Raw genomic sequence first — 144,179 nt, 5'->3', positions numbered from 1 at the left:
ATTTTAAGCAGACTTTTTAAATGTCGCAAAAAGGGGAAAAAAGTAAATGCAAAATATGTGCATTTCCATCAGCTGGTTTGGAGCGAATAAACCAGGCTACGGTAAGCGTAGTGACGTCAGTAGTTGAAATTATACATGGCTGTAATAAACAAGATGTATGAGTTCCAAACCAGAAACAAAACCAGTCACATGAACCTTCAGGCCATTGATCTTAGAAAAATGGAGAGAGGTCCTCAGGAATGTGTTTCAAGCGGGCAAAATCCTTTTTGTAACCAGATTGCGGCAAAAATGACTATTTGTATGGTTTTGCTTTCAGCCAAACACGCAAGCAACACACAGAAAGAAAGAGAAGCGCACGCCTTGTTTTCTTATATGCCTGCACCATACTGTATGAGAAAAGGCCTGCACGTGCCGAGCCCATGCTAGCTCCGTTCCATCACATCAGCAGCGATCAGCTGATTTTACTGACGGAGCCTCCGGCTGCAGCTGCGGCTGCTTCAGGTGTAGTTAGTTTGATCGGCTGGATGTGCAGACTCTCTTTTCCTCTGGCTCCTTACTCGTTTTATAGCTGTGACTGTTGTTCTTAGAGGTTTGCGACTCACCTCTGTGTGATAGTAACCATTTGCACTGCTGATAATGCTGCTGCTGTCAAACTGGAAGCCTATTTGATTCTGACAAAGCTGACATTTAACTGTCTCGTGTGTTTAGTGGGTTCATTTCTGAATGTTCATTGAACTTCCGTCACTACAGGGCTAACCTGATCTCTTACCAAAAGTCTAATTGTATCCGCTGAAGCGAAGACATGGATAAGCTTTCAGCTTCTCCTCATCTTCCTATCTTTGAAGGTCATGTGGTCTTTGTTAGGACATAAATGTTGAAGCACACACAAAATCTCTCTCTCTCTCTGCACTATCTTCATGGTGACCCATCATTTAAATAATGCAATGCCTAGCACCTTATCCTAACCTCAACCTACTTCTAACCTGAACCCTAAAGCCAAGCCCTTTAAGTCTTTTAAACTTGTGGGGTCCAGCATTTTGGTCCCCACAAACCTGTCAGACCCCACAAGTATAGTAGAATCCCAATTTTTTGACCCCATGATTATAGTAAAACAAGTCCACATTCACACACACACAGACAAACACACACACACAGTATGACAGGTATGCAGCCTTTCCCAGGGCAGTTGTTCAGCCCCGCAATCAATATGTGTCTGAGAACCTCAGCACTGGCCAGAGGGGCCTCATTCATTTTCACTCACATCCACACATCCTCACAGGCTGTCTTTCTGTCTCCCTAAAAATCTATTGTAAGGTTGCTTTAAGACAGGTATTCTCATATTAATTCAGCTTGCACACCAATATTACATTAAGCATTTTACATACAACGACTGATAATGATGAAACCTATGGATCAGCTGATTTGTCAAGAGCTGCTAATTATGTGAGCGTAAAATCTGCCTCTGTGTTTAGTGTTAGACACCATTGTCCAATATTCTGCTACAATGTATTTTTCCAGATTTATTATCCTAGGTCAAAAAAATCTGTTTTTTTTACTTGAGATTTTGTAGTATTATTGACACAAAGACTAAAAGCCCTGAGATGAACTCGAATGAACACGTCTTGGTTTGCACCGCCTCAGTTGAATTTACACTTGATTGCACCGTCTCTAAAATTTGCCTTGTGTTGTCTGCACTCACCTTAAGACTCTCCAGCCACACTGGAGCCTCATTGATCCTGTAGATAGGCACAGCATGCCAACACTCACACTTGTTTAAGAGATATAATGTTTCAGCATGCTTAATTTACTTTTGAACCATGAATGTTTGGACAAACTGTTGCCAATCCATCTTGTAGATGTTGAGGTATTTCACTGGATAAGTGAAAACTTTGACCTCTTGGTGACACTAGATGAAACAACAGTAGATTTATCCTCTGGGCACCATTAATGTCTTCCTAGTTATTTTCTAGTTTTACCTTGAATGCACTGTTTGAGTTCCCCTTTAGGCTTCTGGTTGCTATGTAGTGGCAATAGATTCAATAACCCGAGATATTTTGAGTCACACCATAATCTGGATGTCAATATGTATTGACTTTTTGATGACACTGAAGGCACTTTGTGCTTTACTCCCTTCATTAACAGCTAAATAAAATATTCAGTTGGAAGAGATCTGCCCTGGTGCACTGTTTGAGTTGTTCCGTGGGTGAAACAACTTCTTTCTATGACATCTGGACCTTTGGAATATTAATATTTCAGGTTTTTTTAGGTTAATGTTCAGGGCACAAGTTTTGTAGGTAACAGGCAGGTTTTGCTGTAGCCCTTCTGCAGGAGGGAGCATATAAAGGTCATTGTGACTCAGGAATGAGACTGGCTGAAGACAATCCAATGTTTTTCTTTGGCTTGGGTTACATGACAGATATCCATATCCTGCAGTTTACATACATGTCTTGTTGTATATTAATAATAACAAAGCTTCGTTTTAGGTTGAGGGTCTATTAATAAATGACTCAGTGACTCCACTCAATATGGTGAAAGCATGTTTGGGGTATATTTGAGCATATTAGTCTCTTAATCTCTTCGATTATTTGTTTTATGTCTAACCTTTTATTTCTAATACATAGTTAATGTATTTTTAACCATTTATTAGTTTGTTACAACTTCTTCCATTCTCTTTTGATCATTTACCTGTACATTTGAGTGAAAAATAAGCAGTATGACCAAAATTGCCCCACATGTAAACAAACAGCAGCTGTCAACAATTACTATTGTTACTATTACAAATACTCAAAATGCAACGTGACATTATGTACCCCTGTAGGCTACAGCATACATAAGTGTGCTGTGGAGATGAATCATTTCATTCTAATTTACTTTAATGTCAGCACAGTATTTATTTACCACAAGTAGTTTGGATGCTGCACATCAAACTGCAGCTGACTGACTAACAATATTACTAATGTTAAGCTAAGTGTTACAAACACAATTATCTACCGAGTTACAATAACTTAAGCAGAGTTTGGGGTTTTAAGCTTTTCCCAAACCAAAACCACAAGAACAAAAGTGTGAGGGATAGATTGATCAGTTTGTCTGCTCTGATGGCAGCTGCAAACATAACATAAATTGAACCTCTGTCTTGCTTATTCAAATTTAAACATGGTTATGCTAGAATGAAACAGTCTAATCTTACTTTTTTTTTTCCTATTACACATAGACTTAACACTAACTAGTTCTACATCACAATATAAGAGCACTGCTGTTTCTGAATTTCTTCTACATGTATCATCAAGTTGTGAGGATGCTGATTTTTGCCGGTGACATGCAGTTTTAGCCTTTCATTAGGCACAATGGGCCTTCAAGTGCTTATTTAAAACTTATTTTACAGGGTTTTTGTTTTACAGTCAGCCGAAAATATTCATAATGTCAGCCAGAGAAAGTATTTTCAATTTGCTTTTAAAAATACCTGAGTTGAAACTGAGACTGTAACATTTCTCACATTGATAAATTGAGTAAATATAATAAAGGTCATATTTCCATCACATTTCCCACATGGTTTTCCATCATATGAGGTTTGGCTGTCGTTCTTTTAATGTTGCTCTCCCTCTTGTCCCGCAGTGGTTAAATGGCACAAGACTGATGAGTTCTCAGCTCAAACATGCAACAGTGCTGTTTTAAGAGACTAAAGGTAAAGCGACCTCATCCTCCAACTGATAATGCATTATACCTGAAGAAAAGAACCTGACTGCCATGTTTGCTCAGGTTTTGAAAATGATGTAATATTCTGGCCGTGGCCCCAGCAAGGTAACTCTGCCAAAACTGTAAAGATGTCTGGGAAGGACATATCTGCGCATCCTTTGCCAGAGGAGACTTCAAGAAGTTTCTTTTCCCTCCTCCACCATTTGGAGAATTTTCAGCACAGTGACACCAACATTAATTTTCAGATCACAGAAAAGAAAGAGTGGATTCAGCAGGTTTGGATCCACATCAAGTCCAAGTAAATGTCATGATATACTGGATCCAAGTTTGACTGTAGAAACCAGCTAAAGAAAATGTTCTTTTCAATGTAAGGTATTAACTAAAAGCATATTGATCTTATTTCATATTATCTAGATCTGCCTAGAAAGCACATACGTATACTGTATAATATTACATAGCGTATGTTTTGTGTTCCTTTCTGCAGGTCAGTTTGTTCCTCAGGGACAATAAAGCCTTAAACATTGAAAGCCTGTTTTGTTGCTTTGTTATTAGGGCACCTAGGCAACAACTCATAACACATATTTGCAAAGACACTATGCTTCCATGTACTCTTAAAAAATAGCCCTAATTTTGTCTGGATCTGCAGTGGTGATTTCATAAGTGCTAAACCATTTACAGACGTCACATGCAAAGAACAAAAGCAGCAGCTCAGCTAACAAAGTATCGTGTTGCAGGCATCCATTGTATGCACCACAAAATCGTGAAAAAGATTGTATTAATGTTTTTTCAAAGGCGCCAAAACCAAAAGGTTTTTATGGTGATTTAAAAGGATAGGTTCAGTTTGACAGCAGCATGTTTGCAGTGGTGAAAACCGCAAAAGTACACTGCTCAAACAAAAAAGGGAACACTAAATCATCACAGTATAACTTCATGTTAACTTTATGTAACTTCATGTCTAAGCGACTGTAATTCAATGTCACTTGTTTTGGTGCAAATGAAAGTTAACCGGTGCACTGGAGAGGCAACAGCAAGACAACCCCCAAAAAGGGAATGGTTTGGCAGGTGGTGGCTACAGACAATTTCCATTGTCACTAGTGGTAGCATGAGGCGGTTCCTGCAGCCCATTCAGGTTGCACAGGTAGTCCAGCTCCTCCAAAATGGCACATCCACACATGCCGTCACAAGAAGGTTTGCTGTGTCTCCTAGCACAGTATGAAGAGCATGGAGGAGATGACAGGAGATGGGCTGTTACATAAGGAGAGGTGGACAGGGGCATCAACGCAGCAGCAGGACCGTTGTCTGCTCTTTTGTGTGAGGAGAAACAGGAGGAGCACTGCCAGAGCCTTGAACAAACTGACCTCCAGTGGGCTATACTGGTGTGCATGTTTCTGACCAAACTCAGAAATAGACTCCATAAGGGTGGCATGAGGGTCTGACGTCTGGTTGGATCTGTGCTCACAGCCCAGCACCGTGCAGCTTGATTGGCATTCGCCAGACAACACCAAAATTAGCAGGTCCACTATTGGCGTCCCGTTCTCTTCACAGATGAGAGCAGGTTAACACTGAAAACATGTGACAGATGTAAAAGAGTCTGGAGATGCTGTGGCGAACGTTATGCAGTGTGCTCAGGTGTGTTGGCAGTTCCTGGATGACTAAGGCAATAATGCCATTGACTGACCCTCATGTTCCCCAGAACCTTTGGGACATTATGTATTGGTGCACCCATCAGGAGTGATTTTGAATCCAATCATTGTAATTTAACATCTATATTGTTGAAGTATGGTATTGTTGTCTTTTTGGAACTACTGTTGGGTCATATGTTTTGTTTATTATGCTATTTCCTCTTTTTGAAGTCCATTGATGTATAAGGTATCAGCAAGATTTGAGAGCATGTCTGGTCATGAATGCACTTTATTATATTGTTTTGATGCACATTCACTACACAGGAATCCATATCCATTAACCACATGGAAATATGAATGAATGTTTGTAATGGTTGCCTTATTTTATGAAGTAGGTGATTGGTGTAGACAATCAAGTCACCTCCTACAAAAGATGGCTTCTCACTACGTAACACCATTTGCGTGATGAAGGTGTAGCACTGAAACATTGTGTCAATACATATATATTTTTTGCAAGCTAGACAGTGTGCGGGAGTTTTCTTTGCTTTTCAGCAACTAACATTACTATTTGTGTGTCTTTCACCATAAGCTCAGCAATGTGAGCACAGCTAAATGTATTGGATGATGATGATGATGATTAATGAGCTAGACTGAAAATTATTAATGAGATTGTTGCCACACTTTATAATGGTTAGACAGCAGTAAATAACATTACTGTAGTGGATGGATCTTCCTCTGTGTTTTTGTCCGGCACCGTTATGTTGAAGTATTGCATGTTATGTGGATCACGTAAGTTACAGTGACTGAGTAAAAGAGAAGCTGTCTGCCTGAGTATCAGTAAAACAATATTTGAACGATACGAAGCAAAGAGCAGCAGATCCGTTCTAAAGTATGTTAGCTGGCTCCTCCTGCCTTGCCTCAAGGCTAGAAACAAAACCCTCCACATTTGCTTTGTAGCATTACATCATTTCTTGCAGGCTAAATCAACACTTTGACATAATACTGGTGGTACACAGGATAGTAATGTGGATCGCATTAGCTGGTGAAGTAATGTGGGAAGACATTATGTTACATATTATATATTGCACCAGATAACGTTAGCAACTGCTTGGCATTAGCCAGCGAGCTAACACAACTCTCTCGTGAGCCTTTCTGATATTCACTGTTTTCAGAAGACGACATCTGGTTCTTGTTTGTCCTGACAGGCCTCATCTCATAAACCTTTATTGTTGTTTTGTATCCTTACGTGGAGTTTATGTTGGAGTCGGTGTTGTGCTGGGAGCCGCTTGTTTTGTGGTGTTAGTGGACTGCATTACGTTAGCTGCAGTGTTGTCACTAGTTGAAGAGAGGTTCTGGAGCGCGCATTGGGCTACATCCCGACTCAGTGCCTTCACATTAAAAGCAGTAGTGGCTGTTCAAAGCTGATTTCTAAGTGAGGCTACAGCCCATTGACCATAAGGAAGTGAAAATTTGATTTATTAATTAGTGATTTAATTGAAAAACTACATATAGCCCCTTTAATATAAATATTGGTGCCACTTAATCCTAATCTCCAACAGTATATAAAACACAATATTTTTTGCCTTGTTGAAAAAGTATTTAGTTGGGGGGTCCTTGTCATGTTTCAAATGTCAAGAGATGTGTTAGTAGTTCTGAGTTATTTTCCCTCTAAACTTCTCAGATGGTTTCATTTTAATAATTCTTTGATTAGGTAAAATTATCCAATATTTTACAATAAGCAAGCAAACAGAGAAAAGCCCAACGGAGAAATTTACATTTGTGATGCAGAACTTTTTCTCTGCTTTCCTCTCCCATTAAATCATCTCATGACCCCCAGAAGCCACCAAACTCCCTTGACAAAAACAGTAATTTTACCATGCTGAACACCAGAGTTGCTGGTCTACCACTGCCTTGATTGATTTGTTTGTGTTATTGTATGACTTTGGTGTTTATAAGGGTTAAAAACTCAGAGCAATATAGCCACTGTTTTTGGTTAAACAAGGGTCTTACTCTTTAAAGACAGTTCTATCTCTGTAGGGATCCTTTCCATAATGTTGTCAGATACTTAAAATAATCTGAACATGTCAGTTGCAAAAACAAGCACTTTAGTGGCCCTTTGATGAAGCCCAATTTCCTGCAAGGATTAAGTTGTGGCCCTGTTTCACTGCTGCCAACGGCATTAAGCTCGCTTAAAACTGGACCAATTTCAATAAATGTTGTCCTTATTAGTCACTTAGACATAAAAACATGGGAAAATAGGTTCCAAGTTGAAAAATACACAAGTTACCCTTTAATACATTTTGCGGTACTAATGTACTAATGTACTATACTATTTATAAATTGTTTTTATAAGCAATAGCCTTTCAACATACTTACATTTTCACAATTACCTCAATTTACTCAAAAACGTTACTTCAGTACAAGTAACGGAGTAAATGTACCTCGTTACTACCCACCTCTGCAGTCGTGGTAAATGTTTTGCACAGGTAACCCACCTATTTTGCCCCAGTATGGACCCAATGCTTCATTCAGGACTTGCATGGGGGGGACACAGGAAATGGGGCATTCTGTTGTATTTTTGACAGAGAAACTCTTCAAGGGGTGAATCCTAAGTCTCTTAATTGCATATATATTTCCCTCACTAACATTTTTCCTTGCATCTTAGATGGATGGAGAGATGCAAGAAAACATGCGAGGAAAGAAGGAATGAGGAAATGTGTTTTTAGAGAAATGAGATGTCCTTTCCTCCAAAGCGTGAAGCAATGTCCTTTTTCTAATGACAGCAATAGCTGATCACAGCTGGATCAGCTGATCAAAGCTGTCATTCGGCTATAACTGCTGGAGACTTTTGATGGAGGTTGTGTTTGCACACATGTGCGCTGTGCTGATACTAATAAAGGCTCACAGTCATCTCTGCCAGAGCAGCATGATGTCTCTCTGTAGCTTTTACCTGACACGTACAGAGGGGGGTGTGCTGGGTGCTTGAGCACCTGCCCTTTTGCCCTTTGATGCCCAAAGTGCATTTTTCAACGCAAAATTTCCTTTATTTATTTATTTTTAAATTTGTAAAGGCCCTTTTGTAAAGGCCTGCCCAATCAAACTATTAGTAAAATTAATGAATAATAATTTCGCAGTAAATAAAATGACCCACATGATGACCTTTCATCTAATGACCTCATCCATGACGAGCCCTCCTGTTAGTGATTCAGCAGCCCTGCCTACAGGACACCTTCAATTCCGCCGGTATGAGGGGTTTGCCACAATGTGCTTGTTGGGTTGTTGGATGTATTTTACAAGAAAGACGCAAAGAGAGCATGCACAGTTGTTGTGTAGGCCATTATTGCTGTATGTGGTCTGTAGAAGTAACGTTAGCTCCCGGCTAACTATGCCGACAGCTAACGTTACTTCTACACAGATAAATAAAGCTGCTCTGTTCACTTCGCTCTTGCTGTTTGAGGGAGAAAAGTTTCACGGGCGTCAAGAGGTGTGGTCTTTATGTATTTTGACTAAAAACTTTTCACTTGAACTAAGATTATTACAGCAAATTAATAAAAGCCTTGTACATTCAAATAATTATAACAACATTGGTAAAACAGTCTTATACTGATACTTAACTCCTCTGACTTATAGCCTACTTATCAGCCCTGTTTAAAAATTATCTTTAAATTCCGAACAGTATTGGAATAGATTTACATTAACAGTAACAGTAGTGTTTACAACAGCACAACTACAATAAAAACACAATAACTGGAAATACAGATAAAAATGCCAGTGCCAATGTAAAATAAATAATATTCCTGACATCAAAGTAAAGAGTGAAGAAGAAAGGGCCCTATTAGATTTCAGGAAAACGTATGAAATGTTAAAGATTAATGCTAGTTTATTTAGATTTATGATAAGACATATAGTCAATAAAAATCCAAATATATCTCAGATTCACAATGCAATATACAAAATCATTATCACAACATTGCATACCTTAGACACACAAGCAAACAACACAAAGACACACACACACCTCTGTCTATAGATTTGTTTGTCTCACTCCCTGTCTCACTCTTACCCCTGCCACCCTCACCCTTTCCCCCTTTAATATTTCCTTCTCAGATTATTTCCCACACTTTTTTTGATTCTGGTATCTTATTTCTTCTACCTGCAGCTCTTGGTGGCAGAAGTCCCTGTGAGCATCTCCCTAGCAGTCATCCTTGGCAGCGGCTGCAGAACTACAGCAGGTACAGTCAAATACTGTCTGCAATCTTTACATCTTTTCATGGTCCCATAATTGTTTAATCAGCTAATATATATCCTATGTTTGTTTTAATATCTCTAGTCACAGATCACCTCCAGTAGTATCAGCAGCAACGACAGTAGCAGCAGCTGCATCCCTAGCAACCCCCTTAACAGGAACTGTTCCCTGTAAATTATGTCAGCTAGAGCTGGGTATTCCCTGTTTGTTTTTGCGTCACAGCATTTGCTGATGTATTGATACAGAAGCATCTGTATACGCGCATCAGCAAGGAATACACAACGATATATTTATGTATCGATATTTTGAGAACAGGCCTATTTAAATCCTTGTTCCATGTGCCCCTTTTATACTTTGAGCACCTGCCCTTACAGTGGTCTCTGCACGGCCCTGTACCTAGGACAACTTGTATTCTGCTCAGACACACAGGATCATTTCTAATGGCAGAATGTGTTTATAATATTTATTCATTATCTGCATCACCATCTTTTGAATCATGATGCTAAATGTTTCAGGGAAATTGAAATGATGTAACTGATATTAAAGCACCGCTTAGTTTTGGTCTTTCCATTTATTTCATTTTCTGATACCCTTAACACTACTCCATTTTGTTTGCAAGTCACATCACTCGTCACAGTTCGATCACTGTGTTGCATCATATCAATCCAATTCTTTTGTAGAGCAGTTGCAACTTCATTCATACATTTCATCAGCTGATTTTACTCAAGCAGTGGCTGGCTGCTTTCATCAGATGCAGTCGATTAGATCGACTGGATGTGCAGGCCATGTTCAGGGTCTTAGTGCAATTTAATGACTTGTGTAGTCCGACTCATTTACTACATTTTCTTGTCATCTATTTACAGTAAACACTCAGGAATGAGCAGTCTCACATGTGACTGAATAGAAATGACAATAAATGATGTAAAACGTTTTTTTTGATGACTGACACACTCTATAACTCTCTTTGAATTTCTCTTGATAATAAAAGTTAATGGAAGAAATAACAGAAAAGAATAATCTTTCTGATAAATTGAAAAAGTTGGTTTTGGTGCTTTTGTTGTTCAGACTTGCAGTCACTGACTTTTAACTACATGGTGAATCATAAAACAAATCAAATATAAAAACTTGGCAGTGACTTGAGTTTAATGTTTTATCTGTCTTTGTCCCACTGCCTGTCTGATCGGCCCGGTTTGGTTTGGGTCTCTGTGAGTTTTGTTTATTGGTCTGTTCAGTATCTGCTATTTGGTATGTGTTTTGAGTTCCAATTAGATTTTTACCTTGTGTTTTGAAACTTGTTAGTATCTGTCTGTTTTCCCCTGCTGTTTCTCTGCCTGTCTGCTGTCTTTATTAGTATCACCTGTTTGTGCTCCCTCCCTCCTCGTTAGCCAGTGCTTAAATGTGTGTGACTTCTGTTCAGCTGTTGCTGGTTCGTTGTATGTTCGTCCACTGCCGTGGCTTGCTTGCTTGCTTGCTTGCTTGCCTGCCTGCCTGCCTGCCTGCCTGCCTGCCTGCCTGCCTGCCTGTTTCTGCCTTGTTTTTGGATTATCCTTTGTTGAACTCTAGACTCTGCCGTAAATTCTGTGGGCTTAAATAAATACCCAGAAACTGTACCTGTTCTGCCTCTGTTTGCTGCGTTTGGGTCCTAAAACCTGTTCCTGCCAGCACACACAACAAATCCTGACAGTCTTCAGCTGCAGCGTCCAATCAATAACGGATATCCAATAAGGGGGTGTGTCATCAGTAATAGACTAAAAGTGCATTCAAAGTCAAGAAAATCAGTTTGATGTAAAACTGTTGCGTTACAAGAATGTGAAAATACATAATTACAAAGACCACAAACCCAAATTTCACGTAGCCTATGTGACGTTGTAACTTTTTCTCTCAATGATCAAAGCTAATGTTACTCAAGCTAATGTCAAAGATCTTTCATGTGCAGATGATGTGAGAAAAGGGCCAGGAGTCGTTGGGTTAAACACTTCAGGTGAGATGTACTTCTGCGTGGAACATAGCTGAGTTACCTAGCTAGCAGCAACCAGGCAATGACTGTTAGCTAGCATTACCGCATTAGCATGTGCTTCATTGAATGGTTTTCACACAAAACTAAATGTAACTTTACTGTTTTACGACAAACTACTACTTTCGTGACGAACAAAATTGTCTTTTAGATTGACAAAATCATTCAGTTCAAACAAGATTAAAAAATAAGTTGTCTCGCGCCACCGACTACAGTACATATTTTTTACTAAATAAGGTCCCATGGGCCTGCAACGGAAGTGTCGGCCCAAGTAACTTAGGCTCTCTATAAGAGCTTTGGGACAGTCTGCAAGATGCCGGAGCAGAACAACTTCTGGTTCAAGTGAGGATCGAAAATTAGTGTGGATCGATACAGTATCGATATTTCAGATTCCAACGTTTCCTGCTCTAGGATCGATCGACTCCTATAAAAAGATCGATATCTAAACTCAGTAATTTGGAGTGAGCGTGTGTTTTATCATAAGTATCTTACTGTCAGGATGATCTAATTATACCCGTTGATAGGAACTACTTCTCCTTCTGCCTGTCAAAGTCATGCTTGCGCTACCTCTCTGTGAGAGAGCTTTAAAGTGAGCCGCTGCAGCCCTATTCATTTTCCGCTATGGCTTGACTCAGGGTACCCGCAGGGTCTTAAAAGTTTTAAAAAATTCTTAAATTTCATTTTCCAAAAATAAGGCCTTTTTTCATTACCAAAGTATTAAATTTAGTTTACCAAGGTCTTCAATTTGTCACTTCACGGTGAACTGGAAGAAGAGTGCTCCTCTCCCCTCCCAGAGACTCACCTACCTTACCTACGTTACTGTTTACGTAAGTATTTAGCTTTACGCTCTGGAATGTGGAGTGTTCGCAGTGCCCGAGCTCCGGCATCCAAGCTCTGGGCGAATCAGTCAGTTAGGAAAGAAAACAAAACGTCTCTGACCGGCTACTAACAAGCTAACGCTAGCTTGTCGCCTGAGAATGGGAAAGTATCTGAAATTCAGAAAGCCAGAGACATGGACAAGTGGCGGTTGAGGCCGAGGACAGTGACGCTCACACTATGGTGAGCACTAATGAAACAGCGGAGCTTACAACAGCAATGGAGAGACAGTATGAGGACTGTGTCTGTGCGTCGGCGTTGTGTAACGTTATGTGAATAGAAACATCCGAAATGCTAACGCACATTAAACTTAGATCACCCAGATGCCCTGATCACCGGGACGAGGGAAAAACTATTCGGAGCCCAACTCCTTATCCCTGCTGCTTTCAAGCCAATACTATATAACAACTATATTCAAACAGCCTAAATTAAATTATATTACCTTATCTAGCCAAGGTGTAACTAATTGTAACAACTCATACTGCACAATTTGTTAGTATTTTTGATTTCACCCCTTAAGAGTTCTTAGTGCACAAATATTGTATTCATTTCATTGGTGTAATTTATGTAATGGGGATACTGGGGACCATTACTTTTTTGAAGCATTTGTTAAATATTTTCTGAAAAATGGCTTGCAACAAGAAATGTTTAAAAACAAACAAATGGAAATACTTGAGAAAGGTTTATTTGCACAGTAAGAAAATATGCAATGCCATTTAAATATAGAAGAAACATATGTGCATTGTCCAAAAAAAGTTTAAGCTAAAAAAAAAGCTGTTTGAATTGTCATCTGAATCACTTTATATAAATAAGACAATTCTACCATAAATTGGTGCAGAAAATGTCTCCAGAATGCAAGAAATTAAGTGTTTAGTGCTCAAAATTTTCTATGAGCCATTTATATATTTCAGCATTTAATATTTCATCAAAATAGTGTTAAAATATCTTCTTGTCTTGTTCTCGTGAACCCAATATTGTAAATCGTGCAGGTGAGCTAAGTGTATCGTCACACCCCTAATTTGAACCCCTATGTCCCCACCACTTTTCAACACAAAGTGACATCCTTGATTCATCTCAAAGTACAAACACACCCCAAAAAGCTATAGTGTGTTAAATATTAATGTATTATAATAGAATATTTTATTAAATTCATGTAACTTTGTAAATCATTTTCTAGGGCTTAAAATTCATACAGATTTTTCATTATACGGCAGTGAAGTTGGTATTAAATTTCATCGTAGGTGGTATTAAAAAAGGTCGTAAAAAGACTTTGAGAATCCTGGGGATACCCTGTGACTCACGTCACGTCTGGCTGTATTTTAGCTGTGAAGGTAATAATAATGCTGTGTGTGAAGACAGTGAAATACTGTGGCAACACCACAAACCTCGCTAAACATCTGAGATTAAGTCACAGTAATACAATCATATAATAATTACAAAGTGGCAGTGCTGGGCAGGAGATTTTTATTATAATTAAAGAACGTGACAGTAGTTGGATGTCTTATCATTATGCATCTATTTTTTGGAATTGGTAAGCCTACAGCCTACTCTTTATTTCCCTCATAAATACAGAAGGGGGAGGGGGTCACATTAAACTAGAAATAAAATATGTAAAAAGTATTGGTATACGGTATTACTTGGTGTGGATCGTAAAGGAAGTAAGTGGTATCACACATCGCTACTACAAATAAGAGACTTTAGATGCACCTAAGGAGTGTTTTATGCCCAAAGAAATCTGGGCCCTGTAGTATTAAACCACACTTACTGTTATACCCAGTAACCACAGGTGTCACAAAATCAGCCAGGACATAAATCAAAAATCGTTAGGATTATAACTTTTAAATAGGATATTGACCACCACTGCATATTTGTGTTTCAAACTGAGCTGAATCTTATGTGCCACATTTACTTTGAATTACAGATCTCACTTCACACTGCATCTGCTGCATCATGAGATCAATTCTGATTCTTCCAAAAGGTGAATCAGCAAAGAAGAAATACAATTCCTGGATTTACTGTGCTTTTTTCAGTAACATAAATTCCTACTCTTTAAAGTAGACAGAATATTTGAAACACCTAGGAGTGTTAAATGACCCAAACGTACACAGAACAAGCAAAACGCCTATCCTGCACCATTCCTTGCCCCATCATTTCACCTCAGCTCACCCACACACAAATGTATAGACACAATAAAACCTCCACACAATATTCATCATTCAAATTCCCTTTAAATGAAAAAACACACAGACTTGTCAGCAATTGACTCACATATAGACAAAAATACTTCATTTCACTATCAAAATGTAAGCACTCACATACCACTGGCAGTGCTTCACCATAAAAAACACGCGCGCACACACATACACATACTCTGGGCAGCTGTTCAGTCAGTCAGTGGGTTTGCTGGTCCGTGGTAATAACAGTGGGGCTGATGGGAAGGCAGCTGAATGTTTAGCGGCTGCAGCAGAGGGCAATCCCAGCATGGCTGCTGCTGCCAGTAGCCCTCCACACATACACACACACACACACACACACACACACATATTCACTGCCACCCTTTTAGCCAACCCCTCAGTCCACCCACCCCTCACAGTCTGCAGCGACTGGAACATGACTGTCAATTCTCATCAGGGAGGGGGGAAGAGGGGTGAGGACGGAGGAGATGAGGAGAGACAACAGCTTGATATTCCCAGAGGGAACATTCAATAGCAAGATGGAGGAACAAGAGGAAATTGAAGACGTTGCTGGAAGAAAACAGGAAATATGATACAGTATGAGACTTCATTCATACATCTGGGATTAATATTGTATTAGAGCAATTCATTCTTCATGAGGTCAGTACAAGCAATAGACTAACTAAAAGATACACAAAACACAATAAGAGTCCACACACAATAAGACAATGGAACTGTGCACAATACAAAAGCACCAGCAAACAATTAAGTTATATAAAAGGTATATAAGATTATAACGTTTTTTAAATAAAGGTACAGTTAATGATATTTATTTGGCCAGTGATGAAACTTGAATGGATATGAAGCAGGCAGTCCAAGGAACAAACAATCCAATGATCTATAAACTAACAATGAATAAACAGACAATTCAAGGAGCATGGGAAGGGGACACCTCCCCGCATCACGTCTTCCCTGCCACCCGAGATGCAAGCAGGGGAGTTGAGGAGAGTCGAGGAGGCACAAAACAGAGAAATGAAAAAGGCCTAGAGACTTAAGAACACAAGAGGGAGGTGACAAAACGAGGCACAGGTAAAAAAACCAATCAGCAACAACACGGACATTAATAAACAAAGCTAGGCAAAATGCAAGAGACAGGATGTAAAGCACAAGGACGGAATAAACAAAATTAAACAGAGAGTGACAAACATAGACACATGATCGTGGAATATTCAAAATAAAACCAGAAATACAACATAACAAAACCATATCAGTCCCGCCCTAACAGGTGCCACCTAACTAACTGGAGAGTGACGGAGTTGTCAAAAGAACAATGCGTACAGGTCCACAGAGTCCTGAGAAGAGCTGAGGCAAAGTGAAAACACCTGGCGTATAGTGATTTTAATAATGTTACTGTAAGGTGTTGCCTTGTTCTTTAGGTATTTTTGAAGTCTGAAGTATAATAACACTTTTACCTTGAACTTTACAGACATCATCACTTGCAGAATATTAGGTGTAGTACTAAACCATCAGTCTGCTGACACAAATCACACAAATGAATAATTAAATCATTAAACTGAGGGGACTGCCAGGTTCTATACAGACCCTGTCTGGAAATAGCATTTTGGAGGCTCTGGAAAAAAATCGAAGCACTTGTTCACAGTAATCTTGCTGATTGCAATGTCAAATAAGAAAACACTTATATGTGTTGTTCTAAAGGGCAGTTCTATACAACATATTCTGTCTTTTAACCTGGAGTACTTGTTGACTAAACCACCTATTGCACCTAACACACAGAAGCACATTTTTCCTCCTCACTGCTTGATTGAACAGGAAATAGGCCAATTTGTCAAACACTTAAATTAACAACACCATGAGTAGGCCTACCTACAATTTTTAGAAAGAAGCAGTACTGAGGACTCAGATCGACAGGAATCTCACATGCTGGTACTCAGTATGGATGAGTGAACGAAGTCAACGAAGCACTGATTAGGCCTACATCATATGCATTGTGATGAATGGTTAAATTAATGAACAGAAATGTTACTAATGTTGACCACAATGCTGGCATAGTTTAAATTCCTCCTGTTTCAGTAGGGTTTTGGGGTTTTGACTAAATGAATGACAATTTTTGTTTAACTGTCAAAAAAGTGTTATGAAATCGATCCAGCCTGGATGGGCTTAAAGAGGCTGTCCTCACCAGACGTTACAGCACTTGTCATCCATTCAAAGTCTGAAGTCGTGTGATGTTGTCATACTGCCAAATAGAGTCTTAGAGAGAAGATCAGGGTGGATTGTTGGGCATACAAAGCACTTGACATGTTTTTCATCTCCTACCTGGTTTGTGTTAGTCTGTTTGTTACCCAACCTTGATAGCTTGCCGGATAGGAAGTAGAAGGTGAAATACCAATTGGCCACAATATTATTATTATTATACTATATACGTTAACATAACATCAGGGCAACTAGATACCTTCAGACAAAAGTGAGCTACTACTCTTGTTAAATTTTACACAAATTTGCCTGGGAAATTCTAATTTCCCAGACTTGGGTTTGTTCACGTTGACTCTTGAATACTTAAACAACTTATATAAGCTTTTCAAGCCTGAGACTGAAAATGGAAGTGGTGACAATGTTTTACAGTCACAAGTCTCTGTATCAAAAGTTCAGACCGAAGAAATGTTTTTAGTATCATAAACCAGTGTAATCAAATCCAAAAATAAGAGTTTATCCAGCGAGTATCAGAGATTAATACAGCCTGAAAGAAACAGTAACCTGACTATGGAAATAAGGATCTCCTTCAAAGCAGGGAAATGTGGATGAGATTTTTTTTTTTAAAGGCATAAAGTAAAATGAGTTTAAATAAAGGAGAAGGAAGAGGAAAGAAAAAAAGTATATAGAGAGTATGGAATAATTTAGAGTAATAAATGAAACCACTGAGTAACCGTGTGTATGTGTGCGTATGGATGTGTGGGCAAGAGTGTAGATGTGCGTGTGTGGGTGTGTAATGAATGGCCATGCAACATCAACTGCATCCTTCAGGCAAAAGTTGTATTGACAGGTGTCGTCAACAGGGGGCCTAATCTTGTTTGGGTTTTTTGCCTGTGGGGTTTGTACCTGTGTGTTTGCGTGGCAAGACAGCTGAGTTTATGGATGAATTCATGTACGTGTGTTGTACATGTGTGGCTGTGCAGATGTTTGTGTGTGAAGTTGCCTGTGGCGTTTCTCCCTGGCTGTGCTGGCCCACCGAGCGCTGTATCTGGATCCGTCTGCGTGCAGCACCAGAGCCCCGCACTTCAGGTAATTCCCCATCCCCCTTTCCAAATAACAGGAACGCTTCAACATCGAAACACTCTTTATAACATGTCTTTTTCAACTTTTACTTTTCATTTTGATTAAACACCTAATTAGTCATCAAGAACATTCAAACAATACCTGATCTGAATTATTGACAAGAGGATGATCAGACAATTAAAACACAATAGGGGAGCAAAGTTATTAATTATTGGTATTTTGGGATTAATTAAAGTCTGTGAGGGAGATTTTCATCAGCTCTGAGAGTTTGGGTGCTGTGCATTCCCGCCTACTGATGCCCAGCATGAAGCCATGGAGGAAAGACGGCAGCTTTGATCGCCTCTTTTCATTTGATCGCACTGAACTGAGCTGATATAAATGACAGACACAGAGGAGCTGACAACACAGGGAAAACACTGTCTGATTGAGGCGAATTTTAATGAGATGGGGATTTATTTTTATGAAATTGGTACCAACTCTTATACTTAGATTATATGTTGTTGAAGATAAATTGTGTATGGATTGTGTTTGTACACCTTCAAAGGATTGCATGGGCATAGTACAATTGGCTTTGGTTAAGTTTAGGAAACAACTCCAATCTACTTTTTGCTCTATTGGAGCCTGTTATGGGTTTGGCCTTCTAACAACATCTGACATGAGGACTGGCTACAGAATCATCTGTGTGCCTGCAATAAATAGCTCTGTCTGATGTGCATATTCAGTATTCTTCAAACAAACTGCTCGTCAGTGACTGGACATCTTTCTGACTACCAAATTGGGAGAGATCTGACAATTTTTGGAACTGTCTGAGACCGACAATCTGAAAAGCATGGTCACTTTTTTTCAGACTATCAGGCATATGCAGTATTACTCCCCAACACCTGTAAACAGACTTGACGTGTTCCCCTTTAAGTAGGCTTGATGGAAAAATAAATGTAATATATTTATTCATCTAAACCTTCACCACTTGTATTCAGATTGGGAAAATATCTTTACCAGTAGAGGTGAGACGTTACTCACAAATATTCTCTATGAGAAATGTACTGTATAATATCCCGCTGAGTGTCCCTATGAATTGGGTCCCTATTGGTCAATTTCAGAATTACACAGTTTAAGTCAACCTTAACCAAATGTTTTATTTGCCTAACCATCCTTAAAACCTCTTTAACCTTGGCCCTATCCCCAGGACAAAATGCCTAAAATAACATACCCAAAATGAATCAGGTATAACTCCTCAACCATTAGCCCTAGATGCATATTTCTGGTCTTGTTTGATAGGCCAGAAGTTAAGGAAAATATATATTTTCATCCTCACCTAGTATAAAATCTAAATTTCAAAGGCAATATCACCTTTATAACCCGGATGCTGTAGATAATAATGCAACTGGATGTGCTCTCCTACTTCCTGACTACAACTGTAAAGTTGATGAAAAGGCACAAAGAAAACACTCAGATGGTCTCCAGTTTTGACCATGTTTACTATTTACATGTTGACCGGAGTTTTGCTTCAAAACATAAATACATTTCCATTTAGCCATGTTACAAATAACATAAATCTCCCCCAAACATTTAAATAATAAAAACAATGAATGTTGATCAGTATTCCTGTGACAGAAGAAATCCATGCTATACAGGCAGATAAATGCAGAATAAATGGCCCCCCAAGAGTCATCGGTGTCAGTACTACGAGTCAGCAACAAAATGACGACAAATACCATGTAACTGGAACATTGGGGTAATGCCTACTGTAGTCCCTTCCTGATGTAATGCAAATTTAAAAAGCCAGTGGAAATTATTCCAAGATGTTTTGTTTAGGTAAAATAGTTAGAATGAGCTTTAGCTGAGCTTTGTTCTCTTTTGTAGGTGTGCAGCATGAAGAAGTTGCACTCCTACTAAACACGACAGCACCCGGCACCAGGGGCGCTTGGGCTCAAGAGGCCACAGTTTATTTTCCATAACCACGATCTTTCCTTAGTCATACTGTAGTTGCCATGAGAATTTTAAAACTCTGGAATTTGAGATTTTAAAAAAGAAAACTGCCACTTCAACAATCGGCCCATAAAACATGGACAGCAGCCCAGTGGGTAATTTGCCATACTGACACTGGGCCAGCCCAATCACATCTCTAAGGCTACGTTTCGACTGCAGGCCTCAATGCTCACTCCCGATCTTTTTCCCAGATCCGTTTTTTTTTGTTTGACAGTTCACATTGTTGTTTTAATGTGGCCCATATCAGACTCCAGTGTGAACTGTCCGCGACCTGAAAGTGACCCGCATGCGCAGAAGAATAACACAATGTCACACGCAGAAGTAAACAAGGAGCAACAGAGGTTAGCTCCGGTTAGCTCACGGGAGACTCCCGTTTTTTATTGTCCACGGGTCAAGTGTTCACAACTTTCTGTTCTTTTCTTTACGGTTTCTGGCGCTGTACAACGCATCTGCCCCACAACTCACTCCCTCCGTCTCTCTCTTTCTCCCCACGGTGTCTGCTCGACATATAGTATGCACATATCTCAGAAGAGAGCTCACGGTCCGGTGGATTTTAGGTGTCAGAAAGGGAATTTGTAAGCAGATGATAGCAAGGTAGAGGAGGAACATGTATAATAATGTATACAAGTATAATACTGGCTTTTGTGGAGCTTTTTCGTTCACCGCTGCTCCATCTACAGCAGGACTGTGACAACAGCTGCTCAAGAGTGACGTCCAAGTCGCACCAATTTCCGACCTGAGTGTCCAGACTGAGGTCGTATTTAAAAATATCTGTATCGGATTTCGACCACATATGGAAGTTGCCCAATTCCGAACTGGAAAAGATCAGATTCCATGTGACTTGGCCTGTTCACACTGTCATAAAAAGATCAGATCTGAGTCACATATGAGCCAAAAAATCGGAATTGAGTCACATTGGCCTGCAGTCTGAACGTAGCCTTACTAACCCCCACCCCCTCTGCTCTGTTTCTTGCGTTATACCCCTCCCCAAAAAAATCTTCAGACGGCTGCCGCCAAACTGGGCTGCAGTAGCTTCAACATCAGCTGTAGTAACCGACACAGAGCAGGCACAGGCACTTGAAGGAGTAAAGGAGAGCCGTGGCCCCTTCCAGGCAGAGGAGGAGGCGTGTGTTAAGCGAGTGACAAAGTGACAGGGCCGAGGGAGAGAGCAGGAGGAGAGTGTAGGTGAAAAGGGAAGCATGAGTAGCTCAACCTGTAGGGAAGGAGCAGGGAGGGAGGGTCATTTACAGTGGGACGCTGGGGACATGTAGGCTACCTACCACTTTTTGAAAGCATTTGTTAAAAATGTTCTGAAAAATAGCTTGCACCAAGAAATGTTAATTAACAAATAAAAATGCTATGAAAAAGGTTTATTTGCTCAATAAGCCTGCATTGCAATGTAAATATAGAAGAAAACAAAAAAGTAAATTAGGCTAAAAACAATAATAAGCTACTGATTACTGCATAATATTCGATTATATTTTTATATTCTGAATTGTCACCTGCCACGTGAATTTTGTGCTTCCCTGGTGCTGAAAATGTCTCCAGAATGCAAGAAATTAAGTGTTTAATGTTCATCTTGTGCAACGTTACGTCTCGTGTTTCATCACACCCCTAATCTGAGCCCTTAAATGGAATGATTGTGTATTGGTGAGGGGTGTCTGACCGATTTTGGTGGGCTGCCTGGGCCAAAAATGCCAGGGCCAGTTTTTTGTCCCAGTCCAGCCCTGACCATGGTAATCATTTAAGATTACTTATGCACATGTTCATTCATTTTCATGCATCCTTTAATTCATTTTCATACATGCTTTATAGGAAATACACGATGTCGGAGTCCCTTGCCACACTCATGTCATGCTGGCAGGGGGAGGTGTTATTGCAGGTGATGGGGAATTAGAGAAGCGAGAAAATTGAATATGAGACTTGAAGGCGGCTCCTCATTATCGAAAAGGCAATTCCAATCCAACATAATTAAGGCACAACAATGTAATAACTGTCAGCTCATTATGGAGAATAATAAAATTCACATCACAGTGTCACTCTCACAAATGCCAACTTCAGGCGCCAACTGTGATCACGCAGCTAATCCTTTCCTCTTTAACGGAGAAATTACAACGGAGCTTTGGGTGGAGGCCCATCTGCTTCATTTCTTATCACCCAGTCCTCAGTCACTGTGCGAAGATTAGGTTAGATGAGAGGATGAGGAGGCGTTAAGTTGGTATCCTGATGGTAATTAAAAGCATCCACCAAAATATGGATACAGGTGGGAAACTTGGAAATGTTAACAATGTATGCATCTCTTTGTGAGACAATGTCAGCTGTAAAAGACCTTATAAAAAGATGTGGCAGCCTGTGTGACTTTTGGATGTATCATCGCACTGTTTATGTGTCTATCTTAAACCTGAGTTTCTGTGTGTGCTCAATCATACAGCACACAAATACACTTAAAGCTGATAATTTTTGCCAATTTTAATTACCCAAAACTATTTAACATATACTATAAAATTGACATGTTCCTCCACTGTGAAGAATATACACACACGTTTATTTTCCTGGTCCTGTAAATACTCAGAGCACCAAATGTGTATTCATCTGCAGCTGAAAATAGTCCTCAACAAATACTGTATTTACTCCTGTTTTGGCAATGTTTGGTAAACACTACAGTGTCCAGCTGTTTTAGGAAATTACTGAGGTTTTTTTTTAAAGTATGTAAAGTACATGTTTGCAACCTGTTTTTAAAGTTTTACATCTTCAGCAGGAACAAATGGGCTTAAGGTTGAGTGGCACAGACAGAGTGGGGTAGTTGGAAAGTAGTGAGAAATGGACTGACACATTATTAGTTATGGTTTTTTCATGTGATTTGTTCAAAATAAGAAAATAGAACAGATTTAAGATTCTGGTCCACAACAAGGTCTTCTTGCAGTGAGCACAGCTTTAAATAAGCATCTAGTAAGAGAAAGTGTTTAGAAAATCAATAAATTGTTAAATGGTAAGAGATTGAAAGCTTGTTTGTGCAAATGGTATTGCTATAATTCAATGTTCAACTAGATTTGTGATTTAGTTTTTTTATTGAATTTTCTTTTTTAAATTAAAACTGAAATGATCCCTAATTATTCTGTTTGTAAATGACACCATGTAGCACAACTTAGAGGCTACAGTAGAGTCAAAATGAGTCTGTGGGGGCAAAGAGAAGAAATCTGCACTCTTAAAGGCAATATGGCCATCTCCTAATTAACGTAAAGAGAGAGAGAGAGGTAGAATGAGGGGTGGAGAGAGAGAGACATGGTCTCTAGGGGCACATACAATTTAATTATAGCTGCAATCAATCTGATTTACACACACACAAACACACACATGCAACCAAGTCTTTTTTTTAACATATGATTAGGCTTTCTCACTTTGCCTTTTGTCTCTTTGGAGTCTGTGCACACAAAAAGACAGCAGAATGTTTTCCTCTGATTTCATATAATAAAAGCAGACTGAAGATATACACTCACACACACACACACACACACACACACACTTCCCAAGGGATGAAAAGCAAATAAAATTTGTTGGATTGATTGACTGACACATACACACACAACACACACACACACAAAAGTATTGTTCTCAGCAGTAATGTAATCTTGCCTCAGCTGCTAGCTTCATCAGACTGATGTAATAGGAAACTGGTATTTATGTTTTTCTGAAAAGATGGATTGAGTGGCGGGAGAGAGGAGGGTGTGAGGAGGTTACAGCCCTGAACTGGCTCCACTCAACCTATCAGGCCCGAGGAGGCAGTAGAGATGGGGAGATTGGATCAGAAAGTGGAGGATGGGTGAAGAGTTGGCGAATGGATGGGAGGAGAGGGGGAGAAGATGGAAAAGGGAGATTGGGGGAGGTATAGATTAAACATATCTGAGAGCAAAGGATTGTGTTTTCTTTTCGTTTCATGTTGGTTTTACTTGTCGAGAGTGAGAGAGAGTGTGAGGTGTTTGTGTGTGGTGTGTGCGGCCATGAGTGCAGTGTAGCATCGTAGTGTAGTGTGATATGGAGCAAGGCTATTACATGCAGGAAATCCCGCCCGCAGGGAATTGTAATGTGTAAAGGAATGTAATACTATGTCAATAGGAGGAGAGTGAATGGGACTTTGTGCTGCAAACACATAATAATGATAATTAATACAGGCAGTGTATACTGTCATGATGGTCCAGCTGTGTGTGTAAGTTCATGCTTGTGTAAAACTATGCATCAGGGGGTTGATGAAGGGTTCTTGGGTTTAGGTGGCTGGCCAGTGCACAGATGGGATGATTCCAAGAGATCTTTAATTTGTTCCAATAAAATAATCTGGCAAAGCATGATGAAATTAGTGTAGTTAGTAAGTTATTTTATTACTGCTGATTTGGACCACATGGTACTGCATTAAATGGTCATTATTACAGTGTAAAACAATCTAAGGGTTCTTTGTTGCATTAAAGGATAGCTGTGGATGCTTTGATGTCTAACTTAATGTAATACTCACATGCCAAATGTACTTTTAAAGAGTTGTTGGTCATTGTAATAAGTACCCCTGTCCATGGAGAGATATGTCTTAGATGTCACTGGACTTGAAACGAACGTATCGTCCAACCACATCTGAAGGCAAAAGTGATAAGTGATATACCTTTGCCAAACAGCCGCACTCCAAGGTGGAGTGAAAAGACATTTGCTAAGCTGAATGTTTGTGTGTTTTGATTTTGTCGTTTTGTAGTATTTGCATGCATTTTGAGTTATCTTTCGCACTTATGATTTGCTTTGCATGTTAGTCTGCTTTGCATTTTTCCTGCATGTTCAAGTTCAGATTAACCACACCTGTGCACTTGTGATTAAACTTGAAAGGACCAATCCCTGCAGAGCCAGGGAAGCAGCAGGCCAATGAGGCAACCAGCCAGCCCACACCAAAGCTTGAGTTGTGGATATTTTCAGTATTTGCACACATGTGCATGAGTACTGTGGCCTCAACTGGCTCAAGCAAACATGTTTTACAAGCAGTGCATTTGTTTTAATAATTATATGATTGAAGACAATTACAATGGGCGGTACAGTGGTTATCACTGTTGCCTCACTGCAAGAAGGTAATGGGTTCAAACCCTGGTTGCCCCGGCCTTTCTGTGTGGAGTTTGCATGATCTCCCTGTGTCTGCATGGAGGGTTCTCTCTGGGTGCTCCGGCTTTCTCCCACCGTCGTGGTTGTGGCCCTGCAATGGACTGGCGACCTGTCCTGGGAGGACCCCACCATTCGCCTGATGTCAGCTGGGATTGGTTCCAGCTCCCCACGACCCTATACGCAGGATAAGTGGTTGACGATGGATGGATGTTAAAGCATTTTTTGTCCTGTTCAACATTTAATCAAATACAACATAAAGGCAAATGTGTTCATTTACACATTTAACAAAACAGTTCAAAAGTTTAAAATCAAATGAAATAAAACATTCATAGCTATTGTTTTCATTTATAGCTCTTTCAGTGAAGTTGATGTAAATTCCTGGATATTAAGTGTTCATCTGCAATCTTCTGTTGTGGTCCCAGTAATACATACTGAATATTCTGCTCGCAAAATATTATTTACACAGATGTGGATCTCCTCATGTTTTTTAAGTATTTGTATTTTAAGTAATCCCCTCACACTTTTAGAAGACACCTTATCATTTTTAATAACTTTTTACCTAATGTAAATGATTTGTTTTTATCAGTATATGTGACAGTCATGCTCTCAGATGGGGGTATTGTAATGAACTAATATGTTCTACAGATGTCTGTTTGTATTTGATAAAGTGGGAAAAAAGTTTATTAAAAATATGCAACAGATTTTTTAAATGCCTGCTGGCCATATAAAACTATATAAACATCGAACGGCAGGGAAAAGCAGTTTTGTTTTCTTTAGTGATTATTTTTTCTTTGTGGCAAAGATGTTACCAGCGGAAACACTGTCGCCTGTTCAGTTTGAAAGAGCAGCAGCCCCCACCCTGCAGGCCAGCCAAACAGACGGCTCTTTTCTTTCTTCCCCTCTGGAAGTTTTGGTAGCGTCTTTCCTGGTGCACTGTGCTAATTAGGATACATCATCACCACATCATGCCGCAACTGCAGTTACAAATGACAGAAATCTACAGATTGCAATGCTTGGTAGAAAATAGTATTTACCATGAAGACACTCGTAAACAACCCCGGGCATTGTCGAGAGCTGGAGGCAGAAAGACAGTTGATGGAGGTGGCCGCCTCGTAATTCTCTGTGGAGTTAAAAGCCTGAATGGTGAAGCAGGTAAGGGTCAAAACCAGAGAATGGAGTCCAAACAGGCATCATAACATAGGCTTACAACAAGATGAAAAAGAGTGAGTGGAAAAGGGCTAGGTAAAGCAACATTATGGAAGATTTGGTGTGATTAGAGTGAAACTCATCACTGTTGTAAATAAGGAAAGCTGAACACGTGCATTTGTTATAACTACATTACTTGTGATCAAAAACTAGCAAGTCAACAACTTTACGAACACAGCTGAACATCAAGCAAGTGCGACAACACAAGACATAGCAATATTACTTATAGTGCAACAGAAAGAAGGCCAGCTCGTCTATTTCAAAAAGCCCTCGCAAACGTGCGGCAGCCTCTTCCATGGTCACTCTTTTTTTCTCTCTTCACCTCTGCCATTAGCTAACGTTCTGTCCTGGTTATGTTTCCCGCTCTCCACAAGCTGTTATATTTTGGTAGAAAAGTTACATAATGTGGTCCAGTCACTCGCCACTTGCTATAAATCTTGAGTTGATGTTAGCAAACTTACTGGATAACACACTTGGATATTTGTTAAGTCACATGCTCTTGCGAAGTTCCTGTTTAGCTTCGTTGGCTAGCTTGCTACCCATCTTGCTCACTCTTTCATTCTCTTCCTCGATATCGATATTTCTGATACCAACGTTTCCTGCTCTAGGATCGATACTCATATAAAAGGATTGATATCTTACCCCAGTAATTTGGAGTGAGCATGTGTTTTATCATAAGTATCTTACTGTCACCAGGATGGTCTAATTATAGGCTGCTTGGTTGATAGAAACTACTTTTCCTTCCGCCTGTCAAAGTCATGCTTTAGCTAAGGCTCTGTGAGCTTCTTTGAAGTGAGCCACTGTAGCCCTTTCCATTTCCCGCGATTGAATACTGACTAAGACTGACTGTAAAAGCAGTTACGTCTGGCTGTATTTTAGCTGTGAAGGTAATGAGGCTGTGTGTGATGTGAGTGCAAACACAGCAAAATACTTTGGCAACACTGCAAACTTCGCTAAACATCTGAGACTAAGTCAAAATAATATGATGATGTTATGAAGTAGCAGTTCTGAGCAGGATATTTTCATTATAATTAAAGAATATAATTGTTAAAACATTTTGTCATATTTTAGTAGTTTGATGTCTTGTCATTATGCAGCTATTATTTTGAATTGGAAAGGCTACATCCTACTCCTTATTTCTCTCATAAATACAGAAAGGTCACATTAAACTATAAATAAAATATGTAAAAAGTATTGGTATTGGTATTGGTATCGGCAATACCAGCCTGGGTATTACTTGGTATTGGATTAAGTGGTATCGCACATCACTACCCGGAATGGCAATGAAAGATAAGAAACCATTGATTCTATTACAAGTCAGTGTTCCATAAAAAAATATTTTTGAAGTTGTTATTTTAAGAAAAAAATACTACATAATGTTACTTTAAGTACTGCAGGGCTGAACAGGTAAAGTGGAGACAGGTGAGCAGGGAAGGTCAGGTAACTGCAGGGCTGATAAGAGACGTGGGAATAGGTGTGTAAATGGGTTGGGAAGTCAAGTGATGTAGATAGGAGGGAAGTCAGAGGGAACTACAGATGGAAGATGGTAATGAAAGGGCCTTGGAAACCAGGAAAGTGGCTGAAGAGGAGGGACAGAGAGATAGACTGTGACATAATCTGTGTTTAAGAAAAATCCTGGAGATTCTAGACTAACTACTTAAATATGGTGGCACAGTCAGTTAGTTTATCTGGTTTTAAATCTACTCAGTATTTTTTTATTTTAATCCATTCTCCTGTCCCTCGCCACAAGAGATAATCATTCAACTGGGGAGCATACTTTTGGCCCAAAATTTAGCTCTTTTGGTTCACTCTCACATCGTTTCCAGTCATAGCAGGCAGTGGTGTTCACTTTTTAAAAAAAGGATCATTTCCCTCAGGAGTTGGTCAAGACCAAAAAACAGAGCTAAAAGAGAGTGATTACTGGACTTGCATTCCCAGGTGGACACAAACATGACTACAAATTAATGATAATGTCTCCGTAGCTGCTGAATGTGTAGAGGCAAATGTTTGCTAACAGGCTTGCCATATCAAATTAAAAGGTGACTTATTCAAAATCTTGTTTCCGCTGCCCAAAAATGGTACAAATCTAAAGTTAGGGAAAGATTGTGGGCTCAGTTAAATTTGTTCCATGAGACACGGGCTGTGTTCACAACAGGCTAAACTGCTGTCTCAAAAGGTGTCTAACAGGATATTAAGGCATCAAGTGCTGTTCCAAACGGCTTAAGATGATAGGTGTCATTTACACTGGGGACGCTTGGGACATGTCCCCACCACTTTTTGAAATAGATGATCACTTTTTGAAAGCATTTGTAAAAAATGTTCTGATAACCACGACGGCGGCAGTGGCAGCTTACGAAAAATGGCAAGTTGGCAGACAACCAGAAGAGACGTAAGACGGCGTACGGACATCACACGTTGCCAAAGTGTATAGGTAGCCTGTCAAAGTCTTGCAATTTGCGTGGTGAAAATTTATTCTGACTGCCTCCTTATGACTACATCAGATGAACGTAATCCAGATGGCTATTCCATTTCCTCTCAAAAAATGCATTTGGCAAATCAAATTAGTTAAATATAATTTTAACTTCAAGAAGACATGGTTCAGGTATGGACAGGATCAATGATTTCCAATAACTCGTTCACTTTACACAAGACACATGGGTATTGTATTAAGACAGACTTTAAAAAATCAGACACAATCCTTTAAAACAGGTTCTGCTGTGCTGGCAATAGCCGATCTTCCTCCCAGTGGCATCCACATTCTCCCTTTCCCTTTTCACCATCAGTATTTTCCCTTAAATAAATCAAAGTAATGCTGAACAGAGCCAGTTGGGTTAATTTGCTTCTCTTTCTCATTGCTTCCTTCTCAGCAGCTGGGCTCCAGGGCTATTTCCGCTTTAAATAGTTGTATCTTTGTTCAACACAGTCAGCATTTTCTCCTTTCATGCCTTTATCTTTGGAGTGGCGTCGCCCCTGGTCTTGTTTCATACAGTCTGTTCATTACACCATGTACTGCTATCGACTGGCTGCCTAACACGCCACTGGCAGGAGGAAACCCATTCAGCAAAACGTGGCAGCAAAAGCCAGGTAGGTTGCCATGGACACTGCAGCATCCACACTTAGTTGCGCTTGTGCTAAAATAATAAAAGTAATTTTCCAGACACTTTTTTGGAAGCGGGGCTGGTGCTAAATCTGTTTTTTGAGATAAAGAGTCTTTAGGGTTTTACAAACGCATTATCTCATTTTCAATGTTTGTTGTTTGACCAGCTTCACTCCCCCTCCCCCACCCCTCCCTCTGCTACAGTCACGAGAAACAAAAATTACATGTCGAAACTGTGATTTATAACACTGAGGACACGAGATGCTTTTGTGTGCCTACAAGATAGATTTTTTACTGAGGTTTTAATTGAAACAACAACTGACACGACTGCAATGTGTTGTTTTGTTAGGTTGAATCAGGCTTCAAATAAATTAAGTTTTACCTGCAGTAAAAACTCAGTGGATGAGTTATCTTCAGTACAAGTCATTACTGTAACAAAGGAGAATATAAGTAGGCTTCCATGCTGTATTTATTACATAAAAGCAAAGAGAATATAATGGAATATCACAAAAAGGTAGGAAAAAAGGGAACTATTAATTCTTTTCTTTTTCTTTTTTTGTTGCTGAGGTCATAAAGCGAAGATACGGTAAATCAATCTTACTGGACACATTTTTTTGTGTCGGGAGGAAAACCAGGGTTGTGCAAAAGAAAAGGCCACTTGAACACACAGATGGAATACACTCTTTTTAATGTTATTAGTTACACCTGTGTTTAACAAGTCAAACTGTCTGCAGTGAGAAAGGTCAGACAAGACTGATGGAACGTTTATTATTATTTAATTTTTTTAATTAGCATAAATGCCATATTAGATGGGAAGCAGCAATAAAATGCCATTACACTCTTTTAACTCTGAGAATATTCACAGAAGAGTAGGTAAAAGAGACACACACACAATGATTTAGCAATAGCCTTTGTCAACTTTTTGGAAATTAGCTTACAAATCGTGCACCATTTAGATATAAAGGACATTAAATGGGTTCCACTGGTGTCCAGATCGATCAAATTACTATGTAATGTGAAGTAACAAACCTGTTGGTTAGGTTAGGTAAACTTTATTGACCCCAAATTCTGCTTGGGCGCAGTGGTTGAGTTTTTTCAGTCAGCCAAAAAGCTCTATGGCTTTTATTGCTCTTCGTTTTATTTTTAGGCCCGTAAACCCAGCTCTCGTCAACCTCATTTCCAGCAGCAGCAGGCAGCTGTAACAAAGCTCTGATAAACCCTCTGTATACTACCTGCTCAGCACCAAAAAAAAAAGTTAGAAACTAGCTGGTAAACATGGTGGAACATTTAGCAGCCAAAGAGCCAGATATTTTTCTGAGGAGCTCAAAGTAGAATGAATATTGAACATTTGTCAGGTGGCCCAAACCATGACTCCAACTGCCTGTACTGCTGCTCCAGCTTGATAACTAGAATAAATTGCCATTTTGTTGCACTTTAATACTTGTCTGACGTTCTGTTCATATTATCCATTTTCTCATTGGGGGTTGTTGCTGCTAAGCAGCAATGACTAAATTATCCATCCTAAATAGTAATGTTCATCCAACAAGGAAGGTTGCTAGGAGCACAGACATTTTTTTTGTTGCTGTTTTTCAGGGACGTAGCTAGGCAGCTAGCAGGTTTTTGAAGAAGTTGACATCCTCATTGTTTATCCTTCATACAAAGCTTGGTGAATTTTCTCTCTAACCAAGGGAAACAGTCGTCACTGAGCACAACAGCAGATCTAATATAATCACTGAACAAATCAAAGATGTGGATGACTGGACCCCGCTAGCGCTGCCCCAAAGTGGCCAAAAAATCAGTTAGTGCAGCTTTAAAGTTTTCCTCTGAAGCGTTGTGATAGATAGATAAGGTTTTTACACAGGTGTACTGAGTCTGTGCTGTATATGAACTCATAATAAACACACTGTTATGCCACTTACGGCCACTTTCTTCCTACTAAGCTACAGATGTGTGACTGTGGCGCAGAGTGGAGGTGGAGTCGGGGGGAGCAGAGCAGGCTAAGCCCTCGCTCCAGTTCCTCTACTTGTCCCACCGGACTCTTTAAGAAGCTCAAGGCTTACACAGCCACGAGCCAGAGAGGAAAACTCACACACACACTCGCACAAATGCGCACATGTACACACACAGTCAAGGTGGTGATAAGGAGCTACTTAAGGGTACTTGAGCTTTCCCACTCGAACACTTGTTTATAGGCTGTAAGCACACCTAGTCCTGCAGCTGGGCTCACTGTGTACTCTTCAGTGCAAACAAAACCAACATGGGAGGAAACATAGAGGTGTAAATAAATACACATGTGACTGATTCTTATATACACATATGCTTACAGGGATTTTCTTATAGAGAGAAATTCCCTTCCTGGCAGACCTTCTACCTCTTCATTGTCTTCGTCCCTTAATGAGGCTGTGAGCAGCGATCTGGTTGGGCTTTTGTCAGCGGGTGGCGGGAGCTCTGCCGACAAATTAAAACTCAATTATGTTTTCATTTCACGCTCTTTTATTGGGCCTGATAGTAAAAAAAAAAATTTGGAATTGCAACTCAAGAGGGAGAGGGAATGAAAAGGACAGAGGACCGATGGAGGAGGCCGAAGGGAGGAGAATACAGAAAAAGCAGTAACTGTTAACTCCTCCCTCAGAATTTTCTACTATATGTGTGTCTCTATCTGTGTGTTTCTGTGTGTGTGTGTGTGTGTGTTTTTTTCATGTTCTTATATCTCAGTGGGAACTGCACACAAACCCTGTGGGGACAAAATTTGAGGTCCCCACCATTAGACTGTTTTTGAAGGTTACGAGTTGGTTTTAGGGTTGAGGTTACCGTTAGGTTAAGGTTAGGCATTGTGATGGTTAAGGTTAGTGTAAGGGGCTAGGGAATGCATCATGTCAATGACGTCCCCGCAGGGATAGCGGAACAAACGTGTGTGTTTGTGTGTGTGTGCATGTGAAAAATAGCCATAATGCCAGTAAGGACATTAAAATGAGATATTAAGGCCATACAGTCCTACACGCCTATAATAAAAATAATGCATAGTTGTAGTTTTATGTGGCCTGCATTGAATGTTATCATTCATATACAGTATATACTCTGCAACCTCTGTCTGAAATACCCCCACAGCCCTATAAGATGAAGTACTCCTACACCACCTGTCACAATTTAAAATGTGTTCATTTGCATTGATTTAAACTAAATTTAACACTGCTGATCAATTAAAAGTGTACAATAATTTTTCACACAATTGAACAGTCAGTGCAGTTGGTAGGTTTCTGTTATTGATCAGTTCAAACAGTGTTTATGCTAGTCTGGTCCAGTCTGCATTTGTAGTTCCGCACATACTCTCTGGCCAAATACCCCAGGTGGTCAGTGATACATAAGAATGAATATATACAGAAACACACCCACTGTATAACACATACTGTACTTCCATTGTCATGCATTGTTATGGATTGGTGTCCCATGATATCTGATGATGATGATCTCATGATGATAGTTTACATGTTATAGCACGAGCGAATACACAACATGTTGGTGATGCTTCCTGGTCAGCTTTACCTCATTGGCTGTTGGCATCTTGATATTTACAGTTCAAAATCTTGGACGCTCTGATCCAGTCGGAGACCTTGAGATTATGTCTGGAACCCCCCTCATACTACAGGATCATATTATCTATTCCAACAAGCCTCGGATCGGGAATGCACCCGCGATTGTCGGGAGAGGCAAATTGCTCCAAAAAGTGGCCCAATAATCCTGTGTGGCCAGCATTGTGAGATATAGCCGTCACAGACACACACACATGCTCCTGTTGCCCTACAGTACACAGTAGTCTGTGGTAATTGATTGATCGTACAAGAGAACACAACAGACACAATTAGTTCACCCTGGTCATCTCATTAGTAATGCCCTGGGGACCCTGTTGACATGTTAGACACCCACTTGTTCACACACGCGCACACACACACACAATTTCCTTCCTTTGCCCTGCTGTTGGCCCATTTTTATCCTCCTCTTCATTCCTCTTTCCAATCAAACTCAAGGCTCTGACTTCTGCCCTTCCCCTGCTTTCGTCACACGCACTCTCCACCCCCAACCTCACCCCACCCCACCTTCGCCCTTTCCGTCAATCAATCATCCTACACCTTCTTCATCCAACACCTACCCATCCTCACCTCCCTCCCACTGCTGTAACACTTTTAATTACGGCGAGTTAAAAATTACGATCCCGGAACACCGAGTCACTGGCAGGTTGGCTTTAATTGCCTTGTGTTGTAATTCCGGACAGAGGAGAGGGGATGGCGGGGAGGGCTGGGGGTGGGTCATACTTGGGTGGCAGAGAGAGAGAGAGAGAGAGAGAAAGAGAGAGATTGACTTTCAGATGACCTCCTTAATCAATCGACAGCCAGTAGTGAAGTAGAGCGCTGCGGCTGTTTCCTCCCTCTCACTCAGTCTTCCCCACCCTTTGTCCACTAATATCCCCCAACACACACTCCTTCTGACACACACACTCACACACACATCTGAATATTGGCAATATGAGGCCTGCATAGATTCTGGTTGATTTTTTTTCTCCTGCTGATGTGAATAACTGTCACAGATTTCCCCAGGTAAGCTCCTACCCCCGTCTCGTTGTTGGTTGACGGTGCCTCACAGCTTGAACCTAGTATTATTAAAAAATCTTTTCAGTATTTGCTTATTGGCACCTCTTTTGGTGGCCTGCTCTGTAATTAAAATGAAATCTCGATGGCACCTTCCCTTTTTGATTCAAAACACAGACAAGCAACACACACACACACACACACACACACACACAGCAGCCTCTACTCCCAACCATGAATTCATAATGATTTAAAATGATTTATGGCTCCATCCTCCCTTATGTGGACAGACAACAGTGGAACCACTCTGATATATTAAAATGGAGCACACCCCTCCACCATGGCCTTAAGTGGCGTGGTTAGCCAACCTAAACAAGCCATAAAGCTCTTCTAGCTTCAGTAGATCTCAGACCATGGACTATCTGCAGCTGGGTGACCACTCCACTCTGGCCTGTCCTCTGCTGACTCAACCTATCTAATGATACAGATATATTTGTGTCCTTTGCACCAAATGTGCATTAAGATGTAGGTCACTGCGGGGGCTAAGTGAATGTGTGTGTGCAGATGGTGACAGTGACAGAGATGTAAGCAGCAGTGGCATCTGACCAAAAGATCCATATAGGGATGACATCACCCTCGGAAGAAAAAAGAGGAGGAGGAGGTTTTTTTTTAGCAAACTATGAGCTCAGAATATCAATGTAGGAGGACAGCTCTAAGCATTCCTGGCACTGAAGCTCCTCCCCTCTCCTCCCTACACCTCCCTACACCCTCCCACCCCTTCATGTCTATAACTCCTCTGTTGCCAGCCTTTTATCATGGGGCCCTGACACCTGTCCTTTTCCCGCCCCTACCTCATGTTCACGCGTCTTTCTCTCAGAATTCAGGTTGCTGGCTGTTGCTTCACAGCAGTGCCACTTTGCCTTCAGCTCCAGTCCTTGTTTTCTTTTTATTACCTTTTCTCAGAAAGAGAGGACACTGACATAGGCGGTTCTAGTCACACCAAGTCAACAGTGTTGGACTTTTGACACAAAAAATAGTTCATTAGTTATTTCAAACATAACTTTGACTTATTCCTCACTTCCACACCCTGTGACCTCACCTAAGAATATTATAAAAGCCAAATTGAATGTATGCCCAATGTTCTTGTCATCTTTTTGCCAATAAAATCAAAGTGGGAAAGCTTCCATGGGGATAAACTTTTTAAAAACATTTTATAGTGTGACCCTTCCTATCTCTCCCAGCGTGAGCAGACACTGATAAACACTAGATTAAAGTTTTTAGCCATGCATCCTCTCATTCTCTCACAGTGATTTAACTTTGTCTTGTTCATGGCCAATGTTGGAGTAATGAAGCTTAAAAGAAGATTTTGGGTATTTTTAATCTGGGCCCTATTTTGGAAAAGTGGATGGCTTTAGCTGGCAGCCCCAAAACTGCTGCAGTGGTTGCAACGTATTCCTTCGGGTCATTTGTGTCAAAATTATGTCCACAAAAACTGCTTCTTTTTGTCACCGACAGGCTCAGACTGTTACATGAGGTGTCTGACAACTTCATGGAAAGGATCCCTCTGAGTGACTCCCGGTGACACCCTTTGTTTTAACAAGAGAGTTCTTGCTCTGAAATCTCATGAGAGGTAAGTTATTGCAGATTTGCCAGACGTTGGAGTGAGGTTGCAAATAGGTTTGTAGGTGTGGTATCACGTAAATATACCTAGTATCATAGAATAATGGAGAAAAACGGAACAAAATGCTTACTTAACATAATTTTCGCAAACATTTTTGATTGATTGTCCACACTCCATTACTGCTTTAAACAACTAGCAGAGCAGATGTCTTAATTACATGTTTTATGTGCGTTGCGACTATTGGCAGTTTTTCTCCCTACTGACCAAATGGTCTTACTGATCATCTACTGATGTAGTTTTAGGACCCTATATAAATTGTTCAAAGCGCAACAAGTGCAAAATGGTAGTTCTTTGGACATGCAAAGTGGATGTCTCCAAGTGCACCTGCTATTTTGGTTCATGTATGTGCAGCAATGCAAAGTGCAAAATGACTGGGAAAAGTATACTCTAGATTAGAGGGTGTGGTTATTAGTAAATACATTCTCAGCCAGTCACAACCAAATTGCTCTGAAATAGCTGAGGCAATCACAGTGACAACTCAACAAATGAAGCACATGCTTCTGTGGGAAGTCTTGCTGTTGTCTCAATGGTGCAGTGGCACGATGTGAGCACACAGCACCACACATGTTGTTTTGTAATGTACAATGACGATAGAAAGAAATGGTTTGGTGAAACTGTTTATGCCACTTGCTCTTGTTGATAAAATCCCCAGACTGGCAGCAAAGCACGGTTGTTCCAGAAACATACGTTGTTTTGAGACATCTCTTTTCAGTACAAAGTTTAGGACCTTATTTACACCAAAATACCAACAAATCACACTGCTCTGCCATTTGAATGAACCTCCCACTGGTTCGTGTCTCTTTTCCCACCTGTGCACCTTGCACTCTTACCAACTTACCACACAGACGAGCAAAGAGAATTTCAAAGAAATTCAAGAAAATATCAAAAACTGGTCGAACACGAAAACACGAAAATAGGAGCCTTAGTGTTATATTTAAAAGGCTACAAAACTGAAGGAACAGCTATTTTTGTGTTCAGAACTGCAATATTTTTTACTGAAAAAAGTAAATTGCCACACTTTCTTATTCTTGGAAAACGAGTAATGTCTTTGTTAGACATTACTACACATCAACAGTCACAGTGCAGGAGGGTTGTTAGGTACCCGTCTTGGTTAAGGGCTCATTGACCAGCAGCTGCTTCCAGAAAGAAGACAGGAAAAAAATCTAGTACTGCTGTGAAAAGGTGTGAAAGATCATGCTTGACTGTGGAAATAGTAGTTTGACAAAATAATATTCGCTTAAGGTCCACGTTCAGTTTTGTGTTTGTTTGTCAAACAGAGTACGGTTGCCTGTAAAATCATTAAATGAAACATTATTCCTTTTGGTTTGTTCCTTCATGCTTATCCACATTCTGTTTGTTGCTCTTTGAGCTGTGTGTGCTCTCTTTCTTTCATGAACTCCCTTTGCTGTCCTCCGTCATTATTTCTTTTTACACTTTTCACTTGACATGAAGATGTGGCGCTTTTTACAACATTAAAATAGAATTATCAAATTATTTATAATGCCTTTGTATGATTACTCGTAAACAAAAGTCGACCATGATGGGTAGCTTTTATTACTTTAGAAATTAGGAGCAACACCACAGAAGAATGAGGAATGGTGCCTTCTTGTTTTGTGCTAAAAAGCCATCGAGCAATCAGTGGTGTTAACTGTAAGAGTCTAGAGGCTGGTGGAGGCTGCCAGTCATCTGGAAAATGGTCTCATTTGTTTATAGTAATTACAACAACATCCCAAAGTTAATGTTCTGCAGATTTAAGTAAAAAAGCTACATGTACACCTTAAAGTTGCTTCCTGTGTTTTGTATCCTCTTTTTCCTGTGTTGTGCTGCCTCTTCCTCCACACTCTCATTCACCACTTCATCTCTCCTTCTCTCCATCATCTCTCTCTGAAGCCTCTTTCCATCCATCTCTTTCCTTCCAACCATATCTCTACCCCTCCATGCCTTCCTCCCTCCTCGGCTGGTTGAAGGAGAGCTCTTTGAGGGTCCGAGGACTTAATTACTGTAATGGGGTTTCTGACACTTGAGACTAAAGAACTAAAAAAGACAGAGAAGAGGGACTGGGTAGGGGGCAAACGAAGGGACATTATTATTAGTTTTGTATAAAGGCCTTGGTGAGCATAACAGAAAGTACTCCGGGGCTCCACAGAGAGACATTCTTTTGCAGCACTTTGTTGCGCTTTTCATCAGTCCTTCGTTATTGTGAAAGTTTAATTGCATGTTTGTGCGCGCGCATGTGTATATGTGTGTGCGGGAAAAGAATGCACAGCTGTGTGTGTAGCTCTGTTTTTGTTTTTTTTACACATTTGCATAGCAGTCCGCAATGTTCAGAAGTGTTCAGAAGAGTCTCTCAGAAAATTTCTTAATTAAGCAATTATTGAACATTGCAGCTTTGGGAGACGTGCGGGCGTGTTATTTGAGGTTCTTGTTTTGCAGGTTGTTTATGGCAGCAGTTCTTAAACTGCAGTTCAAGGATTTCCAGAGATCCTTGAGGGGATCAACTGGGATTTTTACAAACAAGTTTTCTAATTTGAGTTATTTTAGTAAAAGTTAGTTTTGGGGGTTCTCTGAGGGAAAAACTCACAGACGTCGATCCCTTGGTTAATGACTTAGTTGATGTCCTTTGCAGGAAGAGGTATGAGACACCTCTGCTTGACAAAAATTGATCAAAGACACTGACGTCCCCCAGAAATCCGGTTTCCTGTGTTTGACAGGAAAATAGAATTGACCTACGTTGTCACCAGCTACACAAGCTGGGGCCTGGACTCAAATGAGAGTAGGAGAAAATGGAAAGGAAGAGAAAGGAAAGGATTCACACAAGAAAAAAGACGATAGGAAGAAGAAAGCTGAGGAGGAGAAGGAGGAGGAGGAAGGTGGATGGAATGAGAGCCAAGTTCTTGTCCATCTTCATTATGGTTCATTTCATTTTCTATCAGTACCAGAGACATTTCAGACGTCTGGCTCGATATACTGGCACACACACAAACATGGACATGCACATGGATATTTAGATGAGGCTCAAGTCAGTTTCAATTTAATTAAATCAGAAAGTGAATTTTACTCAGGAATTTAAAAATGTGTAAAACTTTCACCACAAAAGAAGTCTTATTGTAATCTATAATTATACAACTAAAAATGTATTATCTGCCAGTATTAGAAAATGACATTCTTTTGTACTTGTTAAATTCAGTGAGCTGACGGAGACCCAGCTGGTCATACCAACACATACAGATATTTACAGTCACATTACATTTCAGTTCTGTTGAGTATGAATATGCCGACACATGGGCAAGTTAGATCTTATTGCAGTTTTTCTCAATTGCTTAAACACATTTCTTGGGATTATGCCTCTTTTTTTCGAAACTCTTAACACAAATCCACAACTTCTCACCCAATTCTCCAAACGTCCTATTTTCAGGTCAAAATGAAGTTCTCCACTCAAAACCATTAAACCTCGCTGAAAAACCAAAGTTTGCCCTCAGACATAACACACAAGCCCTCAAAAACACACACACACTACAATACAGTCTTACACACTGGTGAGAGAAATTCAAAACAATACCACAAAAACTGGTTATTAGTAATGTTGCTTGTGGTTCTCCCCCTCAGAAACAGTTTCACATGATGAACACAAAAGAAAAAACAAATGTAAACATTTGCACATTTCTTATTGTGCTGTACAGTACAACACACCAAACAACTAATTATTCTGCCCCAGCATCCTGTCTTTGGTCTGGGACAGGCCAGAGATTCTAGTTCTCCACCTCCTCCTCCTCCCTATTCCTCCTCCACCTCCTTCTTCACCACCTCCTCCTCCACCCTAGTCCTGCTCTGCCTCCTCCTACTCCTCCACCTCCACCTCCTACTGTTCCTCTTCCTTCAGCCCTTACTCCTCTCCATACTGCGTTTCCTTCTCCTCCTCTTCTTCCTCTTCCTCCTCACCGGTGTCCTACATGTCTTCCTTTAGATTTCTCTGGATCCGTTATTCCAAAACTTAATGAACTGACTCTGGTCCTTTTATCTTTCTATTGAAGCTTCTGATTGGTGTGTTATCAATTTTGACTCCTTGTGTTTACACCTGGGTAGCTGTGGGCTAATTTAGCTCACCCTGTGCTGATCGAGTGAACAATATTGAATGTTAGTGTTTTCTCAGTGACCACATGGTGAAGACAATGAGAAATGAAGGGATTTGTGTGTAGAGTTTAGGGAAATGGTGTGCTTAGCTTGGAGTTATAGTTTTTAAATTGTAGTTCAAAAGCCTGCTTATAGTGTTTAAGCAATGGAGAAAAACTCTAAAACCCCTTGGGTGCATGGATGCACTCAGCAGAGCTATTGTAATATGCTTATTAGATTAAGTGATATGTTGTGTGAAAAATTGACATTTTGGTCTTGCAGAGGTGGCAGAAAGCTCACGGAGTATCCAAAACATTAAGGGTTAATCTTCTGTGGAGCATAGATTTCATGGCAGTCTGGCCCCATAGATTTCTTGTCTCATAGTGGTACCAGAGGAAAAGTCCAAGTGTTACAGTTTTTCTCCATTGCTTAAACACTATAAGCAGGCTATTGAAAAAGCACACCCATTTCCCTAAACTCTACACAGAAATCCCTTCGTTTCTCGTTGCTAACACCATTTGACCATTGAGAAAACACATTCGATATTGTTCACTCAATCAGAACAGGTTGAGCTCACAGCTACCCAGGTGGAAACACAAAGAGTCAACACACCAATCAGAAGCTTCAATAGATAGATAAAACGACCAGAGTCAGTTCAGTCAATTTTGGAACAATGGCTCCAGAGAAATCTGAAAGAAGAGGTAGAGGACACCTTAGAGAAGAAGGAGTAGGAGGAAGAGGTGAATGAAGAGGAACAGGAGGAGATGGGGAGGAGATGGGATAGGTGGAAGATGAGGAGGCGGAGCAGGAGTAGGGAGGAGGAGGAGGTGGTGAAGGAGGTGGAGAACAAGAATCTCTGGCCTGTCCCAGATCAAAGACAGGATGCTGGGGCAGAATAATTAGTTGTTTGGTTGTTTTTTTTTTTGTGTTCATCATGTGAAACTGTTTCTGAAGGGGGAGAACCACAAGCAACATTACTAATAACCAGTTTTTGTGGTATTGTTTTGAGTTTCTCTCACCGGTGTGTAAGACTGTTGTAGTGTGTGTGTTTTTGAGGGCTTGTGTTTCATGTCTGAGGGCAAAGTTTGGTTTTTCAGCGAGATTGAATGGTTTTGAGTGGAGAGCTTCATTTTGGGATGTTTGGAGTATTGGGTGAGAAGTTGTGGATTTGTGTTTAGAGTTTCGAGAAAAAGAGGCATCATTTCAAGAAATGTGTTTAAGCAATCGAGAAATACTGTAAACATTCATCCCCTGGGGAAAGATTGACAGCAGTCATCATGAAAATTATGTTTTCCGTAAGATACCTTGCCATGGACCAAAGGATTGGTAGAGAGTAATTTCTGATGGTGGTGTCTCAGTTCTGGGCATGCCTGTCAACATTGGGATGTGAAAATAAGGGAAATAAGAAGGCTAAATTAGGCAACCCCTAGGTTGTTTTTATTCATTAAATTCCTGGGCAAGAAGTACAGTCTTGGACTCTAATTTATTAATACTAAATACTAACTTGTCAGTAACTATTCATGCAGAAGAAATAGTTTTTCCTGTTTGCACGTCTCTGTTTTCAGGGCAATTTGCGAGGGAAATTCTCACCATCCATCCTGAACCGCTGCTCTTCTTCTTCTTCTTGTTTTATTGGCGGTTGCTGTTGACTTCCCATCACTGTTGGAGCTAATGTTCTACATACTGCCACCTGCTTTACCGAAGTGGTTGTGGTTAGTCTGCCCCTAGTGTCATTGTCTTGCTTAACTTCCTTTCCTTGTGTTTATAGGTTGATTGTTTGCACCTGCCCTAATGTGTTTCACCCTTGTCTCATTACCTCCGTTCCCTCAGGTATTTGAGTTTCTGTCTCACTAGCGTCTAGTGGGCAGTTCATTGTTTCACTACTGTGTTCACCATCGTCTCTACTCATGTTCATGGCTCTCCCTACCAGTGTTTTGTCATTCGTCTAGTGTTTCTGGATTATACAACTTGTTTTTTGTCTTTTGGATTTATACTGTTGTGTTGGATTAATAGATTACTCATCTGTTAATGTTATCGTGCTTTGTTTTTTGGATTGTCAACCTCATCCTCACCTGTCAGTTTAAACCTCCGTCTTAAGTGTCTGCATCTGGATTCAAAATTCTGTGTTCTGTGTTCTTGGTGGCCCTAGATGACAGGTTATACTGTCTCGAAAGTCTTTAGAAATCATCCTCTAGGGGCCATGGATCTTAAGATCGCATTTCATGTACACTTGGACTGTATAGCATACATTGGACCAAAGTGTTGGACGAACCAACAGACCAGGTGAACGAGCAGACCAACAAAAACAGACCAGAACAGACCAACATAAACCATGCAGAATAAATATTCATATAAATGTATCAACACCAGTGCCAATACCACTGGCATGAGACAGACGCTACCAGTGTAATATATGGTAATTAAATTAAATTAATGTTATAATGATGCATTGTTATTAAAAAATGTTACATATTAAAGTGTTTACCCTAAACTAAGACCTCACACAAAACTTGTTTCCCATAAGAACAAAAGTACAAGAACATACACACAAGCACACACCTATTTAACCTCTCCGGGGGGTAGAACCGGCATCTCAGACAGCTGAGGTAGGGTGCCGGTGGGTGGGCAAGGAATATAAATGGGGCTCCCAGTTCCCCATTAGTCTGTCTGAGTGGAAGATGGAGGGGGGTGGCCACGTGGGGTGGGGTCAGGCTCAGGTGCTGAGCAGACATGAGAAAAAAACATCCCCTCGTCCTCCTCCCTTCTCCTCTTATCTAAGTTGTTGCACCTTTTAGGCAAGCCAACTCCATCCATCTTCAGTTTGGCTACACCTGAGAGCTACCTGCAGGCCACAGAACCTCTGTAATTCTATCACACCCATCCCCAAGGAAGGTGGAGTATATATCACTGGTCATGCCGGCAGCATAATAATGTTCTTGTGAAATCAGCACACTTTCCACTGTATATAATTGAAGTATTATCCTCTCTGTCTCTGACTTAACTTCCTTTGTGAGACGTCTGCTTCATCGGGGACCTTGATGAATCAAGTGAACCAGGACAAAAAGGATAATTTTAGATGCTCAAAAATAGACTTGTAGTCTGCAGCTCATATAGACTCTTCGATTATTGTCAAGAGGAAGTGTGTGGGGAGGTTAGCGCAGATGTGTGTGTTTGCTTGCAGTGTTGTTGTTTGCATATGTGTGTGTGTGCATGGGAGCCAGACAGAGATAGAGCGAACGCTTTTCCGTGCCTGTCCCCGTGGCAGCAGGTGTGTAAATAACACCCAAATAAAAATGAGGATGAATCAAAGTGCTGAGGGACCGGAACGCCACTCATCCATACACTCCCTCCCCTTCTCTTCGTCAAACCCCGACATTGATCCCAGCTCATCTGCTCATCATAAACGTCCCCCGGCTGCATGAGGCTCTCCACCTCCTCTCTGCTCTGCTGGGGCGCTCGTTATAATTCTGGGTCTGTAGGCCGCGTGTGTTGTGGCATAATTTTGCTAAGTGTCCTGCTTCTGTGCGGGCTGACAGCTGAACCCAAATCCACTGCTTCACTGAGCCGGATTATAGGCCAGTGTGCCTGGTTTGCCTCGTTTCCTTCACTGTTGTTACCTGTTAGCAAAATGAGCCCAGGAACTGCTGGGGAGAGTGGGATAAAATGCCCCCAAGGCCAAAGGCAAATTAGCTGAGGAAATCGGATCCATAAGAGGAAAGAATGAAACACCCAGTACACAGTCATTTGCAGTCGAGGTAAATGAAAAGATGGGCAGTCATGAAGTCATGAAGCAATCGGTGATGTGTGAAAGTTCAAACAACTAACTTCACTTGGATTATAAATGTGCATGGTAGAGAATATACTGAAAACAGTGACTGCCTTCAAAGGTGGGAAACTGTAATCTGTAAATCAAAGGGCCACAGGTTGAATTTGAACCCAGGATACATATATATACATATATTTGTGGTTACATTCTCCAGAGTCAATAAACAATCTTCCCCTCATATGCTCTTTCCTCTCACTAAACAATCTGAGTAATGAAATGGCCAGTTAGTTAATCAGCTCATTTGCATATTAGTCAGCCTTTTGGTTTGATTAGTTTATTTTCAGGCAACATGGAGATGAATGTTCCCATAGTTAATGTTTAGTGGTTGTTTGAAGATTTATTAAAATAGACTTTGTGATTTGGTAGTAGCGTAAAATGTTGCAGCCATGTTGTATTAATCTGTGAAATAGACTCATTCATCTGAGAATGAGTTGATGCTCTCTCTCTGAGCTGGTGGGCTTGTACAGCCTACATTCAAATCTGCTTCTCTGATACATTAACAGAAGACTAACACCTAATACAAGTGTTACTGGCTATTCATCTGTTCCTTTTTACAATGGGATACAGTGGGATTTTATTTTACTGTGGATGGAATATGTGTGAACGTGCAAGAGTTGCTAATAGGCCAGATTTTGTTTATGAAGGGATGTTTTGATGCAGAATTGAGCATCAAAAGTCTGAATTTCAAGCCAAAAACAGAATAGAACTAATACCTTTAAAAGTATTTGCTCCAAAAATATAATATAAAATGCACATTTGGCTTGATAATCACACAAATGCTACCTATTTTAAAAAAAAACAACAAAAAACAATGAGAGAAAAATAAAAATCAACTTGTGTGACTGTGGGTGGGTGTGCGTGTCTGTGCCTTACCTTGTTAATGAAGGACCCCCCCCCCCGCCCCGCCTTCTCGCTCTCCCCCATACATCGGAGGCTGTGAGCTGCAGCGGCGGCAGAAAGCGGTGCGGACCCCGGTGTTTGCCGATCTCCGGAGGGGGACCGGATAATCCAGTCGGACCTTCAGTGGAGTGGATCTCCTCTATCTACACACTCGGAGCGAAGGCACTTTTACATTGCGCACAGGGGATTTTGATTTACTCACTACAGGTAAGGTCTTCTTACACAAGTTTTCATCGCTCTGGGGCTAGGTGTGGGTAGTGGGTCTCCCACCAGCTTGTGTAGGCTATACTGTAAGGGTATGGTACGGCAGACCAAGGGCTCTCTAAAGGTTATTTTTTATTATGGAGAGCGAGGATGAAGGAAAACTGCCACAGATTAACTTGGAAGTCACGTCTTAGCAGCCGACACGTAGATGAGAGGTATCTACTTATGTATTACGCACATGGTCCCTCAGTTATTTTCTTCACGGTGTCCATGAACGGGTCTATAAGTTTTGATGGTAAGTTATGAGATGCTTCGGTCGGCAAGTTGTCAAAACAAACAGACAAAAATGTAGATATGGTTTTGTTTTTTACCATGTGTGGATGCTGAGCAGCTCGGGCTGGAAATGACTGCAGTTGACAGACTGGTTGCACTTTTTACAGAAGGATAATGTGTCAGAAATTGGAGTAGGCTATCTGTAACTTATGCGTTTGTGTGTTTTATCATTAGATAGGTCTATTTCGTTTCTCCTAGTTGTTGCCGTTTTCATGTAGCTTGTTTGCGTCCTTGTTGATGATTCACCACATTAAACGTATCTACCGCCCTGTGAATTCATCCTAAGCAAAAACTGACTATAATGAGCTTAAGTGTGCGTAAAAGTACCACTAACCGCCACTTGTGCTCACAATTCGGATTTCCTTTTCTTTTCTGCGCGCCACCAGCAGTCTGGTCCGCGTCTTAACGCACCACGAGTTCTTGCATCCAAAAGTTTGAAATCATTGTACGCTCTTTAGCTGTGTTGTCCTTGGCACCTCATTAGTTTTAACTTGTCGCCGCTGGTGAGGCGACTTTTCCCACTAATACAGAATCCCGTTCAAACCCAGTGCAACTGAACACTTATTCACTTACTGGGAAACTGATACACCTCATAGAACATCACTCAAGACCTTATGTATACAAAAATGTTTCATTAGGCATATCCCACAACCTATACAAGCAGCTTTGATTTGAATAATAAATTAAAAAAACGTTTAGAATTTCTTTGCCAAGTCTCCCTCCACAGAACTAGCCCAACAGGAAACCAGGTAAAGTACTTAGGCTATAGGCTGGGTAGAGACTCTAATATCAGGAGGACCAAGATATTCAATATATACAGTATAAATACAGTTCAATATATACAACATTACAAATTTTTGAATTGTAGTTTGGCATACTGCTCTATCCAGAAAAGGGGTTTGGAAAGTCATTAATGATAATAGAGTATGAGAGCACTTCTATTAGTCACATCTGTTAGCGTGTGTGCATGTGAGTATAATAGAGAGAAGAGGAAGTGAGGAAGGGAGACTTCTTCAAGTCTAAATGTTGAATGACTCAAACTCTTTTGTTTTAATAATGTAATTAAAATAAAGAGCCCCATTTTCCCAAGATCTTTTAATATTGCCAATGTGTTATACATACACGCACACTTAAATAGTTTTCAATAGCGCCACAAAGGGGGTTCTGCTCTGGTACAAGCCTAAGAAGTATCTCCTGGTACTACTGAGGACCCTTGAGCTGTGTGTCCAAATCTGTAGCCCATACAAACGCACCGTAGCACTCTACTGCAGCCTCTGGCGACCAGTGATAAGACTCGAGGGGGCTGACTCCCACGCTGAACCCTCTGAGTGCCGTGAAGCTTTTGGGGCAGGCTCTGTGACCACTTTGATTAGGGGATAATAAACCCATTTATAGAGGGCTTTCAGGTGACGTAACTTGCCTGAGAGGAGATAAAAGCAGAGAGTTTCACGTTAAGCCCTTATTTCTGGCTACCACAAAATATCATCAAAAACTGCAGTGGAGAAAAAAAGTATGCTCTCAGTGTATTTATGGTAATGGTTAAGAGTTAGGTTAGGCTGAGTGTAATATACATAGTTGTGATACATTTTGAGGAGGACGCCTAACAGATCAGGTGCTAAAGGCGTATGCTTATGCTTGCTGTGTAGTTAAACTGCAGGAGATGCTTGGTGAGAGTTAGCAGGTTATGTCTTTGGTTACAGACCCAAAGGTTAAACAGTTTTTTGTTACTATTGATTTGCCAGTAAACAGAGTTGTTATTAACAGCTGTCTTTTGTAGTATATTTAATGTGTCCTCTAGCAATTGTTGGCAACATTTTTAAAGACAATATTGACCCCAGGTGACTTTACGTGTCACATGCAACACATGTTAACTCCTCAACCACTGAAAGTCTGTGGCAATAATTCAGTACAGCTCATGTTGACACACATAGCTTTCCTTTGCAATGAGCATTTCATTTGCTCATTTCAGGAACTTTCAAGTAATTGGATTTTTTTTTTGGGGGGGGGCAAATCTACACCAGTAAAACATTCACTTTCACTTGAAACATAACATCATCAATCTCACACCACAAATACAGTGTATTGAACCATCTCCCACATTTATGCTAGGAGAACTGTAATCCATCTGCAGAATCTTCATACCCACGATGTGAACCTGCCCCGTCAGAGACCCCCACTTATTTATTACCATTGATCTTCTCTGAGGATTTACAAGTAGTGGTTAGAGAAGCAAGAAAAAGGTCCATCCAGTCCTCAAAGTGTGCAGTCTGCTCCAGGACTCCTGAAGGTCCCAGGACCACACTTTGAGAACCCCTGCTATAATTGAATAAGTGATTGTCTGTTGCTGGAAAGATGTATGGGAAACGCTTGACAACAGACAAGGCGCTATGAATCATCAGTGGTGTGTTTTTGATGCATTTTAAGTGTCCATGCATGTACCGTGTGTGTGTGTGTGTGTGTGTGTGTGTGTGTGTGTGTGTGTTTGCAGCAGTATTAGTAGAGCTCTCAGATATTAAGCCTTGTCATGTTCAGTAAATAGCCATTCATCACACATGCCTTTCCCTGTGATGGTACCCACAAGATCCAATCCATTAGCCATAAGCTGGATGTCCACTCAGAGTGGGTGTGTGTGTGTGTGTGTGTGTGTGTGTACATCCCTGAATCATAATATATTATAATGGTTAGGGAGTTGTGACATGAGAAAGTGCACGTGCATTTGAAAGAGAGGGAGAAAAGTTGTGAAGAGCGAATGCATGAGTTTTGAGCAGCAATTCAATAATATTTATGATCACTTACGGGAGCACTGAGTATGTGCTCATGCATGAAGTGCAAGATAGATACAGCATGTTTAGAATTGTGTGTGTGTAACAAGGCAGAGGATTGATGGATGATAAGTTGTATTGATGATGACACCTCACAGAGACCCACCCACCCCTATTTTCTCCCACTTTGGGATGCCCCTTCAGTCCCCTCTGCACTGGACTCGTCATCACTGCTGCTGTTGGCATGGGGAGAGTGTAGGCAGACATGTGCTACATGTTGTCTCCAGCTGCTTCTTTTCACCTGCCAGCGACGAGCTTCACCAGTACGGTTCAATCTGTCCCCTCCCGTTCCCCCGTCCACTGTTCACCCGGCACCCAGACCAAAAAATAGGGGTCTGTAGAGCCGTGACAAGGCAACTCTATCAACAGACAGAACGTTGATGATTGGATGATTCTGTAAAACCGAGAATTAAATACAATGACAATGTAATTTATGTGAACATTGAATGCCATGTTTTTACAACTTCCAGGACACTACATGATGGTTATGTAATTAAAACACATATAGGTTAAATATTGGCGTTATGGGTAGCAATTTTGCTCATTAGTCAGATGCACTACACGGCGCCAGTCAGCCTCTGGCTTCCATTAATTTTCATAAAGTATGGAAATCAACTAACAGGCTCTCAGAAAGTAAAAGGGATAAATGTATATTTTATGTTTTTTCATGATGGCTCCCTTTATATTTATATATATCTGTCTACAGAGATCAAGAATTTATATCCATGCAACCAAAAAACTCTCTTCATTTTTACCTATATTTGTATAAAGCAATAACGTCAGCACTGCATCATACAGGCAGACACTCCCACTAACAGCCAGACAGCAGCCTGCTACACAACACATGTAGCCATGAGCCACAGATTTTGAACAACAACCCACATTAGCTTTCCTGTTCCTCTCCTTCTTACCTGACTCAACATGGACATAACATAACACTGGTCTTGTCTTGCACCTTAGCTTGTTAAATGAGCGACCAAACAAACATTCACTGGGGAAAAGTCCTCTGCTAATGTCAGATTGCAGGCTAAATATCTAGTTAGCCGCTCAAATGCAGCACATTAAACAGCATGTACACTTCTCTGCAAATGTAACTTGGGTCATTTATAACACACCGTCTGCCCATGACATGTAGGCTACAGCGTAAGTTTGTCTCTCATTCCTCTGCCTTGGCTCAGCCTGTCAGCTGCTGTCAATCAATCACAAACACCTTCAAGACTTCAAGAGTCCACTAATAGTGGATTTTAATAGTGGTTGAAAAAGCCAATGGGTGTCAGGAGTGGTAGAGAAAATACATTGTAAAACACTGCAGTGTGGTTTGTAAAATGGCTAGCTGTAGTTTTAAGTATGCAATTTGAAGTAAATGGGCTAAAAAAAAACAGTGGTATGGTCCTTAAAGCTTATAATGTACAACGGATGCAGACATGAACACAGGGTCCAAAACTAGCACCAGCCACCAGCCAAATGCTGGTAAAATATGCAAATGGCTGCTAGATTTATTTCACTCACCAGCCAAAAAACAATGGTAATCTATTGAGTGGCTGGTACACTTTGAATATTCACTAGCCATTGGCTGGTGGACAAACTTAATTTTGCACCCTGCATGCACAGCAACAGTATTCTCTACATCAGTGCTATCATACATTTTGGGCAGTGCGGCCCCTTGCAGACATGACCAGATGATGAAATCTATGTCATGGCTCCATAGAAATTTAAATGCTATGTGAAGGGTTCACTTTTGAAGGGTTCACTGAATGTAAATCATACCCAAAATGATTCCCAGGGCTGTAATAAGCATAGGTGTCATTTACACTGGGGACGCTGGGGACATGTCCCCTCCACTTTTTGAAATGGCTGATTTTGTCCCCATCGATTTTTAAAGCATAATTTGTTAAAAAAAAAAAAACATTCTGAAATGTAGCTTGCAGTTAAATAACAAGTGAAAATGTATTTAGGAAAGTTTATTTGCACATTAAGAAAACATGAAATGCAATTAAGATATAGAAGAAACAAATGTGCATTGTCCAAAAAAGGAACTTAAGCTAAAAAAAACAAGCTGCTGATTATAAATTGAAGCAAATATGTGAACTTTAACAACTTCTTGACAAATTTCCGTTCTCTCACTTTGAACATGACAAAAGAGGAGGGAAGACTAAATCAGGCCTACATATGTGCTGCCTCAGGGATGATATAACATGAGAAAAGTTGATCTACAGGAGAAACAGATCTCAAAGCAACATAGAATGCCTGAGAGCTGCACTGACTTATCTTCTATTATATTTATATATTTTGAAATGTAATGTGCTACCTGAATACTGTTTAAGGATCTTTACGTCTCGTTCTCATGAACGAGATGAAACGAATGAGTTTGCGTATCATGATGTCTTGTGAGCTAAGTGTCTCTTCACACATCTAATCTGAGCCCCTATGTCCCCACCACTTTTCAACACAAAGTGACGCCCTTGCTTATAAGGAGTAACCGAGGTTGGAGCTAGACTCTCAGCACAGTGGGGGCGGAGCTTCATCATGGGGCCCACCTGCTACAAAGTCATTTATACCAAGTTAGAAAGTCCACTGAGGCTGTCTTCGTCGCGGCTGCCGAAGCTCATCACAGCCGCTCTAGTCAATGCTTGTGCTCACACCAAGGTCAAGTTCAGCGGCTACAAAACGTAGCAAAATGTTTTGAGATTGAACTCACCCCGGAAGTGTCCCTCCGCTCTTCTCTGGAGAGAATACGGAGCCATTTTCAAAATAAAATATCCTGTGTAGACCGCTGATCGTATATCAACAATAAACACAGTTTAAAGAGACAGAAAAGACAAACTATTTAACTACGTAGCCTACTTAATCTAAGTAGAAGAAAAGCAAGCACTTATCACTAAATCAACAACATTTAAACATGTCAGCAGAATCAGGCAGGCAAAACGCTCTTATTCTGAAAAGCTCCCTGTGGACTCTGCAGATCTTATATACAGTCTATGATCAGAACGAAAGCGGGTCACAGGAGTACAAAAAGGACATATTAAAAACAAGTCATTAACATGGGCAGGCTACACGCTCCGCTGCTGAAACACTAGGCTTCCAGTGGAAGTTGAGGACGGAACTAAACTGCGGTGCACAGCTGCCTGTCCGTCCAATGATGCATGGCGGTTAAGGGAGTTTTGTTAAAATTAGCTCATAAGTCTCCTATTTGTTTGAAAAAACTGGCTGATGAACGCAATTCTCTTGTATGGTCGTGTCTACAAGCAAATGACAATGCATTTGGGTCCTGGGTCGGCCGCCCCCATACATCCACGCTATCTCCGCTAAGATCTTTGCAGTGGTAGACAAGAATCACTCATGGCCCCATTTCCCCATATTCAGTCTTCCATTTTCCCTCTAAAACATATCATAGTGAAACAACAGTTCAACCCACTCACCACCCATCTGCCATTCCCTCATGCTTTGTCACCATCTGACCAGCTACTCATCTTTCATTTTACCTGTAAACACTAAACTTCTTATTTGTTTAATTCTTCTTTCCTTCTTATCTACATAAAGCACTCCCATAAGGCGAGGGAAAGCTTGTTAAAGACATCAGTGCTGAAGTTTGCTATTCCCAGAGGAGATAACAGGGATCAATTTTCACAGATCGCCTTCACAGCTCTCAGCAAGTTCACTGCGACTAGCCACTGCACACACACGCACACATATTGGGGAAGCATCCAAAAAACAGTCAGTCTGTCTAAAGGCGTGTGATATTGCCTACAGGCTACATGTAGAATTCATCAGCAGAAGCAAAGGAGAATGCAAACAGCTAAAGAAATATTTTGTGTGTCTGTGTTCGTCTGGGTGTTTTTGCTGCATGAAATTAATGCATGTAGGAGCTGTGAAGCCAGTGTTTCATAGGTCTTTGTGTTAAGTTTGAGTTATCACCAGTATAAATGAGCACACTATTTTTGCAGCTGCTTGTAATGTGATAGCTTGTTATTCCTTTGAAATCTCTGTAGCATCAGCTGATGCCCTTTGTGCTGTAGGTGTGTTTATTCAGTTTGGTGAGACGCGTGACATAAATTCTCCATGTCCTTCTGTAATAATATAAAGTTCTACATCAATTTGGACTGACACATTCTAAGTTATGGTTATTGCCACACCTTTCCATGCCCAGCTGATGCTCAGCTCTCTACTCCTCCATTGATCCATCCAAAGCGAGTGAGTCACCCAGGGACATCGCTGAGGGATGACTATCACCAATCAATCGAACAGCTTGAGCCGACGAACAACAGAACGAGACAAAGTGGGGAAATGTGCCATTTTGCGCTGTTTTTGTCATTCTCTGCTATTGTAATCGAGGATTCAATTTCCTATCTCTCTCGACTTACAGCCCTCCCCTATCTCATTTTTATTTTTATCGACAGGTGACCTGTAACTGGTTGGAGAGAGGGAGGAGAGGAGAGGAGAACAAATGGAAAGGGAGCAGAGAGAAAGAGGATGAGAGTGAGAGAGAGCAGGACCCATGAGATTCCTCGTTCTCAATGAGAGCCCCTCGCTCTGCCGGCTTCTGATTTGAAAAGAATAAAGTGGACTTTGCCTAAAGAGGGCTTTTGACATCCCTACTGCTCTGTAGTGGGAGTCCTCCCTTTTGTCTCAGTAGAAGTAGTAATGACTCTACTCTAAACATAGAAATAACTTCTTTTCAACATTTCTCTACGCCCTTCTTCTTCTTACCTTGTGACAGTCCATTGCCATGGAGAAGACATACTCACTAACTGCCCACTATGATGAGTTCCAGGAAGTGAAATATGGTGGTCGCTACAGCAGTGACATCCTCAGCAACGGCATGACCCTTCACCTGGGGGGCAGCCTGGACCGTCATATGGGACGTGGCCGGGGCGGGACCTTGTCAAATGGTCGAAACAGAGATCTAAGCAGCACCAGCAGCAGCGGAGGGCTTCCTCGATGGAGCCGGAGGGAGATCTGCCTCCTCTCTGCACTGGTGTTTGCAGCAGGCATGTGCGTCATCTTGGGCAGCATGCTTGCACTGAAGTACATTTCCCTGGACGCCCAGCAGGATCCACAGTGCCGGCAGGACTGCCAACGCAAACGCTCCCTGCTGCGGGCGGCACGCTTCGTTCAGGCCAATATTGACCCAACCATCCAGCCGTGCCAGGACTTCTACTCCTTCGCCTGTGGTGGCTGGCTGAGGCGCCACGGCATCCCTGAGGACAAGCTCAGCTACGGCATCATCACCGCCATAGGAGAGCATAATGAGGAGAAGCTACAGAGTCTCCTGCTGGAGCCGATCCGGAGGCGTGGGCCCGGCTCAGCAGAGCGCAAGGTCAAGGAGTTCTATCGATCCTGCGTCAATATCCAGGAGATCGACAAGCTGGGCTCTGACCCCATGACTGAGGTGATAGACAGCTGTGGGGGGTGGGACCTGGTGGGGGCTCCTCCCGGTGCTGCTGGGTGGGAGAGAGAGGGCGCCCCACAGAGGCCGGACTTCAATGAGCTGCTGTACAGGACCCAGGGTGTGTACAGCACTGCGGTCTTCTTCTCCCTCACCGTCAATGTGGACGATAAAAACTCCTCCAGGAATGCAATCAGGGTGAGAAAAATGTTGTTACAGAACTGAGTGTACATTTGTAGAAAGCATGTGTGTGTGTGTGTGTGTGTGTTATTCTAGAAATGTTATCTTGTCTGTTGGAAAATCCTCAGAGACAGCACAGTAACAGGACGCACCATGACGTTCTTTCTTGGTGCATTATCAGCTCCTTAAATTAGAGTGAGTGAACATGAGTATGGAGGAACTTGTGACCATGTGTGGTAAAATATTCTCTTGCTAGCTTTTTTCACCCCTGAGCATTCGAGTGCATCTCCCAAACCTTCAACAAATGGATCTTGCTCAGTTGTCCCCCACCCCAATCTACAACAACCAATTTTAACATGGCCGAAATTGTATTAGGTCATGTGATGACACCTAAATAAGTTAACTCTTACCAGGGAAAACATCCAATATTGTTGCTGGCTTTTGAAAACTATGTATATCCAAGATGTCAGCTTTTTATGAACCAGGAAAAACAGTCCTATTTACAACTTTGTGACGATGCATTTTCAGATAATCAAATTAAAAAGTAGAAGAATTTTCTTTATTTGAAAATGTGAATCACCAAATTTGGAGATGCATGGTTTGCACTGGACAGCGACAGTATTAAAGTTGAATAACATTAGTTTGCCAGTATCTGAGATTTAATAGATTGAATATCAGCCCGACACACAGAATGACTCTACGAGTGGGCTTTACTTATTCAATGTTATAAATAATTCAAATGTTTTACATACAGTGTGCTGAATGGCTTGTAAATGTTAGCATTATTACACATTATTAAAATAACTACTGCCTTGAATATGCATCTGTTGAGGTCTTAGCAACACAGTCACGTATGTGTACGCCAGAAAACGTGTAATTATTGCATGACCTTTGACTGTGTATGTATGTGCAGATTGATCAGGAGGGGCTTACACTGCCTGAGAGAAGCCTGTACCTGGGACAGGATGAGGACAGTGTGAAGGTAAACACGCTTCCTTAACTCCCTCTTTAACGCTGCCCGATCATCTCCCCCTCTCTGCTATCATCCCCTTTTCTTCCTCCCTTGCATCAACGCTTTTTTTTTCCCTTTTAGGCCACCTATTTTTCAATTCCCTGTCCCTCCCTCCGTCCATCACCTCGTTTCACAACAATTTTCTCTCTGTATTTCCTGTTTACCTCCATCCATGCTCTTCCTCTGCTTTTCCCTCCACCTTCATCTTTTCCTTCCTTTATCTCATACTTGACTTCAATTAGGCTCCTTCTCTCCTTCCTAACCTCCCCTCCTACTGCCCTCCTTTCCTCCATCCTTACCTTAATCCTTCTTTTCTCTCCTTCACCCCTCCCCTCTTCCATCTGTCCTATTGACTCATCTCTCTCTCTCTTCTTCATCAATCCACCTGTTTTCCACTGTCGCCCCGCTGTGCTTTTGTTATCCTGTCCACTTTGCCACATGTCACCCATGTCACCAGCCATTACAGATGATGTCGCAGCTCCTCCTGTCTATTAGTGCTGATGACATTGTGCTTCTCAGATCCTGGCGGCATACAAGGCCCTGATGGAGCGCTTACTGAGCATGCTGGGAGCCCACAACGCCACGCAGAAGTCCAAGGAGATTATACAGCTGGAGACCCGTCTGGCCAATGTGAGCTGATTGCACGTGCATGTGTGTGTTCGTGTGCATGCATGCATGCACTTGTGTGCAGTGTGAGTAAAATCTCCTCTCTTTCCAGATCACTGTGTCAGAATATGATGACCAAAGAAAGGACATCAGCACCATGTATAACCGCATCACCCTCAGGCAGCTACAGCGCATCGCTCCCAGTGTGAGTACTGCACACACGCACGCACACACACACACACACACACACACACACACACACACACACACACACACACACACACACACACACAGCACATACAAATACCCATCATTTACAAGTAGGTGTGTGTGTGCATGCATTTTGGGTAGAAGCAGACGTGATGGATTAAGATTTGAACTCCAACTGAGCATTTTAAGTAGTGTGGCGAGTGCACAGGAGGAGGGTGTGTGTGTGTGGTGTAGCGCTTCAATACCCCCAAGCACACTCACACACACACATAGAGGCCTAAGTGACTCACAAAAGCTGTCCGGCCTGCAGGGGTAGACGGAGAGATTGAGGGACGAAAGAGGTAGGTAGGAAGAAAAGGAGAAAATGAGGAGACACTGGGGGGTGTTGGAAAAGATGGAGGGAGGGGAGAGGAGAGGAAAAGCCACTGGAGACACAGGAAGGGAGGGAGAGAAGAAGGAGGAGGCTCTCATCTGAAGCAGCAGGAACACTGACAAAGAATCTTCATGATGTTTCATTGGAGGGGGGATGAGGAATGAAGGAAAGAAGGAGAGATAGAAACTGGTCTTGTTCCGAGAGGAGGTTAAAGAGTTAGATTTTTAGCTTTTCAGCCAAAAAATTTGCACAAGTGAAAAACAGACCGCGTGAACATGAGAAGAAAAACATGGGAATCAAAGGGGTGTAACCACCAAAAAACATTTCTTCCAAGAAGCAAAGTAAATACAAAAAGAAAAATGATTAAATTGAAATCACTGCTGATGATCTAAGGCAGTTGGCCCCAACCCTTTAAAGTAAGTAGCCTAATTTCTAAGTAATGTAAGTAAGCAGTGATGAAACTAGTGTGTGAAATCTTGGGGCTCTCAGATCCCTGAATTAAGACTAATGGTGCTTTCAGACCAAAAGCGAAGTGAGCGTTCGGGGCGGTGAGTTTATCAGTCAATGCAAGGACGCATAGAGCCGCGATTTCCTGTCGGGCGTCGTGAAGCGCCGAAAGTCGCATGACGCTGAGTCGCGATAACCTATCAGTGTGGAGATTCTCCGTACATCACCGACGGCTTCAGAGCAATGTATGAGAGGGCCGGGCAGAGCAGGGGATCGAAAATCTGCTGAGAGCTGCTAAACTTGGGGGAGAGGAGCAGGGAGCAGCGCTGCAACCTTTGGACAAATAAACACCCGTAGTTGGTCGGATTATGCTCTGACAACTACGCTGTTTACTCGCGGGAGGAGCTCGGAGTAAACTGCTTTTATTAAATTAGCTTTTTACTATTTCAACGTATATAAAAACCTGACAAAACTAGACATTACTTGGAGAAAAGAAAGCAAGGAGGTTGAACTACCTGGTGAGTTCTGGAAAAATGTGTATGTAACTTTATTCCAGCCATCATTGTACTTTACTGTGACCAAGTTAGCATAGCCCTGATCGATCCGAACTCCATTCAGAAAACAAACATTTTAGAAGTTGTTGTCCTGCCTGACAAAGCATGAATTCATATGTTTAACAAATCTGCATCATGTTGCAGTTTTTCGGCATCAGTTTAATCCGTTTATTGCTATTTAATCACAGCAAAATGTTTACTTTGGGTCCATACAGTTGTAGTAATGGGGAGTTGTGTTTATTCACGTTATCGCGTTAAAATCGCCTTCTCGCGTTGCACTTGCAGCGAATGTACTCACGCGAGGAAAGCGTGGCGAGGAGAAAATTCGTGGTTGGTCTGAATGACGCATTAGGACCAGTGCTTAATTTTTAAATTATTAGGTGCATTAATAATTTCATCCATCCATCCATCGTCATTCACTTATCCTGAGAACAGGGTCTCAGGGGGCTGGAGCCAATCCCAGCTGACATCGGGTGAAAAGCGGGGTACACCCTGGACAGGTCCCCAGTGCATTAATAATTTATGATCAAATAATTAGTTAGGCTATTTAAAACGCATGGTGTTTTAAACGGCGAAGTGCCAGAGTGCAAAAGGCTTAAAACTCAGAGCTAGCCGAAGCGGCTCTCCAGCTAGCTCTGGCAGAAATTAAGCACTGCTTAGGACCCTCTGACAACCAAAATCAAATTCATATGTGGGGTCTCAAAATTAAGCCAATTATTTTCTACATATCCATACTGTAAAGTTAACTTGCAAGATTGTGCAAATGACAGTGAGCAGGCAGCTTAAAGAATCTGCATGGATACCACCCTCCCCAAAACCTATGTACAAACTTTGTGCTTTGTATAGCATCATTGCTCCTGCTCCTCTTCTGCCACATGTATGTCTTCAAGACCTAATAAACATGTAACCACACAATTAGAGGTTTAAGTGTTAACTAAAGTTACCTATTGACAATGTGGATCACGCTTTATTGCTTTCATTCAGCTATCATTGCTTTATTCTGCACATATCAGTGTGTTTACATCTTATTCATCATTTAATCCCAGAGCTGTTGTGTGCCCCTATAAGATACTGTCCGTAGCAAGCCAGATTGATTAAACATCGGGTCACAGGTCTTACCTGAATGGGTCAAGTCTAGAACTGACTTAGAGAAAGGCCTTATTGTGGCAGGTCAGTTCTGCTACAGAACCTTGGGGGTACAGGTTAACTGGATTTCTGCAGATTTTCAGTAATTGAATGTTTTTTTCTTTTATAGTATGTAGGCAGTACATTTATGTGGGCCTATACTCACCGTTATGCAGAACCAGAACTTCTACATTTTACTCTTTGGTGTACTGGGACCATGCACCGGCACTTCTCACATCAGATTCTCTGGGCAGTTCATATGGCCCTAAATAAAGTGCATTACCCAAAGGGCACTATGTGACGCTCACCTGTTCCCGTTATTGCCAGCATGCTAAGCAGATGGGGCGGGACATTAAAAAAAGTTTCACGTGCTACTGCAAACTTTCAAAATGTTGACTTCAATGTTATGCATGAATGGTTATGAATATTGACAAGTTGTTAGTTATCGTTAGCAAATTAGAGACTAAGCACCTTGTAGAGCATTTTTCTTGCACATGGATTTAATGAGGGAATACAACACATAAAATGGAACTGCTGTAACTGGAATTAATATTATACTAGAGATAAGCTAAATATCACATAGAAATGATAATGAATACATTAACATTAGCCCTAATTAAACCTTCTAAGCCAGGCCTATTAAGCGCTGTCCATAGAATGGGACCCTTCATGGTATCAAAGAGTATGTCACACACAGGCAAAACTATCCTGCATTTTACAATAAAAAGGTAATCCTGGCAAGGAAAAAACTAATCCAGATCTACATTTTTCATCATTTTTTGTGCATCTGTTCCATGTCAAAAAAATATTGTTTAAAAAAGATTTGCTTTATGATTCTTAAGTTAGGTTGGGAATCAACTTATAAGTCAATACAATATTTAAAAAAGGGGGGAATTTATGACGGTTTAAAAAGTAAATCCCTATCATTCCTCCTCTCACCACAGCTTCACTGGAAACGCTTGCTGGACAGAATCTTCCACGACAACTTCTCAGAAGACGAAGAGATTGTGGTGCTCGCCACCGATTACATACAGAAAGTCTCCGACATCATCAAGACCACTTCAAAGAGGTAAAGACAGAGAGAACAGGGGGGCTGGGTGGGGGTGGGGAGAGAAAGATGAGGCCGCTGAGGTGTATGGAAAAATCAATTAAATTAGACGCATGCATTTTTGAGTCTGTACTTTTTGAGCGTGAGTAAGCGCTTTTGTTTGAGGTTTTTTTGTGTGTGTGCGTGTGTGTGTTTGTATTGCCTTTAGTTTAGGGCTGTCACTGTAGTTCGGGCTACAACGCAGTGTCACGAGGGGTATGGATTGGTTTTTGAGTGCTGCTGCGCATGTATTTGTGTGTGTTTGAGGTGAGTCACTGTTGGGTGAACTACTGCAGCTGATTATTATTGATCTGCACCCACGCCTTTCTACCACCTGCAGACTCAGGCAAATGCACATGGACCAACACACACACACACACACACACACACACACTTTCTTTCCCCTTCTACTTGACAGACTCTAGGGGAGGCCTTAAAGGGCTGCTGCACGTCAGGATGTGTGTCACAGCAACTGACAGCTCGCCAATAGTCACTGTGCTCTACACAAATACACAACAGCACTGAGCCCTCATGCATGGCTGACTGGCTGGATGACTGGCGGGTGGATTACTTGCTTGTCATTTATGTCTGAGACTGGATACATGTCTGTCCGTCTGTCTGTCTGCCTGTATAGCAGCATAATTGATAATTTCATGACTCGTCAGCTCATGATATTACGGCACCTTTAGTGTTTCAGTAACTGTATTACATCTCACCATTTAAAGATTTACCAACTCACCATGTTGTATGCTACAACCTGTGATTGATTTAGCACAAGTCTGGGATTTTACACTGTCATACACAAGATAACTTATTACTTAATCAATCAAAATGCAATATATTCACTATTTCAGAGGTGGATGATAACGCCAAATTGCCAAAAATGGAACTTTAAATACAAGGTCATATCACTGGTTCTTGGTGAAGCGTGCGTCTGTGAAATCAGTTACTTACTATGAACAAATGAGAATATTGTGGTGGAGATGATTGGTTGCTTTTATTTTACCAAGACAGCTCTCCGACTATCTATGCATGCATTAATACATTACTTGACGGGGATGATCGATGGCAGCAGATTTCTACAAGTGTCGAGCTATCCGATGTCAGTGAGACACGGTATGAGTCAGTACAAGTGTTTCTCAAAATGATGACCAACTTTCCCAGAAACCCCACTGTTACCTAACCTGATAATCAGACTTAATGGCAACTTTGTTTGTTCATAACCTGACATGCCCAGCCCCCTGACTGCTAAGTAAAAAAACCCTTCTACAGATCTTACTATCTCCCCGACATTTTGCCCCAGTGCTAAGGACAGAATCAGAGATTCAGACCTATCCAGCAGGTAGAACCAGACTTTTCACAAAACAGTGCTGGGTACAGCTGTTTGAGGGTTTGGTGTCCTGCCTACAAAAAAGAACTGGATTAGAGCAAAGCTGTGCTTGGATGTGGGTTTACCAGCAATGCTTTCTGCATTGGTGTGACTTCATCACCTAGATATTGTCTAACATCCCGGTCTAAATGTCCGCTGTGACATGCAACATGCAGATTGGCTTGAGGACATTTTCTACAAATGCTTTTACTCAATGTGGTGCCTGCAATTTGCACTTTTTTTCTTTCTCTGTTCACATTACATACAAATAAATGTTATTCTTTACTGTTTTATACTGCTTACTTTTATTAGCCACAACAAAAGATGTTTCTTAATGCAGTGACTTAGCTCAGCTCCAATCAGTGTAAACTTCTCTTCATTATCAAATGTCTGTTTTGTGCACCATTGTTCTCCATTCTTTGTGAAATGTATTTTTCAATCACAACACTCCAACATGCATACACATTAGGCTTAGTCAGATCAGATTAGTCAGATAAAAATAGATTTATAATCCCCTTTGTAAAAGTACAGTTGCCATTGTCACTGTCAAATCCATTTGCCCAGCTTCACTTCTCCTCAGGTTGCAGAAGCCCAGGTTGATGCTCTGTCTATTCCCTTGTTGTTTACCAGTCTTCTCTTTGAGTTGTCTGTCCATCCATCCCCCCTGATGGCTTTAGAAATAGATTCTACACTTAGTTTCAATCATCCTCTCTCCCTGTCTTTGGTTCCCTGCACCTGTGTCTATCTGACATCCTGTCTTCCCCCCCTTTTATCACATGTTCACTCAGTCAGCTATGACATTCAGCCGATACGGGCTTCAGTGTCACTCTAAAAGTTTAAATTGACTTCTCGTTTCTGAGTAGTATTTAGTGCTACTGAGTTGTGGAATCAAATGTCAGTCACATCTTAGGCATGTGACTACAAAAGATGCTGTATTTATCTTAGTAAAAATGCCTTAGTTCACCATCTGTTGGTAATAATGAACAGCTGGTGTTGAACAATATTGTTACAACAAAACAAAAACATTTAGCCTGGCTAATGTTGCACATTGGTGATCTCAAAAGTATGCATTTCTGCCTGAAAAGAAGTTTTGAAAAAGATAACATGGTAAAGTCAAATTTTGAAAGACAAAGAATCATTTAAGACGTTTTGAATTTTAAAAAAACTAAATTATGACATATTAAGTCCTAATCTTGGTTTACTAGCTAGTACTCACTACTGCACTTTCATTAAGTTGAAGGATTCACAAGAGACAGGTTTTAAAGGGTTAGGGTATTTCGCTGGACCCTCCCTGCCTGGGTAATGCCCACATCTTTTCAGCGTAACACAGGCTTTCTGTTAAACATTTGAAGTCTCAGGCCCAATCTAAAATAACCCTCATAATGACCTGAAAGGACACAGCTGTTTTCACATGCTGAGTTGTATTCCTGACAAGTAACTCTCTGCGTAAATTGGTAGAGAGCTCTTTTAAGAAATCGTTTTGATTTATAAATGGGACTTCATATCTCATAATTTGAGAAAGACATGAATATTTTTACTTTTATTATTTTTAAATCTGTCTTTTTTTCTGGCAGAAATGGGCTTCCGTACAAGGACAGTGGGAGGTAGCAGTTTGAACCGTTGTGATTTCTTCTCACTGACTCAGTGGCTGTCCTTCTTTCTCATCCTCCCTTTACCAGACTCTTTTCTCTTCAGTCCCCAGCTCTCTCCATATGTCTGCCTCTTCTCCTCCCTCACTGAATCTCTCCTTCCCAACTTTGCATGATAACCCTCTCTTCCCCACAATTCTGCCTCGATCCCCCAACACCATTCTCACTTCTCTCCATCTGCGCCTCCTCAATTGTTATCTGCCTCTGTCACTTCTCTACCTCCTGTCATCCTCCTCCTCACCTGTTCCTGCTCTCGCTCCCCTCTCGCCATTCTTTCACTTTTTAGACTTTTTTCTTTTTCTCATTCTCCATCTCCCTCCCACCTCCAGGTTCTGCCTCCCAGGAAGTTCATTATTAGGGTTTAAACAAAGGTTGGCATTGCTAGTTCACATACACGCGCACACATAGTCATACACATTAAATTGGAGGAATGGCTATTCCATTTCCCGGGGGGATGTTGCTCATTAGTGTAGCTTATGAGGACTCTGTTAAAAATGCCCGGTTCCTCACATCATGGGGTCTTTCCACTGCTGCCTTTTATTCGCCAGTCACACAGCTTGTTGCAAGCAACAACACTGATGCACCAAATAAATACAGATACCAGGAAACTGAAGTTAGCACTCACACTGGGATAACACAGGGAATTTTAACCTGATGGTGCAAATCCTGTCAGACAAAAAAAAATCTTCTGAAAGTGTTAAATAGGTCTTATTATGCTCATTTTTTTATTTAGGGGTTGTACCAGAACAGGTTTACATGGTTCACTTTATATGGTTTAATTGCTGCAGCACGTCTTTTCACCATGTGAGTTAAAATCTCTGTTTTAGCTACGGTATAAAGCATCTCACTACTAGCCAATCAGAAGCAGAGTAGGGCGGGGCTTCGGTTCAGCTGGTACATCACAATAACAGCTTTATGTCCATTGACTGCCTAACGTTAGGTAGGGAGGGTGGGGTTGAGGGGAGCCAGCAGGTGGACATCTTCACTGTGTGTGCTGCAGCTGGTGTGTTTCTCCACCGCTGTTGTTGAAGGCGTGCCACACTAGGTGTATGGCACGTGCTACAAAGTGATGCAGATAGGTTACAGAAGTAAAGCTTGGACTATAATCAAGCTGTTTTCAGGCAGTCCAGAGCAGTGTAAAAAAAAAAATACAGAAGAAAGATATATAACACTATAAAGGAGACGGAAAAATCTGTGTGGCTGTACTTACAGCGATATAGGGGCAAAATCAAACTTTTATCCCAAAATCCTTCGGCAATCCAGTCGGGAGAAACTTTTGACTATTCAGTAATGTCACTCCAAAGAAGCGCAGCGATCTGATCATCTGGTTTTGACAGTTTATTAACATCCAAATTCAAGTTTTCAAATTTCATCTACAGGGTAAAAAAGGGAATATTTGAAAACATTCAACCCATTCTTTTATGTTGGATACATTATGTTTGTTCCACTCCAAACTGATACTCAGTCATTTTCATTCTACTAGCGCTGTGGGTTATCTTACTAACTGCGTATGTGCAGTAACAAACTCTTAATATACATATAACATTTATTTAAATCAAATAAATCATTTCCATTTTATAATTATATGCACGTAACAACAAATTCAAAATTTGGGTAAATGCTGTGACAATGCTAATATGCTGATGTTTAACAGGGATAATGTTTACTATGTTCATCCTCTTAGTTTTCATGGTAACCCATCTAGTATTTGTTGAAATTTTTAACTCAAGTCAAAACCATAATTATCAAACTCATGGTGGTGCAATATAAAATCTGAGAGGAGAAAGTTATTAGGATTCACCATCTGGGGATCAGGAATGTCTTTACAAAATGTCGTGGTGATCCATCTTATAGTTGTTAAGATATTTCAGTCTGGACCAAGTGGTGGACAGATTGACTGGCATACCAACATTGCCATCCTTAGAACCACTCTGCTAGCATGGCTAAAAATAAAATAACATAATAGCAACTAAAGCAAGTGCTCATATTTGACAGTTGTGTTCAGGATCAATCACCATGTGAAATTTGAGTTTCCTTAAATCCACCTCTGTCTTCTCTGAAAGCAGTTTGAACTTCTGTCCAGTTTATTAGATTTTTCATGATGTGGGATATGGAGAGTTGGGTTTTCTCACAGTACTAGTGTATGCGTTTGATAAAACAATAATGATTTACCCACTCACATGGTTGGCTCACTTATGCAGCGAGGCAAGGCATAAAGTTGTCATGAGACATGCAACAAAAACTAAGAATACCAGAGAACTGCACGCCCATGTTTATACGAATGTGGCTCAGGTGGTGGAGCAGTTTGCACGTTAATCGGAAGGCCGGCGGTTCAATCCCCGGCTCCTACAGGCTGTATGTTTAAGTGTCCTTGGGCAAGATTGAATGCAGATGTAGTGTAAAAACACTTTGAGTGGTTGAAAAGACTAGAAGGCGCTATACAAATATGAAGCCTTTACATACAGTATAAATCTCCTGCACATCTAACCACAGAAAGTACGAGTCCTGTAAACACACATACAGACTGCCATTGTTTGGCTTCATGCAGTGGGAGTCAGGGTCATGGCAGAGGTTTTTGGTTCGTTGTATCATTTTCCAGTAGACATATGGAAAGGATGTTTTTTCCTCTCAAGGCCGCTAATGGACTACAGAAAAACTCTTTCTCACACACACACACACACCAAAATACAGTCTGAGATTACACAGATATAACAGTTGAAGAGGTTGGTATACAGGCAGACACTTGTATTAATATAGAAAACCAGTGAAGGAAAGTTTGGATTCTTTTTAAATTGGAGGAACGGAGGGAAGTTGTCTGCCATCTCTTCACTCTGAGAGGTGAAAGGGTGACAGACAAGTAAATACAACACACACACGGGCTTCTTCATCAGTCTGTTAGAGAGTTGCGTGTTTCAGGATGACAGGACGGACAGTTAAAAAAGAATGGATCATCATCATTCCTTCTACCATCCTGCTTTCCAACTTTTGACTTGCTTCAGTTTTTTGTCCTGTCCTCTATAGCCTCATCTTCCTCATCACCCTAAATCCCTCATCTTTGTCTTTCACTCGTTTTACCTCCCTTCCTGTTCCTGTTTTTCTTCATCCATCCAGCCATCCATGCATCTTTCAAACTTCATCCCCCTCCTTTCCTTTTATGATCCATCTTTGTCCTTCTACGGATCATTTCTTTTCACCTCCTCTCTTTTATTCTCATTGGTTTGAGGTTGCTATTGACAACTCACTCCCTCCATCTATTTCTCTCCATCCATTTCTCAACGAATACACACTCTCCATCTTCATAAGCATCTATTGAAAAAGTCCTTTTCTTTAATGTTCTCTCCCTCTACCCCTCCCATGTTCTCACATTTATGGCTTTCTCATCATACAAGTCTACTGACAAGAGCAGTCACACCTCCATCTCCTCATCCTCCATCCATCTTTCTTTCTCCCTCCAGTGTGTGTGTGTGTGTGCGCGCGTGTGTGTGCGTGCGCGTGTGTGTGTGCAGTCCCCACGCACTGCAATGACTGCAGCCAATCCCATTAGCCAGATGAGCAGGCCTCCAATGAAGGGGAAAGCATAATGACAACACCAGCGTCTCTCTCAAACACTCCTCCCTTGCCACAGCTCTCCGTCTGCTCCCTCTATTCATCCGTCACTCTCGAGGGTGTGTGTGTATGCGAGTGTGGGAATCCTACGAAGCGTAATGCATTTGCTGTTTTTCTGAATTAACGAGATTATTATCTCAGAATTCATTATACTTCTTTAGAATCCGGTGCGTGTTATTTTTTCCTGAGTATTTGGGCTGTGCAATTTAGTGTAGTGTTGTATTTCAGTGTACAATATATGTGTGTTCACGAGTAATCCATAGAAGTGAAACAGTCACAGTCGCGGATTCATTTCCTGCTGGGTCCACTGCCTTTAAAGTTGTACGCTCAAGGTAGCTGGAAAACATTTTCAGATGAAGCTGTTCGCCAAATGGTGGATTCCACGGTGCTACAACTTTCAGCAGTCAAGGTTTGATTCCCAGCAGGGCCTCCTGAGCTGAAAATACAGGCAGTCATGCTATTATAATGTGATTTCCTGTCTCTGTGGTGTTTGTGTTTGCAGTTTGAAAGCTTATGTGTGTAGTTTTTCTGTTTGTATGTCCCATTATTCCACTTTCATTTTTATATTTAACACAGAAAATGATCAAACTTTCTCCTTACCATTAGTCTGAAATTACAGTGTTACTCTAGTGAGGTTTGGAATGGAGGAGTCCCTCCCTCCTCCATTACCTACAGGGTCATTACCTGTGGTAATGTGTTGATGCAGTGCACAGGGACAGTGTCTTTTCATCTCCCTAACTAGCCCCATTAAAATCCATTCAGCTAATGAGCCTTCACTCAGTCCTCCAGTGATTAAGACCTACTGCTTGATCTGTACTGCACTCTTACCGACAGGCCTTCTGCTTTTATTTATCTCCACTGTTCCTCCATTACGGCACAAAGCACACACTGGCATATACACTCACCGGCCACTTTATTAGGTACACCTTGCTAGTACCGGATTGGATCCCCTTTTGCCTTCAGAACTGCCCTAATTCTTCGTTCATACTTTCAACTAGGTGTTGGAAATATTCCTCAGACATGATTTGAGCTTTGTGACATGCTGCACTATCCTGCTGGAAGTAGCCATCAGCAGTACACTGTGGTCATAAAGGGAAGGACATGGTCAGCAACAATACTCAGGTAGGCTGTCGTGTTTAAACGATGCTCAATTGGTACAAAAGGGCCCAGTGTGCCAAGAAAATATCCCCCACACCATTACACCACCACCACCACCAGCCTGAACCATTGATCCAAGGCAGGATGGATCCATGGATCCATGTTGTCACTCCAAAATCTGACCCTACCATCTGAATCGAGACTCATCAGACCAGGCAACATTTTTCCAATCTTCTATTGTCCAATGTTGGTGAGACTGTGTGAACTGTAGCCTGGCACCCGGTGTGGTCTTCTGCCCATCTGCTTCAAGGTTCGACATTCGTTCAGAGATGGTATTCTGGTATGGTATGGTATATGGTATGGTATACTGTTGCTTTTCTGTCATCTTGAACCAGTCTGCCCATTCTCCTCTGACCTCTGACATCAACAAGGCATTGAAGTCCACACAACTGTCGCTCACTGGATATTTTCTTTGTTTTGGACCATTCTCTGTAAACCCTAGAGATGGGTGAAAATCCCAGTAGATAAGCATTTTCTGAAATATTCAGATTAGCTATTTGTGTTAACAAGCAATTGAACAGCTGTTCTAACGTAATACTAATCTCGAGGTATCTCATTTCAGCTGTTACTAAGCTACAGCTACTACAATACAAAGGTTGACATTATAAAGTATAATGCCTCAAATTATGAATAAACATCACTTTTAATCTGAGGGCAAGTTTAAACAGAATAATACAACAAGTTTTCCACCCTAAATGTACTGTAGGATACTCGTCATGCCTTCCACAACAACACATGTTAGCAGGTTGTTTCCTTGGACCTTCCAAAAAGGTTGTTTGGTTGGTGGTCAGTTGGTACAGTCTTGAATAGTCCACTCTGTGTGGTTAAAAAATATTACACTCTGCTGAGGTAAATCACAGGTAAAAAAGTAACTAGCAGTCAACATTTTGTTTTTAACCACACACACAGTACAGATGTTCCCCAGAGGATGATGTGTAATGGCTTAACATCATCTAGCGTCATCATCAGGACCAATAGTTTGTATTAAGATCAAATATCTGCAAAACTAATGACATTTCCATCAGCCTCAGCTGATGTTAGCAAGTCAACACACTAAACAAACACCTGGTTAATATCAGTATGTTAGAATTGTCACTGTGAGCGCATTAGCATGCTATAGTTAGCATGTAGCTCAAAGCACTGATGTGCTTAAATACAGCATCACAGAACTGCAAGCATAGTTGTACAATGTTAGAGTCTTGTTAACCACACAGCTTATTGTTGATTATTTCTTTTTAAACTGTATTTATAGCACTAAGGGCCTACTGTGTATCTGCACTGTAGGTTATGCCGTAGTCTGGGCCATTGCTGAAGAGCACCCCTTTAAAAATGTAGCTATACGGTGATACCATGTGGCAATGCTAGAAATATGACTTTTTCATTTCTGTGACATATTCTTCAGATATAGACATTTAAACTGGTGACATTAAAAGGTGTAATGTTGCTATTATGATGTCAATATGACTATCAACAAATCCTTTTGACTGTTTATTTTTTTTGAGAACTGCATGCACGTCACGCCATTCTCCAGATGAGGCATCTGAGCCTCGCTGCTCACGCGGACTGTGTGGCTGCTTTAACCTCTGAACATGGGTGCCAAAAAGGAAACCAAGAGGTTCCGGGATGTACAAGCGCTGCTCGGGTAACAGTGTGACAGTGTGGCAGTGTGACTAAAGATAAAGAGATAAAGAGCAGTTTATCGCAGTGAGTGGATGAAATACACTGATTGCACAGAAGAGGTCTCCTATTCAGTGATGACACAATGTGAAGTAGAAGTTACCTGGATGTAACTCCAGTTATAGGTAGGTCGTAGTCCACTTATATCACATATTGCATGAAAGAATGTAAAAAAACCCTGTTAACCCCTGGTGTCAAGTATGAATCCAACTTTACTCTGAAAGATTATTGTCATTACTTTTCCTCAAAGATGCCTCAAGTAAAATGTGGGTCATCTCTCCCACACATTCAGTAGAGAAATGCTGTGAATTTTTACCATTATCATATAGATGGCTTTCATACATGTAGGTGCACTACTGTGCACACACTCCTGCAAACATGTACACACATGCATTTATAAACCCACGCCTGTCCGAGTATGATGATACAAACTATCCCCAACAACCAGGCGGCAACAAAGTTACCCTGACCAGCAGTTCAAGCACAGCAGCCACACCTGTAACACATGTTGATTAGCTGATGGTACTGATGATCAAGGACACCACCTGAGTCTCTCATTTACTTACCCTCCCTTCCTCCACTTCCTGCCTTCTTCTCCCTTTTCCCGTCAATTAAATTCACTTCACAAGTGCTTTGCTGGCGGGACCTCGGGGTGCTGTTGCCAAGGCGCTTTTGATTTAATATCTGTCATGCATAGGAAAAATAAAAAGAACTGGGGAAAACAACAACAACATGCCTTAGGTTCGCATGGAGCCTCGCAATGGGAGAGGGGGGCATTTGTCCCCGCAGGGCAGATTAGATGTGTGCACCCAGTGGGGGCACGAGGACACACCAGCGCTCCATCGTCTGGGGGAGAAGACACAGCATGAATACATAAATGAATGATCCATTTTCTCTCCTCCCGCTCGACATTTTCCTCGCCCCTCTGCTGCCTCTCTGCTGTGAGTCTCTCTGGATTAGAGGGAGCTGTTCTTAAACTGCTTGGCCCTCTTGACTCCTTACCACTCGCTCTCGATCACTGACTGCCTCTTGTTTTCTGTCTAACTTTTCTGACTCTTTCTCAGAGGGCAGATTTAAAAAACAGAACTTTGGACGAGATGGAACAAGATTACAGTTAAGACACAGATGTCACTTTGCAAAGAGAGACGAATTGTGCTACAGTCTTACATTAAAGCCAGACTATGTAACTTTTGAAACAAGAACACACATTTGTACGATACATTCAGTGGTTTTGCCGCAACAGCCTTACTTGGTCTGCTATGACCAGTATCTTATGGAAGGTAAAGTTAGCGAACTTTCTTGATATAGACATTTTTAGTGAGTTTTTGAGTTAGTGCATTTTTACTTTCACTTTATGACTCTTCTCTACTTGTGTAACTGTTACACTGTGATGTAGCATTTACCACTTTCTGGTAATACATACATATACATTATATACATTTAGCTGATGCTTTTATCCAAAGCGACTTACAATATATGTCAAGAGGTCGCACGCCCCTGGAGCAACTAGGTGCTCAGGAACACATAGGTGTCTCACAGTGCATTCAAACCCGGGTCTCACACCAAAGTCATGTGTTATCCACTGTTCCATCATCACCTGCCAGTGGCTGCCATTCAGCTAAAAGTAAATAGGCACACTGTAAGGGTTCTATATTGTGTGAGTATGGGTTCTTTTTGTCCATATCATAGCAGACACTGTTTCTGCTGCTTCAATTATTTGTTGGAGAAACGTTTCTGTAGGGAACACTTAAAGAATTGTTGAAAGAGAACACAGTATTTTCACTGCTTCTAGTTTTTGAATCATAAACATCTATTTGCAGAGCAAAGTTACAGTGTGTTCAAGGATTAATTAAATCCAAACCAGCTCTATGATTTATTCAATTCAATTCAAATTAGCTTTATTGGCATGAATGTGGCAACAACAACATTGCGAAAGCATCATACATACAACATAAGAACAATCAACGCCATACATTTCATTAAACAAGTAATCAAAGCTATGTGTGTTTGTGTTGAAAAAAAAAGAAATATTAAAAATTATAATAAAATAAATAAATAAAACAGTAAGCATGTGTGTGTTAAAAAATATCTATATATAAAATAAATAAATAAAACAGTAAGTGTGTGTGTGTTGTGTTAAAAAATATATATTAAAAATAAAATAAATAAATAATACAGTGTGTTAAAAAAATAAAAATATATTAAAAATGAAATAAGCAATTATTTCACATTTGGGCATTTCTCCCAGTAAATTAGGGAGTTTCTGTGTGTCTGATATGAATTCGAATTCGGGGTATATTTGGGAAATGTTTGCAAAGTGTTTTTTTCTTAGTGTTTTATATTTGGGGCATGAGATAGAAAGTACACCTCTGTCTCTACCTGTCCCCTGTCACACTGGGAGCAGAGTCTCTCCTCTTTTCTATGGCCAGGCTGTGTTCACTCAGTCTGTGTGTTGTCAACATTTTTCTTAGTTTGGGACATTTTATTGTACTCAGGTAATTTGCCAGTGTGAATTCTCTTTTTAGGGTCAGATAACATTGTAATTTACTTTGTGTTTAGGTCGTTTCTTGCCAGTATTCAATATATTTTCTTTCTGCTCGCTGATAATTTGGTTTGGTCTGCTTGAGTTGGTATTGCTGTCCTGAGGATGTTGGGGACTTGTTACTGCAGAGAGCCTCAGGACCAGATGGCTGAGGGGACTCTTCTCTGGTTTCAGCTCCTGGTATGTTAGGGCTTTGTGATGATGATGTCTGGGGGTTAACTGATTTTAAGTGATTGTAAAATTTAAGTGATCTTTTCTGTATTTTTAGTAGGAGGGGGTATTGGCCAAGCTCTGCTCTGCACAGGTTATTTGGTGTCTTTCTCTGCACCTGCAGGATGCTCTTACAGAACTCAGTATGGAAAGATTCTATGATTGTTTTGTCCCATTTGTCAAATTCATTAAGTTTTGGCCCCCAGATTTCGCTACCATAAAGAATTATTGGTTCTAGTATAAATTGGAAAATTTTAAGCCAGATTTAAATTGGAATATATATTTTAATGTTTCTTTTTATTGCATAGAAAGCTCTCCTTGCTTTGTCCCTCAGATCTTTCACAGCCATGTTGAAGTTCCCTGTGTATGTAATGTTAAGGCCAAGCTAAGTGTAGTTTTTTGTGTGTTGTAATTTAGTGGTGTCTAAATAGAAATTGTGAGTAACCTGATTTCTTTATTGTATCTGAAAGATCATTATCTTAGTCTTTGCTGTGTTTACTGTTAGGGCCCAGGTCTGACAGAATCTCTGAAGGAGGTTAAGGTGCTGATTTAACTGACCCATCCTTTTTGTTTCCTACGTCCTAGGGTTCTCCATAACTACATGCTGTGGCGAATTGTGGCAGCGCTAAGTGAACACCTGTCCACCGCCTTCCGCAGCACCATCCATGAGTTTTCTCGGGAGATTGATGGCACGGAGCAGCAGCTGGAGCTGGGCAGGCTCTGCCTCACTCAGGCCAACAAACACTTTGGCATGGCCCTGGGGGCCCTGTTCGTCCAGCAACACTTCTCCTCGCAGAGCAAGGCCAAGGTATGGGGGTGGACTAATGGATAGTTGGTGGGCAGTGTTGGGGAGTAACGCGTTACTGTAACAATATTACTTTTCATCTAATGTATTGAAGCATCTGCTGAAGCAGCAAAGCAATGTGAAACTCATGGAAAGAACTATCGGCCACTACTGCCACTGATGCTTGAATTCGTCGGAAGAGAGTGGCGTTAAGCACTGTTTTACATTTTGTAAAAGCACTGAATACTGCTCTTATAAATTCATGTTCAGAAAAACAGTAATTCAAAAGTTGGGATTGACATGTTTTTGGTTTTATTTCAGCTGTTGGCGTTAAGATATGTTTTGTGAAAACCATACGTCTTGCTGCTGTAATGAGTATGATTAAAGCCGGGGAGTCAGGAGACACTGCTTTCTTTGGGGGGGGGGGGGGGGTTACTTTTAGCACCCAGTAATAAGTAAAGTAATATTATTATTTTTTAAGGAGTAATAAGTAACTAGCAACATTACATTGCCCAACCATGTTGGTGGGACAGTCAAGTGATGGCCCATAAACAAAACGAATAGATGGATGAATTCAGATGGATTTCATTTTGTCCCGCTTACAGAGGAGATACATTTTTTTGCCTATGTTCATTTAATCTAGGAAGTAGCCAGATTCCAGCCAACTGACCCATAAATTAGAATTAAACTTTTGAAATAAAAAAAAATTAAATGTGAATTCCATGTTGAGTTCTGCATGGGTCTAAAACTGAGACATGAGCCAGCTGAAAACCTGAACACACTGTAGCTCCGCTTTAATCTTGAGAAGCTGCAGAACACCATTTCTCTCTCTCTCTCTCTCTCTCGCCTGTCATTCACCGGTCTTGTGTAGAGTTTTGCAAACTATATGCACGTCGCGGTTCCCCGCGAGTCTATTTCAAGTAGACGGCTAATTAAAAACGATAAAATATTCTTTATGTGGTTCATCAATGGTGATAAATTATCCGAAAGTCCCGCGAGGTGCGAATAACTCGGCACAACACCAGTGAAGCTGGGGCTCGGTCTCTTCAGCAAGTGTTCCTCCACTGCCACTGCACACATACACGCTAAGCCTACACATGCGCACTGACAACCCAGGGTTAGGGTTATAATTTTGGATTTATTCACGCACTTCAAAAACATTTATTGAAAGTTTTTTTCTTTTTACATGTTTATTTACAGCATTAAACGTTGAAATGTGTATTGTAATAGGCTGTATATTAACTTACTGGGAGAAAACTGGTAGTTCTATGTAAAACCAGACGTCGAGCACCCCTATATCGCCAAAATGGCATGATCCATGTTTCACTACGATGCTTCGACTGTGAGATTGACAGTCGAATCAGGCTACGCCCATTGAAGCATCAAATCTTCGACTATTCGGGGTCAGCCCTAATATCATTACTTATTTAATGAAGGCATTTCCATCACTACTTAGACAAAAAATGTATGTAGTAATGAGCAATTTATCTGTTTCCACTGACTGCATAAAAAAATAGTTGGACAGCAATCTGTGTGAAACCACACGGCCTTCAAAGACAGAAAAAGGAAAAACCACAAAACTGACATTGGCCTTGAATTAAATTTTTTATGACTGTACTTATTACTGAAAACATTTAATAATATTTTACAATCATCTGAGACAATTCCAATCTTGGAAAACACATTTTCAAATTTCATAAGTTTTCATGACAGTGTACACACTGGAACATTTTCTGACATTGTTTCTTATGAAATTGTCCTTTCTTTTCTAGTTCATCATTTTCTTTGGCTCCACGGGTCAGTGTAGTGGATCAAGCTGTGGGTGTTTTTTGACTTGGCTAGATGATTTTGATTGATTCCTGTCGTGGGATCTGGAAATCCATGCCAATCAGAACTGCCTTGAGTCTCTGCCTCTCACTCACTGATTTGTTGTTCCTATTTTACTCTTTGCCTAGGTCAGCCACTACTAACCCCCACCACTGCCCTTTGGTCCCATTTTCTTTCACCTTATCTCAGTCTCATGTCCATTCTGGGACATGGGGATATGGTTCCCAATGGGATTTCTAACCTCTGTGACCCCATGCTGTTTCTTTAAGCCCTCCATCATCTCCCTTTCATGGTCTTCTTATACTCTCACAGTCCACCCTACATGCTTTATCTTACATCGAGCTGCCTTTCTTCTTCTCTCAAACTTTTAAATCTCTGTCAAAGCTGGGGACTATAAAGCATAAAGCAAATCTGACACAACTGGATACGTTCTGGGCGCTAATTACTTTCTATGTACTGTACCTTAACTGAAATTAAAAGTTCCTATGTTCCTAATCTTCCATTTAAGATTCTAATAAGATACTGAGTGTAAATTTCAATAATGCTTCAAGCTAGTGGAGCCTTTCTGATTAATAAAATAAGAGAATAAATAGAGAAGAAGGATTTTTAGGATGAAGCCTACAGTTTGGCAGGTTTTTACCAGATGAAGTGGGTGCTAATCCCATAAGGATCTAAATGTCATTCAACTGTATTTGTCCTCCCTGAATGTATGGTGGAGTGTTTAATGTGGGCGGGATAGAAAGTCTCATGCTGGGTCATATTTCTGTCATTTTTGGTATTTTCCTTGTTAACACTGATCATTTCACAATGCTCGTGGACATCAGTCTGTACTACGTTGGCATGTCCACACAGGTTGGAGACCTCATTATCAACACAAGAGGTACTGGACTCGAAGCCAGTGGTCATGGGTGAAGCCTTGACTGACTCACTGATGCTGCTTACCTCAGCATGAACAGGAATTAATGAGTCTCAGGAGCTGAAGCTGAGCGACGGGAGACAGAGTGGGAAATGCTTTCTTGTTATCCTGAATCACCAATGTAGAGGTAGCTGAAGGACAGTGTCTTTTAGGAGTAGCATTCCTGTTTACAGTAGTTTGTGAAAGCACCAGTATAATTCTTTAAAAGTCTCTCAACGCTGGCACTGGATGTAAATCTCACATTAGATTTGTACAATATACACTGGAGCTGAACTCCATTGTGTTTTGTCCACCTCAGCCTGCTTGTTGCAGTGCGGCTGTCATAAATGAGAGCAGCGCTGCAGCACTAGCAGGCTGGGGTTAACAGAACACACTCAAAAGTATTCTCAGTAACCCAAGTTTCATTGGTGGCTTATAAGCTTACTCACATTATAATTTCTCTGCATGTTTGCACTGTAATTGCAAGCCTTATGTCATTACAGACTGCAAGTCAAAGCGTCCCATTTTAGACACTTTGACTTGCTTGTGCTTGCAGCTGGAAAATAGAACTGTGTCCCAGGCTGTTTTTGAAATTAAATCGAAATTCAGTGATGGCTGAATGCTTCAACTTGTGCTGTGTGGTGTGTTTCAGCTACACATAGGGTCAGTGGTAATTACGTATTGGACACTGGGAATTCACATTACACACAACTGACATCAAAAACTGGAACAATGAGACTCAAAGGTGGAAGAAAATCCACCACTGTTGGCAATCTGTTACAACGGAAATCTATATCATCAGTTAGTAACACAAGCAACACTTGTCAGGAAAAACACAAGCACTATGTGCTATGGTTTGTTTATGCTTGATTGCTTATGCCTGCTTGTTTATAGGCTTTAATTACAACTTTAACTTTGGATTTGGGGAACAAATTAAAACCCCTGAAACTTTGGCTTCAAATCTCCAGTATTTCTTTACATACATTAAATATACATGACTCAATATGCAACATTTAAAGTAAAAAAACACTAAATGTAGTTTGACATATATAGTCTCTTTTTGACAAATGCTGCTAAATCCTGATTGGTGCATGGAAGTACATGACAAATATATTTGGCCCACTTTAAAGAAAGGGATTGACAAAAACACAAATACAGAAATCTTTCATGTGAACCTGCGTTCATGTAGGACCCCATGCACTGTAAGAAGCTGAGTGAGAAAATGTGTTTTCAGGGCCTTTAAAACTTCCTCCAATATGATATGATCTCCCTCCAGGTACAGGAGCTGGTAGAGGACATAAAGCATTCCCTGGATCTCCGGCTGCATGAGCTGGACTGGATGGATGAAGCCACCAAGGAGGCTGCCAGGGCAAAGGTTCAGATCCTAGCACAGTTTCTGAATTATAAACAGAACTCCCTGCCAGATCCGATTAGTATTTGAAAAGGATTTAATTATTTCTTTGCAATTCCTTTCTTTCCGGGGGTTTGATTGATTGCTTGGTTAGATGGAAGTGTGTGATAGAATACATCAAGGGCTTGACATTGAGAAGTGAGGATCGCATAATCCGGATCTCTCTGTGGTGCTGATTTAGGGTCTGCACTGCAAGATATCCCTTCTAATTCTTTTACAATCTGAAGTTATAATCCTTTTAGAGGGCCATGCTGAATATAAAGAGCTTCCCTGTAATCCTATTACATTGGGTTTGCTTGATTAGTTGATGCGTGTGGGTGTGTGTGTGCGTACACGTGTGCGCTTGGATGGTGGTGTGCCTGGATCCAAAAAACAAGTTGGTGTGAGTGGTTATTAGTTAGTGCAAGTGGATGTGGGGCGATGTTGGACCAGTTGTTTCTCCTCCACTTTCTCCTTCCCTCCATCACATTCTCTTCTTCTTCTCTCCCAGCTGAAGCACATGATGGTGATGACAGGATACCCAGACTTCCTGCTCAAACCTGAGCTCATAGATCAAGAATATGGGGTGAGTCATGGGCCTCCTATTTCATTCTGCACTGTCCAGTCATCCTCGCCGCACACAAGCGCCCACACATCATATGAACAAATTCCATTTCCCAGCATCCCTTTCTCCCTCTGTCTCTAGAAAACGATTTTCCGTCAGACATTACCATGCATCCTGGATGATTCAGTTGGAACAAAAAATGCATCATGCACAGGAGTAAATGAACCTGAAATACACTGATTTTCAGGTTTTGCCTGCAAAATAAAAGCCCGAGAAGCTTGTTTACTGCAATGCTGTAATTGGAGTTGAACTGAGCTTTTACTTTTTTGAATGACATTAAAAGAGTCTGTAGCCTGCTTGACACACCTTTAAAATAGCCGCTAGAAAATGTGATTCCGCTAAATGTCGTCTGCCTGGAGATACTGGGGAAACGAAAAACCGTCCGTAGGTTGATGGATGCGGTTAAAACACACACTGCGGCACATGCTTTATTGTCAGCATGTAAAACAGTGGCTTCATAATCAGTTTGTTGAAAAGAAAAAGAAAATTTACCTGGACAAGGCAAAGAACATGCTTTTGAGTCATGCGCTTTACCAACTGAGCTAACCAAACCATGTAGCATTCAGTTTAAATATTATGTCTGATGTTCTCACCCACCATCTAATGGATAAAAAAATTGCTCTGATGCAAAACTTATTTGCAGACCCCTGCTGTATATTATTACTTCTTCTTCTTCTTCTTCTTTGATGTACGACGTCAATGTAAGGGGGACCCGCGGTATATGTAGATAGAAATAGCTCATTCTAAGATAATAAAAACATAACTGTTCATTTTGTAAGGTCTTAAACAGTCTTACCAGGTACTAGATGGTGGGTTGAAATCTGTTGGTCTGTGCTAGCTTCGTGCAGGAGCCCAAGAGTCCCTGTTTATCTGGAATTGTCTGAGTTTCAAGCTGGGTATCCAGAGTCCTGAAAAATATTTGTAAAACACTACAATGTTTTCAACATTAACTTCTAAATTAGTAGTCATAGGCAAGCATAATGATGCTTGTGGCTCTTTCTGACAGAACCTGTCAACATGCTAACGGTTAGCTGTAATGCTGAAGAGACTTGTGCGAGGGGGTCTGCCTTTTCTAGAGCTCCCACAGGCTAAAGTTCCCGGCAATGAAAATGCTGCGTTCATGGTGTTGACAGGTGCTCCCGGGAGGTGTGCTAAGTGCTGAAATAAGTGTCCCCCATCCTGATAAAGAGACCAGTGCGTGCATAAGCACATACTTGTGTGCACGCATGAACATGCATTACACTTAAGGGTCCCGTGTTGGGGTTTGAAAATATGATCACCCTAGGTTAGCCTAGTTAAAAGTGGACCTGCTCATTAAAGCATTGCTCCATAGCAATATTAGTGGTCAAAAACCCCACAAGGTAACTTTAAATAAAATATATTTTTCTACAGTACAGCTGCATTAAATGTGATGTGGAGAGATATTGGCAGCTTCTGAAGCATTTATCACAAGCATAGAGTTACTTAACTCTGCTCTGTGGAAAATTGTCCTCCATCTGCTACTTCAGTTTTAAATACTGCTCTGCACAAATATGTATTTTTGTCACAAACTGACAGGAGTACATCTGGCCCTGTAAGACTAAACAAGCAAAAGTACAAACAAGGAAGATGATGTTTTACTGTCAGTTTAAAGGATGGTGATGTTACAAAAGCAAGTTACATTAAATTCCTTTTGCAAGTGAACAAAACCAGTTTTCAAACTAAAAATAAACTACTACCATGTCTCGGTGTTAAATATGATACTACAGCTCTCAGCTCCGATTAGTTTAGCACAAAGACTGGAGACAAAGGGAAACGGTAACAAAATCCAAAAGTTCACTATTTACCATGTTAATCCAGGTAAAAAACAGGGGATTATGTGACTGTTTCCTGGCTGGGACCTTCCTGGAGTCTGGCACGTAAAACTTGAATTTGAAATTTGAAAACTTGAAAAAACTTGAAGTTTTTGCACAGATAAAACAAACAAGAAATAACACGTAAATTATTGCGTTTTGTAGGTGTCTTTATGGTAAGCTAAACTAACAAACATGAGAGTGGTATCTATACTCTCTTTCCCAAAGTCTCAAACTATTCCTTTAATACACAATAACTACACAATAACTCCATGTCTGTGTTTTGCAGTTCGATGTGAACGAGAAGACCTATTTCAAGAATATCCTCAACAGCATCAAGTTCAACATCAAGCTGTCAGTCAAGAAGATCCATGAAGAAGTGGACAAGACAACGTGAGTGTCATATCTTATTACAAAAAGCTACACTAGCCAGCCACATTAGCTTACTGACATGCGGTGCAAAGCAATTAAAAAAGGTTAATACATTTGAAATCCATTCTGAGCTCATGCAGCTGAGGCTCACACTGGACGCTGCAGTTACACCACTGGGAGTGTGTGTCGCTCAAATATGTTTGACATGCCTAACATGTGTCCCTGTGAGTCCTTTTTTGTTTGACATATTTGTTGATGCGCCTCTAAATTAAACCAACATGATACCAAATCAACATACACAGCTGGAGAAAATCCATTTGATTTACTTATCTATAGCAGCCAGGCAGCAGCAAAGTGCTGTGGGACATGCGGCTCATTTTTATAAAATACAGCCATGTACGCCTGGATTGAGTGCCTCTCCGCTATGACAACACATTACAGTCACATTAGCATTCCAAGGTGCTCAAAACAAATGTATCATTAGCCCACACTCAATGCCCTGAAGAGTTAAATCACACCCTCCAACTTTATCACCAAAAAGTGAACCTTTCATCGCTCACTCTGTCTTGTCGCTGGGAAATAAATAAATAAATACTTCTGCATGCGTTTGTCTCCCCTCTATCTTCCGCAGTCCATGCAGAGCCATCACTCTTTCACTCCTGGAACAAGGGCATCTCACACTTTCAGAGTTAGTCATTTGGGGGATTTTGTGCCAATCAATTGGTCGGGCTTTAAGTGGATTACCATAAAGGAACTGTCCGCGGTTTCATATGCAGAGAGGAACTTCGGCCGTGTGACAGCACACACTGATTATTTCTCACCAGGGCATTTAGAGAAGTGTACAGAGGTGTTTGGGATTCTGTTCAGGATTGGGGTGTATTTTGAGTAGGTAGATTGGTGATTTGAGTTGTTGTGTGATTGATCTCATTGTAAAATCCCGGTTTGTTTGACACTGTTTTTCTCCTCAGGTGGCTTCTCCCCCCTCAGGCCCTTAATGCCTACTACCTCCCTAACAAGAACCAAATGGGTGAGTGCGTGACTCTTCATTGTGCTGTACATACTGATATTTGTGTTCTCTCTGGCATCTGTCTCCACACACAAACACACACGCATCCTTTCCCCCATTGCACCATGACATGGACCGTGCATTAGTTACACGCAATTACACCATGTTGCCACCTGTGTTCAACTAGTCAAACACAGCGGCTGCTCCGAAAAAAAAAAGCATCCACCTCCTCATATCATATTCCTTCTCATCGCTCACTTTCTTCTTCCATCTCAACCTCCCATGCTTAATACCCCCCTGGAGGAAAAACAAGCAGTAACGTCATCCCAAGTTTTAACAAATCTAGCCTTTCGAAGTCAACCCTCCTTCCCTCCCTCCTCTCTTCGTCTTCTCCCAGGATCGGCCCGCTGTCTGTGTCTGCCTGCCTGCCTGCTGGATTAAATCTCTCACAGAAAAATCAATAGTGTGCGCGCAAGCTGATGCTAGAGGACAGGAGGAGTCAGACAAACACAGTCATCAGAGCCTCCTGGGTCATATTTTTTTTTTTTTTACCTACGCACATTATTTCTCTCACTTAACCCAGCTGCTTCAGTTCTCAGCTCTGTATTCACTTTCATACTCATTTTTAAAAAATCAAATTAATGTTGCCCACTTTAGTTGTACCTCTTTGGCTTCTTTTATTTCATGTCTAGAATCAAGTCCTGTTTGAAGATAAACAGACAAGGACAGAGGTTTAATTAAAAGTTGCTCCGTAACAGTGAATTTCTTTCTCTTCACAGGTCAGTTTTCAATTTGATTTAATTGGCTCACAGTCAGTGAATGACTGCGATCTCACTGAAACCGATAATATTAAATCCTGGCTACCTACGTTTAAACCAACATACTGTACTGTTAAAGCTGCAACTATAATTATTTTAATTACTAATTCAATTATTATTTTTTAAATAAACCAATTCATCTTTAAAATGTTCAAGCATGACTAGGGCTGCACAGTGGTGCTTTAAGCTAAATGCTAATGTGCACATAATGACAATGCTAACAGGCTGATGATTAGCAGAAAAAGCATATATATAAAGTGCAAATAAAGTATATACTGTTAACCATCTTAGTTTAGCATGTTAGCATGCTAATATTTGTTAATTAATACAAAGCACAGCTGAAACTGAAAGGAATGTCATTAGTGTTCCCCAAAGTTATCAGAAACACAATAGCAAAATATTATTGTATATATATATTATAATATATTATTTCACAGGATATGTGAAACCTCTGACATGTTGGTAGCACTAGATGAAAAGTTAGTGAACCACTAGATTCATCCTCTGGGGAATGTCTGGACAAAATTTTTTTCAAACCATCTACAGTTGTTGACATATTTCAGTCTGGATCAAATGGTTGGACCAACCATTTGATCAACCAACATTGTTATTCTCATCCCTAATGTGGCATTAATGTCCACCACAAGTTGCCAAGTGATCTCTGAAAAAGCTTTGTTCAATCAACAGTCCAGCCCCAAAGATAATTTATTTACAATGATATAAAACTGAAAATCCTCAAATTTGAGGCTCTCTCAATGTAGTCAATGTCTTGATACTGTAAATACCTTAAATTATTAACTAATTTAAAAATGTAGAAAATAAATTATGTGTCCATTAACTAATTCTTTCAGCACTAAATTATTTTCCATATTTTGCCATGAGACACATATTTATTTTATTACTCTTTTTCAATTAACGGTTATGAGCCACACGCAGCATGCTGACGTCCTGTGACTAGTTAAATGATAATAAACTGTATATGGTCATTTAAAGCTTCACCAGGAAACCTCAAATACTGGCATCGGCAAATGGTGCCAAGAGATTTTGAAATGTCTTATGTGAGATTTCAGGAGATAGAAATGAATGAATCCAATAAACTAAATGTCTTCTTCAGAGGGTATGATGGTGTTATTGATGGGTGTTACAAGTTAGCATCAGCTATAAACACTATGATACTTGCATCTGATAGCTGTTTTCAGTTTGCTATATCTGCCCCTATCCAATAAACCATAAATAAATAAACCCAGCTTCCTGTGGATGAAGTGAGAGCTTGCTGCAGTGCTGAAACTGATTCGTATTTTGCTCTTGCTGTGTGCTGAAAGAAATCCATTTGGGCAAATAGAGACTTTCTGCTACTGTCCTCTATGTATTGTACATTGTCCCTAACTTCCCTTATGTTGTTTCTTCTCTATCTCTCTTCCAGTGTTTCCTGCCGGCATCCTTCAGCCCACTCTCTACAACCCTGAGTTCCCACAGTAAGTAGCCCTCCTCCTGTCCCTGCCTTTCCCCGCTGCTGTCCATAGGGAAGTAACAACACCACCACGGCCACAACAACAAAGGTCGTTAAGCCAACTTAGTCTGGCAAGCCTCTGCTACCCTGAAGTCCCAACACACTTGATTAAACCAATTTAACTACCCACCAAGAGCTCAATTACTGAACAAGGTCCTGCTAATGGAACAGGTGTCATTGAGCGGTCGCCTCCCTAAATTTGAGTCCATTGAGTAATTTGATGCTACATAGAAGTAGAAGGGAGTAGGGAGAAGCCTCCCTGTCTGTCTATTTATCTCCATTGTTGCCACGGTGGCTCAAATGTGTGATAAGAAATGAATGTATTAGAGCAGTGGTTCCCAAACGTTTTCTGTCATGCCCCCCCCCCTTCAGAAGGTTAGTGAGTTAGCGAAGTTAAAGTTAAAGTTGTCCACTTTAACTAAGGCCTGACAGATATGTGGCTTTTCATGGTCAATAATGTTTTTTTAATACAGCTGCTGGCAATACAGCATTTTGTGTATCCTTAAAAAACTTTTGCCAAGGCAAAATGTTTTTCTCATAGTTTTATTCTTGTCATGGGTAAAAAGGCTTTCGAGTGAACATTAAATCATTATACCATTAAGGCTGAAATCCAAACTTATGAACATTTCTGAAGTAACAGGGCTGGGCTGAAATGTTTTATAGTAGAGCAAAGTGTCAATACAGATACCAAAACAATACCTAAATTTGAAAACTTTATTGCCATAGTTATTTGAATATTAACGGCAACGGAATGCTTAATTTTACAATTTCACGTCTTGAATTTAGTGTCTGAATTTGACCAGGCCATTTTAGCCACTGGATATTTTGACATTCCTTGAATTTGAAAAATACAGTATGCATACCTTAAAAAAAGTTTTTGAAATTGCACAGCTTGAAACTGACTATTAACAATTACAAAGAGGGGAATTCATACCTAATAAATTCAGACTGATATGAAATATTTTATTTAAATTTCAACATTAGATATTGTAATATTGGTATTCAGTTGCTGCTAGGAAATATAAACATGATTCATAAAAAAAAAATCACTAACTTTTTTTTATGTAACAAAGAAGTCAAACTTCAAAAGCCAAAAAATGTAAAATGTGGTCTTGAAGATTACAAATCTGGGCAGACATTCAATACCAGCTCTTAGTAATTGACAATTTTCAGTGCTTTTTATATACTATGTACACAGTACAGTCTGTAACCAAAAATGCACTGAGGTTCGAAACACAGCCAGTACGGTATATAACGAGATTAATGGCATAAGTGATCATAATAATGTCTACTGATAAAAATGTCTAACTAGAATATGTTCAGGCCTGGGCCTCCTATAGACAATCAGTGTAATAAGGTTTGCTCAATATTAAGTGCAACATGATCCAGAAGTGGAGAACACTGACTGATATCTCATGGTATTCACAGCAGCATTTTGACTTGTCATAGTAGGAAAAGCACAGGTGTTACCGCTGACGTTAATGATTGCTCTGTACTATTCATGTGTCCCAGTAAGCAGTGTGACAGTGAGCCTACAGTGAGTGAGGACTCTGAAACTGAAGCAGCTAAATGGAATTTAGCCATGATTAATTTTACGATTTACACCTGTGCTTTTTCTACTGTGACATGTTAACATGGCCTTAATGAAAATTACCTTTAAAAGGCATGTGCATCTGCAAAACCACTGCATTTCTAACCTTTTCCAATCTTTGCTTCAAAAGACCATGCGGCAGTTTTACATGTTTCCCTCCATTAATCATTTACAACTGGTAATTATAAATAATCATTTATAATACTACTGACCATTTATCAAAGACCACTGTTTTCATAGCTTGAATTCCTACTTATCAGGCGCCTGCTGTTTTGCTTTCATTCATTCATTCATCCATTCACAGTGGCATTCACTGGCAATGCAGCTGTTCTGAAAACATTTTACTTGGTTGTGCACTGAAAATTAAAAATTTATCTAAAAGACTGTGTTCAAAAATGGACATTGTAAAAAAAAAACAATACAACATTCACAACAATTTTTTTTCCAATTTAAATAATCGGCAGCTAAGAGCTCCATAACTGAACAAAGTCCTGCTAATGGAACAGGTGGCACTGAGTCCATCGAGTAATTTGATGGTACATAGACGTAGAAAGCCTCCCTATTTGACTCTATCCAGTCTATATATCTCACTTGTTGGCTCGCAAATAAACTAATTGTGATGAGAAATTAAAACATTAAAGCAGTGGTTTCCAAAGGTTTTCCTATTCGGAAGCTGACATAAAAAAGGTGTATGCCCCTCCACTACACGTAAACATATTGAATTCTTACCAGTCATTAACAATAATTGGGGGAGCAACAAAAATAAATTTGATTGAAATAAAAGAAATGATTCAGGTAAACACGATAGCATCAGCAAACTTGGTCAGGATCTTATGTTAATTTGTGTCCTGTGTTCTTCTACATGTCCAGGTTGATACAGTGTTTGCACTGATGTGACCACAACAGGTTCATCATAGTTTATAATAATGCAGCGCAGTGAGGAACCAGACGTTTCCTAGAGGAGACAAGGTCTGTCTGTCTGTCTCCAGAGTTCAGACATTTCACTGATAAACCACAGAGCTGTAGAGTAACATTAGGCTTCATGATCAGAGACAGTTTTTATATCACATCCACGCTTCTGTCTATTGACTGAGGAGCAAACCTACAGCTGCCAGCATTAAGTATTATTCTAAGCCAAAACATACAATACAGTTCAAATAACTGCACCTCCTGCATTCATACCAACTCCCCTAGTAACCACACACACACTTCCAATTTGCAGTTTGTGTACCCAATATTAGCTTACACTTCTATGTCTTCATTATAGGTGATCACCACTACTTCCACAACCTGCTGCCAAGCATGTTAATCAATGTTAATTAATGATGTAGTGAAGTCTGTGTGTGTGTGTGTGTGTGTGTGTCCCCTTGAAGTTATTACTGCAGTAGCCCTAACCTCCCATAAACACATGCTCTCTCACCGCACACCCACACACCCACACCTCTCCACTACCACGTCGAGTATAATGAAGCTTCAATCAGCCAGTTAGTTTAGCAGGGGAATCGGGCCGGTGTGAGGCGGAGTATCGACTAGCTGTCAGAAAGTCATTTTCCGACGTAGCCATGTGAATAGCCCCGGGTCTGCCCTCTCATCGCTCTCTATATCTGCATGTGCCGCAAAGACAGCATTTCACCTCGGCCCTGGGTCAAGGAGAGGGGGAGTGACCCGCTGCTGTTTTTCTGTACAGGGTGCTGGATTTTGTATCAACAATTTGGGACATTAAAATGTATGTTCACACTGCAGCTGGAAGGTGCAGCTGGAAGAGATCTCTCATATTTCCTAATAGGTGTGAAAAGAAAAATGTGGCATCGAGCTTCTTTTTATTCAGCATCAATCTGAAACACATGGATCCAAAATTAGATCCCAAATGCAACTTGTATTTTATCTGGCTTGGCTGAGCAGAATTAACAATGAGGGCAATGAGACAAAACAATGGAATGAAACTGTAATGACTCTAATGAGACACCTCAAATCACCTCAGTAAAGGCATATTGCTTTGTTTTACAGTGAGTGGATATGCACACAGACTTAACTTTGCGTATCTGCATGTAATGCAAACACTTTTAATAGTGAAACACACATGATACAGCATTTACTTTCTGATTAGACATTACTATTCTGTCAATAACTTTAACAGCCTGACTGCTTAAACATTGAAAGAATATTTAGATAAATACAACTCTTGTGCCCATCAGTGAAATATGAAGCTAGAGCCAGGAGATCTGCTTAGCTTAGTATAACATATAGACTGGAAGCAGGGGGAAACAGCTAGCCTGGCTCTGTTTAAAGGAAACAAAACCCTCCTAGCAGCATCTTTAAATCTCAGTAATTAACATGTTATATGTAATTTGTCATTTTTCACGCATTAACCATGAGACACGCATTTCAGCGAGTTCACACGCTCACACGCTACACCTTGTATTTCTTACGCTGAGAAGTTAGTTAAGAGATAACGTCCTCGAAGTTGTCAATTAATGGACGATCATTTCTGTGCTGAGTTCATAGCCATCTCTGTAGCCTACTAAATGCCAGAGCCGTTTAGCTGATCAGAAATTAGAATGTGTTGTTTCCGGGTAAACTCTGTGATCCCGCTGCAAGCACATTCGTTACCAGGCAACATGTATGCACGTGCACCATGGCGTGCATACACGGAGTGGAAGTTGGAAGCGCAAGACCCATGAATGCAGTAACTGTATTTCTTTTTTTAGCATTTTGATTTTGCGATTCCTGGACAAATTCACTTGTCTGTGATAAAAGATAGTGTAGTGAACAACGGTGTGGATTTGTGCATTTTACATTGAATAAATTTGGAGCTACCCTAAATTCCTTTCTCCTCCCCAGAGAAGATGGGGAGAGGTCAAAGTTGCTTTCTCTAAGTGCTATCCCGACCATAAAACTGGCACCTTTTTGATTCCGAAGCTGATAATGCGGGGCCTGACTGTTAAACTGACAAAGGTACATGAACCAGCCATTGGCATTTCCCTGAACAGCCTATCAAAACTGGCCCCCCCACACACGTTTCCGTGGCAACTGACCTTATTCTTTGTTTTATTACCACATCAAAAAGGAAAACCCCTGTCTCACCCAAGTGTGACATGGTCCAGACACTGAACTTTCAATGTAAAAAGACTGCAGTCTCCAAAGACTCAAAGCATTTAATTGAGTTAATTAAATCTTTAGTTACCTGGTTACGTTTGCCTCTATTTGAGTAGTTATGTTAACTGTTGTTGATATTAGTGCTGAAAAGAAGTTACTTGTGCAGGGTTTTTATTTTCAGCAAGACACTCCTTCATCTAATGTAATCAATGCTTGTTCATAATACTCTCCTACAAAATTCCTTTAGAAATGATGACAAAGGAATGTTTTACTATACTCTTAATCGCCAGCTTGAATTTAAGGATGGATCAACAAAAATTCCCCGGTTCCTAAAGAGAGACGATCTTTGATTTGATCCAAGCTTTCCTCATGTAACCTGAGCTCCCCCAAGTGGACGAAATAAGTATTACATGCCCTCATTGGAAATGCCGTTAAATGTATAAATATCCTGACCAATAATGTGACAATTGTTTCCTGTTACCAAATGCCTAGAACAGTACAACCGTTCAACCATTGAGGTTCGATTGTGGAAAATATTTGATTATAAGACGTGCAAATAGATTTCTTTTCCTTAGACATTAAATTTAGAAAGGCAGTCCCTTGGGAAACCTGAGACGCCCCCTGGGGAACCACGCCCCAGACAACAAAAGAACGACACGCAACCTCGCTTCGCCCTCTCTTCTCTTCGCTGTTGGCTCTCTTCCACTCTGCTCTGCTCTCTGGACGCCAGGCAGCGCCCTCAGAGTCGACCAGCAAGACCGGCCTTTTGTTTCGCCTGAAGCTACACACGTGAAGTGCCGCGACATCGATCTACCTTCAGTTTGTTTTATTTTCTTTATTTCTTTTGTTTTGTTAAAGTTATGAGTCCGTTAAGTTACACTGGACTAATTAAGGAATGACCAAGTTCCATTTTAAGCCTTTTTCGTCGAAGCCAACTTCACCGAGGTCAGACCAAGCCACGTGGTCTCGCCAGCTACAACGAAGGAAACCTGAAAACAGCCGAATGGCCAGACGGAGGAGGCGTTTTCAATCAGACACGGAGAACCCCGGAGAATCCCTAGCAAAAAGCCAGGATCGGCAGCTAGCGTGGGACCCGTGCAACAGGCCAAAAGCAGGCTGTCGACAAGCAGTAAGACTTAACACACGTTCTGTGATCAGATGTCCATTTTAACTCCTAAAATTATAGCATTAGTTTACTTTCATTAGCTCTTCTATGCTGTATGAGTCAAATGCTTCCCACAATCGAACCTCCAGGCTCATTGTTCAGCAAATGTTTATGTTCCCTGTATCCAACCATCTTTTTATCACCTTAGTTAGTGAATAAATTCACTGTAATATAATCAAGAGCTGTGTGTATTGCCTATTTCTAGTTCCTGCCAAGAGAATTGACCCTTTAGATATGAGACTGACTGACTGATTTAAGATAATTGAGCGATTATTAACTAACTGATCACTAGTAATAATTGTATAATTATTCAAAACTACCTAGCGGTCCGGAGACTCCAGGATTATAACAACTCCGGTGGTGCCCTTAACGAGGAAAACATTGATTTTATGAATCTTCAATTATGAATTCATAATTGGGTATCAATTCTCATAAATTTATTGAAATGCATAACTAAAATTTTTTAGGTCTGCTACAATAGTGAGAGCGGCTGATGTTGGGGAGTACAGCCAAATGCATTCTAAATTATTATGGATGCAGTCAAAACCTCTCCAACCTCTTTGCAACCTGCAGCTTAGGCTTTTTTATCCAGTGGCGAGCAAAGTAACTTAGGCCTATTTAGATCAGAAAAGAACCAATAAAAAAAAGTACCAATATTTCACTGTAAAAAATGCTCTGCAAGTACTGCATTGAAAAAGTATAAGTAAAAGTATGTAAGTTAGCTATAAGCAGGAAAACGTAGAAGTAGACAATTAAAGATAAAAGTATGGCCAACTCAAAACAGAAAGAGAAATGTCCCCTATGACCTATGATTATTATTCCTCATGCATTAATGTAGTTGGTTGAGGTTGAACTATTTTGTATCAGACTGCAATTAATTATTTTTATGTATTATATTATTTCCCTTTGAGACGTGGTAAAGGAAAGTGGCATGAAAAGAAAATACTCAAGTTCAGTACATATACCTTGTGTACTTAAGTACCCACCACTGGGCTTAGCTTTGGCTACGTGAAACTAAGGAAAGGACTAGAGATAATTTTCTATATTTAGGCTCTGGACGGAAAGCTATCATCCATCATGATGGTGAAAATGGCTGGCCTTGAGCCACAGTGCTTTAAGTGGGAGCCCCCTAACCCCATCATCAAGACATTTAAATGTGCAACAAACAATTACAACACAAAACACCATTCATAAGCTTGGCACACAGCTTGGCGTACATGCGTAGGTTCTGCCATCCTACTGTAAACCTATGTGTACAGCACTGCTGTTCATTGGGCTCGTTTGGGGCCAAATTTCGTTTTAGTTTTGATACATTTGTATTTTTGAAATACAAGTTTATATATAAATAGTCTTTTATCAGATTTACCTATTGTTCTAATTTCTATTTGTTCGGGTCAGTTATTAACTATAGGTAAAATCTAACTGCTAGTAAAGAATTGAGAGAATTGACTGGGGCTGCTGCTGCAAATAATTGAGTGGCTCCTCTAACACGTGTTATCTCACTCCAAACGTTTGATAAAACTTGAGAGCCCTGTACTCTGTATCAGTTAGGTCTCCACAGAATATCTAAAGTTTGCTAACACTAGCTAACATCAGCTAACATGCTGATCTAGAGGACACACCAGACCAAGTACGACTGTATCAGCAAAATTCCTGAGTGTATTCAATTAATCAAGGGTGCGTTTTATTTCTTATGAATTCAACTTTTCATAAGGAACATTCGCGTGCTTGTATGTCTTCTTTCGTGTAGGCAAGTCAATACTTTTTAAGAACCTTTAAATGCCATGAACATTTTTGTTTTGTGTAATGTTCCATGTCTCTCCTTCCTTCTGCCAGGTCTCTTAACTATGGCGGAATAGGAGCTATCATTGGTCATGAGCTAACACATGGATATGATGATTGGGGTAAGAATTACCACTTCACACATAATCCATTGCAGCAATGCTCATACACTCACACGTTTTCACCATTTTGAGTTGTACTCCCGCAATTGCACTTAACTATTCTATTTCACAGAAAGAGCATGGGTTCCCTGATGATTTGAGTAATTTTATGACATTTGTAGGATTCCCGCAACTGAACAGCAGAGACAATTTTAAGCCACAATCTCAAACTTTCATTTGCAGCGTAAAGTGTTGCCCTTTAAGATACATTAAGACTTGAATCAGGGTGTGAAGTCTCTGCCAGTGCTACTGGATACATCAGCCAAGGTCAACCCAACAATGCTTTGCCTCCTGATGGTTTGACTCCCGCTGCTACAAAAAGTGTAAAAGATGACATGCTGGGCAGCTCTTTCTACTGTAAAAGAAAGTTGCAGGTTGTGTTGTCCCCATGCTAACACTGCCCCTCACCCTACCCTTTTGCCCTTCATCTTAGTGATGCAATGGTTCATGTCCCTAGGGGGCCAGTACGACCGCCATGGCAACCTCAAACAGTGGTGGACAGAAGAGTCCTACAGAAAGTTCCAGACGAAGGCTGAATGTATCGTCAAGCTCTATGATAACTTCACTGTTTATAACCAGAGGGTGGGTCCGCACACACACAGTCCTTACTTGTGCTATGAAGGTATTTTTATGTATTTTTAATGCAAGCAAAAAAAATGTTTTGAGAGAATATTTATCGCATTGCAATCAAAAACCAAGTTTGCAATTAAAAATAAATAGGCCTTTTTGTGTCACAAAAAGTTTTAATTGCTATTATGTCATATTATTTGATTGCAAGTCAAAAAGTTTTCCATGCGAGTCAGAAAGTTTTGCAGGTTAAACCGTTTTGCAAATGAGAGAGTTTTGCGAGTTGAAAAGTTTTGCGAGTCAAAAATTGTCAAAATAAGAGATTCTATTGGTGGGTTTGACTGACCAATCATGGGTTTGCATTTACCGCATGGCCACGCCCACAATCCCCTCACTCCGATGGCTTCGACCACCACTCAGCTCTACTGGAGATGGCGTTGTAACACGTACAGGCTAGATGCAGGTAAGTTGACTTTATGTCGCTCATTTCAATAGAAATGCTTTTAAATGTAGTATGGCATGATTTAATGCTTATTTATTTTTACCGTTGGCAAGGTCACAGAGTCTATCACTGTCAACAGTTAGCTAACCGTTAGCCATCTTAGCATGAAGCTTGACTGGCTGTGCATTGACATGACTATAGCTAGGTTAAGGTTAGCTACTCAAGCTTAACACATTGTACATGATATCCAGCAAAACTAGTTTTCTGTGACTGTGGTAACTGAAGTTAATGGTCACACAGTATAAACTAGACTTTAGACCGCTGATAATACATTGTAAATATAGACTGATATCTAGATATTTTGCTGCCTTGTTACGTTTCCAGAGAGCGGAAGAGAACTTAGGAAGCATCTTCACCCTGCAGGACGTCTCTTGGCGAGTTATGTAAAGCTAGATAAGCTTAGAGATATCAGGTGTGTGACAGGTGCTTCTTATTTTGTGTCTACGCTCTCCGACTGCACCTAACACATTGTCTGTCTCTCATGTAGGACGTCTGACTGCCCCTGCTTAGTCTACTTCTACTTGATGTGGAGGGCCTGGGCCCAGTGCGCTACAGGATATGAAAGTACCACCTTCCATCGTGGCTGGCTCTCTTCCCTGACAGCACCTGCACCTGCTGAACCATTGTTTTTATTTTTACTCCACAACCTTATCCTACAGTATATGAACACTATTTATTTAAAATTTTAAATGATGACACTAGCTTCAGTGTTTCCCACAAGATTTTAAGAGACTATGGTGGGTGGGCCTCGGACACTCTTGGGGGTTCCGGGCGCATGCACCCCCGGAAGAAAATTTTGTACATTTTAAAGTTAAACGCATTAATTTGGTGCAGTATCTATAAAGAACTTTGTACGGTTGTAAACAATGTTGTGCTCTAATAAACTATTTGATCATAAACCTATTGTAAAGCTATAAATGGTGATGAAACAGCAACAAAAGTCAATAAATGTTTTTCCAAAAACCCTAAATCAAAGAATAGAAATTAGAATAAGTTATTTTTTTTGTAATGTAATATGTTTTATACTTTCCGTGAATTTAATCCAATTAATTTTATTTCCATACTGTTTAGATACCTTATTTTGAAAACCAGGCCTTGTCACATTTGTATCCTCGCGCTAAATTCATTAAGTACGACCAGAGTCCGACCCAATTTGATAAATAATGTTGCATGTGTTTCTGTTACAGTGGATTTACCATGAAGGCTTTTAATACGTGTGCACTCCAAATTTATGCGCGGCTAGCTTAATCGCCTTCTCACAAACGAGTGGCAGAAACAGGCCGTTAACGTTACCGTAGTTACCTAAGAATAAAAGTGGTTGTCTCGAGTCGAATGCGAGGGTGCGAGCTTACAGTAGCTCACAACTTTAGAGGTCTGAAATGTAATTATGAGATGTGTAAAAAATATTTTCACTTAATTTTGAAACTATGGCGGAGCAAATTAGACTATGGCGGGCTACCGTGGTCTCGTTAATTAATGGGAAACACTGTAGCTTCCTATCCATAGGTTCCATTATTATGATTACTGTTACAACTGTCACACATTATGTTTTTTATTTAAGTGTCTTAACTGTACATTATTTCAAGTCATACAAAACAACTTTAACATCCTTTAACTTCCTATGTTAATTGGAAATATAATAGTTATCTAAACTTTTGAGAAAAAATGATGGTTAAATGTTGTAAATGATAATAATGAGGTGGTATTTATAGGTTAACGTTTTGCATCTCTTTTTGCAGAAAGTAAAAAACAAAAAGAAGGTAAGAGACCAGTCTGAAATTCACTGAGACATTATACTCAAAGAATTATCTGCACAATGAATAGTTTTGAAGTTGCGACCTCTGAGATGTCTTGTAGGTATTGCACATGTATTGTGAAGCTATAACTGTTTAGGGAGGCAAAAGGAAAAAAACTAAATCAGCTGAAAGAAAGCACCTATTAATCAGAGGTGCATAACATCAGCTGGTTGTTTCTTTTTACCTCACTGTATATCCTTCACAATACCTGTGTATTTGCCTGGGAAGACCTCAGAGTTTTAAATATTGCAATAAATGAAACTGCCTAGTGGGATTCAAAATTACACAGTGTGCAGGTCATTCTTATTTTTTTCACTCTAAGCATTTTCATTCAGCACTACGCCCACAGGTTTATTGGATGTGCACATCTTCTTGTGTGTTTGAACTAGACTGACAGTATATCATAACATTTCCAGTCAGTATTAAAGACAAAAAGGTGTGCAAATAGGCTATGACGGTCAGCTATGTTTAGGCGCAAAAAATTGGATCCTAAAGGCCAAATTCAAAAGCAGTGACACTGCCAACTGAAAGCGGTTCACTACATTGGGAAGTGGCCTTTAAGGTAATTAGCTACTATACTTCAAAACATAATTACGCTAGGTGTGAAATGAACTCCAATTTTCAAATATAGCCCAGGATTGCCATGTCTGATGCGAGGGTTTTTAATCATGGTATCATTTAAGCTACAAACAAATACAGCCATACCAGCATGCTGCTGCCGCCACAGTGGATGATGAGGACATCTGATGGTGCACTTCTTCACAGGGAGGGGGAAAAAAAGGAGAAGCCAGCCAGACCAAAAGACATCCGGCAGGGTGAAGATGCTTCCTAAGCTCTCTGGCAACCATGCCATACATAGCTGTCACCAATGATCCAGACTGCAACTATGGATAGGAAAATGAATGAGTGTAATAAATGCCTCTATGTCACATCTAAAGGAAAAAACCTAACAAGGCAGCAACTCATAATATCTAGATAAGTCTATATTTCCAATGTAATATCAGCAGTCTAAAGTCTAGTTTATACTGTGTGACCATAAACTTTAGTTACCACAGTCACAGAAAACTAGTTTTCCTCAATACCACGTACAATGTGTTAAACAGGAGTAGCTAACCTTGGCCTAGCTCGTCATGTCCGAGTGCACAAATGCACTGCCAGTCAGGCTTCATGATAACACGGCTAACAGTAAGCTAACTGTTATACATGTCATTCTAAAAAAGGAGACAGTGATAGACTCTGTGACCTTGCCTATGGTAAATATAAATAAGCATCAAATCATGCCATACTACATTTAAAAAAAATAATATTGAAATGAGCGACATAATGTCAACTTACCTCCATCTATTCTGTACATGTTACAACGCCGGAGCGAGGGCATTGTGGGCGTGCCCATGCGTTAAATGCAAACCCATGATTGGTCAGTCAAACCCACCAATAGAATCTCTTATTTTGAATTTTTGACTCGCAAAACTTTTCAACTCGCAAAACTCTCATTTGCAAAACGGTTTAACCTGCAAAACTTTCTGACTCGCAAGGAAAACTTTTTGACTTCCAATCAAATAATATGACATAATAGCAATTAAAACTTTTTTGTGACACAAAAAAGGCCTATTTATTTTTAATTAAAAACTTGTTTTTTGATTGCAGTGCCATAAATATTCTCTCAAAACATTGTTTTTGTTTGCATTAAAAAGTCACAAAAATACCTTCCTATTGTGCATACAATTTTTATGATAGCATTACAGACATATGGGTTTGCTGATATTCTGGACTGATATTAGTTTTATATTGAAAACCATATGTCAGCAAGTCAGTGTCCTCTAATATGATGCAGCTTGATTTATTATTATTTCTGATTAGATCCCTACTACTGTGGTTATCTGTGGAAGACTTTCGCAATATTTTGTCCAGATTACAAACAGCATGATTACATGTATGGTCCTTTAAAAGGAGTACTCATTTGTATGTCTTCAGTGGCCCTGAAACAGCTTGTTCAAGTCTAAAAATTGCAGTCATAAATGACCTTGATGATGTCATAGTGATGTCATCAGGGTTAACTCAAATTGTGCTTGAACATTACAAATGTAGAACAGAAAGCCTGTATTACAAACTGGAGAAATGGAGTTTGAAAAAATATGGTCATTTACCCTGGCAGGGTGGCTCTTACAAAAGACCCATTTGAGTTGTATTATGGGAAATGTAGGATCCATGATTTTTGGACCTTGACTACTACTAGGGCTAAAAAGTCCGAATATTTCAGCTTCTGCTGCTTCAATTTTGACCATTCTGTTTTAAATCTCTCTCTCCCACGTCCCTCGACCTTAAAGAAGTGTAATACTAAATAGCTGGAGTCCAATTTTAATAGATTGAGTGGAGAGCTTTGTGGTCTGTTGGTATAACATCCTTTACCTTTACCACCCTCTTTACATTTGAATTAAAATATTGAGACATTTCGGGAAATACACTTATTTGCTATCTTTTCAAGAGCAACTGGGGGCAGTGGTAGCCTGAAGGTTAGCAAAGCAAGCTTGTGACCAGAAGGTTATTGTTTCAATCCCCTGGAAAGGCAGGCTATAGAAGAAATAGTCAAGGCCCTGTCAAATCAAAAATTGTGGTTTTTGTTTGGACTAAACTAACAAAATTTAACGTGTTAATCATCAAGCTTTAGAGGTGCTGACTGGCAGATTTTCCACCATCGAACAGAGCAGGTGAGCTGTTTGCTGTAAGTCTCGTCTTCCAGGGAACCAGGTTACTGTGCCCGCTGCCTAGCCAAGGGACAGTCTGGCACAACAAACAGACATGAGAGTGGAAATGATCTTTTCATCGAGAAAGCAATTAAACACATTTCCCAAAATGTAGAACTTTTCTTTTAAAATGATTGAATCATAAGATAAGATCAGCGAGAAGCAACTTCCTGAAATAAAAACTGGCATTTGATATTGGCCTTTTAATCACATGCCAGATGTTAGATTAAAGTACATCCTTGAAGTGCATGTACATACCAGCACAAAAGCGTGGAGGCAGAGATGTTAAGAGCTTCAAGTGTTTCAAAAGTTTCATTCCTGTCTAGGTGAATGGTCGTCTGACACTGGGGGAGAACATAGCAGACATGGGAGGGCTCAAGCTGTCATACTATGTAAGTAATATTTGATTCAATCATTGTTCAAATAGTGTGACTATATGATTCACAAAATCGAAATAGTAGCGTTCACTCTATCAGTATACCTGTCTATTTTCCACTCTGCTTTATTTGCATGAAAGTAAAGAGCAGACGTTCCCCAGAATCAACAAACATTTTTACTTGATTCACCTTTCTCTGCCAATCAGTTAGAATGAGTAAGTTTCAGGGATTTCTACATGTGGACATTGTAAATGTCCAATTTGTTTTCAGATCTTAATTTAGAGAGAATATTCCACTTTGGACATTAGGTGAGGGATCAGAATTTAATTTGTATCTCCTATATTTCATTATTCACTCCCTCCACACACTTCTCTCTCACTGTCCAGGCCTATCAGAAGTGGGTAAGGGAACATGGTCCAGAGAGGCCCCTGCCTGGCCTCAGGTACACACATGAACAGCTGCTCTTCATCGCCTTTGCACAGGTACAGAAGCCTCCCTACACTACAGTCTTTCATCACATTTACATGTTAAATCAGTTTAGCTGCCACTCTCTGCGGGAGTGACTGTTGATAGAGAGCAGGTACAGGTTCTATATTATGCCAACATACGCTGATGGATGCATTAACCATTGGAGGGTTTAAAAAAGCAGTGTTGATGATAGTACAATGGCTCTAAGCACTAGACCACCCCTGCTCCTCCTAACTATTACCACTATCATTGAAATTCATGGCTTATGTAACAGTGGCAAAATCTAGACACACTTTTTAATGTAATTTTCAGTGTTTTAGCACATTTTTTAAAACTCTTGCCACAGGGAAGTGTTTGATATGAAAATCATGCATGCGTACATTCATTTGAAATGTCATATGGGCATGTCCAGGCTGAATGAAAAGCATACTAGCTGTGAGGCAATTCAACCACCTTTGTGTTTACATAATTAATGTGGTTAAATATGCAAATCTTCACAGCAGGCCAACAGACATGCTTTTTCAACATAATGACTCATTAAACGTCTGACTAATAACAAATGTAGGGCTGCAACTAACGATTATTTATCTATTTATCTGATTATTTTCTTGAAAATCTTTTGGTCAATAAAATGAAAATAGCTGAAACATGCCCATCACAACATGATGTCCTGTTTTATCCGATCCACAGTCCAAAGTTTTTAGCAAATACTCACATCTGAGAATACAAAACTGAAAAATGACTTTTTAAATGATGAATGATCAATTTTTGCATTTTATTTTTCTGTTGATAGTTGATATGTGTTGATATTGGTTAAACAAGAAATAGCATAATGTTCTTATCAGACAAAAAATGTAGTGCAATGTAAAAATAGTGTCTTATGAGACATGAGACATTTACATTAACATGTCTCCAGAGTGTCCAGGTTTGGCTGATCATATCAAATTCTGGCCGAGATTTGTTTTGTTTTTATGGCCATTTTTACCCAATCATGGAGTAAGCAGTAGTGAAAGAAGTATTCAGATCCTTTACTTAAGTAAAAGATGAATGTAAACTCCTACAAAAGTATCATGCACAAAATTACTTAAAGTATCAAAAAGTACTTTTTTTTATGTTTTTCAGAAAAATGGCCCTTGATTGACGAAGTATTATATATTACATTAAAAAATTGTTAATACTAATTAATCAGTGCATAAGTAGCATTTTACTGTTGTACGTATGTGGTCAAGGGTTTAAACTACTTATACAGTTACATAGTTTAGTTTTAGTAGTTTATTATTTTCCTATTATTATCTGATTAATGGGTTAGAAATGGGAGGGTTATACTACACAATTGTGTCTTTTGGTACTTTTCTTTAGTCTTTGCTTTTTGTGAAATATTCGATAATTGTACCTCGTTGGGACTTGATGGTCATTTAAATGAGACCATCTGAGAAGGTTAGACAGGAAATCACTCCTTGGTAGGGTCAGAATCATCACAAGGGGCTCCAACTCTTCTTTTGTAAGGAGGCTGCCAAAAAGATTGGGAACTAGTGATTTGATGTTGAAACAATACATTTTATTTGTTGTTAAGTTTATCTGTTTTTATGTGAAATCTTATCTATCTATCTTATCTAAGTATCTACTAACTATAGCTCTTAAAACAAATGTAGTGCAGTAAAAAGTACAGCATTTGCCTCTGAGTTTAAGTATTAAGTATCACAAAGTACCCAAATACAGTACAAGTACCTTATAATTGTAAATGAGTAAATGTACTGTTACTTACCAACAGTAGTGTGCTGCTTTGGCCAAAGTGTATCCAGGTTGGGTCACTGTTGTGTTAATGTTGTCTTTTCAGAACTGGTGTATGAAGAGAAGATCTCAGTCCATCTACTTGCAGCTGCTGACTGACAAACATGCACCAGAGCACTACAGGTACAGTACAGTAGTAGTATACACACTCACATAAAAGCACCCACCAACCACAGATTTGTCAGGATGTTACACCTTTGCACAAAGATTTCAACTGTAGAATTATCTTCTATTCCATTATGCAATAAAAAGTACACTACACTTGAATTACTGCATGCAGTTGCACAAAATATGATACACGCATACGCAGGCACAAATGTTTTATGATTTCCACATCACTATTGGATGTTCCCGTGTTTCCTCCCCCTGCAGAGTTATTGGCAGTGTTTCCCAGTTTGATGAGTTTTCCCGTGTTTTTCACTGTCCGAAGGGTTCCCCAATGAACCCTGTGGACAAATGCTCCGTATGGTGACCTCTCCGCCCGGCTGTTGACCATGGGATGAACTTCATCTTCACAGCTCCCACCAATACACACAACCTGTCCTACATCCCACATTCATCAGAGCCAACATGATGATAGCATAAAGCCTATTCTTGCCTATAAAGGATACAGAATTGAGATGTATCTTTTCAACATCATCAGTACACGTTTTCAATTCAAGTTTCAAGTTTATACAATTGTCCATTGTCTGTACTAACCAGCCTAAAGCAGGGGTCACATGACCACTGATCATGTACATATATATCATTTGATTATATATTTTTCTATGTTTACATTTATTTCAAAATCATCTATTTTTCTATTTTATCACATATATCACATACATTATGCGTAGGATTCATAAGCTCTTTGTTTTTTAATTAAGCAACACATTTCCTCAATTGTTTCTGTTCTTTGTAGCATCAACTAGAAAAACTTAAGCATATCAGAAGATCGGCAGCAACAATGCTTTCAGTCCCAAATGAAACTAGACAAGGACCAATTTAATCAATAGCATCCTTGTGCCTGGCAAAAATGTTGGTGTTTTTTTTGAGTTGGGATTGGAGTTTGATTTGTGTCGCAATGCCGCGCTCTTGTGGCTGCAGAGAGAAATGGTCATTGTTCTACCACCATAACTGTTGTATTGTTTGCCTGCATTGGTCTCTTGTTACTGTGAGTGTTTGTACGGTTTTTAAGATTTGTCAACTTTTTTAGAAAAAGAAAGTGGACTGGATGTTTTTCTCAGGATTTGTAGCAAAGTGCAGTGACAAATGGAGGATCTCTGTGTCTCTATCTACATTCAACTCTTCAGCCTACAGTACAATCACAAAGGAGATGGTACTCTTATCAAAGGAAGGGAAAAAAGAAGAGAAGAATGATTTTCCTCACTGGAATTCACAGCATGGGAAACAACTCGATCCTATCAGATGAGCTGATTTGAGAGTCAGAAGAACCGCTGCTAATGGATTATTCAGATCTCTGTGTTTCTGATGAACTGTGAAGAATGATCTTCAACTCGGCATTCAAGTGAGAGGGAGAGCGGTCACATCATATATTCACAGTTCAACTTACCAAATACATAAGAAGTGCAAGTACATAAGAAAGTGCATATATGGTAAATGGAGAATCATACATTTGTACGCAGTGTTTAAAAAATATTACTTTTGTATAAAGAAAAAAAATAAGAATCTTTGTACAGTGGAGAAGTATCAGATGAATCAGATGTTATGGTTGTACAGTTTGTTTTGATGAGACTGCATGTTTCCTCTCTGAACATCAATAAATTCTGATCAATATATATGGAAGACATCACACGCACGCGCGTTCGCACACACACACGTCAGACTCTACAGCTGCTATTCCACATGTGGCTGCTATCTCTTCCTCTCTGTTGGTCACTGTTTAATGTTTGAATAAATACAAAGGATCACTGTGTCATGTTGCTTTTAAAAGTACAGTATGTCCCTCTGAAATATGGAGAAGTAGAAGTTTAAAGTAGCATAAAATTGAAATACTCAAGTAAACTAAAAGCACCTCAGATTTGTACTTAAGTACAGTACTTGAGTAAATGTACTTGTGTACTCAGTGTGATTGTGTTATCAGCTGTGTTCTCACAGGCATGGATCCTCCTGCGATGCTTGCAGGAGGTCTACATTTACAATACAAAATCAACAAACCAGAGGGGTTTCAATTTGCCAAACTGAAACACTGTGTTTTTACCAAGGTTCCTCTTTACTGCTGCATTGTAAACAGGAATTGGTTTGTACCATGGGCTGCACTTCCTCATGCTTTGAAGGAGACGGTAAGGTGAGCGGTATTCAGTTGGTTGCAATCTGCAACCTCACCATTGGATACCACTAAATCCTACACAAGACACTTCACATGTTATCACAATGCCTTTTTTCTATTTCACGTCATTCCACGTTATTTAGTCTTAATTGAATTATATTGTGAAAATACCAACAAAATAATCCGCTGACCGTAACATGACTGCCATGTACGTTGTAGATGGGTACTACAGATGCTGCCGAAGCTCTGAAGCTTGACTCCGGTGAAGTGCACTGTTTCCGTACATTGTATTAAATGAAGAACATGACGAGACTGATGACGTCAAACGCTTTAAATGTCACTGGTGCTTCAAAAAGCGCTTCAGTTTGACGGTTTAGAAGGTTTTACAGCTAAACTCTGTGACTGGCACATAAAGATAAGGATAACAGAGAAATATGGCAATGAACATTAGAAAGACATAATGAAGTATGAGGACATTTCCTGCTGATACCAAGTAATAGGCCAAAATTGAATATCAATCTCCAATCACATCACGTTGCGACTTAAAAGCTGTCACATTAATATGAAACAGGAAATTTAAAAAGGTGCCCACAGTGGCACTAAAAGCTTCATTCATGTTTTGTGTCAGCAAAATTATTTTATCTATCTTTGGACTTTAAGGAACTATTTTATTGTAAAATATTGCACACTTCTGAACAAAGGTATACAGGTTCACTAATAACATCTAGTATCCTGGACTTCTCCTGGAATATCCTTGGAAAACAAACTATACTGGTCCTTCACGTGGTGTAGTACGCGGCAGGCTTTTGCATTGACTCCCCTGACCAGCCAGGCACAAGACAATGGATTTGGTCTGACCAACTGGTAACACTTGAACTTTGAAGATTCAAAATCTACGTAATCACTGCTCTTACAATAAAATCCTCAGACAACCATCACAATATTGACAAATTAGAAAAATGCCATCTTCCCAAACTCAGGTACTGCTGTTCCGTTACTTTGAACTCAGAAGAATCCAATTCTACCCATCTTTAAATGACTGTCTGGGTGTAAAGTGACAACTGTGGCCCCGAGGCAGATCGGTTTGTCTGCCAAAGGAGTCGTCTCCATACAGCTCTACAGACTAATCCTGTTTTAACAACCTCTTTAACCTGCCTGAGCGAATCACCGTGATTACAGCTGCAGTGTTAAACCAGATATAACACAGTGAGAATTTCTAACTAATGTCAGCTTTTACAAATTGTGTTTTTCAAGCTCGGTTAGTCTTTTCTACAAGCAAAAAAATAAATGTCAGCTATTCAGAAAGTATAAAATGTGTTCTTTGCAGCTTGCTGACAATGCTTTCAATGTATAGTCTTAAAATGTAAGACCATGATCATTTTCTAAACCCACTGGTGGACATGAAATCCTTCATTTGAAGTCAAAACTGAAATGTGTCTCAGTTTAAACAAATCAACAGAATATATTATTCATTTTGATCACAAGTAAACAATATGAGTGCGTTTGATTGAGAACATCAATAGCTACATTATGCAACTGAAAATATCCTCCCCTCATGCAAGGCATCAAAAGAGACACACATCCTTTTAGAGATCTGAGACTATCTAAATGTAACTGGGGATTTAAATATTAGAAAAGATAAAGACAAACTTGAAGGCTTATTCCTCCACACCAGGAGGTCTAACTATTGAGATTTACAAAATGCTAAATCTGCTTTAATGAGAAGCCACAGGGTTTCAGTGGCCTCAAGGAAGTGTATCATTTTATTTATTCAAAAAAAGTTCAAGCTTCACCTTGAACCAAAAGAAAGACAAAAAGAACGGAACTTAAAACAGACAAACTTGTGTTGACAAAACAATAATAGTTAAAGTAAAGATGGTAGGAAAAGGAGAAAAAAGTGAAATGAGCTGAGAGTCCTTCCTTCATTGAGGAACTATTTGAACAAAATATAGTGTCTCCTCCAGAACTGTAATCTTGTTGGGTTGGAAAAGGCTGAAATTTCATTGTGATCATTAGGGGACACTGAAAGTCGTGTGCCATCATCAGTTGTGCTCCTTCAACATCTTTATTATTACTGTGTGCACCGTGAAGTAACATTACCTCAGCTTCATGAGAGTTGTCCTGTACATCTCTGCTCTTCTGCTGCTCTCTGATACAAGCTTTCTGTTTGGACACCTGTCTCTGCAGCTCAGACATCTGTTGGCGGAGCTCCTGATTAGCCTTGGACAGGTCACCTGACCCGGTTGACGAGTCCTTAACTGTCATTTTTAGCTAGGCAAGGAAACAGGCAAAACAGGGTAAAAATTATAAACCTGGGGGAAAAAATACAAAAAGAGTGCTGGTACAATTCGATTCATTTGAATCAGTTGCTAATTCATTGTCAGAAAGGATGGACGATGTAAACAGAGTCTTGTGATGAGAAGCCTCCACTGTTTGTATACTGCATCAAAAGAAAACAGAACAGTCAGAGGTAAGGATTTTCAATAAGCATTATGCATATCCATACATATTTACACACTTATTAAGAAATTTCTCGGCAGCTTTTAACTGTTTTTGGCTGCTTCTCCTTTTACTATTTGGAGGTCTTTCAACATCGGTCTGAGGCCCAGATACTGTTTAATCAGGGACTTCACGAGCTGTAATCATTCATGGTGGAAAATATTGTACCTGCACAGAATCTTCTAAAAAAAATCAATATAACAGAATGAAACACTTCTGCCATTTGGTACCTCTGACAGTTTTCGATGCAGTGTCTTCATGGAAGATTCATAGTCTCCTCTAGTTTGTTGCTTCACAGCGCCCAGCTCTTCACACAAATGACTAATCTTTGTCCAGGCCTCGCGGTGCTCTTCATCTCTGCAGTATAGGGTGACAGAATGCAAAGATTTCATTCAATACATTCGATATGAGATGTCTTGTTCACACACTGTCACCAAGCTGCTATCTCACAGTGTACCTCAGTCTCATGGTGGCCTGGTACTGCTCTCTGGACTGCTCCAGTTTGCTGTGCAATTTGCTGTTGGTCAACACAACCTGCTCCAAACTCTGGGCTAGCCTCCTGTTGTTCACTCTGGCTGCTTCTAAGGCCTCCTGCAAGGAGTCCAGCTGGAAGGTTTGCGCGCATGCACACACACACACACGTGTGTGTACAATATTAGTTTTATATCCAGTGAAGTCTGTAGATGATCCTGACTTGAAGTTTTGGCACTATTGGCCCAGCGGCTTCTGACAAGAGAACGATTTTGAGAAAATTGAGAATAAATGTAACATTGATGGAGCAGAAGACATTACAAAATGCTGAGCATTGGGTGGAATCTGCAACCCACCTGCCAGTTTTGGTGACTTTTGGTCTGACAGTTTTCGCTGCATAAACACTTTTGGCGGAGAACATACACAATAGGGCCCCCAATTATACAAACATGCTTATGTAACAGAATTAAACTACCGGGAGGACCCATGGCAAACATAGGATGTGGGGCCCTATTGACCACACACTGTCAACTCTGAGTTCCCATAAGGTACACAGCAAAATATTCATGGCACCTTTATTATATTTTGCCTAGAGCTCAGTACTCCTAGGCTACAATGCTACATGCCCCAAGTTTGTTGTAATTTAATTAATCGGAAAAGTATTTAGGAATATAAGCCATGTAAGCACAACATTAACTGAAGGTCTTTAAAACTAGAATTTGTTGAGGGCCTCTCAGGGCTTCAACAAAATCCTAATGCAGGACCTGCCTTAGAGGACTAGTTCAACATTTTTGTCTTATTCGACTTCTTGCTGAGAGGTAAATCAGAAGACTTATACTTCTCTCATGTCTGCAGGGAAAATATGAAGCTACAGCTGGTAGCTGGTTAGCTTAGCTTAGCTTAGCTTAGCATAAAGAGGGGGAAACAGCTAGCCTGGCTTTGTCCAAAGGAAACAAAATGTGCCACAACACATTATATTTAGTTGGTTTAATCGATAGAAAAGCTTCAGTGCAAAAAACATGTTGTGTTTTTATAAGGGGTTATGGGCAAGACAATTCTTACGGTGCAGTGACTTACTGGAGTCTTACCTTCCAGGGAACCAGCGGAGACTACTGCCCAGCCAACGGATTGTCTGGCACACTGTACAGACCTGAGAGTGGTATTTATCTTCTCATCTTCTCTTGTGGTAAGCAAGTTAATAAGTGTGTTTCTGAAACCTTCGACCTATTCCTTTAAGGCCTTTTTTCTTTCAATTGATGTATTGCTTTGTTCACACATATTCCCAAACGCATTTGCAAGTAATTGAAAGAAACTGACATGTAGTGAGCCTCTGGCTTTCATCATTTCATTGCTGTGTTCTTTTAATTTTCCTACTCCTCCCTTTACGTTTCGCCTTTTTATTGCAACATCAAATGGCCCTAAAGTTGAACTATATCTAATTACCACTTACATAATTGCACAGCTACACCAACTGTGTCTCACACATTTTTGTTACAATTGCTGTTGAGTAAAATGTAGTTTCAGGCCTGTGAAAAGCAGAACTTCCTTTATTAAAAGGTAGAGTTAAAAGAGTACCAATTCTATAGAATATTTTTGCATTATAATGTATCCGTAAGAAATAATATTTTCAGCCTTAATATGTATCATATTAGGATATGCTAAGGATTACATATTACAGTTTTTTAGTTCAGTTGCCATTGGAGCATGCATTTACAACTAAAAGTCTGACAGAATGTACTTTCAATTGCTGATGAAGTAAAGCAATCCAGACATACATCTGGTATGGGAGGGCAGGATGTTTTCAAGGGTTTGACTGACAACTCCTCCTGCAGGACCACAGGCCTCCAGCTCACTGACCTACTGCACAAGACAAGGTTTCTGCTGGACAAGATTATTTACAAGAACACTTGATAAGCGGATGTACCAGTGTGTGTGGCCTTTTGTAAGAAAGGAAATATAGACTTGTGTATCAAAGCTTTCTCGCCTATTAGGAGTATATTAAATCTGTGATGGCAAAAGTATAATTTGTTGCATTGTTTCTTCTAAACCGTAAGAAGGGTTTCATTTTTGGATTATCACATAAAAGTAAATATTAGCTTCCTCTTCTACCAACGTAACATCTGAGTGAGCAATCCCAGAAACTTTTATGAATAAAAATGATCACAATTAAGAATAATACGCTGTTCAAACTATAGTCTCGGAAGATTAACTAAGACACACTCCAAATTGAAGAGTGTTTTTTGCAATTAAGTTCATACCTAAATAACATTTTACATACATTTTAAATACAGAAGTTCTTAGAGGAGCTGTGGCAGTGAGTTGTGTTTGTACCATTCATGGAAAAACACAAAAACACCTTTGTGATATTTCATTAAGGCAGATTTCAACAAAAAAGGGTAGTATCTATGCATGCAATCATTATAAATTACATAAGCATCATGTGGCTCATGGATTAATTTACTTTTTTACTGTTGAAGACAAGCACAACTCCAAATAAATGCCTATGTTGCTCCATAGCTATCCACCATATTAACTTTAATTATTAACTTTATGAGGAGATAATATGTACAGCTTCATAATATGTGCAGCTTGTTTCTGCTGCACATAAGTGCAAATGTTAACTGTTAATGCAGGTTTAAAATTTTTAAATACAGTCTACGGTTTAAACCTATTTAGCCGCGCATTGAGTTAGTGTGTGTGTTGTACCTTAAGTTTGTTCTTGTTTTTGTCAGTTAGGTCCTTCAGCATCTGGCCCACCTGTTGCACTGCATGCTGCATACAACCGCAAAAACACACACACACACAGACACAAAAATACCGTATGTATGTATGTGTAGATGACAGATGAAGTGCTGATTGTAACGATGACAATAACGTGACCTTTTTCTCAACTGTTGCTGCTCTAAAGCAGCCAACTTTCCCATGAGCATATTGTTCTCCTCTTGAAGGCTCTGTAAGGCCAAGCTCAGAGACCCCACCTCCCGCTGCCAATCACATGTTCACAAGCCACCGACATAGACAGAGGTTAGTAATGTGACTAACAGATGAATGTATAAGATGTATAAGGTATTATATGAGGTAAAGTAGTATTCTGGCCAATCCTACCTTGGCCTCGCTAAGTAGGGTCTCCAAACCTCTGCTCTCATGCTCCAACTTAGTGACAACAAGACATAACTTATGTACAGCAAGAGAAGAGACATGGACACATAAACGGGGATTTTTTACTTACTTATTGGTACAATACCACACGTCATGCAAAAAACTTTAATTCATGTGTTGAATATAACCTCATTTTTTGAACTCTCCAGGTTATTCCTCATTGCCTCCTCTTTTTTGGCCACGCTCAGCTGCCTCCGTAGCCTATCAATGGTTCCCTCCAGTAGTTCCCTCTGAGTGACCGCTGTTTCTTTTGCAATGGAGGAGCTCTGCAGCAGCTGTGCATGTTTGCCTTTAAGCTTCTCTCTAAAGGAAGAGGGATTCTGTTTAGATCTAAAATCGTAGCAGACTTTTCTCAATTAGTTCTTTCAAATGAAATGACAATTTGACGTCCAAAATATATCTCATGTTTCAACATTAGACCATCAGAAGATAGTGAATCTCTCCACTGAATGCCAGACTTGCCATTATTTTAGGTGGTTTGGTTCGCAGTACAGTGAGACAGGTTTCATTAAATAATGGCATGAAGGCAGAGTCCAAAGTCAGAGGTGGGTTGCAGAGACTGAGTTTGGTTTTTAATAAAGTACAAATATTTCAGTCTGAAACTTTGTTATCACTATATTCATGATATGATTCCAGTGAATAAACATTGTTGAACTGATTAATAAAGGATTATCATAGGCGGATTGGCTAAACAGTACTTGATTACTATGTAAAGATGAATTAGAGTATAGTATAGTATAGTTTGTTTCACCTGGCATTTTAGATCTGAAGCTTCTCTATGAGCTGTAGGTGAAGCTCGCTCACCGGATTGCGATTAGCTAGTCAATTCTCCAATCTGTTGGAAGTGAAAGGCACAATGGACAAGCTGGGGGAAAATCTCGTACTGTGCTAGTTAATGTTTTCTCATTGCATCGTCCCAGTCAACATGTGAAATCTGGAATTGCCTTAAAACCTATTTTGAGGTTACAATGACCTTTGATTTTTGAGCCCAAAGAGCACAACAACTTGAGAAATTCAATATTAATCAGACTGATGCAGATGTCATGCTGTTTCAGTGAAGTTTCACAGAATTACATCAACATTCCTCCTCAATCAGACTGGATTGTGCCAAACAAAACCTTACTTAGGTGTGTCTCACTATAAAAAATAGTATTTTGAACACTTATATAGCGTATGTCACTTGTTAATTTTTACTGCTATCAATATCATGATTACCCAAATAAGATGTGAAAAATAGCATCAGCACACCCAGTTAGTGACAATCATGGTAATTTACCACATTTACAAAATAATATTGTTATTTGAACATGTGAGGTTTGAGTGTTGAGCATAAGAGACCCACAGCTCCAGCTGCAGGCTAACTTTATCTGTTAGCGCCACCTGCAGCTCAGTCTGGTTGTTGCATCTGGCTGCCTCCAGCAGCAGGTCTTGCTCCTGCAGTTGCTTTACCACAGGAATAACATCTTTTGTATAATTTAAAAACTTGTTATTTTTGGTTACTTTAAATAATTCATATTTTAACAATTCTGTCATATTTCAAAGCTCAGAAAAAATACTGTAACTTTCAAGTTATTTGACTTATCCATGGTTGTGGTCAAAAATGGTTGGATGGCTTAAAAAACCAGATGAAGAAAGAAATAATTCTGTAAGGCTCCAGACCTGGACTCTCAGCTCTCTGCCTTCCTTCAGGAGTTTACTGTTTTCTGTCTGCTGCCTCTGAAGGGCCAGAGAACACAACACACACATGCAATATTCACCAACAGAAATACAGCATAATAAAATACATCACAGATCATACATTTTTACAGGTTAGAATTTATTGCGGATGTGTTTTATTCACTGATTGTCTCTCTCTACTTACTTTCAGTTCAGTTTTTAACTCACACACAATATATTATACATTTTTTTGTACAGATGAAACAAATAAAAATGGACATGTTATTAGCTAGCTTTATAGGTGTTTGTAGGCTTTGGACAGAGTATTTAAACAAAAGAGTTAAATTTTAGCTTTGGTTTGTCTCTCTGACTTGCTAACAGTGTGTAAACTGAAGCTCTCAGTGTTGCTGCTCTTGTAAAAATGCTACACGTTGTTCTGTTGCTGTGTGCGTCGGCAGAGTCTATTCATCCACTGCACATAACACGTTACGCAGTTTAAACGCTACAGACTCCTCTGTATTTACATCGTTGTTGGGCTCATTGCAGTCACTATCACTGTCTTCTAAAGACTTATTTGTTTTCATGTTATTGTCCTCGGGATCATTGTATTACCTTTATAATATAAAATTTTAAATCTTGATAATGCACACTTAGATGATTTTAATACGTTTAAAAGGTATTTGCTGTTATTTTATTGTTTATGCAAACAAAATGGCAATTGTATTTGTAATTTTCAATATAAAACTTGTTGAAATGGTTTCAGTGTGTGTATCAGTACATTTTAATATTTTTTGCCACATTTTTACAAAACCGTGATAATATTGATAACCGTGATAATTTTGGTCACTATAATCGTGATATGAAATTTTTATACCGTTTCATCCCTAGTTCAATCACTGCTTTTCATCAATGGCAGAAGGGAATGTCCAGTGGTTCAGCTAAGTGTTATAGGGCACACTTCTCTATTACCTACTTAAGACCTGAAACTATAAGTCGATTAATCAATCTTAAGAAATGTATGGTTTAAGCATTTTATCAAGCAAAAATCCCAAGTTTTTTCTAGTTCCATACTACCTGATGTGAGAATGTGCTTCTTTTCTCTCTCTTATTTTACTGGCCTTATATAGCTGTCAGAGTGGAGCTCAGTGGAACTTTCAGGTCTGTGAGAAAGGACCTGACCACGCAATATGCTGAATTCTGAATTAGTTCAATACTTGACTGGCAGCTAGTAGAATATGCTGTAACTTTTTTCCCCCCTCAAAATAAAGCAGCCTTCTGCGATGGTTGTAGCACAGCCACAGCAGACAGATCTCTTGATAATCCTAACCTGTCTGTTCATTGAGCCGCTGAGAGTGTTCCTCCAGCTGTCTGCCTCTGTCTTTTTCTTCCTCCAGTAGCTGCCGGCTAGTCTGGACCTCCACATGCAAGGCCTGGCAATCCAGCTGCAGCAGCACAGCCTGGGAGGCCAGACGCAGACAACATGTCAGCTGCTGTTTACACATGTTCATCACTCAGTGAGCTCTCTTACAATGTACCCGTCTCCTGTCCATCTCTACCACTCTCTCCATCTCCTCAACCCGCTGGAGAAGCTTGCTTTCAGAATTCATGGCTTCAACAGAGTCAACAATCTTCAGCTCCTCTGCAGCCAAAGCCACATCCATCTGGAGCAAAACACAGATGGTTATACTCACTCATTGTTGTATTTTTTCACACCAAGAAAAGGGGGTCTTTTCCAGTTTTAACAAAAACTGTAGAGAAACATGGCAAGAAAATAGAAAAGAGCTTCTGATAAATTAAAGAATGTAAGGAAAAGGATTGTATTTTCAAAATCTAAAGTTCACATGGACATTAATACTTCTGCTTTTTCATTGTGTTTCCATCTGTTCTTTAAAATAGCAATCGCATTCATTATTTGAAAATGAACCACCGAAAACATTACCCTGACATCTTTGTTATATCACATTCTTTGTGACTTTGAAATGAAATGCTATCCACAGCTCCATCAGCCATCAATGATTAAAGGAATAGTTCAACATTTTGTAAAATGTGCCTAGAGTTAGATGAGAAGATTGGTCAATGAAGGAAGTCACTACTCCCAGCTAAGAAATCGATTCACTGTTTCCAGGCTTTATGCTAAGCTATCCAGCAACTAGGCCCATCTAGATTCTTTGCTTTATTTTTGAAAGCCAGAGAACCGAATTTGTACATATTTCATTACTCACAACCTTTTACACAACAGCATCATTAGAAAGGCATATATCTGCATATCTCTACAATGAAAATGGTAAGTAAAATGTCATCATTACTAATAAGAATGTAAGTACAAAGTACAAAAATAAGACCCAAGCTATAAACTAACTGAATTATATTACCTTTGCAGCAGTAGCTGCCTTCACTGCCTCCGTTGCGCCTCTGTGTGAACTTTGTCTCCCTCCTGGTAAGCCCGCTGAAGTTGGTCCCTTCATTACGTCGCTCCTGGAGCCCTGATGCTCCTCCTCACTCTCCTGCTGTAGCGCTGCCAGCTGCTGCTTCAGATGAGCTACACCAGGAAAAAACACAGAAAAGAAAATGTTACAAGAACTTCTAGTTCTACCTGCCTTTTCTGCTCAACTACTCTGACATTTTCCACACAATTTTCATATTTCTTTTTCTACTTAATTGCCATAATTCTGTTGCGGTCATCCTGTACACCAGAGCATCACACTGTTGCCACAGCATGCCCTCATCCCCAAGGAACCAGCACATCTTCAGGGGACTTACAGGCTGTTGAGTGGCACACATTCTTTCTGAAGATCCCAAGATTTGGTCCCTGGAAATCCCAAGTGCAGCCATATCTGGAATAAGAGCTTCAGCCTCCTCCTCAGCCAACAACAGGTGCTGTTGCAGAAGGGACAGAGCCGCTGGGGCTGGGGCACCAACATTGAGGGGCGGGATGGCTGAGCTGGACATCCCTAGACAGGCAAACTGGGTGCAGGACAGGCTGAGTTGAAGGTGGGTGAGGGCAGACAGCCCTTGTAGGCCTTTCAAAGCTTCTAGAAAATAAAAAAGTTGTTAATTGAGACAAATGTCAAAATAAACCCACTGTGCACAAGTTCCAGCATATTTATGTGCCAAATCGTGTTTATTATTGCACCACTTTTCAAATATCGCTTTAATTGTGAACAGGCTGTAGGCCTAACTAACTTATTCACTGACAGTTTTAGGTTTATCAGATGGTTGTGGGAATAAGTTCTAAACCCCTACAGTTTTTTTTTTTTTTTTTTTAAACCTGTCCTGCCCAGCAGCCTGGTATAGAGTATAATGACCTGGATACCATATTGTGCCAGACAGATTTTACTTTAACAAGAGAGTATTAAAATACTCCTTTGTCTGTTTTATTATTTATTTAATTATGTATTGATTTGTCACCGGGCCGGACAGGGGGGCAGACACGGGGATGGGGGGGCACAAACAGACAGCACAGAGAAAGGACAACACCTGCAAGAGAAGGGGGAAAGGGGGATGGAGGGTGGGGACAACAGGGAAAAGCTGTGGGAAACACCAATTGCAGAAAGCAACGAAACCTGCAAGAGAACAGAGAGGGGGGCTTGGGGAGGAGAAAAACAACAACAAACAAACACAAACAAAAAAAACAATAAAAATAATAATAATAGTAAAAGAAAACCAGCCGAACAGCAGCAATAAACAGCTGACATATTAATGACATATTAAGACAACTAAGAGAACAATGAAAACAAGAAACAGTCACACACACTAAATAAGCAACACAACACAGCCACGAGAGCTGGAATAATAATTAATTTAAATAAGTAACTGAAAGAAAGGCATCAGGAATAATTCTACCAGGGACAACCTAAGTTTGTTTGTGTCTGTGTGTGTCTGTGTGCGTGTGGGTGAATGTGTCTGTATGTGTGTGTATGTACATGTGTGTGCGCATAAGCCTGTTAAAGAATGTAGTTGTTAGAGAGAGTGGGACGCCACGACTGTAACAGGCAGGCAAGAACCCCAGTAGCCAATAGGGGTGGAAGAAAGAAAAAGAATAAATCAAATCAAAAAAAAACAAAGACTCCCAGATGCACCGCGATGCAAACGCAGAAGACCCCGACCCAAATGCCAGTTGACAACGTAATGCCGACGGAACGCAAAAGAGGAAGAGCAGCGCCCGGACCGACCGCGTCGCAGACACAACATAGACCAGTGGCCTCCCCCATCCAGCACCCCACCGCCGCGCAGCAAACAACCACAATGCCCAAATGCCACGCAATCATCAACACCAATGCACAAGTGACGAGCCCAACGCGCACACTGCGCGAGCACGGCGACACCCATGCCCAGCAGCCCCCCGCGAATCCCGCGTGCGAGGTCGGGCAAATGAGAGAGAGCAAACGGAACAACACGACAGCGAAAGCCAGCGGAGAGAGACACCAGCAGCAAGCCCCAGCCCGGCAGCAAACGCGCCGCACAGGTCACCGTGCACCCGCCAATAAAAGTCCACCGTCCCCCCAACTGCCGGAAAAAACTAAGGCCGCCGGCGCCAGCCGACCTCCCCCATGCCCAGCGCGCCCCCCGGCCGCCATGCAACACCAGCCAAACCAGCAACGAGGCAAAATCAACTAGCTCAGCTGCATGCCACCAACAACCCACCCATCCATCAAGGGCCGAGAACTCCAGGCACAAACCCAGAACAAACCGGAGCACAGCCCTGCCCCGCACCCACACTGCACATCCCGAAAACTAACTATATACCTCAGTATCCAGAGGGGTCCAACAACTGGCCGACAGAGAAATGGGCAAGCACGGATCCGAGGCCAACGAAGCAAAACAGGAACGCAAACAGGTCCCTCCAAGCCAACGAGGAGATGCCTCCCCCGGACTCCAACGCACAAACTAAACGCCCAGCAGCCATCCAGAGACCCTGCCCAGGGAAAAAGTATAATACATCAAGATGCATCGATAATCGTCCCACAATCCCACCGCAGACCCCCACCCCCAGAAGCCAGGACACCCTGCGACCCCCCAAAGCGCAAAGGACCCCAGACCGCATGTCCAGGGAGAAGCTGTACCCCGCCCCAAGGAAGAACAGCAGAAAGCCGTGCCGGGAAGCTCGCTACCGCCAGGGAGCGATAACGCGGGAGAACCAGGCCAACGGTCCCCCAGCCCAGCCAGAGGCATCCCTCCCTACAGTGCAGCCAGTGACAGCAGCCCCCGAGGCCGATTTCATCCCCGGACAGGGGCCCAGCCCCCCCAGTCAAGCACCCCCAAGGAGGAGCACCAAAACCTACCCCGACAGCACCGGTCATGCGCCCCAGAGACTCCCGAATGCCCCCACCGTGAGAGAGCTGGCAGGGGGAAGCAGCGGGAGCCTCACCTCTGCCGAAGAGGGCCCAGGCGAGGAGAGGAGACAACGGGCCCCCAGGCCCAGGGACACACCACCCGCCCAGAAATGAGCAAAGGCCACAAGCCCGAGTCCGCAGAACCCTAGGCCAAGGGCGGGCCCCCACGCCAGGGGAGCCCCGACCCCCCCCAGCCCACCCCAGATCAGGCAAGGCCGCCACCAACCCCACAGCACCCCCAACGCCCGGGGCTCCAGGGGTAGGACACGAGGCCAATGAGAATCTCTCCCACTCCTTCAACCCCTCTGCCTGCCTCTGTAAATGTATTGTTTTGTGTTGGATGCATGTCATGGATTGTGAAGTGTTGTATGGTGGAGTGAAGATAAGGTGTGTGGTAACTAAGGTGCAACTAAAATTGGAGGGTAGTTGTGACACAGGCACCCCACAACTGTCAGGTAGTGGAGCCTCCCATCGTGCCCCTCCCACCCCCCAAGCCCTCTGTGTCTAATGTGTAATTAAAATTGAGGGCAGGCAGTGAGGGAGGAAGAAGTGCGAGGCCGCAATAAAGCAGCCCCACCCCCCAAACGCCCTGCAGGCTGCCCGTCCCCCAGGATCCTAAGGGTGTATGTTGTGAGACATGACCAAAGGGGAAAGGTGAAGGAGGTCATAGGGAGGCTAGAAGACCAGATTCCTGACTGGCCCCATCATTTATTCAGTCCCGTCCCCCACCCCCCTAAGCAGGAGGACGCCAGGTCCCTCCAGCCCAGGGCTTATAGCAAGAGCCCCTCTAGCACCGGTAGCACCCCAGAGTCAGTGACAACCCCGCCCATCCCCAGGACGGGCCCAGGGGGGCCCAGCCCCCCCAGCGCGCAGACCCGCCCCAGACCCAGAGGCTCCAAAGCCCCGTGCCCCAGACCCCCACACACTCCAGAGGCAGGTCAGTGCAGCCCCAACCCAAAGTCCAACAATCCCCCGTCCTCGCCGGGGCCCCTCCGGCAGCCCCACTGCTAACCCCTCACCTCACCGCTCCCCCACAATCAGCAGCACTCCGAGCACCACCAGCCCCCAAGGGAGCAGGTCCGGGGCAGCAAGGACCCCACCCAAGGACAGAACGGCCCAACAGCCCAGATCCGAAGGTCGGCCCACACCCAGGAGGCAATGCCACACAGGCCAGGTCAGGCCAGAAGACCCCCACCCCCGCTCCCTTCCCTCCCTAGCAGCGAAGCATCCCACACACAAACCCCCACCGTCCCCAAAGAAAAGAGACAGCAATCACCCCGCGACAGCAGCAACAGCCCCTCAGCCCTAGGGAGTCAGCAGATGCAAATAGCCCCTAGGACTCAACACGACCACACTCCAGAGGGCCGCGACGCGACTGCAAGCAACCATCGACACACCCCAAAGCACAATCCCTCCATACACAGGATCCCGGCACAACCACCAAGCATCCAGTCCGGGCACTAAAATCCAGAGGAGACACCCCCAACCAGCTCAAAAAGGACCAGCCCGCACCCCCAACCCACCCCGTCAACCCCTTCTTCCCGGTCCCCCACCCCTCCAACAACCAGTCGCCAGACCCCTCAGAGAACCGAAATGCAATTATCAGGATGCACAGCATGCACACAGGACAGAGCCGCACACCAGCCCAGTCCCGGCCCGCACCCGATGCCCCCAACCCCCGACAAGCACGCAAGCCAATAATGACCTACAGATGAGCCAATCAACACTACCCCGCTACCAATCTAACTAGCGGCACACAACAGCCAAGTAATGCGCTGCGCAGGAGAGATGCCAGCCGGCGCAAACCGCCCCCATCCCCCCCGCAGCCAGAGAGACCACAGACCCCACCCACGGCTACACCGTGACCCAGCCGCACGTTCACCACCAGACCGAAACCCACCACAAGCATCCCCCCCCACCAACCTCCACCGCCATGCCCGCCCCCTCCCCCCAACCCGGACCCACACACAGGACACACAGGGAGGCAGCCAAGCACCGAGCGCCACCACATCCGCACAGCGCGCGAGTCAAAATCACCACCCGCGCACCGATACCAACAACCCGTGACACCTAAGCAGAGTGGCTACCCACCCCGCAGCAGCGGCACGCCGAATACAGGGCAAACACCGGTCCCCCCGTCAAGCCCGCGCCCTAGGCAACCCGAGCGCCGCATCACCGCCCCCCGCCAACACCATGCCATCAACCAACATTTAAAATTAGAAAAAGTCCCCCACGCCCGCACCGCAATGCATCTAAGAATCAACCCACCCCCAGACACACCTACCAGCCGTACGGGACCCTGACCAGCAAGGCAGTACACACCCACCCCCATTAAGTGATAAAGTTGATCAAGGGGGACCAGAGAGATTGGAATTGTGTCAATTTGTTTTTTTTTACAGCAGACATTTTCTCCATGCTAATGTGATCTATAAGGTGATTCCGATATTGGGTGATACTTATATTCTTTTTGGCCTTCCAGTTCATGAGGATAGTTTTCTTGGCGATGCATAAGGCAGTGAGAAGCATGTATGATGTGTCAACCTCTATACTAATGTCACTTAGGTCCCCCAGCACGCAGAGTGATGGGGAAACTGGGACGGGGTAACTTAGCCATATCGATAGGTCTTCACATATCTTCTGCCAGAACTTTTGAACAGGTGTACATTGCCACATAGCATGCATGTAACTATCAGATATGTTACCTGAGCAGTTCCGGCAGATGTTTGACTGCATAAGACCCATTCTGAACATCCTTTGTCCAGTATAGTGTGTTCTATGGAGAGTTTTATACTGTATAAGTTGTAGATTGGGATTTGTAGTCATTCTAAAGGTATTTAAACATATCTGCATCCAAAAGTTTTGGTCTGGACTAATGGATAGATCTGTTTCCCATTTTAAGAATGGGAGAGAGATTGAACTATCTGTTTTTAACAGTAACATGTATACTTTTGATAACAGTTTTGGAGGCGAGAGTTTAAGAAAGTCTGTTATCATTGGAGGTAAATCTAAGTCCATTATTTTATCCTTAAATCTAGCCTGAATTATGGATTTAAACTGTTGAAATTCCAGAAATCTATTATGGCTAATTCCATATTGTGCCACTAGATCCTGGAATGGAATAAAGTTACTGCCTTGCATTACATGCTCTAGATGTCTTATCCCTTTGTCATACCACAGTGGGGAATTTAGTGTTTTCTTATTTTGCAGGATGTCAGGATTATTCCAGATTGGGGTAAATCTGCATGGGATAGGTGAAGACCCAGATATTTTGAGAAGTTCCCACCAAGCTGCCAAGGAAGTGCTTATGTTAATGCTTTTAAAGCAGGTATGACGTTTGATGCTGGAACTGATGAATGGCATATCGGAAATTTTAATTTCATTACAGAAGGTTTGTTCTATGTCCATCCATGAGTGGTCCAGGGGGCTCTGATTGATCCATTTTGAGATATATTGTAGTCTATTAGACAGGAAGTAATGATAAAAATTTGGCAGTTCTAAACCACCACAGTCTTTTGCTTTTTGCATAGTTTTTAGACTGATTCGTGGGGGTTTATTTTTCCACAAAAATTTTGAGATGTTTGAGTCCAGTGATTTAAACCAGACAGCAGAGGGTTTGGTGGGTAACATTGAAAACAGATAATTGATTTTAGGTAGGACCATCATTTTTATGGTGGAGACTCTTCCCATGAGTGATATAGGTAATGATGTCCACCGTACAAGGTCATCCTCTATAGATTTAAGTAAAGGCGTGTAGTTTAGCCATGTCAGTTCTGACAGCCTGGAGAAATATTGACACCCAGATATTTAATATTCCCAGACTTTAGCGGTGTGGTAGATATACTCTGGAAATCACACTTTACAGGTAAAACTATGGATTTACTCCAGTTAATGGAGTAGTCTGAGATGGATGAGAATTTATCTATAAGTGTGATTGTCTCAGAAAGAGAAGTTTGTGAGTTTAGGAGGAAAAGTAATACATCATCTGCATAAAGGCTTATCTTATGGTGTATATTTTCTGTTTGAATTCCTTTAATATTATTATTTTGTCTGATCGCAGCTGCTAGTGGTTCTATAAAAATAGCAAATAGCGAGGGAGAGAGTGGGCAACCCTGCCTGGTACCCCTCTGGAGACTAAAGCATGGAGAAGTATGATCATTTGTTTTGACAGAAGCTCTTGGGGAACTGTATAAGATTTTAATCCAATCTATGAAAGAGTTTCCAAATCCAAATTTATATAAAGTAGCGAATAGAAATTTCCAATTTACTCTGTCAAATGCTTTCTCTGCATCTAAAGAAACAACTATAGTTTCCAGGTTATGAATAGTGGCATAGTCTATTACGTTAAGTAGCCTGCGTGTATTGTTGGTGGAGTGCCTACCCTTAATAAATCCTGTTTGGTCAGAGTGTATTATACCAGGAGTGACCTTCTCTAGCCTTCTTGCTAGGGTTTTGCAGATGATTTTAAGATCTGCGTTAATAAGTGATATTGGGCGATAACTGGACGGGAGTGTGGGGTCTTTGTCTGGTTTAAGGAGCAGGCTGATATTAGCAGAATTCATTGTTGGAGGCAACATGCAAGTACCCCTAATTTGCATAACCATCCTATAGAATGTGGGCGCAAGTATTTCCCAGAATTCCTTATAGAGTTCAGCGGGAAAACCATCTGGCCCAGGGGCTTTATTATTCGGCATATGTAAGAGAGCTTCCTGGAGTTCAGCCATTGAAACAGGTGAATCCAGAGCCCTGATCTGTTCATCATCTAACTTGGCAAATCTATATTGTTCAGAAATGCATCGATGTTAGAGCTAGATGGGTCAATTTGTGATGTATATAAGTTTTTATAATAATCTCTGAATGCATTGTTGATTTCTTCTGGGTTATAAGTCAGATTCCCAGCTGAGTCCTTTAAGGAAGAAATAGTTATTTTTTCTTTATTCAATTTCAATTGGCTGGCTAAGAATCTGCCGGATCTATTGCCATGTTCAAAGTTCTCCAAGCGTAGTCTTTGCAACTGAAATTGGGTCTTTTTATTAATAATTTCATTTAATTCAAGTTTTGATTTTCTCAGATCATTCAGCATGTGTTCCTGTGGGGAGGCAGCAAGGGTAGTTTCTAATGTTTTTATTTTTTGTTCTAGCTGTAATTCACAAGATCTCTCTTTCTTTTTTTTGTATGATGAATAGGAGATTATTTTACCTCTCATGACTGCTTTTGCTGCCTCCCAAAGAAGACATGGCGAGGTTCCTGGCAGGTCATTAGTTTCCATATATATTGCCCACTCCTTTTTGAAGTAATTTATAAAATCTAGGTCTTTAAGCAATGATGCGTTAAATCTCCAACTTCTAGTTGGCTGTGTGACCCTTTTTTTAGTAAGAGTGATAGAAACCGGTGCATGATCACTGATAGTGATAGGGTGAATCTGAGTGTTGGAAATGTCTGTCATAATTGAGCTGCTAACCAAAAAATAGTCAAGGCGAGAAAATGAGTGGTGGACTGGTGAAAAGAAGGTATATTCTCTAAGAGTGGGGTGGTGAGAACGCCAAACATCACAAAGACCAAAATCGCTCATGTATTGTTTAAGGATGTCTGTTGATTTCCAAATACGGTGACCACCTGCCGTACTGAGCCTGTCAACTGCTGGATTACATACCATGTTGAAGTCCCCTCCTAATATAAGAGCTGTGTCTGAGTGAGCAGAGAGTGAGTTGAAGAAAGCATGAAAAAAGGAGGGGTCGTCAACATTTGGGCCATAGATGTTAGCAATGCATAAAGGAGTATTTTGAATCGAAATGTTAACAATAATGAATCGACCCTCTGGATCAATAGTAGTGTTATTATGATTGAAGTGTGTTTTTCTATTTATCATAATGGTGACACCCCTTTGTTTTGAGTTATAACAGGCTGAGTACGAGTGAGGAAACTGTGGTGAGGTTAGTTTATCTGCTGTCTTGGGTAAATGAGTCTCCTGTAGTAGGACAATGTCTGCTTGCAGATTATTTAGATGGTTAAAAATTTTTAATCTCTTTTCCCTTGAACCAACTCCGCGTACATTCCAAGAGGTGATTATAAGTGAGGTCATCATTCAACTAAGGGATGTGGTGATGGCTAGTGTGTGCAGTGTGCGTGTTGTATCATTGTGTGTGTTGTATGCGCCTGTATGTGTGTGTCTATGTGTTCATGTTGTATGCGCCTGCGTGTGTGTGCTAGCGGTGTGCCCGACTGTTTGTGAATTAAACAGTATGAAAATTGCGCAGCTGATCGATGTGTAAACGGCGGAGGAAGAGCAACATTAACAAAAGAAAGAAACAGTGAAACAAAAACAGGGGAAAATACACAAAACATTATCGGACAGACTAGTCAGATAACCACAGTATAGGCTGTTGAGACGTGCACTGTATTTTATAACTATTAACTTGCCATATGTCACGGAGTAATTAACTGATAGGGGAAAAAATGATCGCATAGTGATACAGTTCACCTGTTGCTGGACTTGGTTCTTAGTAGAGCCAAGGAGTGGTGTCTCGGTCGCGGTACAGCTGGCCATCGACGTAAAGTTTATCCACAGCGATGACAGCCCGTGATCCTTCTCCAATAAGCTTCTTTCTTATCGGGAACAGGACTCGGCGTCGGTCCAGGATCTCCCGGGGAAACTGGTCGTTAACGCTGAAGTTGGTCCCTCTCAGCTCCCTGCCGCGGCCTTTAACCAGTTCCTTCTGCTTGAAGTGTTCAAACTTCGCGACGATGGGCCTGGGCCTCTGGTTCTCCTGTCGCCGTCCTCCCAGGCGGTGCACCCGGTGGAAGCTGATGTTCTTTACGGTCTCGGCCGGGAGCTTCAGTTGATTTTGGATGAAGCTTTTAACGGTCTCCTCTGGGGTTTCATCCGCCTGCTCCGGGATACCCGAAATGACCAGATTATCCCGCATACTACGAGCCTGGAGATCGATGATTGCTTCTCTAATGTTTTTATTGTCTGCCGAGAGCCGCGTCATTCCCTCCGTGAGGGATTTAACCGAACCTTTGAGGACCTTGTTTTCTGCCGCGAGCTCAACCACCTGTTTCTGGCTGAACTCCAGGGATTCCCGCAGAGCCTGAAACTCTTTGTGAAGTACTTCCACAAGAGATAATCGGGCATCAAAGCTGGACAATTTCTTGTCTATTGAATCCAGAATCTCTGTAAAATCTGCACCTTGCGAGGAGACTGCTCCAGGTGATGCTCCAGGTGAGTCTTCAGTGCGGTTTCTTTTTGATTTCCCCATGACCACTCGATGAAAACACTGGTCAATATAAACTTCAAGGTCCTCCAAACACTCGTCTTCGAGGTCCTCCAGTGCGATTTGACTGCTCTTATTTGTTAATTCGCTTAAAATTGGCGGATTGTTTGTTTAATGAATTGTTTGTTTAGCTGCGCGCTGCCATGTTTGAATTGCACCAAGTCTCACGAGATTACACAAACGCTCACCGTGTCATCTCCTCACCTCTACTCCTCCTCTCCTCCTCCCCTCCTCTCCTCCTCCCCTCCTCTCCTCCTCCCCTCCTCTCCTCCTCCCCTCCTCTCCTCCTCCTCCTTTTCAAATTGTTGTAGCAAACTAGTCGCTTTTCAGTACATATTTCACTATGAATGAAAATATATGCGTGTGAAAAAAAACAGCAACCGTGTGTGGAGTTCTTATGCACGAGAATAACGTTAGAGCAACAGAACACAAAACACAAAACAAAACTTCAATAGCGTCACGCTGAAAGAAATATCTCAGAAGTACTTTATTCAGTTTTATACAGACCTGATCCAGAAACAGCTGTTGGGTCCGGTTCTCAGCGTTAAGGTCACTACTTCTGGCATCTGTCTCCATAGCGACGCTATGTGAACAGACCAATCACATCCTGGATGGGGCGGGACATAGTAAAAAAACATTTGCTACAGCAAACTTTTGAAGGTTATGTAGAATTGGTTATGATTATAGATAGAAGTTGGTACTTACATGGCATTACCAAAAAAACAGGATGTAGACCATTCTTCTTGCAGAATGTTTTAATGTCAGAAAACAACCCACAGTAATGAAAATGCTATCATTGAAATGAAGCTGGAATTAATATTACTAGTGCATTGCCCGTTCACATGGGGCCGATGTGATGTCTCCCTGTGTCTGCCTTTAGAGAGATACTATAGGTAAGTTATAGTTTAGAAATTATAATGAATACACCATCATTCACCCTAATCAAACCTTAACCACAATGATGTAATCAGAAAATGGTTTTATTTGTTAAACAGCCTTGTTACAGGGATAGGATAATTTGTTCTAAAACCCAAGTGCACACACAGTACTCAGAAGAGTCAGAACAAGATTTATTACAACAGATATTTAAAGTGCTTGGGAAGGGCAGAGCCAGGGTTTCAGAAAGCAGGTCCAAGGATGGGGTTTGGGGGCGAGGGGGATCCGACAATCTCCGTTTGTCCTGAGAGATGGTGTCCAATCCAGCTGTGTGTCTAATGTCAGAGATTGCTGATCTTATGGAAGGCATCCGACGACTTTCAGAGGAACTCAAAGAGAAAGAGGGTTAGGGTGACTTTGTAATTGTCTTAATGTGGCTCCTCAGATTCAGGTCTGAGTCCATGACTACACCAAGCACTAAGCTGTTGAAAAACAAGCTTTTCAATGATTTCACTTAAAAATGGGAGATTTGATATGGGCCTATAACTGCTCATTAGTGACCTGTCTAGATGGCTCTTTTTTAAGAGTGGCGTAATGTTTTCAGGGCCTGTGGGAAAAAACCTGAGAGGACAGACATGTTGATAATTTGTAGTAGATCTGAGGCCATGCATTTAGAAACATTTTTTAAAATAACCTGTTGGCGGAATATCAAGGCAACATGAAGAGGATTTCAGATGTTGTATTATGTCCTCCATGTTTTTATGGTTAATAGAATCAAATTGTCTCATGCTATATAAATTGTTTTTAAGTGAGACATATCGTGTTACTGGCATGGAGGCACTGATTGCTTATCTGCAGGTCCTGGTGGATAGAAGTTCAGAGGCTACAGACACAGGAGGGTTGGTTAGCATGTCCACAGTAGCAAACAGGGCACGTGCATTATTAGTGTTTTTGGTGATGATGTCAGAGAAGAAGGACCGCCTTGCATTTCTCAGTTCTAAATTATAAATGCGAAGTCTCTCTTTATAGATGTCATAATGAACCTGGAGACATGTTTTCCGCCACCTCCGTTCAGCTTTTCGACACCCTCTTTTTCAGCTTGGCATTTCTCCATGGAGATCTTCTCTTACCAGAGACCACCTTCACCTTGGCTGGTGCAATGGCATCAATAACATTTGTAATTTTATAACTGAAATTATCTACAAGCTCATTCACTGAGACCCGTGAGAGGGCGGGTGTCGAGGAGAAAGCCTCAATAAATTTTTCACTAGTGTGTTTCAGTGCCTCTGTTTGTATATTTGTGTGCACGCAGATAGCAACTCTCAAAGAAAACACAGGAATGTTCAGAGAGAGCAACATCAGTCACCACAACTTCGGAAATGTCCAGACCCTTGGAGATGACTAAGTCCAAAGTGTGCCCCTCATTGTGTGTGGGCTCCGTCACATGTTGGGTCAGTCCATAATTTTCAAGAACACAACACAGTTCTTTAGTCCCTCTTTCCTGGGGGTTGTCAACATGGATGTTAAAATCACCAACAATAACCACACAGTCAAAGTCAACACAGATTATAGACAGCAGTTCACCAAAGTCATCAAAAAAGTTTGCACAGCATTTAGGGGGCCTGTAGATATTTAGAAAAATAGCTCGAGAAGAGGAATTCCGCTGAAGAGTCACATATTCAAAAGAAGCAAAATTCTCTCCACCTCCTCTTTTATGCACTCTAGCTTCACTCATGAAACTGAAGTTGGGAGGGGTAGACTCAATAAGGACAGCTGCACTGTTATCTTGGTCCAACCAAGTTTCAGTTAAAAACATGAAATTAAGATTGTGAGTGATTATAAAATCATTGATTAAAAATGTTTTTTTGTTTGTTTAACAAAGCTAAATTTAGTGTGTTAAAAACATTATCTGGCCCACTTTTTTTCGACAGGTGAGCTGATGAGGAATCAATTCTAAATTTGCAGGATATGTTGAGTGCTTCCTGTTTCTTAACACCTGTTACCTGTCAAGACAGGGATGGAGAAGACTACCAGCACACTGGGCCCCGGCCCCGGTCCTGTGAAGAGTCATGAGTGCTATTTTCCTTGTAGCCTGGACCCAGCACATATCAGACAGAGCTTACTGGGCTTTTTCGCCATTGCGGAGCAGGAAGGCAGGTTGTGCGCTGTATTTGTGACACGTGTAAAACCTGGAGGACTTAGAACCAGTGGTGGAGGTGGACGGTGAGGGGGGTTTATGGTAGAGAAAATGGGAGTGGAGCGAGAATTTTGTCCCAGCTGTAACCAGGTCTTCCATGTGATCAGTGAAGTCCAACAGGGGGGAGAAGGGAGAAAGGGTGTCTGGAGATAAGGGTGACCTAGATGGGGATTGGGAGGGTAAAGATGGTGAATCCTCACTGTTGGTTTTCAGTGAGGGAGGTGGGGGCTCTTCCTCTTGGCTCAGTTGTGATCAGAGCTCTCTTCCGGCGGGGGGTGAGGTGGCTCTCCTTCAAGGTTTCTGGTGTGTTGTGTAATGTCTTCTTCTTATTTAGATTCCTCTTGTCTCTTCTCCTTGGCAGAGGGAACAGATGAGTGACGCAGAAAGTAAAACAGGTTGGAGCTGAACAATTTTACTCCTGACTTGTTAAGGCGAAGTCCATCTGCCTTAAAAGGATGTCTGCTGTCCCACAGAAAGTAAAAGTTTTTGATGAAATGCCCTGAATGGACAGTACATGGCGTTGAGAGCCACGTGTTCATTGTCATCAATCTGCTGAATCTCTCAGCTCCTCATGATTGGCAGTATAGGGCCACTGATAAACAACTCAGCATTCAAAGAGCTGATTGTGTTCAACAGATTATTAAAATCCTCTTTCAACACTTCAGACTGTTGATTCACAACATCATTGGTCCCGATGTGCAGTATCGGTACAGCGTCGCGGCGGCTCCGATCCTGGGGATCACAACGCGAGATCGGCAAGGGTGCCGGAACGGCTGAGGCCTTTTTCCGGTCCTCGTCCGCGGAATCCTCCTTCCCTCATCCCCGATCGGGAGCCCATTTCTCTGTTTCTCCCACTCGAGGGGCGAGTCCAGAAAGGCTGACACGATCTGGCTCTGAGGAGCTAGATGTGCTTAGCATAGAGGAAACGGAACGTCATTAGCCATTGCCATGATACGAGGAGTTGTTGGAAGTGGTGACGCGAGCAGTGACCAAGCTGCACATTGATTGGCCACAGGCGGTGCAGCAGCCATCGGCAGGCAGCAAACTAGATGGCAGCGGGTCGAGCTGGTGCCAGCCTGCACACGATGGCTGTCTTGCAGGCATACCAGGCCGATCTCCTTCGGGACTGTGATGTAGGGGGAGGTCCTTCTGAGGAGGACCTGACGGAGCTCCGTAGAGCGACGGACTTGGCTCTCCGTGTAACCAAGGAAACGGCCCCTTCCATCGGCCGATCCATGGCGGCTTTGGTGGCTACGGTGCGCCATCTGTGGCTCAACCTATCAGGCATCCAGGGGAAGGAGAGGGCTTTTCTCCTGGATGCGCCCCTCTCGCCTTCTGGCCTGTTTGGCGAAGCAGTGGATGCTGTCGTCAACAGGTTCCAGCACGCCAAAACTCAGGGAGAGGCATTTGAGCGAAATCTCCCCCGCCGGTCAGACTCCAGGACCGCGACGGCTCAGGAAAGGCGGACGCAGCCTTCATCTAGCACCTACCGCCACAGCCAGAAGCAGAACGTCGCTTCGCGGGATCCCCCTCAACATACCTGGGACGCAAGACGGCGCTCTCGCCCACAGCCCCCTGGGAAGACGGATCTGAGGACTGTCATTCAGTCTCGGCGGGCCCGGGGGGAAGAGGTCCTGAGACCTCGAGTAGGGGGCCAAGAGCTTGGCGAAGCCTCGCGAACATTTCCCCATGGGTCCTCCGCACAGTAGTAGATGGCTACAGGCTGCAGTTCCGGGTTCGCCCCCCCAGATTCTGCGGGATGGTCGGGACTACAGTACACGCAGAACAGAGCCAGGTGTTGGGACAGGAAGTCCGCTCTCTGCTGAAGAAAGGGGCCATAGAATTAATTTCCCTGCCAGTCAGAGAAGCCGGCTTTTACAGCCGATACTTCCTGGCCCCCAGAAGGACGGAGGATTGCGTCCGATTTTGGATTTGCGGTCCCTGAACCAATCTCTGAGGAGATTCAGGTTCAGGATGCTTACCATCCCAGCCATCATCAGTCACATCCAATCCAAGGATTGGTGTGTCACGATAGATCTGCAAGACGCTTATTTCCACATCTCCATCCGTCCCTCTCACAGGAAGTTCCTGAGGTTCGCCTTCGGGGGCACGGCTTACCAGTATCAGATTTTTCCGTTCGGCCTAGCACTATCTCCCCGCACGTTCACCAAATGCATGGATGCAGCTCTGGCTCCGTTGAGGCTCCAGGGCATCCGCATACTGAACTACATCGATGACTGGCTCGTCCTGGCCCAGTCTCGAGAGTTAGCGGTTCGGCATCGAGATGTCGTCCTCGCCCACCTTCAGCGTTTGGGGCTGCGGCTCAACGGACTGCATTCCTAGGGGTGGTGTGGGACTCAACGACGATGCGGGCCCACCTGCATCGAGTCCATTTTATCCTCAGTGACCAGAGTGCAGTTAGGCCGTGCCATCACTGTAAAACACTTTCAGAGGGTGTTGGGTCTTCTGGCAGCAGCATCCAGTATAATACCTTCCGGACTACTGCACATGAGAGCCCTGCAGTGGTGGCTAAAATCCAAGGGATTCTCCCTGAGGGGAAATCCGCTCCGTCTGATACGGTTTACGAGCGGATGCCTTTGTTCCCTGTCTGTATGGAGGAAGCCTTGGTTCCTGTCCCAAGGTCCTGTGTTGGGAGCAATCTGTCGCCGAACAATTATTTCAACAGACGCCTCACTCACGGGATGGGGCGCGGTCATGGACGACCGCTTCGCGAGAGGCTCCTGGGAGGAGCATCATTTCTCTTGGCACATAAATTGCCTGGAAATGTTGGCGGTTTTCAGGGCTCTGAGGTGTTTTCTGCCCACTCTCCGCGGTCGCCACGTCCTTGTCAGGACCGACAATATGGCGGTGGTGGCCTATTTGAATCACCAGGGGGGTCTGCGCTCGCGCCCATTATGCAAACTGGCACATCGGATCCTCCTGTGGTCCCAGGAGAGACTGCTGTCCCTCAGAGCGATGTACATCCCTGGGACCCAGAATCAAGGAGCAGACCTGCTGTCGAGACAGGGGTTGAGGCTGGGCAATGGAGACTCCACCCCGAGGTGGTGGAGTTATTATGCGAAGACTTCGGCTCCATAGACGTGGACTTGTTTGCGTCCCGAGAGACGGCACACTGTCCCCTGTGGTTCTCCCTATCACCCCCAGCCCCGCTAGGGCTGGATGCCATGGTACAGACGTGGCCGAGGCTGCATCTGTATGCGTTTCCCCCAGTCGCTCTGCTCCCGGGGATCCGGAGCGGGTCCGCCAGGACGGCGTCAGCCTACTACTAGTAGCCCCGTTTTGGCCGGCACGAGTATGGTTCTCGGATTTAATATCGCTCCTCGAGAGCCCGCCCTGGCAGGTCCCTCTGAGGAGAGACCTGCTGTCCCAGGCGGAGGGCCGGATCTTTCACCCGCACCCCGCCCTGTGGCAGCTATGGGTCTGGCCCCTGAGGGGGCGCAGTTCTTAGAGGCGGGTCTGACAACAGGAGCAGTCGAAACACTGCTCAGCTCCAGAGCCCCATCCACGAGAAGGATGTACGGCCTAAAGTGGAATGTGTTCACCACCTGGTGCAGAGAATGGGCGGTGGACCCAGTTACCTGCTCGGTAATTGTGATACTGGAGTTCCTCCAGCACCGTTTTTCCGCTGGCCTCTCCCCGTCCACGCTCAAAGTATATGTGGCCGTCATTGCAGCATTCCACGCCCCTCTGAGTGATGGGCCGTTGGGGAGGCTTCCGCTGGTCGTGCGCTTCCTCCGTGGAGCCCGGAGGATGAGACCCGTGACTCGTTCCAGGGTTCCCACCTGGGACCTGGCAGTGGTTCTCGAAGCGCTGGCTGAGGCCCCCTTCGAACCCCTGGAGTCGGCTGAGGCCAAGCACCTGACCCTTAAGATGACCTTTCTCTTTGCTATCACCTCTCTGAGGAGGGTGGGGGATCTCCAGGCACTTTCGGTGTCTCCCCGATGTCTGGAGTTTGCCCCGGGGAGGGTCGGGGCCATCCTGCACCCTTGTCCAGGTTATGTCCCTAAGGTTCCGGCCAGACTGGCAGGGTCCACGGTGCTGCAGGCATTTCATCCCCCACCTCATGTGACGGCGGAGGATGGGAGACTTCATCTGCTCTGCCCTGTCAGAGCACTGAGTATATACACTGAGTATATACACTCTTCCGGGTGGAGGAAAGCAGACCAGTTGCTGGTGTGTTTCGGGTCCCCCAAGGCTGGGCTCCCCGCTTCTAAACACACCATCAGCAACTGGATCGTTCAGACTATTTCCCTGGCCTATCAGGTGCGCAATTTGCCTTCACCTATGGCCGTAAGGGCGCACTCTACTCGAGGCATGGCGGCTTCTAGGGCCCTCCTCGCAGGGGCGTCACTCCAGGATTTGTGTGATGCGGCTGGCTGGGCCACCCCTCACATTTTTATCCGGTTTTACAGTCTGGACCTGCCTTCTGCACCCGGCACCCGTGCGCTCTCCGCCTAGTCGTGCCATCAGGTTCTGCACGCTGGGGGCAGGCAGGGTTTCGGTGTGGCCTAAGTGGGTATCTCGTTCCCATAGTGTCGTCAGCACCAAGATCGTTCCAGGGAGGACTCCCACTTTCAGATTTATTACCCAGTACACAGGTCACCTGCTTCTTGGTAGTCTTGTTGGTGCTAATTAGCCATGTGTTAGCAGTTCAGTGTTTTGGGTCCACGGTAAAGCAGTGTCATTCCCACATAGTCCATTCACTTCCACATTCACTTCTAACCTGCGTATCTTGGTTTCCAGCACTGCAATTTTCTGTAGAGGTTTGTAGAAGTCGTCCGTGGAGAAGGGGGGCATCTTGTTGTCACTGCAGTACAGGCTAGTGCTATTGATAGGCTATTAATTTTATGTAAGATCATAAAAGTTTTTAAAGTATGGCAAGAGCCAACTTTATCTGACAGTCCCAGTGATTTAAAAGTATCAAAGAGCTGCTGATTTCTAGCAGAAAAAAAGAGAGTTTAAGCAAGAGAATGCAAGCAGAGGCAAGAGCAAGCAGCAAAACGTCTGGACTGTAAGAAAGCAGAAAGCAAGTCCCTCACACAGCTGGGGGTGTGTGCCAGCGAGAGAGATAGACAGTGGTAATAAACATCCCAGAGATGAGCTGGACTGTAACCTGGAATGGCTGCATGGCAAGGTATTGGTATCTTTCATCCAGCCACTGCAGTGCCTTATGATCAGTCTCCATTGTAAACCCTCTACCCATCAGGTAATATTTGGAGGAGTCCAGGGCACAACTGACCGCTATAGCCTCCTTTTCCACCGTCGAATAGCGTATCTCTCTGTGAAATAACTGATGGCACAGGATGTCGATCCTCCTTAGGTCCCTGCAGAAGCACCGCTCCCATACACCTCTCAGAGGTATCAGTCTGCAGTATGAACTGTTTCTCAAAATCTGGATCTAAAACAGGATTCCTACTGAGAGATTTTTAAATGTCTTTGAAAGCTGTTGTCATTTTGATACATTCGGTTAGTTTTGGTTTGGTTTCACACTGCAATTCTGTGACCACACTATTTTATTTAAAATATTGTTATACATTAAGTAATTGGCTACCTTTGTACTTCACAAATTGACTGCTGTGTTGATGTGAAATGACATCGACAGTTGTTAAGAAAGTCTGAATGTTTGTGTTATTTGTTGTACCTGTTTAATAACATTTTATCATATCCAGCTCCTTGGCTGAATGCACAGTGGTGTTCATGTAATGTATTTGATCATGTTGTAATGAAAGACCTGAGCATTAACTGGGAGGGGTCCCTTGTGGAAAATCATTTCACCTGAACCTAAACTGTTAGCATTATCAGAACAGTTAGACATGATGTCACATTGTGTTTCAGCAGCTTTAAACAAAATAAAAAATCTGACAATGGTTGTTAATTAATTAGAGGTAATATTGCTTTGATATAGACGAAATTTTTCCTTTTCCCTCCACAGATGCTGTGTGATAAAGCAGTTTCCAAATCCCCTAGAGTCTGCAGTCCTACTCAAAGATAACCGACCCTCCACTCCAAGGATAAGGATTGTGACATTTTTCAGTTTCAGTTTGGTTCCACTATTTGTACTGTATGCTTGTGACAGAGTACCGTCACTACAGCTGAGTAAGCGCTTGGACTGCCATACCAACAAGCCTGGCTCTTTGGCTTTGCTGTCAGAGTTGCATGTTTGGTACCCTGTAGACCTGTGTTTGAATCTGAGCAGGGTGACTGCTCTCGCCTTTGGCCGCATATGGTGTCAGAGGTGGGGTGGCTTGCCGTGAGGTCATCTGAGCCGTGCCCAGAGTCCGAACTGTATGAGGGACCCCCATGGGATGTGTATAGTGTACTTTTCAGTAATACTGATCATATGTCATCATTTTACTGATTTTATTTTTATTTGAAGGTGTTTTAGTCAAGATGTGATACATGCTGCTGTACCTTTTTAATGTACAGGAATTTATTTTTGTAATGTACACAAAATTAAAGTTTTTTAGTTGTCTATATGTGTGTGTGTTGTAAAATACATTTATACTGATTTTTATTATGCTAAAAGGGCATTTTGCAAGGTATTTTCAATGCATTAATAATGCATTATTCTCATACTGAATGAATGGTTTCATAAAGCAGCTTCCCAAGATATTAATAGTGGCTCTTGGAGTATACTAGTAATAAATTACTAATAAGATGAAATGCTAATAAAAATGTTCAGGGAACACATTTTTGTGAAGTTTAAAATACATTTAAACTGTTCTTCAAGTATAGCACAAAAGGGTATTTTAAGTTAAATTTAAAGAAGTAAGTACATTAAAATATATTGCTTAAATTGATTGCTATCTTAAAGTTATTGCTTAAATTAATTGCTATCTTAAAGTTGACTTTAAGTATTTCTAAAATGACACTTAACATACTTTAAGTTGTTCCAAAATGACACATTTAATATACACTTATTATAGTACAATTAAAATGTGCATCCAAAAAAAGTGCTACTTAAGTATATTTCTTTTTGACTTGGGTTTTTAGTTCCAATTAAGCAAAGGGCAGCCAGGGAAACACAGAGCTGCTCATTCTTGGTAAATAGGCCCACAAAATAAACAAATGACTCTAACACAGACTGCCCCTAATTGACTATGCTAATAAGCATATCAATTATCGGTGTAGCCATTATGTTCTTTATAACAAACCATTAACTTGTCTTACAGATTTCTTACAGACAAATATACATATTTGTTTATATATTTATTGATATTCATATTAATTCAAAACACATTATTACATTACTTTATCTTATTCAGTCTTATTTCAATCTCCTCCAAGAGGCAGATCTTAGTAATGGCTCTCTCCAGCGTGCTTGTCTTCGTCTTGATACAGATGTTGCGGACTGCTCCTTTTGAGTCAGGCAGGATCTTCACAATTTTTCCTATTATGCAATAATTGGATTCACAATAAGGACAACATCTCAGAGGTCAAGCCAAGACATTTTTCATTGTCCTGGAGTCATTCTGCTGGCTCGTCATACAACAGTCCACCTTGTTCCTGAGATAGGCAATTTGATGTTGATATGCCGACTCAGTTTCTGCATCCATCCCCAGTTGCATATAATGGACGACAATAAATCAGCCTTAAAACACTGCTGATATGCTTCCAGGTTGCTGACCTCAGCCCTCAGCTTATTGGTCTTCACTTTGTATTTTAAACGGTCGACAGTTTCCGTCAGGTTGGCAATCTCTCGGTGGGCCATATTTAGCTCTTCTGTTGTTGTTTGGAGCTGGGCCGGTTCTTTCTTTTTTTCTCCGTCCTCTGCAGTCTGGTAGTTGTTCTTAATTTCATTATACTTCACAAGTAAAATGTGAAGTCGGACCGTAAATAAAGCTCTAAACATAACAAACAACATACAACTGACCGAAAAGAAAGAAAGGGGACATATACTGGTTGATCAGACCAGGTTTGACACACATGGGAGAAAAACAATAAACACCAGTGTAACCAGCCCTGAGCTGTACTGCACGGTCCTGACTCGAACCGGCAACCTCGGGTACAGGAGGCAGACGCACTGACGAGAAGGCAAAAACCCAATGGTACTAGCTTCGGTCGCCAGTGCGTCTCTTAAGGTGTCAAGGAGTGAGGTTAACACACTGCACAGCCTCGCTGGCCTGCGTTAATCTCACTCCGATAGACATTCCACACGTGAGGCACGACACCAATGTAACTGGCCCCTAGTTGTATAGCCCAGTCCTGACTCGAACCGGCGACATCGTGTACAGGAGGCAGACGCGCTGACGAGGAGGCAAAAACCCATGGGCACTAGCATCGGTCGTCAGTGCGTCTCTTAAGGTGTCAGGGAGTGAGGTTAACACACTGCACAGCCTCGCTGGCCTGTGTTACTCTCACTCCCATCCAGGTCATGACACAAATGTAACCGGCCCGGAGTTGTATTGCAAGGTTCTGATTCGAACCAGCAACCTCATCTACGGGAAGCGGACGCGCTGACGAGGAGGCAAAAACCCATGGGCACTAGCGTCTGTCGTGAGTGCGTCTCTTAAGTTGTCGGAGAGTGAGGTTAAGTAATAAAATAAAGATAAAATATGCTTTATCTAAGCTAAGCGCTAAACATAACAAACTAAACATACAACTGTCTTGCCACAAAAGAAACAAAGGGGACATATACTGGTTGATCAGACCAGGTTTGACACACAGGGGAGACTAACAATGAAACATTACTAAGCTGTCCCTTTTGCAAAGCAAACTGCATGAAGCCTTTGAGGGTGGGGAGAAATGAAATGTAACCGAAATGTACTGTCAACTAATTTAAGTATATGTTGTAAAATAAACCAGGTGTCCTGTACATTATATGTATCTAAGTAAATATTTGAAACAATCTTAAGGAGAAAGAACTGAATAAGTTAAAGAAAATAAAGTGTGAGATTACCACTTTTTAAGATGGCTGTGTGGCCATCACAAGGTAGTTTACAATATTAGTGTTGAAATTTATGAGTCAACTGGTGGGAGACCATCATCCACAAAGGGTATCACATGTATGATACCGTGATCATCTGTACAGGATTGCAATGGTGATGTGATATTTTCATTTGGGAGGCCTGGTGGCTGCCAGTCGTCTGGAACAAGGGTTGGTGTTTCCTCTGCACACTTTGTCACGTCTTGGGGAATTCGAAGAACTTTCTTAGTAATCCACGATTTTACCCTCTCTTGAGCCGGCTTTGTTGCCTTTTCCAGCAGCTTGTTCTTTTCCGTTACCAGTTTTTTTAAGTTGTGCACCTCTACGATTTTTTGATTTAATAACTTGATGTAGCTTGACCTGGTGTGGTCCAAATGGTCAATATTATTCTCAAGCCGCTGCTGCACATTTTTCACTGTCCTGGAGTCATTCTGCTGGCTCCTCATACAACAGTCCACCTTGTTCCTGAGATAGGCAATTTGACGTTGATACGCGGACTCAGTTTCTTCGTCCATCCCCACTTGCATATCATTGTCTATGTAGCGTTTTTTGAGATTGATGATTCTTCTTTTTAATTTCTGGGGCTCAGTGATCACAGACATGCACGACAGTAAATCAGCCTTAAAACGCTGCTGATATGTTTCCAGGTTGCTGACCTCAGCCCTCAGCTTATTGAGGTTTGGCCCACTGGTCTTCACTTTGTATTTTAAACAGTCGACAGTTTCCGTCAGGTTGGCAATCTCTCGGTGGGCCTTATTTAGCTCTTCTGTTGTTGTTTGGAGCTGGGCCTGTTGTTGTTTTTTATCGTCCTCTAGAGTCTGGTAGTTGTCCTTAACTTCATTGTACTTCACAAGTAAAATAGCATTGTTGTCTTGTTCTCTGGCCCAATACTCTTTTAGTTCACGTTTGTCCTTTTTTACGGCAGCTATCTCCTTGTTTTTGTTTCCAATGACTTTGCTTTTTTCTTTTACAGTGTTCTCTAATGCCAACACCTTTGGAGTTAGATCTTCCTTATATTTCAGGTCAGTAATCCTCCTTTTTAAAGCCTCTACCTTCAATTCGAGGCTTTTGCGTTGGTGAACATTTTGGCATCTTGTTTCTTCCTTTCTTATTTCTTCTTCTTCATAATGTTTTCTTTGTTCTTCTTCTTTTTCTGATAATAAGTTTCGTAAGTTCTCCACTACCATTTTGTGCTTCTTCTCCATCTCATGGTACTGGGTATTTAATTTTTTCACCTCACGCTGATGTACCTGTTCTAGTTCTTTAAAACGAGTGTCTGTTTCTTCTCGCACTTGCTGCAGCCTGTGCTCAAAGTCAGCTTTCATGACTGTTTTATTTTGTTCATGCTCGTGTTTAAGTTCTGCCAATGTTTTCTCATAGTCTTCCTTGTTATTATGTAGCTGCATCTCGAGTCTTGCCTCAATTGCATAACTTTTATTCTCCTTGATCTGAAAAGAATCTTCCAAGATAGCCATCTCCAGGAAGAGTTTCTCATTGTCATCAGCACTGGTCTTTAATTGGTTTACTAGTTGACTCTCCCTCTCTTTTATAGCTGCCACCTCTAATTGGAGAGCCTGGATTGTATCTTCCCAAATCTGGACATCTTTGCTGTGTTTAATACAGTCCTTTGACCAGAATTCTCTTTCTTTCCTATACTTTTCTTGTAGTCTGGAGAGCTTCCACTGCAGGTATTTTGGTGAGTCTTTTTCCATAGTTGCGCTTGACAAATTCTGTCTTGAATTCACTTCAAATATGTTAGACATTTCTGGAAACAGGAAAGCTACTTCTGTACTGATTATTATTGAAGTTGTGTCTTGAACAGCTCTATATAAACAGTGCAACGAAATAGCTGGCTCTATTGTTCAACAGAGAAGTCTAGAATGGATTTTCTGGTCTGTGCAGTTCTAAAAACCAAGAATCTGATGATGTCACAAAGGCGTTGATTCTACGTGTCACAAAGATCAAAGCTGTTTACAGGTTCCAAGAGACAAAACAAATGTAAACAAAAGAGTGTGTGTGTGTGTGTGTGTGTGTGTGTGTGTGTGTGTGTGTGTGTGTGTTTACTGTGTGTGTGCTTACTTTCAAATACAGACACCATTCAACTATCAAAATGTTCAACTCTTTAAGGACATTTATTCCTGTATGCAACTTTTTTACTATTTAAAATATTATGGTGTTTCCTAATTTTTTACAATGGAAGTCAATAGCGCAGTCAGGGTCAGTTAACAGGTGGAAGTACTCTGCGGTCCTGTCTGTCCTTGATCCATTTGTTACCCTGAGAGAGACGAGCAGTAACATCGGGTGAGGGGGTTGAGGGAAGACAGGACTGCAGAGTACAGTGGAAATGCAGGTCCTGTTGAGGACCACAGTTCAGAGGCAGCATTAGGGCCGTGAGAGACTGACATCGGAGTTTGGTTTACAAGTGAAGACATACACAGAGATATATATAGATGGAAACTAATTGTTTTGTGTTTCAGTAGAGATGTTTCTTTTCACAGCCTGCACTAAAATAATTCATTTACTATTCATGTTAAATGTGAGAATACCCAAAACTAATCTCTGTGCTCACCTGTACCAAACCTGTTATTCCAAAAAGGATGAATAAAGCATCCCTCAGTTGTGTCTTGGTTTTCACTTGGTTTACACTTTTACCACAGGGTGTCACCGACAGGTTTCATTATTGAAGCACAAATGCAAAACTAGAAGAACATAAAACCCCCATAACTCACTGACTTGGTTAAATTTATGACTTAAACTGCTTTAGTTAATAAAGAAATATAAGCAAGTATTGGATAATTTTTTTGAAAACGCTTGGGCTCACTGCATTAGAAGGTTGTGGAAAAATTACAGGCTAGATTTTATCGTGGCATCTGGCTAAAAAGATTTCTTCCCTCACTGATCAGACTTTTGCTTTCACTGTCAGCTGTTGTCTGAGCTGTAGCTTATAGCCATTTTGTTAAGTAAGAAGTAAATCCTTGTTATGTAATTTAGCTTTTACCTAAATAATCAACGTCGGCTAACTTTGTAATCTGTATAATGATTCCCAGCGATGTAATGTAAGCTTTCATAAGACTATAATTGGATCATTATCACTGATACATTATTATGTAAGCAGAAATAAATTATTAACATAATACCAAAAGACATATATATTTTTTTTCTTATACTTTACAAGGGAAATTTGTTGTCTGCATTTAAACCATCCTAAATTAGGAACACATTCCTAATGGTTGCAGCTTCCAGCAACAGGAGCAGTTAGGGGTTTTAGGGCCTTGCTTAGGGTCAAGTACCACCACCCACTTTATTAATTATATGTAATGGTAATATTTAATTCAAAGTCCAGGGGACATGCTTCTTTTCGAAGCTGTATCTCCAGTGAAGAAGCAGGCCCTCTGCTGTTTGTGAAGAGATGTGAAAAAGCATCATAATAAAGCATTATACTAAATTGCAACATACAAAAAACTACACTTACCTTGGCCTCAACATTACATACACAGGAAACCTCAACATGGCTGTGAAAGATCTGAGGGACAACACAAGGAGAGCTTTCTATGCAATAAAAAGAAACATTCAAATCTATATTCAAATTGAAATCTGGCTTTAAATTTTCCAATTTTTACCAGAACCAATAATTCTATATGGCAGCGAAGTTTGGGGACCAAAACTACATAATAAATTTGACAAATGGGACAAAACAATACAGAATATTTCAACACCAAGTATAAGATCAATAGAGGCTGGGGTCTACCACACCCGGCAGGATCCCAGGTGCAGACTGTGCAAGGATGCCCCTGAGACAGTACAGCACATAACAGCAGGGTGTAAGATGCTGGCAGGAAGTGCGTGCATGGAACGCCATAACCAGGTAGCTGACATAGTGTACAGGAACATCTGCCATGAGTATGGGCTGGAAGTCCCAAGGTCAAAATGGAAGACACCTCCTAAGGTAGTTGAGAATGACCGAGCTAAGATCCTGTGGGACTTCAAGATCCAGACTGACAAACCGGTGATGGTTGGGATTTTTATTTCTTATATATATATATATATATATATATATATAGACACACAGACACACAAACACACACTTTTACTGTTTTATTTACTTTATTTAATGAACTGTATGAAATGAATTCTTTATATTATATTCCTAGTATTCCCAAGACACATAATTGTTCACAAAAAGGCTTTTTATAGACGTTGATCGTCATCACAAACATCCACATTCATTTAAATTACATAGAAACATTAGCTTGGACAAACCATCCACACAAACTACACCAGTGGCCAAATCATACATTTATTTTGCTTGCTTTTGTTCAGTTCATAACTCGGATCACAGACGCAAACTTATACTGGTGTGACATTGTCATGTCTTGGCTGCATTATAATCTGTTTTAATAAACCATATACTGGCCTACATGGGTCAGTTTGGGTCTGCAGGTCCCACAATGTTACATTGTTCTACACAGAGAAGGCAAATTATCCCTGCAGAGATTGCTGCCCCAGCAGAAGTAATATGTCAACTTTCTAATTCATAAGTTCATTTATGAAGCCAGCACTGTGGTGCTCAACTTGGAGCATGTGGAAAAGGTTTTGGGGTTGATAGTCTTTGCAGTGAATGAACCAGGCTATGTTTTTTGTTAATTTCTTGCTGAGTATGTTGTTTAATGCAAAACAAAAATCAACATCCAAATGTTTTTAAAATAAAAGCACTTAATTTCAATGAGGATTAAAATGTGATTTACTTCACATTCTTTATTTACAAAAATACAGTCGACAGACAAAGGAAACAATTTTATTTGCCTCTCTTTATTGTCATCATGAGATATTTTGTTCATATCAAAAGTTCAGGTCATGTTTATATGATCATTTATCTGCAGTGTACAAATACAGTAGTTTGTTTAGCTGTTAAATCTGGTCATTCTTCCAGTTACAACATCTGTCCTTAATATAGCAGGACACGTAAAGTACACTGCGGGATTATTTTTAATTATGCAGGAGACACCGTTACTACATAGAAATAATCAGTTCCTGAAATAGACACTGAGTAATCCTTTTCTAAATTAACATTTAAAACGATATATATTCTTTTGCTTATAGTCATAAAATCATTTAAAAATGAAATTCTGACACTTTCATCAGACTAATCATTTACATAACAAAACATTAATAGCATTAGAAAAGACCAAAGCTCAAACGAAGATTATGATGATCTTTCTGACCAACGATTTTCATTGAAGTGGGAACCAAATGCAATTAACTTTGAGTTTGATGATACAGGAAGGATCCCAAAACACCCACTCACTCTCCAAACCAGCCTGATAAAATAAAAACATTTTTGGTTCGACTCCATGGTTGGTGCTTATGTACAGCAGTCTCTAGTGAGATCACCAGGACAGAAGTCAGTAAGGAACTGCGGTGTAAGCTCAAGAACAAAAAGAATACGGGGATCTTGCCAGCGTGGTTTACTTCAGCAGGCTAACAGTAGTACAATAACGTGGAGCGTAGTAGCTTCATCGGATCTACATTCAGTAGTAAAAACCGTATGATACTACGACAGTGCTGTCTAGTGGTATAATGTGTATGGTATTCCAAACCTTTCCATCATTAAGTAAAAAGGAGTTTGGGCCAATGCACTTTCTCACTGTTGCAGGGGAAGTGAATCCAGGGTGTGCTTTTGCAACATGAGGAGGATTTCTTATCCTCGCTGTCTCTCCTGGTCAAAAAGAAGGTTTGCGTGCGCCACGTTTAGCATCGTTGTAACGCGGCATTTTGTTTTGTCGTCTCTGAACTGAATGACGAGCAACAGCATCCATTGGAGACCTGGCAGACAGCAGGGGAAGAATGTCCAATTTGGTACGCATTTTTCTGCCGTAAAAGACCTTAAATAGTGAGGTGGAAGTTGTAGCGTGTGGCGTTGTACGGTACGCTTGAAGCCAGTTCATTACAGTCTCTTTCCAGGGTTGTGACTGTTGGATCGCAGTTTTAATGCAGCTTCTGAGGGCACGATGGAATCTCTCAATAGCACCATTAGCAACTGGGTAGTAGACTGATGCCTTACTATGAGATATGCCTTGGTTGTGCAGGAAAGAGGCAAAAGCTGCATAAGTGAATTGTGGACCATTGTCTGTGATGATGTGCTCTCTGTTGCCATGGTGACTAAAGACAGAGGTCAGGAAGTGAATGACGTCCTCAGTGGTAGCAGCGTGTGAAAAGGCAAGTTCAGGTCAGTGTGATGGCATACCTGCAGGCAGGAACAGCTGTTTCAAAGGGTCCAACAATATCAAGGCCAAGTTTCTTCCATGGTCCATCAGGCAGCGGGACAGGTTGCAGAGAAGCAGGGTGAGTACAGGCGATTTTATCATTGGTTTGGCACATTAAGCTATGCAGGACTGTACTTGTGAGTCAGTTTTTGGCCACTGAATACGTTTGCCTCTATTTGAGTAGTTATGTTAACTGTTAACTACCTGGGATTTTTGTTAAGTTAACTTTGAACTTTGAGTTTAGAAATGTAATTGTTTTAATCTCAAATTTAAATTTTTCCAATTTTGAACTTTGATTCTAAAATTATTTTTTCAAACAATTTTTTTTTTTGACTTTGATCATTAAGGACTTTGAGTTTTGATTGTCAAGCTAGTTGTAACATGAACTTTGATTTGATCTATAGCATTTAACTTTAATCCCAAATGAGATTTAATTTCATTTTTCCTATAGTTGCTTTTCATCCTAAATTTGATTTTTCAGTTTGGTCATCTAAGTCTGACTTGAAAGTCAGCTTTCTCCAACCTGACATTCCCTTTTTCTCAACTAGTAAACACACTAGCTGAAACTCTGTTCAACTGACTGGCTCAGGACACCTGTAGTCCACTTCTGATTTTATTAAAACAAATTGTATAACAGAGTCCATAGATTTTATTTTGATCCTTCTTTTCTTCAGATCCCAACCTTCCAAATTAACTTAAAGGAACATCAACAGCTCCAGGAAGCTATAGAAGCAACACCCATTTATTTTTGTATTATTATTATTTTTTTTTTTTAAGCATATCCTCTGAGTTGATACACTTGTTTGTTGTCTGATTTGGACTCACACCAAAGTCCTTGAGTACCTGCCTTTGAACATGGCAGACACACGCTTAGTGGCAGCCAGTGGGGGCGACCCACTGGAACACTTTGACACCATCTTGGCCCACATGACCGAGACCATGGTACTTGGCTACTCAAGTCAAATACAAGGCACCGACGCGGTGAACCTTGAAACAATTTTTGCAGAGCTGGTAACAACTGCTCTAGCCACTTCCTCAAAGGACAAAGCCTTGTCCCAGATGCTAGGAAAACTAGCTATTGTAATGTCTGCCCAGTCTAAGCACACGCACCAGCTTGAACAGCAGCTGGAAAACACCAGGCAGTCACTAAGTGAAGCGGAAGAACGCATCACTGACCTACAGGCTCCTTGCCAGCTCCCACAGGAGGGTGTAGTCGATGAGGAGAAAACTGAGCTGCAGGAAAAGACCAATCAGCTTGAACACTCTTTCAGCAAGAACAGGAGGTAGAGTGGACTAAAAGATAATTTAAAGACACAACTGAATCCCTTGACCAATCAGAAACCCTCCTTAGACAAGCAGTGGGGGAAATTAAAGAGCTAAAATTACGAGTCAAAGTTTATAGCAAACTTAGAGAAGCTGACCAAAAACGCTAGGGACAGAGTAACCCAATCCCTACTACAGCAGGAAAACAAGGAAGAGTTGGCTGATACCAGAAGAGAGTTCCAGCTCTCATAAGAGACGGCCCAAAACACTCCCACCAGAGAGAGACAAGGCTCGCTCCCCTTTGCCAGCCTCAAGAGGATGGTCTCCACGACCACTCCCACAACTGATCCCACAGGATCATATGACAGAGCGACAGGTGAATAGCCCTCCACCTACTCAGGTGAAGACTGCTTACTCCCCTCGGCTGCCTCCGCCGCCAACTGCTGACCATGACTTAAGCCCCTCTGACAGGGACTTAGACAAAATCGCTCGCCATATAACACGCTTCGAGCCTGAGGCTACAGGCTCTAATGAGACCAGTATCTATCTAAAAGATATTGAATACTACTTGCGGAAATTCCCTGCTGCCACCACTGACGACAAGATTTACCTGATCAAGGTGACATCTAGTCGAGAGGTCAGCAGCTTTATTGAACGCCAGCCCAGGCATGTCAGACAAGATTATGACTCACTCTGCCAGGCACTGGTGGAGGAATATTCTGATTTGACAGCACAATCAGGTCTAAAGCAAGGGAGGCCAGAACCTCCTCAGCAGTACTACAACCGCCTCAGACAAGCGTACTTTGGTACCAAAAATGAGCCAGATATGGAGGAAGAGTTAAACTTCAAATATCTTTTTATCCAAAACCTCCACCCCACTACCAGTCATCATCTGGGTGTGGCAGCCTGCCCACGCACCCAAACCAGTCGACAGCTACGCGAGTTAGCTACAAAGGGATTTGAAAAGCAGAGACTCACCATGACGAAGCATCCTGAGCCCCATGGTGTCCTCACTCTCAGTATCAATTCCCTACAGGTGGAGCCAAAACAAGCTCCTGGTCTTGAAACACCTGTGTCAACCTGCATCACCTCCCAGAATTACAGACCAAGCCAGAAGCAGAGGTGCAGCCTGCCTCAGCAAAATGAGCATGGTCGACGTAACTCAGAGCCATCTTGGTCTGACAAGAGCCAAAATCATCTGAGGCCTGAAACCCATCAGCCCAGGTACACGCCCAACCGCTGTGAAACCCACCTCTTTTCACAGAAGGGGGGACACAAGCATCACAAATCCCAAAATAATTGGGACAGGCGATCTCAGAGAGCTACACTCCAGAGATCCCACTATAGAGACACAAATAGCGATGACACTGAAGGTGAGTCTGACACACCCACTTTTATTAAGGAGGAAATTACAGCGCTTAAGCGCCTGCTCCAAACCCTGTCCAAACTGGAAGACAAGAGGGCAGAGCACTTGGCCGCAGCTGCTGCAAAGCCAAAGTCCCCTTCTCCTGACACTTTGTCAAAACGACTGACACGCTCACACAGAGGGACTGAGAGAACCGCTCCCTCCAGGACACTCCTGGTGGTACAGTCCGACTCAAAGCCACTCAGGGCAGTCCGCCCTCCCAACAGTTCTTGTGTCACCTGACTGAAAGGGGAGTTTCACGGAAATTCTACCTGCCTGTAACACTTGAAAACACTCTGGTGCAGGAAGCACTTCTTGATTTAGCCGCAGACATCACTGTAATGTCATCAGCCCTCTTCAGGCAGCTACAGGCTATGACCCGCTCTCACAAAGACCTGAAACTACAGACTTGTGACCTTGAAGTCCAGCCACTTGGCCCTGAAAACCTCAATTTGACAGCCATGATATTAATTTACATGTCTATCAGTCCCATGGACCTCATCCACCCGGTGTATGTATGTCTCACCATTTGACGCCATTCCTCTACTCATCGGCAATGACTTCCTTGACCGCTTTGAGCCACTGCTTGACTTTCAGAACTTGACGATCTGGGCACAGGTGAAACGACCTCTGCCTATCTCACTGTCTGAATACATCACAGAACGAGAAACCCGCCTCTGTGCTTTAGTTACCACCTCAAATGACGCACTGATCCCCAAAACCACTCCACTGGATTGGCCGATCAGCACCGACACTCATGACTGTGAGCTCAGGATTCCAGAGATGGGGCACATGCCTTCTTCCTTGCCTCCCGACCTCTCTATTAAGGAAGTGATTCACACTGAGCCTTCAAAGGCTACTGTCAGCCTTTCTTCTTTGCCGCCTACCAGCGACTCTGTTCCCACAGGCAACATGACCAATGACAGACAGATGGGTGCACAAACTGTCACCGCCTTCCCTGTCAACACTTCACCAGAGCCATCCTCCATGACTTTACATAAAGGCATGAGAGGGGGGTCAGACACCACATATAGTCATCCTACAGCTGAACTTGACACCAAGTTTACAGCACTAGGCAAACAGGGTGCTGTTAAAGACACACCCCAGCACTCTCAAGCGGATTTGCTCCCCACCCATCCTGCCCTTATGACTTGCAACGCCACCAGAGCCCAGGCAGCAGGCTTGTCTGTGACAGCCGCCCCTGCGCCACAAATCTCAGTCCCTGACTCTCTTGGTGACTCTGACTTAATTCGGCTTCAAACTCTTGATCCCGCCATTAGCAAAATGCTCCTCTGCCTTTCTGACACAGAGCCTGTCTCCAACACTGAGCTTGCTTCCATTCCTGGCTTGAAACACCTTTACCTGGTGCGCTCTTCTTTGCGGGTCGTCACGGGCATTCTCTCGTATGTCTCAGACGCCCGCACTTCACCTGCGTTCGTGGTGCCTCAGAGCCACAGGGCGGTGATGCTCATGCACGCCACAAAGGGTTCAGTGCAACACACAATGCACTTAAACAAGTAGCATATTGGCCAAACATGCAAAAAGATGTAGCAGACTTCATCAAAACCTGTAAGGTTTGCTGCCAGTCTCAACCAGCAAAACCATCACACAGAGCCTCCTTACAACGGAGAGGCATTTCTTTCCCCTTGTCAAAGACACAATTGGACAGGAGGGAACCCCTAACTGAACCAGCCAGAGGAAAAAAACATGTCCTCACAGGCCAAAATAATTTAGACAGCACACAAAGATGCAAAGTCTATAACGACCAAAACGCGTCTCACAACAAGCTCCGAAGGGGGGACAGAGTTTGTCATCACATCTCTGCTCCACTAAGGAAACAGGACGGCACACAAGTTCTCTCCCCACTGGACCAATCCTTCTGTGGTCACAGACAAACATTCACCTGTTCTGGACCGAACCAAGCTTCACAAAAATCCCATGGGACTTAATAAATTAATAATTAACAGAAATCCTCGATTAGGGACGATAGCTGTTAGTGGTTAAAAGGTCATATTAGAGTTCACATGCGTGCCTTGTAAAACAGAACTTGGAAGCCAGGTATCTTTTTATTTCGGTCCACCACCCACAGCTCTAGCCACTAATATGACTGTGTCTCCCTGTTGCAATATCACCTACCACTAAGTTACAAGTGGAGGTCTTTAACCAATTTATTTATAAAAAAATTTTTTCCCACTGACCAGGTCGAGCCGCTCTCAACCTGACCACTTAGTCACAAGTGGGGTTACTGTCCAAATTTATTGCTCCTTTAACCAATTAAGAATACCTGCTCCAGAGCAGACATCTTGTTGAAGCAACTGCAGAAATAGAATACCACTCAGAACAGTTCCTCTCAGGACTAAAAGCCGCTTCTTTTATAAAATTTGTTTTGAAAGGGCTAAGACCCTCAGACGAAACCAGCTAAACAACCCTCAAGCTCACTGCAGGTTATGGTTCTGAATATCAAAGAATTTTATGTTAAATATTGT

The 144,179-nt window shown here is 41.6% G+C and overlaps 2 protein-coding genes across 2 annotated transcripts; one reads left to right on the top strand and one right to left on the bottom strand.

Moving 5' to 3' along the window:
* Window positions 1-44,494: 44,494 nt before the first annotated feature.
* On the top strand, window positions 44,495-99,871 carry LOC119883535 (endothelin-converting enzyme-like 1). Its single transcript, XM_038694232.1, has 18 exons — window positions 44,495-44,642; window positions 52,192-53,378; window positions 54,274-54,342; window positions 54,892-55,002; window positions 55,091-55,183; window positions 58,632-58,756; window positions 71,571-71,793; window positions 75,768-75,866; window positions 76,393-76,467; window positions 78,628-78,731; window positions 79,679-79,737; window positions 81,958-82,009; window positions 89,733-89,800; window positions 90,297-90,421; window positions 95,775-95,840; window positions 96,212-96,307; window positions 98,131-98,207; window positions 98,457-99,871. Exons 2-18 carry the CDS (start codon window positions 52,521-52,523, stop codon window positions 98,554-98,556), a joined length of 2,400 nt encoding a protein of 799 aa, XP_038550160.1. The 5' UTR covers window positions 44,495-44,642; window positions 52,192-52,520; the 3' UTR covers window positions 98,557-99,871.
* A 2,264-nt stretch (window positions 99,872-102,135) lies between these two features.
* On the bottom strand, window positions 102,136-111,087 carry ccdc150 (coiled-coil domain containing 150). The gene is given in 15 exon segments (XM_038693788.1): window positions 102,136-102,146; window positions 102,297-102,624; window positions 103,083-103,209; window positions 103,310-103,560; window positions 106,030-106,102; window positions 106,222-106,307; window positions 106,429-106,497; window positions 106,611-106,785; window positions 107,825-107,945; window positions 109,466-109,595; window positions 109,674-109,799; window positions 110,511-110,542; window positions 110,545-110,600; window positions 110,602-110,677; window positions 110,736-111,087. Coding segments are annotated over 15 exon segments (2,013 nt in total).
* Window positions 111,088-144,179: the final 33,092 nt, after the last annotated feature.

This window comes from Micropterus salmoides, unplaced genomic scaffold (genome assembly GCF_014851395.1).
Source record: "Micropterus salmoides isolate LMB-PRFRI ecotype aquatic unplaced genomic scaffold, ASM1485139v1 Ms_hic_scaffold_3, whole genome shotgun sequence".
Taxonomy (NCBI): domain Eukaryota; kingdom Metazoa; phylum Chordata; class Actinopteri; order Centrarchiformes; family Centrarchidae; genus Micropterus; species Micropterus salmoides.
The sequence above is the reverse complement of the archived record's forward strand: the minus strand, read 5'-3'. Positions and strand labels throughout refer to the sequence as shown.

Coding starts and splice junctions, on each gene's coding strand:
- LOC119883535 (XM_038694232.1), top strand. CDS start 52,521: ATGGAGAAGACATACTCACTAACTGCCCACTATGATGAGTTCCAGGAA. Junction 89,801..90,296: donor ACATGGATATGATGATTGGG/GTAAGAATTACC, acceptor TCATGTCCCTAG/GGGGCCAGTACGACCGCCAT. Junction 98,208..98,456: donor CATGCACCAGAGCACTACAG/GTACAGTACAGT, acceptor CTCCCCCTGCAG/AGTTATTGGCAGTGTTTCCC.